Source organism: Salvelinus fontinalis, chromosome 2 (genome assembly GCF_029448725.1).
Source record: "Salvelinus fontinalis isolate EN_2023a chromosome 2, ASM2944872v1, whole genome shotgun sequence".
NCBI lineage: Eukaryota > Metazoa > Chordata > Actinopteri > Salmoniformes > Salmonidae > Salvelinus > Salvelinus fontinalis.
This window is the reverse complement of record NC_074666.1, coordinates 72,017,216-72,153,279: the sequence shown is the minus strand read 5'-3', so window position 1 is coordinate 72,153,279 and position 136,064 is coordinate 72,017,216. Positions and strand designations below refer to the sequence as shown.

General features: G+C 44.4%; 8 protein-coding genes across 18 annotated transcripts; 2 read left to right on the top strand and 6 right to left on the bottom strand.

Moving 5' to 3' along the window:
* Positions 1-2,320: 2,320 nt before the first annotated feature.
* On the top strand, positions 2,321-5,106 carry LOC129869101 (uncharacterized). The gene has a single exon (XM_055943610.1). It carries the CDS (start codon positions 2,335-2,337, stop codon positions 3,940-3,942), a length of 1,608 nt encoding a protein of 535 aa, XP_055799585.1. The 5' UTR covers positions 2,321-2,334; the 3' UTR covers positions 3,943-5,106.
* Positions 5,107-5,361: 255 nt separating this feature from the next.
* LOC129824972 (liprin-alpha-3-like) lies at positions 5,362-37,791 on the bottom strand. 4 transcript variants are annotated; one of them, XR_008754815.1, is made up of 33 exons: positions 37,521-37,691; positions 33,072-34,163; positions 27,932-28,033; positions 26,129-26,293; positions 25,821-25,895; positions 25,671-25,730; positions 25,377-25,511; positions 25,145-25,237; positions 24,320-24,372; positions 24,085-24,178; positions 23,735-23,869; positions 21,980-22,063; positions 21,238-21,369; positions 20,847-20,909; positions 20,676-20,758; positions 19,976-20,141; positions 19,609-19,805; positions 19,082-19,322; positions 18,252-18,385; positions 18,003-18,154; positions 17,759-17,855; positions 17,522-17,603; positions 17,206-17,406; positions 14,624-14,686; positions 12,498-12,524; positions 12,149-12,324; positions 11,557-11,654; positions 11,096-11,271; positions 8,829-8,897; positions 8,485-8,647; positions 7,346-7,409; positions 6,041-7,045; positions 5,362-5,997 (listed from the first exon to the last, which is right to left on the bottom strand). XR_008754815.1 is itself a non-coding variant. In XM_055884601.1 (32 exons), the coding sequence occupies exons 2-31, from the start codon at positions 33,408-33,410 to the stop codon at positions 7,357-7,359; spliced, it is 3,708 nt and encodes a 1,235-aa protein (XP_055740576.1). In that variant the 5' UTR covers positions 33,411-34,163; positions 37,698-37,791; the 3' UTR covers positions 5,362-7,045; positions 7,346-7,356. The 4 variants fall into 4 exon arrangements, 3 of the variants coding, with proteins under 3 accessions (XP_055740576.1, XP_055740556.1, XP_055740567.1); XM_055884601.1 differs by lacking the exon at positions 37,521-37,691 and adding an exon at positions 37,698-37,791 and having other exon boundaries at positions 5,362-7,045; XM_055884581.1 differs by having other exon boundaries at positions 5,362-7,045.
* Positions 37,792-42,423: 4,632 nt separating this feature from the next.
* On the bottom strand, positions 42,424-54,810 carry LOC129824963 (nucleobindin-2-like). Its single transcript, XM_055884571.1, has 13 exons — positions 54,692-54,810; positions 54,054-54,186; positions 53,862-53,969; positions 50,642-50,774; positions 50,459-50,562; positions 45,510-45,695; positions 45,321-45,411; positions 45,183-45,241; positions 45,011-45,103; positions 44,568-44,657; positions 44,315-44,488; positions 44,036-44,150; positions 42,424-43,915 (listed from the first exon to the last, which is right to left on the bottom strand). The coding sequence occupies exons 2-13, from the start codon at positions 54,180-54,182 to the stop codon at positions 43,827-43,829; spliced, it is 1,371 nt and encodes a 456-aa protein (XP_055740546.1). The 5' UTR covers positions 54,183-54,186; positions 54,692-54,810; the 3' UTR covers positions 42,424-43,826.
* Positions 54,811-58,087: 3,277 nt separating this feature from the next.
* LOC129824955 (G1/S-specific cyclin-D2-like) lies at positions 58,088-63,787 on the bottom strand. Of its 2 annotated transcripts, XM_055884557.1 has the most exons (6): positions 63,777-63,787; positions 62,715-62,794; positions 59,722-59,934; positions 59,393-59,608; positions 58,893-59,213; positions 58,088-58,632 (listed from the first exon to the last, which is right to left on the bottom strand). In XM_055884557.1, the coding sequence occupies exons 2-6, from the start codon at positions 62,715-62,717 to the stop codon at positions 58,483-58,485; spliced, it is 903 nt and encodes a 300-aa protein (XP_055740532.1). In that variant the 5' UTR covers positions 62,718-62,794; positions 63,777-63,787; the 3' UTR covers positions 58,088-58,482. The 2 variants fall into 2 exon arrangements, with proteins under 2 accessions (XP_055740532.1, XP_055740524.1); XM_055884549.1 differs by lacking the exons at positions 62,715-62,794; positions 63,777-63,787 and having other exon boundaries at positions 59,722-62,627.
* On the bottom strand, positions 62,730-72,508 carry LOC129824918 (TBC1 domain family member 17-like). 3 transcript variants are annotated; one of them, XR_008754808.1, is made up of 18 exons: positions 71,896-72,507; positions 70,660-70,755; positions 68,794-68,871; positions 68,594-68,711; positions 68,286-68,469; positions 67,899-68,010; positions 67,645-67,815; positions 67,326-67,451; positions 67,096-67,199; positions 66,888-66,982; positions 66,672-66,788; positions 66,433-66,533; positions 66,220-66,319; positions 65,894-65,991; positions 65,637-65,753; positions 65,459-65,545; positions 63,777-65,344; positions 62,730-62,794 (listed from the first exon to the last, which is right to left on the bottom strand). XR_008754808.1 is itself a non-coding variant. In XM_055884499.1 (18 exons), exons 1-17 carry the CDS (start codon positions 71,923-71,925, stop codon positions 65,150-65,152), a joined length of 1,929 nt encoding a protein of 642 aa, XP_055740474.1. In that variant the 5' UTR covers positions 71,926-72,508; the 3' UTR covers positions 63,195-65,028; positions 65,101-65,149. The 3 variants fall into 3 exon arrangements, 2 of the variants coding, with proteins under 2 accessions (XP_055740474.1, XP_055740460.1); XM_055884499.1 differs by lacking the exon at positions 62,730-62,794 and having other exon boundaries at positions 63,195-65,028; positions 65,101-65,344; positions 71,896-72,508; XM_055884485.1 differs by lacking the exon at positions 62,730-62,794 and having other exon boundaries at positions 63,195-65,344.
* A 67-nt stretch (positions 72,509-72,575) lies between these two features.
* LOC129824934 (uncharacterized) lies at positions 72,576-78,620 on the top strand. 4 transcript variants are annotated; one of them, XM_055884526.1, is made up of 7 exons: positions 74,638-75,148; positions 75,901-76,138; positions 76,323-76,728; positions 76,826-77,090; positions 77,174-77,257; positions 77,332-77,504; positions 77,600-78,620. In XM_055884526.1, exons 3-7 carry the CDS (start codon positions 76,348-76,350, stop codon positions 77,735-77,737), a joined length of 1,041 nt encoding a protein of 346 aa, XP_055740501.1. In that variant the 5' UTR covers positions 74,638-75,148; positions 75,901-76,138; positions 76,323-76,347; the 3' UTR covers positions 77,738-78,620. The 4 variants fall into 4 exon arrangements, with proteins under 4 accessions (XP_055740484.1, XP_055740501.1, XP_055740510.1 ...); XM_055884509.1 differs by lacking the exon at positions 74,638-75,148 and adding an exon at positions 72,576-72,849 and having other exon boundaries at positions 75,901-76,728; XM_055884535.1 differs by lacking the exon at positions 75,901-76,138.
* Positions 78,621-79,919: 1,299 nt separating this feature from the next.
* On the bottom strand, positions 79,920-96,089 carry LOC129824912 (tripartite motif-containing protein 16-like). Its single transcript, XM_055884475.1, has 5 exons — positions 95,760-96,089; positions 81,602-81,628; positions 81,368-81,430; positions 80,937-81,076; positions 79,920-80,784 (listed from the first exon to the last, which is right to left on the bottom strand). The coding sequence occupies exons 1-5, from the start codon at positions 95,818-95,820 to the stop codon at positions 80,377-80,379; spliced, it is 699 nt and encodes a 232-aa protein (XP_055740450.1). The 5' UTR covers positions 95,821-96,089; the 3' UTR covers positions 79,920-80,376.
* A 6,947-nt stretch (positions 96,090-103,036) lies between these two features.
* Positions 103,037-113,329, bottom strand: LOC129824898 (ER membrane protein complex subunit 10-like). 2 transcript variants are annotated; one of them, XM_055884466.1, is made up of 8 exons: positions 113,198-113,329; positions 109,986-110,052; positions 109,753-109,865; positions 109,545-109,655; positions 109,259-109,443; positions 109,021-109,111; positions 105,369-105,469; positions 104,564-104,746 (listed from the first exon to the last, which is right to left on the bottom strand). In XM_055884466.1, the coding sequence occupies exons 1-7, from the start codon at positions 113,291-113,293 to the stop codon at positions 105,380-105,382; spliced, it is 753 nt and encodes a 250-aa protein (XP_055740441.1). In that variant the 5' UTR covers positions 113,294-113,329; the 3' UTR covers positions 104,564-104,746; positions 105,369-105,379. The 2 variants fall into 2 exon arrangements, with proteins under 2 accessions (XP_055740431.1, XP_055740441.1); XM_055884456.1 differs by lacking the exon at positions 105,369-105,469 and having other exon boundaries at positions 103,037-104,746.
* Positions 113,330-136,064: the final 22,735 nt, after the last annotated feature.

The following is a 136,064-nucleotide window of genomic DNA, read 5'->3' as shown; positions in this document are numbered from 1 at the left end:
TAAATATTTGGACAAGCAATGTCGGAGCAGCATAGACTAAGATACAGCATAATAGAATATAATACAGTATATACATATGAGATGAGTAATGCAATATGTAAACATTATTAAAGTGACCGGTGTTCCCTTATTAAAGTGGCCAGGGATTTCAAGTCTATGTATATAGGGCAGCAGCCTCTAAGGTGCTACTGATGGCTACAGTATTTAACAGTCTGATGGCCTTGAGATAGAAGCTGTTTTTCAGTCTCTCGGTCCCAGCTTTGATGCACCTGTACTGAGCTCGCCTTCTGGATGATAGTTTGCTCCTGGTGATGCGTTGGGCAGACCGCACCACCCTCTGAAGAGCCCTGCGGTTGCGTGCGGTGCAGTTGCCGTACCAGGTGGTGATACAGCCCGACAGGATGCATCTGTAAAAGTTTGTGAGGGTTTTAGGTATCAAGCCAAATTTCTTCAGCCTCCTGAGGTTGAAGAGGCGCTGTTGCGCCTTCTTCACTACAATGTCTGTGTGGGTGGACCATTTCAGTTTGTCAGTGACGTGTACGCCGAGGAACTTGAAGCTTTCCACCTTCTCCACTGCGGTCCCGTCAATGTGGATAGGGTGGTGCTCCCGCTGCTGTTTCCTAAAGTCCACAATCAGCTTTGTTTTGTTGACGTTACGTGAGAGGTTATTTTCCTGGCAACACACTCCCAGGGCCCTCACCTCCTCACTGTAGGTTGTCTCGTCATTGTTGGTAATCAGTCCTACTACTGTTGTGTCGTCTGCAAACTTGATGATTGAGTTGGAGGCGTGCGTGGCCACGCAGTCATGTGTGAACATGGAGTATAGGAGGGGGCTGAGCACACACCCTTGTGGGGCCCCTGTGTTGAGGATCAGCGAAGTGGAGGTGTTGTTTCCTACCTTCAAACCTGGGGGCCCTAAGCTTAATGATGAGCTTGGAGGGTACTATGGTGTTGAATGCTGAGCTATAGTCAATGAACAGCATTCTTACGTAGGTATTCCTCTTGTCCAGATGGGATAGGGCAGTGCGATGGATGGAAGGTAGAAGTGATATGATCCTTGACTAGTTTCTCAAAGCACTTCATGATGACAGAAGCGAGTGCTACAGGGCGATAGTCATTTAGTTCAGTTACCTTTGCTTTCTTGGGTACAGGAACAATGGTCTTGAAGGAAGTGGGGACAGCAGAATGGGATAGGGAGAGTTTGAATATGTCCGTAAACACTCCAGCCAGCTGGTCTGCACATGCTCTGAGGACGCGGCTTAGGATGCGGTCTGGGCAGGCAGCCTTGCAAGGGTTAACACGCTTAAAAGTCTTACTCAAATTGGGCACGGAGAAGGAGAGCCCACAGTCCTTGGTAGCAGGCCCCGTCGGTGGCACTGTGTTATCCTCAAAGCGGGCGAAGAAGGTGTTTAGCTTCTCTGGAAGTACTAGGGAAGCGGTTAAAGGTTTCTCTGGTATCACTCATCAATCATCATTGTGTTCAAAGGAGGTTGTGATGTAAACTTTCAGAGAATTGGCCAAGTGCTAGGATTTTCTGGAGCTTTTGAGAAGAAAAACTGTTCTTCGAGTATTTCTGGTTTCACTTTTTTAATGTTTAAAAAATGTTTAAGTTCAGCATCTGTCACAACAACAATTAAGTGATTAGTTCAGTTATTACTGGGAAATTCCTTATTTTCTGCCACAAGGCAAAACATTTATTGGATCAAGCTTACGTATTTACTCGTATGCACATGTATGTTTTTGCAAACTGAAATGCACCAAACCAAATGTGTTTATAGAATTGACCAAAGGGCCTACTTCTCACACAACCACAGATTGTGCACAGAGGACCAACTGCAACTACAAACATATGATGTTTTACGCCCTTAAAAATGGAAAAAAGCATTTCGAAACCCTAAGGCCTCATTATGACTGCTTGAGTTGTAATTAATTTCCTTTGGCTGTGAGATGTATGACCCACATTCTACACACATAGCAGGATTATAGAGGCTCCATTTGAAGGCCAACAACCGGGCAGCCAACCGGGCAGGCAGGGGATCTGTTCTGCTGCATGTCCATTGTTCCACAGTCTCCTCACATGGATAAATTGAGCTTTCTGCAATTTTCCCCATTTTCCATGAGTTCTGCTAAGATTATAAAGCTACCTCTACACTTCTAGAGTTAACAGTTAAGCTACAGGTTAGCACCAGTAAAAAGGCTTGTTTTACCTTTTCATGAGAGTTCCACATTTACTGTATTGAACACTGTTTTAACCCCATTTCTCTTTCTCTCTCCTCTCTCTCTCTCTCTCCCCATACCCGTCTCTCCATCCTCAGTTGATACGTGTTGGGAGTGATGCACTGGCTTCCCCTGGTTGCCATGGTGATCGCCTCGGCCCTGCCCTTCCCTCACAGCCCTGTGACCAGTACTGTTGCTGCGATGACGGAGCCTGGCAGTAGCCTGGACAACCACACAGAGGACATTGATGACTCTTCCAGTCGCTCCCCCGGATCTTACTCCACACTTCCAGCTCCTCAGGCCTCTGTGGACTACAACTCCCACAGTAATGCCTCACTCAAGGACTACAATGTGACTGCTGATTCTGGAAGAGCAGACAGAACAAAACACCTCAGTGTGACGGGTGTCAAGAAAGACTACAATAACCCGTCCATAATTAAAGAGGAGGTGCAAACTTTGAAAGGGAAGCGAAAACAACAAAGTTATCTGCCAAAAAGCAATTTTCATACAGAAAACACGAACAGCGTTGGTTTAAATAAATATTCTAACACTGATGGAGGAAAACTCAGGAGCACCAATAGCAGCAGTCATCAGGACTACCCCTCCCAGGAGAACTATGTACTAGGGGACTATAAAACAGACAGCAGCAGAGCTGGTGATGACAGCAGCTTTAGAGACATGGCTCAGAAGGAAAACCATCATCACTCTCTAGACCCCAGGACCGATGAACAGGATCTCAGACCTCCCAACATGTATGTGGTGGAAACTTACAAACCTTCCACTAATGCTGGACACCACAGTAAAACAGGGCCAGATCCCTCCAGTCAGAGGACCCCGCAGAGAGCAGGGGCTAGGACAGAGAGCAGTGATAACAGGGGAGAGGACGGGAGGAAGGGTGGGCCTGGGGCAGGGGCTGGGAAAGGTCCGGATCTGTCAGAGGAAGGAATGGAAGTAGGACTAGGGTTAGGGCTGGGTCAGGGGCTGGGAGGTGTAAAGGAGAAACAAGAGCTGCTGTTTTTAGATGCACACCCGCGGGTCCTTTTCTCTGCCTCTCCTCCAGAGCACCCGCCCCTCCTCCTCATGCTGGAGTCAGGCATGTTGCCCATAGAAGGAGAGGACAAGCAGGAGGAGGAGGAGGAAGTGTCGGACGCAGACGGACACATGGAGGGTCATGGGGACAGAGAGACGGACAGGAGTGTGCCGCTGAGCTGGGAGGACACTCTCAGGGGGGCCAGGGAGCCCCCTCGCCCCGCCCCCAGGCACAAGCGCTCGCACTTGTCCCACACCAGGCGGGGTGAGATGCCGGTGTGCGAGCCGGAGAGCGTGTGGGTAACGGACAAGACGACGGTCATCGACGATAAGGGTAAGACAGTCAACATCGTGCCAGAGATCAAGACAGTCAAGGGGGCGCTTAAGCAGTACTTCTATGAGACTCGCTGCCGCCAGGAGGGGCAGCAGAGGGGTGGTGGGCCGCAGCGGGAGGCAGGGGGGGCAGGGGCCTCGGCAGCGGGCACAGTGACAGGGGCCGTAGGTGTGTCCGGGGCCAGCTGCCGGGGCGTGGACATCAGGCAGTGGGTGAGTCAGTGTAAGGCCAAGGACACATATGTCCGAGCCCTCACTGTTGACAACATTGGTCTGCAGGGCTGGAGGTGGGTCCGCATCAACTCGTCCTGCGTGTGTGTCCTACTGTCCAGAGTAACCAGGAAAAACAGAGGAAGGGAGTGAGGGCAGGAGATGGAGGAAAGGTGGAGAGGATAATGTGGAAGAAATGTTAACACAGATCATGTTTGGGACATTGGATGTAATGTCAACGAGACAGTAGGTGTTACTTTATAGGCCAGGGTGCCTCTTATCCAGAGCGACTTACATTAGTGCATTCTTCTTGTGATAGCTGCACTCTTACAAAAAAGGGTTCCAAAAGGGTTCTTTGGCTGTTTTTGGTTCTAGGTAGAACCCTTTTTGAGGTTCTATGTAGAACCCTCTGTGGAAAGGGTTCTACCTGGAACCAAAATGGGTTCTTCAAAGGGTTCTCCTATGGGGACAGCCAAAGAACCCTTAGGTTCTAGATATCACTTTTTTTAAAGAGTGTAGGCGAGACAACCCCTCCACCCATCACGGGCTCAGTGAGAGTGACTACACTAAAACAATAAAACCTCAACACTACAACTTAGGGAAAACTATCATATCAAAATAGTGATTTTAGAAAAGTACTGTTTGTTTCATAATTGTTTTCATATCATACATGGTATTGCTGAGTAATACTGTATGTAAGCATGAGTTTTAAATTAATATATTTCTTTATATATGTGTACAATATGTGAACAGTATGCTTTTATGTATGAAAGTATGTATATTTATAGAGAAAGGTATGTGGAATGATAGGTTTGTTGTTGTTACATGATTCCAGCCTCTGCTCTGTATGGGAGAGGAAGAGACTGGCAGCACCTAGTGATTAAGCCTGATACTGCTCAACACTCCATACTGAGCACTGACCATCCCCAGTCCTCCTTTGTGAAGTCTCACAGAGAACATTATCACGGAGTGCTTTAATAGTAAGATAGAGAGGAGAATTGAGCCATGTATACTGTGAGCATAATGCTGGGTGTCATCATGATGCCCATACTGTTGTCATGAGAGCAACAATCCATTTACAGTGTAGCCAATCATATGTGATCAGAACATTTGAGTGACCAATAGAAACCATGCAGCAGTGTGACAACCACAGAAGCATTTTATCTCTATCTTTCCCTGTAGTTAGATCATTAGATGATTGAAGAATTCCATTCGCCTCAGTTTGAACTCTGCCCTCTATAGTATATGCAGTACAACATATTTATACATCTGGCTTTTTGTAATACATGTATGTATATTGTAAAGGCCTGTTTCTTATTCCATAAGTAAAAGATAAACTATTACAACTTATTTTATCATGATTTTTATGCATAATGGTCTTCCGGCAAGTGTCAATGGTGTGATCTATCGGTATGTGTTGTCTCTTTCTGTCATATACACATACAGTATATACATGCTGAACATGCTTCTCACAAATACACAAACCACTGCCTCTCCTCCCCTTACACACTCTCCTGTTGTCTACACACGTGCCAACCCCAGGTACACAAAGTGAGAACACACACATTGGGATGTGTAGTACCACGAGTCCACTTTATTTTGTCTTTTTATCACCATCATCTTCATTACTGTTTTTTTTGCAGGTGTTATTTTCAATTTGTATTATCTTCATCATTCATATTTTTTTTCCAATCATAACGCAATTTGTTTTCAAAATGTACACATACAGTAGCATATTTTAATGACCATTTTTAATGTTTCATATTTACTTTTCAAATTAGGTCAAATTAAATTAGTAAGAATTAAGTATTAAATGAACATGTACATACAATTATTCAATACATACATACATAACGAAAATAAATATAGTTATCATAAAAACATAAAAAATTAAATTAAAAATACACACATTTTACAAATTGTTCCCCAGGCTTTCATCCTCATAGGTTAGATGATTTCTACAGATATATGTGTATCATCTTCACCCCCCAAAGTTGACTTCGTTGTCATCTTGGTTGTTTGACATGCATCGTAACACAGAAGCTAAAGGTTTTTCTTGACTTCCAACGGTCTCTTCTTCTCTCTTCCTGGATCTGCTTATCATCCTTCCTCTCTTGGTTTCTGTTATGGCTTGCGTGCAGTAAATGAATCGTCTCCATCCTCTTTTCTTCTGGTCACTTTGACTGTTTTATCTCGCCTTCGTCACACCTCCATCTTTCCCCTCGTCTTTCTTATCTCGCCTTCGTCACACCTCCATCTTTCCCCTCGTCTTTCAGGGGCACCCAATGAACCTGAGCTGATGATGAGAGCCGTAAAGTCCACCACATCTAGAAAGCCATTACCCTGGGCTTTGTACTAGACCTGCAGTATGTAACCTGGCCTCAACAACATGTCCCCCCACTCTAATTTAACTGGCTTTAGTGGATACCTACAAATGACTAAATGACATCACAGCCATTTAACACAATGCCTGTGTGGCCCTCCATCCCATCGTATCCCCGCTGCTGTGGCCCCCCCATCCCATCGTATCCTCGCTGCTGTGGCCCCCCATCCCATCGTATCCTCACTGCTGTAGCCCCCCATCCCATCATATCCCCGCTGCTGTGGACCCCCATCCCATCCTTGCTGCTGTGGCCCCCCATCCCATCGTATCCTTGCTGCTGTGGCCCGGCCTTTGATCTCCACAATAGATTCCATTCAAAAGAGCTTACACTAGAGCCTAGTGCCTCTCAGCTTTCAAGGTGCCAATGGATAACCCATGAGTAGAGGAGCGGCTTGCTGCCCCTCTGATGTGGCTGGAGCCAAGATGGCGGCCTGAATGGGGACATGGTTTTACTGCAGCACTCTAACCAACTTAGGAGAACCCCTGACAGCACCATAGAAGCTAACAGATAGAGAGTTCAATGGGTGACATTGGATATCAGTTTCCTCCTCCTCAGCACACAACTCCACATCGCACAGTCACATATTGAGACAGAACAAAGAGAGAGATAAAACAGTCGCCCTGCCTCATCCTACCCTTCTATCCATGTACGTACAGTATATATCCTCTCAATATTTCATACATTCTTCATGTCCTTTTCCCTTTGTTGTTTCTCCATCTTCTTCATTTCTTCTTTATCTCTGTTATTGCAGAATGGTCAGACCAATAGATTTATATTTAATAAATGTATATATTCATTGCTTCTCTGCTGCTTTCCCCTCCTGTGAATGAATGAGAGGAGGGCAGTCCAGTCGTGATCCAGTCACCATGGCCCTGAGGAGAAACACAGGATTACTCATACACACCACTGTCCTCCTGACTTCACTCAAACCAAATCCCCACCAACCAATGAACCAAGCCCACCGCTAAAGACCTCACAAACAAACAATGATATAACCAAAGCTCAGAACACAGCACTACAACAAACAATGTAGCTTGAAAACAAGTCAAACCACTTCAATATGCACACATGCAAGCTATCTGGCATGCCTGAAGGTTTTGTTGCAAATCAAACCATGAGAGAACTCTAACTAGCTACGTGTGTGTTTAATGTGTGGGTTGAGTGCTTCTCACCTCCGTGTCTTTCAGCAAGAGTATGTCCTGACTGAGGCTGCCTCACCGCGAGGCCCAGAGTTCACTAAGAGAGAAGGAGAGAAACATTATCAAAATAACGACTAAATAGCATAGAACTTTTCCATGATGTACTATTATAAAGTTGTGGGAGGAGGAAATTGTGGTAGTCTTGCCCTCTGAACCTGCTGTGTCCTGTAGGAGCGAGCCACTGGAGGTTTTGCATATGAATATCCAAGCTAATGCCATCAGTGTTGGAACTAGCCCAATAATGGACTAAAGGAGCCTAATGTTACTCCTTATAGTCCTAGGACCTTACATGTTCTATTTATAGGCAAAATACTTCATCTAAACGTGATTTGACTCTCAATTGTGATAAGATTTTAGAAACACAACGCCCTCTACTTTCATGTCACATCAAAATTATTTCACAAAATGCTAAATATACACTTACTGTAGACTATTTTAACTGGTTTTAAAACAGTTGAGCCGACAGTATCTTTCAGTGACAACACGTTTGTGGCGTCCGTCTTCCTTTTACACACAGTTGTTCTGAGACGCCGAATGCTAATTAGCACAGGTAGTCTAGTTAGTCTTCTCTGTCAAGTGCTGTAACATTGGAAATATGGCCGTGTGGGAACCCTATAAATGTGTGTAGTAATTTAACCTTTTGTTTTTAGAAAATTATTTCTCGCTGATATGAAAGACAATTTCCTTATGTTTCCAAAATTGTACCGCAAGCGATGCGTGTTAACGTTTAGAGCAAGCGTCAGGGCTTTTAACAAAACTTCCCCAGACAGAAAATACTATCATCAATCGCAAAAGTTAGTAAGCTTCTATGAATGGGGTACATCGGAACATACTCGCATGTGACACTGGTCTTACATTTCTTCTCTTAAGTAACATACAAACCGCCTCAAGACAAATTTAGTTGTTTTTCTCGATTAATAAATCAGTATGACTAGCCCATAGTAAATATGTGTTATCCAGGGTTTTAAGGGGTCATAAATTGTCCAAAGCGTGACCTTTAGAGTGATAATAGAAGAATAGCCCTGGAGGTGTAAGAAGCGTAACAAATAGGAATCTGAGAGTGTGGCCAAAGGGAGGGGTCAGAGGTTAGGGGGAGAGGTCTTCCTTCTCACCGTCACTCTGAACCTTTCTCAGGGTCACGGAGGGCGTGGAGATGGCGGAGGCACGGAAGTTAGCAGGCAGGTTCTCCGATGAGTCCGAGGTCACCCCCCTAAGGTCCTTCTCCCTGAACATCTTCCTCCAGGAAGGGGAGCGGGTGAACGTCTTAGTCCCATCCTAATGGAGGGGGGGTAGAGAGAAGGGGGGAAATGAGGAGAGAAAATAGGGGGGAGGGAGAGAGAAAGAAAAAAAAAGTTATGTCTGTCAACATTGTCAAACTACAAAGAATTACTTGTATGAGGTGGAAAATGCGGTCTTCACATAGTTTCTGAACTAAGCGTACTGTGTTCTTTAATACCTCATCTGGTCTTCTCTCTGTTCCCATAGAGATGAGGGAGTTGTATTCCTTCTCTAGGAGTTGTCTGGCCTGGAGGAGAGATGTGAGAGGGGGGAGTACAGATTAGAATCAGGCAAGTCACTTCATTTGATATACACTACTATCAGTTTCACCTGCATGCCTGAGATACAACTGTCATCCACCAGCCAGCAGTTAGCCTGGGGACACTGTTACTGAGATACAACTGTCATCTACCAGCCAGCAGTTAGCCTGGGGACACTGTTACTGAGATACAACTGTCATCCACCAGCCAGCAGTTAGCCTGGGGACACTGTTACTGAGATACAACTGTCATCCACCAGCCAGCAGTTAGCCTGGGGACACTGTTACTGAGATACAACTGTCATCTACCAGCCAGCAGTTAGCCTGGGGACACTGTTACTGAGATACAACTGTCATCCACCAGCCAGCAGTTAGCCTGGGGACACTGTTACTGAGATATAACTGTCATCTACCAGCCAGCAGTTAGCCTGGGGACACTGCTACTGAGATACAACTGTCATATACCAGCCAGCAGTTAGCCTGGGGACACTGCTACTGAGATACAACTGTCATCCACCAGCCAGCAGTTAGCCTGGGGACACTGTTACTGAGATACAACTGTCATCTACCAGCCAGCAGTTAGCCTGGGGACACTGCTACTGAGATACAACTGTCATATACCAGCCAGCAGTTAGCCTGGGGACACTGTTACTGAGATACAACTGTCATCCACCAGCCAGCAGTTAGCCTGGGGACACTGTTACTGAGATACAACTGTCATCCACCAGCCAGCAGTTAGCCTGGGGACACTGTTACTGAGATACAACTGTCATCCACCAGCCAGCAGTTAGCCTGGGGACACTGCTACTGAGATACAACTGTCATCCACCAGCCAGCAGTTAGCCTGGGGACACTGTTACTGAGATACAACTGTCATCTACCAGCCAGCAGTTAGCCTGGGGACACTGTTACTGAGATACAACTGTCATCCACCAGCCAGCAGTTAGCCTGGGGACACTGTTACTGAGATACAACTGTCATCTACCAGCCAGCAGTTAGCCTGGGGACACTGCTACTGAGATACAGGTGCAGTAAGAATCTAATTTATGGACGTGTTTCTCTGTCCAGGCGTTGCTGACACATTACATATATTACAATGCCTGGATAGGTATTTTAAGTGTGTCAAGCATTTCGCTGCACCTGCGATAACATCTGCAAATCTGTGTACGTGACCAATAAACTTTTATTTTGAAGTATCTGCTAACCACATCATATATTATAGCAACCATCGGTTGTTGCATGCAACATCTGAGCAGGGGAAGGCATTTAATCACTTCTGATTAGTGGGTGGGGTGAGGCTTGTGCATGGCTGTGTATTCTGATTGGTTTAGATGGGTGAGTACCTGTGTGTTCTGATTCGTTAGATGCGTGAGTACCTGTGTGTTCTGATTGGTTAGATGCATGAGTACCTGTGTGTTCTGATTGGTTTAGATGGGTGAGTACCTGTGTGTTCTGATTCGTTAGATGCGTGAGTACCTGTGTGTTCTGATTGGTTAGATGGGTGAGTACCTGTGTGTTCTGATTGGTTAGATGCGTGAGTACCTGTGTGTTCTGATTGGTTAGATGCGTGAGTACCTGTGTGTTCTGATTCGTTAGATGCGTGAGTACCTGTTTGTTCTGATTGGTTAGATGGGTGAGTACCTGTGTGTTCTGATTGGTTAGATGAGTGAGTACCTGTGTGTTCTGATTGGTTAGATGCGTGAGTACCTGTGTGTTCTGATTGGTTAGATGGGTGTACCTGTGTGTTCTGATTGGTTAGATGGGTGTACTTGTGTGTTCTGATTGGTTAGATGGGTGTACTTGTGTGTTCTGATTGGTTAGATGGGTGAGTACCTGTGTGTTCTGATTGGTTAGATGGGTGAGTACATGTGTGTTCTGATTGGTTAGATGCGTGAGTACCTGTGTGTTCTGATTGGTTAGATGCATGAGTACCTGTGTGTTCTGATTCGTTAGATGCGTGAGTACCTGTTTGTTCTGATTGGTTAGATGGGTGAGTACCTGTGTGTTCTGATTGGTTAGATGCGTGAGTACCTGTGTGTTCTGATTGGTTAGATGGGTGTACTTGTGTGTTCTGATTGGTTAGATGGGTGTACCTGTGTGTTCTGATTGGTTAGATGGGTGTACCTGTGTGTTCTGATTGGTTAGATGGGTGTACCTGTGTGTTCTGATTGGTTAGATGGGTGTACCTGTGTGTTCTGATTGGGTATCTGCAGCAGCAGGGCCAAGTCGGTGTAGTCGAAGGTGTCGTCCAGAGCCAGGAGGGCCCCATGGACCCCGCTCTCCGTCAGGTTATCAGCGTACTCCTTCAGCCCGATGTTCTGCACCCAGCACATCACACGTTCGTTGGACCACACCATCACATCTACACAGAGGGGTAGTGGAACAAAGACATCTGTCAGAAAACACCTGATTCTCACTCAAAGAAACCCACAGGGTGACTGGATCTTACACTGACAGGGCCAATGTGGGTGCAGACTTTTGCTCAAGCCAAGCAGTGAAACACCTGATCCTACTAACCATCAACCGAGGCTTTGATTGTTACTGAATGGAGGGTTGGATGGATGGATGGATGGTTGGATGGATGGATGGATGGATGAGAAGCACTAAATTGGAACAAAGGATTTAATGTAAGAGAGGAGGAACACACCTTTGTTCTGGTGCTGGCTGTCTTCTCTCCTCCTCTCTAGCTCTTTGCGATCATAGTTCAAGCGCTTCAGACACATTATGCCATAATGCAAACTAACCCTGAGAAAGGTCAAGAGAGGTCAAAAGGTCAGGCGGTTAATAGAGGGCATGGCGACTGACTCTCACCTGTACTCAGAGAAAGTATTTGAGCACTCCGGTGTCTTTGACCCTGAGAAGGCATGGAGACACACCTGCAGAGTGAGAGTGTCTCAACAGCAGGAAATCTTTCAACATATCCTTTAACACCTGCACGTTTCCCATGCCATGAACACACACACTCACACACCAGAGAGAGAGCTAGTGTGTCAACAGAGGAAGGGAGAGAAAGAATGACGGACAGAAAAGGAAAGGCAGTGAGTGAAGTGGGAGTGGAAAACAGTTGCAGAAGAAGAATTCATTGTTCATTTGCAGAAACTGGAATTTTGTCTATTTGCTTTTCACCACCCCCTCGAGGCAGAAAACGCCTACCCACCCAGGTGCCGAGGTTAATAACAGCAACAGAAAGAGAGAGAGTGAGAGCGAGAGACAGACAGACGAGAGCAGGCCATACGTACCTATGGAAGCTGTCCACCATTTTGAGCTGTCCCCTCAGCTCCTTCTTGGTCAGGTGGTCCAGCATGCGGGCGTCCACCAGGGACTCCATGAAGTAGGAGCGGTACTGGGGCAGACCCAGGCTGGGCAGCCAGTCATTACCCACCCACTCATGGTTCATATCCCCATAGGCCAGGATCTGAGATGCAGAAGAGGACTCCTTCACTAGTGTCTCATTTGTTTCAGTTGTAGTTCGACTATTACTTATAGTACTTTTCTGTATGAATCATTTGTTTTTCAATGGTCACATACAATAGTGTGATTAGTGTGTTATATGTTGATGCCATTTAATACAGTGCTTCCATTCCTTACCTGATCCCAGCTAATCTCTTTCAGCTCCTTAGATGCAGCAGATAGACAGGAGAGAGAGAGAGACATGGGCAGAAAGAGCGAGAGAACAGAGGCAGAGCAGGATAGGGGGAGCAGGCAAGACAGATGGATGGAGGAAAAGCAGAGGGAGGAGGGGAGAAGAGAGTAAACAGGAAGGAGAAGACAAAGGGAGGAAGAGTGTGTTAGTGAACGGGTCATTAGTGTGAAGCAGTTTAGTGAACGGGTCATTAGTGTGAAGCAGTTTACACAGAAACAGAAACTAGAGGGAGAGAAGAAGATGCTCAACACCAAGGCCTAGTAGTCCCACAAACTCAGAAAGAGAGAGAGAGAGAGAGAGAGAATGAGAGAGGGAGGGTCAGAGGGAGAGAGAAAAAGAGTTTGACTCCTAACTGAGCAGTATAAGTTATAACTGTAGAGCAATATATATTTACAGTGCATTCAGAAAGTAGTCAGACCCCTTGACCTTTTCCACATTTTGTTACGTTACAAGGTTATTCAAAAATGTATTAAATAGTTTTTTCCCCTCGTCAATCTACACACAGTACCCCATAATGACAAATCAAAACAGGTTTTTAGAAATGTTTGCAAATTTATTACAAATAAAAAACTGAAATATCACATTTACATAAGTATTCAGACACTTTTGGCAGCGATTACAGCCTCAAGCTTGGCACACCTGTATTTGGGGAGTTTCTCACATTCTTCTCTGGCTGGGCCACTCAAAGACATTCAGAGACTTGTCTCGAAGCCACTCCTGCATTGTCTTGGCTGTGTGCTTAGGGTCGTTGTCCTGTTGAAAGGTGAACCTTCACCCCAGTCTGAGGTACTGAGCGCTCTGGTGCAGGTCTTCATCAAGGATCTCTCAGTACTTTAATCTGTTCATCTTCCCCTCGATCCTGACTAGACTCCCAGTCCCTGCTGCTGAAAAACATCCCCACAGCATGATGCTGCCACCACCATGCTTCACCTTAGGGATGGTGCCAGGTTTCCTCCAGACGTGACGCTTGGCATTCAGACCAAAGAGTTCAAACTTGGTTTCATCAGACCAGATAATCTTGTTTCTCATGGTCTGAAAGTCCTTTAGGTGCCTTTTGGCAAACTCCAAGTGGGCTGTCATGTTCCTTTTACTGAGGAGTGGCATCCGTCTGGCCACTCTACCATAAAGGCCTGATTGGTGGAGTTCTGCAGAGATGGTTGTCCTTCTGGAAGGTTCTCCCATCTCCACAGAGGAACTCTGGAGCTCTGTCAGATTGACCATTGCTCAGTTTGGCCAAGCAGCCAACTCTAGGAAGAGTCTTGGTAGTTCCAAACTTCTTCCATTTAATAATGATGGAGGCCACTGTGGTCTTGGGGACCTTCAATGCTGCAGAAATGTTTTGGTACCCTTCCCCAGATCTGTGCCTCGACACAATCCTGTCTCGGAGCTCTACAGACAATTCCTTCAACCTCATGGCTTGGTTTTTGCTCTGACATGCACTGTCAACTGTGGGACCTTACATAGACAGGTGTGCCCTTCCAAATCATGTACAATCAATTGAATTTATCATAGGTGGACTCCAATCAAGTTGTAGAAACATCTCAAGGATGATCAATGGAAACAGGATGCACCTGAGCTCAATTTCGAGTCTCATAGCAAAGGGTCTGAATACTTATGTAAATAAGGTATTTCAGTTTTTTATTTTTAATACATTTGCAAACATTTCTAATAGCTTGTTTCGCTTTGTCATTATGGGGTATTGTGTGTAGATTGATGAGGAAAAATAATAATTTAATCCATTTTAGAATAAGGTTGTAATTTAACAAAATGTGGAAAAAGTGAAGGGGTCTGGATACTTTCCGAATGCACTGTAGATAACAGGAGGCTGCTGAGGGGAGGACTGCTCATAATAATGTGATGAATGTAGTAAATGGAATGGTATCAAACACATGGAAACATGTGTTTGATGTATTCGACACCATTCCACTCATTCCGTTCCAGCCATTACTATGAGCCCGTCCTCCTCAATTGTGGTGCCACCAACCTCCTGTGATATATGTCAATGTTAGATGAACGTTAATGTTAAATGTCTCGAAAATGTTGAGACATTAACATAACAGGACATACTTACCGGTTTGGTGGCTGCGTTTAACGACTCCATCTCAGCATGGGTCATCCACACGTTACTGGTCGACTGTGGTCACAAGACAGGAAAGAAAGAAAACATGATCGTCAATTTTTTTTAAAATTGTTTGTGTGTTGATGAGTCTGCTGTGAATGCATGTAACATTTGTATGTTAATCTCTGCACATAATGTAAATGTGTATACACAGGTATGGAACTGCCAAAATAATGGAACCACTTCAGTAAATGAGGGACACAAAGTATATTGAAAGGTGTGGTTCCTGAGTTAACTTCTTATGGCTGGGGGCAGTATTGAGTAGCTTGGATGAATAAGGTGCCCAGAGTAAACTGCCTGCTACTCAGTCCCAGAAGCTAAGATATGCATATTATTAGTATATTTGGATAGAAACACTCTGAAGTTTCTAAAACTGTTTGAATGATGTCTGTGAGTATAACAGAACTCATATGGCAGGCAAAAACCTGAGAAAAAAATCCAACCATGAAGTGGGAAATCTGAGGTTTGTAGTTTTTCAACGAATCGCCTATCGAATATACAGTGGGATATTGGTCATATTGCACTTCCTAAGGCTTCCACGTCAACAGTCTTTAGAACCTTGTTTGATGCTTCTACTGTGAAGGAGGGGGGAATGAGGGCTCTTTGAGTCAGTGGTCTGGCAGAGTGCCATGAGCTGACCACGTGCGTTCACGTGAGAGTTAGCTTGTATTCCATTGCATTTCTGAAGACAAAGGAATTCTCCGGTTGGAACATTATTGAAGATTTATGATAAAAACATCCTAAAGATTGATTCTATACATCGTTTGACATGTTTCTACGGACTGTAACAGAACTTTTTGACTTTTCGTCTGCACCTAGTGATCGCGCCTCATGAATTTGGATAACTGGGCGTGAACAAAAAGGAGGTATTTGGACATAAATGATGGACTTTATCGAACAAATCAAACATTTATTGTGGAACTGGGATTCCTGGGAGTGCATTCTGATGAAGATCATCAAAGGTAAGTGAATATTTATAATACTATTTCTGACTTTGTTGACTCCACAACATGGCGGATATCTGTATGGCTTGATTTGTTGTCTGAGCGCTGTACTCAGATTATTGCATGGTGTGCTTTTCGGTAAAGCTTTTTTGAAATCTGACACAGCGGTTGCATTAAGGAGAAGTGTATCTATAATTCCATGCATAATAGTTGTATCTTTTATCAATGTTTGTTATGAGTATTTCTGTAAATTGATGTGGCTCTCTGCAAAATCACCGGATGTTTTGGAACTACTGAACGTAACGCGCCAATGTAAACTCAGAGTTTTGCATATAAATATGAACTTTATCGAACAAAACAGACTGTGATTATGTAACATGAAGTCCTATGAGTGTCATCTGATGAAGATCATCAAAGGTTAGTGATTAATTTTATCTTTATTTCTGCTTTTTGTGACTCCTCTCTTTGGCTGGAAAAATGGCTGTGTTTTTCTGTGACTAGGTGCTGACCTAACATAATCGTTTGGCGTGGTTTCGTCGTAAAGCCTTTTTGAAATCGGACACTGTGGTGGGATTAACAACAAGTTTATCTTTAAAATGGTGTAAAATACTTCTATGTTTGAGGAATTTTATTATGAGATTTCTGTTGTTTTGAATTTGGCGCCCTGCACTTTCACTGGCTGTTGTCATATCGATCCCCGTTAACAGGATCACAGCCATAAGAAGTTAATTAAGCAATCACCATCCCATCATGCTTAGGGTCATGTATAAAAATGTTGGACAGGCCATTATTTTGGCTACCATGGCTATGCCCCCATAGGATGACAATGCCCCCATCCCCTGGGCACGAGTGGTCATTGAATAGTTTGATGAGGATGAAAACGATGTAAACCATATGCCATGGCCGTCTCAGTCACCAGATTTCAACCCAATTGAACACATATGGAAGATTCTGGAGTGGCGCCTGAAACAGCGTTTTCCACCACCATCAAAAAAACACCAAATAATGGAATTTCTCATAGAAGAATGGTGTCACATCTCTCCAATAGAGTCCCAGACACTTGTAGAATCTATGCCAAGGTGCATTGAAGCTGTTCTGGCTCGTGGTAGCCAAACGCCCTATTAAAACACTTTATGTTGGTGTTTCCTTTATTTTGGCAGTTACCTGTACGTACAGTGGGGAGAACAAGTATTTGATACACTGCCGATTTTGCAGTTTTTCCTACTTACAAAGCATGTAGAGGTCTGTAATTTTTATCATAGGTACACTTCAACTGTGAGAGACTGAGTGGAGAACAGGAGGGCTTCTTAAAGAAAAACTAACAGGTCTGTGAGAGTTGGAGTTCTTACTGGTTGGTAGGTGATCAAATACTTATGTCATGCAATAAAATGCAAATTAATTACTTAAAAATCATACAATGTGATTTTCTGGATTCTTGTTTTAGATTCCGTCTCTCACAGTTGAAGTGTACCTATGATAAAAATGACAGACCTCTACATGCTTTGTAAGTAGGAAAACCTGCAAAATCGGCAGTGAATCAAATACTACATGGTTTGTGTTCTGTGAGTGTGTACTAGTGAGACTACTAACAGAGCGATTGCTGGCCGGGGCAGATGGGCTGGTGAGGGACACCATCTCCTGGATAGCCAATCTCAGTTTGAGGCGGTGCAGGGGGTTACTGATGCCAATCTCCCTCTGGATCTCTGTGTCAGACAGGTTGGCCATGATGGCGCCACTCTTCACGTTGGCACGACAGGCTGCCACGTACCACGCTGGCATTCCCACCCACAGCTGGAGTAGAGAGGGAAAGAGGTGAGCTAGAAACAGATTGGCTAGAATGTAGTGATCGTGAGGGTTTATATGGCTATAAAGGTTTCCCATCTATCTATCAAACATCTATGATTACCTCTAGCCAGGAGACCACAGTGGGTCCATCCCAGGATGCAAAGGGAAGACCCTGACGACACGCCTCCTCCAGCAGCTCATGTCTGGGAGAGAGAGACCGGGGGAAACAAAGGTTGAATAACCATAAAACAAAAAGTGCTTTCTGAAAGAGTGGAAGAAAAGCAGTAGAACAGAGAGTGGAAAAAGAAATGACTTCAGGAGAGAAATGAATCGGAGGGTGATATTCCCTGAGACTCACTTCTTTTTGCTGCGGCGGTTGTCAACAGTTCCTGTCATGCTTCCCTTGGTCAGTCCCATAGAATCCCCAGTACCCAGGTCCTCAGAAGGCGTAGAGGCTGAGAGACACAGGGGGTCAGGGGTTACAAAGACTACAAATATGGGTGTCAACACCAGGTGGACTTTGACCTGTTGCAGTTCAAACACATTTAAAGCAAAGTCATGGGATATGTAGTTTTTCGAGTATAATTTCAATTCTCTCTCACCCAGAGAGGCAGACTCTCGCCCAGCCGGGCCCATCCTTCCCTTTTCCTTCTTCCCAAAAAGGCGGCCGATGGAAGACTTGATGCTTTTCTTTTTACTGGCTTTGTGGAGAGAGTCCTGACTGCTGTTGGAACTGCTGCCGTCTGCTGACAGACTGAGAGACAGAAGAGACAGAAGGAATAAGAGAAACAGGGAAGGAACGAATCATACGAGCACTACAGGGTTTCCTCGATGATGATTGGCTGTCATACCTGCGGAATTCCCTGGGGTCGTCCATCATGGCCCCTGGGTGGGTGAGGGTCATCCTGTCTAGTCGCAGCGCTCGGGGGGTGGGTGGAGGGGTGGAGTCAAGAAGGGCAAGGGACCGATCATCCTCTTTGTTGTTCTGGAGGGTAAAGTTGGAACACATTTAGGGGCCTTATACAGTATGTATACTGTACGCATGTACACACACCGCAGGAGGTTGGTGACCCCTTAATTGGGGAGGATGAGCTTGTGGTAATGGCTGGAGCGAAATGAGTGGAATGATATCAAATACTTCCAAGCATGGTTTCTATGTAGAAAAAGGAGGAAGGGTACAAGTACACAATAGTACATTTGGTAGACAGAAGGTGCTCTTTGGTAAAAGGGGTAAATGGGTCATCAAAAAGAAAGGAGGACCAAGGCACTCTTCATATAATTAATTAAAATGCCTTTATTTGTATGGCATGTTCAATGGAAACAAAGTTGAAAAACTCTGACGCGTTTCGGCTGCATGGCCTTCGTCGGGGAGTACAAAGAAATGATAATACAATGTCCTCTTTTGAACAGCTTTTTCCAATAAACCCTGATTTAAAGAGGGAGTGGTTACAGCATTCATTAGACAACACCTAGTAAGCATTACTATACACACTAAAAAGTTAAGTACTGTAAATATGTTATCAAAAATGTGTTTGTTTAATGCCATTTCATTCACTCTGTTCCAGACATTATTATGAGCCGTCCTCCCCTCAGCAGCCTCCACGGACACACACACACACAAAGACTCACACATTCCCAACACACCCACACACAGACAGACACACAGACAGAGCAGCTGTACCTGTCTATCTGTCTCACGGTGAGGGGAGTGGGACAGGCGAGGGGTGGAGACCCCAGAACTGGGGGGAGAAGGGGAGGCCAGGGTGGAGGAGGTGAGGGACTGAGGGATGAAGCCGCGCCCCATACTGTCCCTCCCCAGGGAGGAGGGTGGGATGGGGGAACCGTCCAGAGCCACACTGCTAACCCTGCTCTCGATCTCCTCCGCCCGCAACTCTGTACTCTCCTTCTCTTCCTGGATCAACCTGACAGAGAGGGGAGAGGGGGCAGGGAAAGAGGGAGGGAGAGAGAGAGATAGACAGACAAATGGGTCGGAGAGAGAGAGGGTAAACAAAGGAAAGTAAAAAGGGGAGAAGAGGGAAAGACGGGAGATTTAGGAGCATGTCAGACGGAAGACCAATGAATGTTGGTCTTGAATGAGAAAATGAAAAGAAACCTCAGATGAATCTTCTCCACCTGCATTTGACCTAAACTGCTTGTACACAACCACAGCACCCTCTCTACCTGCATCCCTTCCTCCACCTCTCTTACTTGATCTCCTTGTTGATTGCCTCTAGTTGTTCCTGCAGCATGATGGCCAGTGTCTGGACGTCAGTCTGTCCGCTGGGAGACAACAGCTCCGAGCCAAACAGTGTCTCTCTGTCGTCCTCATCGTCAGAGCAACCGTGGTCCACACCCCCCTCAAACCCGGTCCTCAGCAGCGCTGACCCACTGTCCCAGTCCCCGTACTGCACACATACACACACACACAAACACACATGCAAGCATGCACACACACATACACACAGAGAAGGTTCAGTTTGTTGGGTTGTGATGCTTGTGACTATATCAACTATATCAATGTGACTATATCATTATCAATATTAGACACGTCAAAGGTGATCATGTGACCTCTGACCTTGCTGGTGTCCTCCCGGGCTGTGCTCCAGCGCCCGCGGTGATTCCGCCTGACCACGGCCACGGTGTTGGCGTTACCGTAGTGATCCAGGTGAGCGGTGGAGCCCGTGGGGAGGGAGCCGCCCCCGTGGGAGTACCTCAGCTCCAGAGCACTGCCTGGGAGAGACCTGAGAGAGGTAGGGAGGGAGAGGGAGAGGGAGAGGGAGAGAGAGAGAGAGAGAGAGAGAGAGAGAGAGAGAGAGGGCGAGAGGGCGAGAGGGCGAGAGAGAGAGAGAGAGAGAGAGAGAGAGAGAGAGAGAGAGAGAGAGAGAGAGAGAGAGAGAGAGAGAGGAGAGAGAGAGAGGAGAGAGAGAGAGAGAGAGATAGAGGAGAGAGAGAGAGAGAGAGAGAGAGAGGAGAGAGTAGAGAGTGAGGAGAGAGAGAGGGAGAGAGAGAGAGAGAGAGAGAGAGAGAGACTGATATAGACAGTGAGTGGGAGAGATAACTGAAATGTATCCAGCCTCTCTGCTTCATATGTATAGGCCACACCTGAACCTATACTGAGACTAGGAGAGAGGTTATAGGAAGCACGTAACACTGCAAACCACTTATACTACTTGGTTACAATACTGCCAGCCACATTCAAAGGCAGCAGCTGTATGAGGTGTGTTGGAGGTGTGTAGGTTGATGTGTAGGAGGTGTGTTGAGGAAGGGAGGGAGACCTGGAATAGCAGGACCCGCCGGGTCTCAGTCTGAGCTGGTCCAACTCCAGCTGAATCCTCTCCAGCTCGGCTATCAGCTGGTCCTGAAACAGGGAAAGAAAGAGTGAATAAGTTAATACAATTAAAATATTTAATTAAAGTATGTAAAAATTGAATTATCTCTTGATATACCTTGTTTGCTAGAAGGTCGTCCTGGATCTTCTTCATGTTAGAAAGTTCCTCAGAGAGAGCATTCTGAAAGGATCACCATTAAAAAAAACTTTATTAGGTCTACTGCATATCTGTAATCTGTAATTACACATTATCAATGCCATGAGGTCCGAACTGTATTCCATAGTAGCTGTTTAGAGCCAGAGTGGGTTTAATATTGAAGTGACAACAGTCTTGAATAGAAACTGGATGAAGAGGATTGTGTTGACAGTTTTGAGTGGGAACTCAGGTGTGTGTGAAATGAAGGGGTATGGGTTTTGGTTGAAGTGTTGACTGTTTTGAGTGTTTTGAGTGGGAAATATGCTAAGTGTGAAGACGTGTGAGTGGGTGTGAGTGGGCCGGTAAGTAGTACCTTGTCCTCCAGGGCAGCCATCCTCTCCTTGAGATGGAGCTGAAGCCTTTCGTTAGACTCAGACAGCAGCTTGTCCACCGTGTCAGACAGACGCTTGTTGTGTTCATCATTCATCCTCTCCCTCTGCCTCGCCTAGGGAAAGGAGAAAGAGAGAGAGAGAGAGAGAGAGAGAGAGAGAGAGAGAGAGAGAGAGAGAGAGAGAGAGAGAGAGAGAGAGAGAGAGAGAGGATGAGAGAGGAGAGAGAGAGATGAGAGAGACGAGAGAGAGAGGACGAGAGAGAGAGAGAGAGAGAGAGAGAGAGAGAGAGAGAGAGAGAGAGAGAGAGAGAGAGAGAGATGAGAGAGAGAGAGAGAGACGAAAGAGAAAGAGAGAAACGAGCAAAGAGATTAGGGAGCCTAAATAGAGAAGGTATTTTCATGTCTGTTATTGTTTCTACTGTTGATCCTGCTGCCATCTTGGACAAGGCCTCTCCAGTTGGGAAACTATGTGTGCCTCCCTTGCCCTGAGGCAGGGAGAGAGTAAAATAGAAAAATGGAAGGACGGAGGGTGGAAGGAGAGTTACCAGCGACCTTTCTGCTTGACTGAGAGAGAGAGAGAAGGAGATTGGGATCTGAATACAGACTGACAAATAGAGGGTTTAGAAAATTAGTATGCCATTGTAGAGTAAAGAGTGATAAAGGAATGGTATGAAAGAGGGGGTGGAAGGGAGAAAAAGAAAAAGGGAGAGCGAGCATGACTCACCCTCTGTAACTCCTGATTCTTCTCCTCTAGTTGCGCCTCCATCTGTCGCAGTCGCTCCTCAAAGTTACCATGACGCTCCTCAGCCTGTGATGCAAGAGGAGGAGGGTGGGGAGTCAAAACAGGCAGCATGTCAGAATGTTGATAGAACATAATTATGACTGCGCAACCTTGGGTTGGGTCAACCTTTTGATTTAAGTGATCCCCTGTCTGTGCAGATCATAGTCAAACACAGTAGGATGTTTTCTAGCATACACATTCCCTTCTGATCTGTTTGCAGATGTCAGTCAGTGGCGGTCAGTGCTGTTTAAGATTGAGTTTTTCATGAGCATGGTCTTATTTCTATTACAGCATATTGGATGACTGTCATTCATATTCCATTTAGCCAGTTCAATGTAACAGCGATAGGTTTAGGCTACTATAGGATACTCACATTTTACCTATACCCATCATGATGTTGCTACAACCTAGCCTATGAATGAAAGTTTACAACGTAGGTGCACACAGGTCGAGAGAAAATGTTGAGGTGACAGACAGTGACACATGGACAGACAGTGACACATTCAATACTGCCTTCCACACTCTTGCCTGCATCTAGCTGATCTAGGGTGTAATCATTAGTCCAACAGTTGCAAACAAGAGTTCCTATTGAACAAATTCAGGTATGTTCATCCCGGTTTGGTTCCATTTGCTTCTGTTTAAGAAACATTTTCCAACAGAATCGGCGGAATGAATACATCCCTGATCACGCGTAAACACAGTTCACTTTCATAGCAGCCACTTTGTATTCCTTCTTGCATCCATGCGCTTTCCTCCTCTCACCTTGTCCCCCTATGTGACCGCTACTCATAGCCTACATGCTGTCACCATATTAGCTAAAGTAACATAGTCAACATAGCTAATACAACTAACACAATAGCAAACCCGCTACAATCATGCAGTAATGTTACACTGGCGGGCCCCGGTGGCAATTAGCTCTCATAGGTTGGAGGATGTTCTCTGGAAGTTGTCATAATTACTGTGTAAGTCTATGGAAGGGGGTGAGAACCATTTTGGGGGGTTTGTATTGAAGTAAATGTACCCAGAGGAAAATAGAAGCTACCTGTCCCCCAACTACACCATGGTGCTTCTTTACAGAGTGATGTTATTGCAAAATAATGTGTTTTAATCAATTATTTGGTGACGTGATTATATTTAGTATAGTTTTATCTAAAAATGATAACTTAAACGTTTTACAATTTTTTTTTTTTATGAAATTCACTGAGGAGGATGATCCTCCCCTTCCTCCTCTGAGGAGCGTCCACTGATGTCAGTGTACATGAATCTTATTTGGAGTGACATTTCAGCCATCTTGCCTCAACAAGTACTACATAATTGGTTCTTTAGAGTTATGCTGATGATTGAGACATTTACATCTCCTTGACAATCATGTTTATAATAAATTACAGTTTTATGATACAAGCAATTAATTATCATACAGCTCTTGACATGTTCTGCACCTGAGGCTGAACTACAATGTGAACAGTATGATGAATAGTGTGATGAAGTCGCATCCATTATCATGCAGGGCTCGTAGCAGCTATTTATTTATTTCAGATTTGATATTTATTTGATTTGAGCGTGCTGTCAATTTTACACACAAATGCACGCTTGGATGTACTCACGCACGCGCGCACGCGCGCGCGCACGCACGCACGCACGCACGCACACACACACACACACACACACACACACACACACACAGTGGAGGTGGTGTACCTTGTTGAGTGCAGCCACTCTCTGGGCGAGCTGGGCCTCTATCTCAGGCAGCGTCTCGGCCCTCTGCAGGGTCTGCTGCAGCTTCTGCTTGGCATCGTCTAGACGCTCCTGGAGCTGCCTGTTCTTCTCCTCACTCTGCAGGAGTGGAGGAGGACGAGGAGGAGGAGGAGGAGGAAGAGGGAGAGGTAAGATGAGGAGGAAGAGGAGGAGGAGAAGGAATTGACCCTCACAGTCAGTAACAAAAGAAATTCTTAACCCTGAATGCAAAATGCAGAGCTTTTATCATTGCTAAACTACCAATCCTCTCCACTAGCAGAAAAAAACAGGAGAAAGCAGGTCGCTTCACTCACCTGCCTGTAGAGGGAGTCTTTACTGGCCAGGTCATTCTCCAGCCTGTCTTTAATGTCGTGGAGAGACGTCGCCTCCCTCTGGGCACTTAGGTACCTGCAGGCACACAGCACAATGACATATAGCAGACACATTTTGAAGGCAGTGTCTTACAACTGAACACAACAGACACAATTGCCTATGGCAAAAGACATTCCCTGGTGTATTCAGGGGGGGTGGATAGACAGTTGTATTTACCTGCGTTCTAAAGTAGTTATTCTCTCCTCCATGTCCTCTCTCTGACAAAGAGCCTGATAGAGAGGAGAAAGGGGGAGGGACAGACAGACAGAGGAAAAGGGATAAATAGAAACAGGGAGAAAATAACATAAAAGTCAGGCATGATCAAAGGGACTTGGCGCTGCTGGCTAAACCACTATAACTGTAGCTGAAGTATGATAATGGTTAGTTGAAGGAAGTTGTTGACAGAGGAAACATGTCTCTGCCAAGTGACAGATGTTATTGCACAAGTCCTGGGGGAGGGGAGGGGAGGAGGAATGGGAGGGAGAGGAGGAGGTAGGAAGAGGGAGGAGGAGGGAGAGGAGGTAGAGGAGGGGGGAGGAGGGAAGAAGGAGGAGGAGGAGGAATGGGAGGGAGAGGAGGAGGGAGGAAGAGGGAGAGGAGGTAGAGGAGTGGGGGAGGAGGGAAGAAGGAGGAGGAGGAATGGGAGGGAGAGGAGGAGGGAGGAGGTGGTAGGGGGTGTGGTGACTGGATGGCTCTGGGACCACTAGCCCCAAAGTTCCTCCCAGTCCCAAGCCACCAATCAGCTGTGTGAGTGACAGCGCCAGCTTCTATCCACGCGCTTGCCTGTTTAGTAGTGATACTGTCGCCATGGCTACAGGGCAAGTCTCACACATACAGTACAGTACAGTAGCAGTTATTGCTGTCAAGTAGGAAAATGGCTCTTTTGCCACAGGAAACTGTTACATTTCTCTAATAGAGTGGGAAAACAGACAAATTTTTCTCTAGCGCAATGAGATGCTGACACACACATGCATTTTCAACCAATTGAAAAGTAGAGCTCACCTCTTTCACATCCCTCTGCAGTTTCTGATTGGCTTCCTCTGACTTGGTCACCTCCCTCCTAGCTGCAGTCAGCTGTTCCTCGATCTCCCCAACCTGGAGGGTGACATAATAGTTACACACAAGAAGCCACCATCTGGGTCAGTATCACATCTATGAAAGTCCTATTCCTTAAAACACATGTATGGCTGGTGTATGTATGACTCAAACTGTTAGTTATCTCTTTGTCACTCACCTGTCTGCACATGAGGGCCAGTCTTTCTTTCAGCTGGGCCAGCTCTGCTCTCTGCCGCTCTATCTCTGTTTCTCTCTGTTTCTCTCTGTCAATCTCTCCATCCTCCAGGATGGAAGAGGGTCCATTGGGCAGCCGCTGTGAAAGGAAGAAGGAGAGGAAAACGACAAGGAAAAGACAATATCATGTAAAGATGGAAATGTGACGCAACTCCTTAAACTCCAAGCAAACTATGCAGCACATGAGACACTAATACTTCAACATTTACTTCAGCCAATACAGCATAAATCCCCTCACCTCTTTCCCATTTTCTAAGCCTTGTTGGCGTCTTTTGATTTGGTCTCGTAGAGAATGGCACTAGGTAGAGATGGAGAACAGAAAGGTTTAGAAAATATGCTTTATCTGCAGAGAGAGGAAAAGGAGAACGAGCAGAGGAGGATAACTCACCTCATTTGAGGAGGACTCCAGCTCTTCCTCTAAAACAGTCACTCGCTCCAGAGCCACACGTAACCTCTCTCGCACCTAAGGAAGTCCCAGACAGACAAAGGGGGAGAGAAAGACGAGACAGTGGAAAGAGAGAAAGAGAGTGGGAGTGAAGGGGAGAGAGAGAGGTCGATGTTAGTACAGAAGGTTAAGAATAAATCCTGTGGAGCCAGCCCACTCACTCCTCCATTTAGCACCCAGACTGTCCTTCTTGTCCAGCCCTTTACCACACACACACACACACACACACACACACACACACACACACACACCTTCTCGTCCAGGGCTTTGTGGTGTTCGAACAGGGACTTGAGGGCCTTGAGGACCTCCACCTCGCTGGAGACCCCGGCAGGAGACTGGGCCTGCCTCTTCACCACTGTCATCCTCAGACTGCGCTCATGACGAGACACCAGGCACTCCAGATGCTCCAGCAGCAGCTAGACACACAGAGAGCCGGGGCCACTTGGAATAAGGATCTGAGCTACATGACAACAGAATTTCAGCATGCTTATAGGGAAGGACACTCAACAAGCACAGCACTTACACAAATGAGTGATGACTGGCTGAGAGAAATTGATGATAAAATGATTGTGGGGGCTGTCTTGTTAAACTTCAGTGCAGCTTTTGACATTATTGATCATAGTCTGCTGCTGGAAAAACGTATGTGTTATGGGTTTACATCTCTGCTATTAGGTGGATAAAGAGTTACTTCTCTAACAGAACCCAGAGGGTGTTCTTTAATGGAAGCCTCTCAAATATAATCCAGTTAGAATCAGGAATTCCCCCGGGTAGCTGTTTTCAATTTTTTACTAATGTCATGCCACGGACTTTGAGTAAGGCCAGAGTGTCTATGTATGCAGATGACTCAACACTATACACGTCAGCTACTACAGCGACTGAAATGACTGCAACACTCAACAAAGAGCTGCAGTTAGTTTCAGAGCGGGTGGCAAGGAATAAGTTAGCCCTAAATATTTCTAAAACTAAAAGCATTGTATTTGGAACAAAACACTCACTAAACCCTAAACCTCAACTAAATATTGAATGTGGAAATTGAGCAAGTTGAGATGACTAAATTGCTTGGAGTAACCCTAGATTGTAAACGGTCATGGTCAAAACATATTGATGCAGTAGTAGCTAAGATGGGGAGAAGTCTGTCAATAATAAAGCGTTGCTCTGCCTTCTTAACAACACTATCAACAAGGCAGGTCTTACAGGCCCTAGTTTTGTCGCACCTTGACTACTGTTCAGTTGTGTGGTCAGGTGCCACAAAAAAGGACTTAGGAAAATTGCAATTGGCTCAGAACAGGGCAGCACGGCTGGCGCTTGGATGTACACAGAGAGCTAATATTAATAATATCCATGTCAATCTCTCCTGGCTGAAAGTGGAGGAGAGATTGACTTCATCACTACTTTATTTATGAGAGGTATTGAGGTATGTTGAATGCACCGAGCTGTCTGTCTATACTACTGGCACACAGCTCGGACACCCATGCATACCCCACAAGAGGTCTCTTCACAGTCCCCAAGTCCAGAACAGACTATGGGAGGCACACAGTACTACATAGAGCCATGCCTACATAGAACTCTATTCCACATCAAGTAACTGACGCAAGCAGCAAAATTATATTTTAAAAACTGATTAAAAAAAACACCTTATGGAACAGCTGTGATGCAACAAACATTGGCACAGACATGCACACACACACGATAACATATGCACTATACATACACATGGATTTAGTACTGTAGATGTGGTAGTGGTGGAGTAGGGGCCTGAGGGCTCACAGTGTGTTGTGAAATCTCTGAATGTATTGTAATGTTTTTAAAATTGTATAAACTGCCTTAATCTTGCTGGACCCCAGGAAGAGTAGCTGCTGCCAAAGCAGCAGCTAATAGGGATCCATAATAAATACAAATACAAACTGAACTGTATAACATATAGGTAAACAGACATATTCAAGTGTAAACATATGCATGAATAGACATGTACACATCAATAGACACAAAGACGTACACTCAAGCCCACAATTCAACACACACACACACAAACACACACACAGAAACAGCCTAACCCGTGTGTTGTTCCTCTCTGCCTTGAGTTCTGCTATCTCCTCCTCTCTCTCCAGCAGCTGCTCCCGGCAGACATTCAGCTCTTTGGTCAGCACTGCAAACTCCTGCAGAGACACAAGGGGGCGGCGTTACTCACGATACACTGTATGTAGCCATAATCATATACAGTACATTAGCACACATACATACAGCACAATTACAAACAGTTCAACAAGACACAATTAAGCACCAAAACATTTAAAAAAGAAAATACAAACATTTAAATTACAGACCTGTGACACACTGGTGTGACACATACACACACAGTGGAGGCTGGTGGGAGGAGCTATAGGGGGACGAGCTCATTGTAATGGCTAGAATGGGATAAATAGAAGGGGATCACAGACAAAGATACGGAAACCACATTTGACTCCATTCCATGTATTCCATTCCAGCCATTAGAATGAGCCCGTCCTCCTATAGCTCTTTCCACCAGCCTCCACTGACCCCCCCATCACTGAGTCGACTATAGTATGACATTGAGTTTCCAACTACGTATATCTGGGAGCAGATAATGTCTATGTTCCTGGCCTGGGTTGCTCATAACCCTCCAGTGAACACCTCATGGCCATTCTGTTGTGGCCATGGCGGGGCCAGCCATGTTGTGTAGGCTAGGCTGACATATGGCCACATATGACACTGTACCATTCTCTGTCCTGTCGGCCATCTTGGCTCAGATGGACTTTACCCATGCGTGACCAAGCCGTGACACACATTCACTATCAGTGTCACAGTAAGGAAAGACATGCAACCGCCCGTGTCCTGGAGCATGTGAAGACTGAATCATGGGCGTTCCCACAAGCCACTGAGAAGCATTGGTGCTCAGTCCAGCTCTTCCAGTATATGGTGTAATTCTACATGCCCTGGAGCATTATAACATAACACTGTTGATTATTGTGTTCAGTGGACTGGTAGGAATAATAGGGACTGGGCTGTCAGTGTGCACATCAGTGGTAACTACTGATAGAGGAGAAAGGGGGGAAAGAAGACAGGAGGAAAAGAAGACAGGGGAAAAAGAGAAAAAGAAGACAGGAGGAAAAGGGAAAAAGAAGACAGGAGGAAAAGGGAAAAGGAAGACAGGGGAAAAGGGAAAAGGAAGACAGGAGGAAAAGGGAAAAGGAAGACAGGGGAAAAAGAGAAAAGGAAGACAGGGGAAAAAGAGAAAAAGAAGACAGGAGGAAAAGGGAAAAAGAAGACAGGAGGAAAAGGGAAAAGGAAGACAGGGGAAAAGGGAAAAGGAAGACAGGGGAAAAGGGAAAAAGACGACAGGGGAAAAGGGAAAAAGACGACAGGGGAAAAGGGAAAAAGACGACAGGGGAAAAGGGAAAAAGACGACAGGGGAAAAGGGAAAAAGACGACAGTGGAAAAGGGAAAAAGAAGACAGGGGAAAAGGGAAAAAGAAGACAGGGGAAAAGGGAAAAAGAAGACAGGGGAAAAGGGAAAAAGAAGACAGGGGAAAAGGGAAAAAGAAGACAGGGGAAAAGGGAAAAAGAAGACAGTAGGAAAAGGGAAAAGGAAGACAGTAGGAAAAGGGAAAAGGAAGACAGGGGAAAAGGGAAAAGGAAGACAGGGGAAAAGGGAAAAAGAAGACAGGGGAAAAGGGAAAAAGAAGACAGGGGAAAAGGGAAAAAGAAGACAGGGGAAAAGGGAAAAAGAAGACAGGGGAAAAGGGAAAAAGTAGACAGGGGAAAAGGGAAAAGGAAGACAGGGGAAAAGGGAAAAAGAAGACAGGGGAAAAGGGAAAAAGAAGACAGGGGAAAAGGGAAAAAGAAGACAGTAGGAAAAGGGAAAAAGAAGACAGTAGGAAAAGGCAAAAGGAAGACAGGGGAAAAGGGAAAAAGAAGACAGGGGAAAAGGGAAAAAGAAGACAGGGGAAAAGGGAAAAAGAAGACAGGGGAAAGGGGAAAAAGAAGACAGGGGAAAAGGGAAAAAGAAGACAGTAGGAAAAGGGAAAAGGAAGACAGGGGAAAAGGGAAAAAGACGACAGGGGAAAAGGGAAAAAGAAGACAGTAGGAAAAGGGAAAAGGAAGACGGTGAAAAGGGAAAAAGAAGACAGGGGAAAAGGGAAAAAGAAGACAGGGGAAAAGGGAAAAGGAAGACAGGGGAAAAGGGAGAGTCGTGTACAGATAGTACACACCATAGAAATGTGGAATTCTGGGATTGATTCTAGCTGAAAAGACAGCTTTTGGCACCAATATCCCACAATTATATGCTTTCTCTCTCTAGAGTTCTCTCTTTCTATCCTTGTCTCACTCCCCATACACAGTCCAAGACACAATGTGATCATAAACTACCTCAAGGTGTCTCTCGACTGTACCGAGCCTCCATCTCTCCCTCTCATCCTCTCACACGGCCTACTCCGCTCTCATCCTCACAATCCTTCATCCATCTCTATCTCTCCATGTGATAACCCAGAACACCTAAGAATAGACACCAGAAGCTCCATCATTAGTATGCAGCAATATGCAAATTGGCCTGATTTGTTAGTCTGTGTGTGTGTTTCATACCACCAGTTCTCTCTCTGTACCATGCTCTTATTCTCACTCTGCAGCCCTCTCTCTCTATCAATCTGTCTCTCCACTCTCCCTCTCTCTCTCTCGGCAGTGGCGGCACACTCTGAACATACGCACTCAATGAACCCTGCTAGTGTTGAATCTATCACAGCGCTCTGTGCTGCTAGCTCTAGTGTTGAATCTATCACAGCGCTCTGTGCTGCTAGCCCTAGTGTTGAATCTATCACAGCGCTCTGTGCTGCTAGCCCTAGTGTTGAATCTATCACAGCGCTCTGTGCTGCTAGCTCTAGTGTTGAATCTATCACAGCGCTCTGTGCTGCTAGCTCTAGTGTTGAATCTATCACAGGGCTCTGTGCTGCTAGCCCTAGTGTTGAATCTATCACAGCGCTCTGTGCTGCTAGCCCTAGTGTTGAATCTATCACAGCGCTCTGTGCTGCTAGCCCTAGTGTTGAATCTATCACAGCGCTCTGTGCTGCTCGCATCATGTGTGTATGTGTGTGTCCGTAGATGTGTGCACCATATTGATCCCCCTCTCAGTGAGGTAATATGGCCCTTTAATGTCCAGTCATTCTCAGTAAGAACACATTGTCCTATCACATCTGTTATTGCTTTCAATAGTTCAGAGAACATATGGGTTCTAACAAAATAAACCGCATCACTCCACTTAGGCATCATGGGAGACTGACTGTCTGAAATCCAAGATGGAGTCCTTTTCGCATGTTCAATGGCGTCAGTCACACTAGAATGATTACGCCACGGGCATAAGGATGTGGGCTAATATTGGCCTGGGTATTATAGAGGTCTTTACTCAATCGAATGGAACGGCCAATAATATGTAACAGTCTGTCATCATGTCTAAGTCATGATTCAGCCACAGCCCTGCTCAGTATGCACCAGAAGTGGTCCGTAGGAGCAGGAACAACCACATACCAACAAGAACAGACGGAACAGCTAAGTACAGATGGAACAACTCAGTAAATAACTGAACAGCTCATTGGTGAGTCCAGTAGATAGCAGGATAGCTCAGTATGGATAAGAGAAGCAACATAAAACCAGAACCATGTTAAGGTCTGAGCATAAAAAAATGAAATATAACATTCACATAAGTATTCAGACCCTTTACTCAGTACTTTGTTGAAGCACCTTTGGCAGTGATTACAGCCTCGAGTCTTCTTGGGTATGGCACTACAAGCTTGGCACACCTGTATTTGGGGAGTTTCTCCCATTCTTCTCTGCAGATCATCTCAAGTTCTGTCAGGTTGGATGGGGAGCGTCGCTGCACAGCTATTTCAGGTCTCTCCAGAGATGTTCGATCAGGTTCGAGTCCGGGCTCTGGCTGGGCCACTCAAGGACATTCAGAGAGTTGTCCCGAAGCCACTCCTGCGTTGTCTTGGCTGTGTGCTTAGGGTCGTTGTCCTGTTGGAAGGTGAACCTTTTCCCCAGTCTGAGGTCCTGAGCGCTCTGGAGCAGGTTTTCTGTACTTTGCTCTGTTCATCTTTCCCTCAATCCTGACTAGTCTCCCAGTCCATGTCACTGAAAAACATCGCCACAGCATGATGCTGCAACCACCATGCTTTACCGTAGTGATTGTGCCAGGTTTCCTCCAGACGTGACACTTGGCATTCAGGCCGAAGAGTTCAATCTTGGTTTCATCAGACCAGAGAATCTTGTTTCTCGTGGTCTGAGAGTCCTTTCGGGTGCCTTTTGGCAAACTCCAAGCGTGCTGTCATGTGCCTTTTACTGAGGAGTGGCTTCCGTCTGGCCACTCTACCATAAAGGTCTGATTGGTGGTGCTGCAGAGATGGTTGTCCTTCTGGAAGGTCCTCCCTTCGCCACAGATGAACTCTGGAGCTCTGTCAGAGTGACCATCGGGTTCTTGGTCACCTCCCTGACCAAGGCCCTTCTCCAATTGCTCAGTTTGGCCGGGCGGCCAGCTCTAGGAAGAGTCTTGATGGTTCCAAACTTCTTCCATTTAATAATTATGGAGGCCACTATCAACTGTGGGACCTTATATAGACATGTGTGTGCCTTTCCAAATCATGTCCAATCAATTCAATTTACCACAGGTGGACTCCAATCAAGTTGTAGAAACACCTCAAGGATGATCAATGGAAACAGGATGCACCTGAGCCCAAACAAACAGGATGGAGTCTCATAGCAAAGGGTCTGAATACTTATGTAAATAAGGTATTTCAGTTTTTTTATTCTAAAAACCTGTTTTCACTTTGTCATTATGAGATATGTGTAGATTGATGAGGGAAATATTTAATTGAATCAATTTTAGAATAAGGCTGTAACGTAACATAATGTGAAAAAAGTCAAGGGGTCTGAATATTTTCCGAATGCACTGTATACACTCACTCTCTCTTGTTCACACTCACAATGTGTTTGCAGCGAGGCAACAGGAAGGTCTCTATAGATTCTTTGTCCAGATCTCACACTTAATATGTAAACACACATACGACACACACTCATGCACACAGAAACACACACACACAGGCAGCCACATATGCAAGTGCACATGCAGACACGGACGCACGAATGTACACACACACACAGACACAGACACACCCCCCCTCCCCGTGTGTACCTGTGGTAGGGCGATGGACAGCTGTCTCGAGAGGGAGTCCTTCTCATGGCCCAGGTCTCGGAGTCGAAGCTGGGCTGTCCCCAGACTGTCCTGGGTCTCCCTCAGGCTGTCCAGCAGCCTCTCCCTCTCCGTCAGCATGTTCACCATCAGAGACTCCAGATTCCCTGTGCTGCCCCCCTCGTCACCTCCGCCCCGGGGCTCTCCTCTGCCCCCGTACCCACCCCCCATACCCCCCATACCGCCTCCCATTCCCCCGCCACTCCCTCCCGGAGAGGAAGGCCCTCCCCCACTCCCGCCACGCCCATCCTCAGAGATGGTGGGCATCACCTCGCACATCATCTTGAGGCCGGAGAGTGTGTGGGGTGTTAGCTGAAAGTTGGTGGGTGTCGGTGGAGAGTGTGGGATTGTTCTGGGAGAATTTGCTTCAAGGAGTGTGTATGTTTGTATGAGGTAAGGTGTGAAGGCCACTCTATTCTCTTTTGTCTCTCGCTCTATTTCTCTCTGCCTAGCTTTGGCCCTTGGTCTCTCTCTTTTGTTTGTGTCCTTGTCCTTTTCTCCTGTTACTATGTGAGAGAGGTTGGTAGACAGGCAAGCAGAATGGTGGCACTCTGTTACCCTTCTCTCTCCTCTGTACCTCACCTCTCTATGAATAAGACGTCACAGTCATCACTAACAGGCCTGTGTTTGGTTGGTTAACGGCTTGTCACTCTGTACCTTGCTACTTCCTCATCTCTACTTCCTGGCTTCACCGAATTAGCTCATTTGGATGTATTGCTACAATAGGAATAGCTCTGCTGTGTCTGCCAAACACCTGATTGGCTCTCTGCTTGTGGTGATAACAACTGATTGGTTGTCTCAGTGAGTCTGGCTGAGTGACAGGGCCCAGGTAATTGTAAGGTACCTTTGGGGTGCGGTGTGTGTCTTTGGGTGGGGTGCAGTTAGGTTTCAAAAGGCAAGGTCTAGAGTGGTAGGACGAGTTAGGAGGAGTCCATGGGGGTGTCTAAGAGTTTAGGGAAGGGGAAAGAGGGAGGGCAGGTGTAGTGGAGGGCCTCAGACACACCAGGGTGGTCTTCAGACAGATGAGAGAAGCTGCTGGAAAATAGAGAACAAGATGATCGGAAACCGGGGAAAGGAAGAGAGAAACAGGGGAAAGGAAGAGAGAAACAGGGGAAAGGAAGAGAGAAACAGGGGAAAGGAAGAGAGAAACAGAGGAAAGGAAGAGAGAAACAGAGGAAAGGAAGAGAGAAACAGGGGAAAGGAAGAGAGAAACAGGGGAAAGGAAGAGAGAAACAGAGGAAAGGAAGAGAGAAACAGGGGAAAGGCAGAGAGAAACAGAGGAAAGGAAGAGAGAAACAGAGGAAAGGAAGAGAGAAACAGAGGAAAGGAAGAGAGAAACAGAGGAAAGGAAGAGAGAAACAGGGGAAAGGAAGAGAGAAACAGGGGAAAGGAAGAGAGAAACAGGGGAAAGGAAGAGAGAAACAGGGGAAAGGAAGAGAAACAGGGGAAAGGAAGAGAAACAGAGGAAAGGAAGAGAGAAACAGAGGAAAGGCAGAGAGAAACAGGGGAAAGGAAGAGAGAAACAGGGGAAAGGAAGAGAGAAACAGGGGAAAGGCAGAGAGAAACAGAGGAAAGGAAGAGAGAAACAGAGGAAAGGAAGAGAGAAACCGGGGAAAGGAAGAGAGAAACAGGGGAAAGGAAGAGAGAAACAGGGGAAAGGAAGAGAGAAACAGGGGAAAGGAAGAGAGAAACAGGGGAAAGGAAGAGAGAAACAGGGGAAAGGAAGAGAGAAACAGGGAAAGGAAGAGAGAAACAGGGAAAGGAAGAGAGAAACAGGGGAACGGAAGAGAGAAACAGAGGAAAGGAAGAGAGAAACAGGGGAAAGGCAGAGAGAAACAGGGGAAAGGAAGAGAGAAACAGGGGAACGGAAGAGAGAAACAGGGGAACGGAAGAGAGAAACAGAGGAAAGGCAGAGAGAAACAGAGGAAAGGAAGAGAGAAACAGAGGAAAGGAAGAGAGAAACAGGGGAAAGGCAGAGAGAAACCGGGGAAAGGAAGAGAGAAACCGGGGAAAGGAAGAAAGAAACAGTGGAAAGGAAGAGAAACAGTGGAAAGGAAGAGAAACAGGGGAAATGAAGAGAGAAACAAGGGAAAGGAAGAGAGAAACAGGGGAAAGGCAGAGAGAAACAGGTAAACGGAAGAGAGAAACAGGGGAACGGAAGAGAGAAACAGGGGAAAGGAAGAGAGAAACAGGGGAAAGGAAGAGAGAAACAGGGGAAAGGAAGAGAGAAACAGGGGAAAGGAAGAGAGAAACAGGGGAAAGGAAGAGAGAAACAGGGGAAAGGCAGAGAGAAACAGAGGAAAGGAAGAGAGAAACAGAGGAAAGGAAGAGAGAAACAGGGGAAAGGAAGAGAGAAACAGGGGAAAGGCAGAGAGAAACCGGGGAAAGGAAGAAAGAAACAGAGGAAAGGAAGAGAGAAACAGAGGAAAGGCAGAGAGAAACAGGGGAAAGGAAGAAAGAAACAGGGGAAAGGAAGAGAGAAACAGGGGAAAGGAAGAGAGAAACAGAGGAACGGAAGAGAGAAACAGAGGAACGGAAGAGAGAAACAGAGGAACGGAAGAGAGAAACAGGGGAAAGGAAGAGAGAAACAGGGGAACGGAAGAGAGAAACAGGGGAAAAGAAGAGAGAAACAGGGGAAAAGAAGAGAGAAACAGGGGAAAGGAAGAGAGAAACAGAGGAAAGGAAGAGAGAAACAGGGGAAAGGAAGAGAAACAGGGGAAAGGAAGAGAGAAACAGAGGAAAGGAAGAGAAACAGAGGAAAGGAAGAGAGAAACAGGGGAAAGGAAGAGAGAAACAGGGGAAAGGAAGAGAGAAACAGGGGAACGGAAGAGAGAAACAGGGGAACGGAAGAGAGAAACAGGGGAAAGGAAGAGAGAAACAGGGGGACGGAAGAGAGAAACAGGGGGACGGAAGAGAGAAACAGGGGAAAGGAAGAGAGAAACAGGGGAAAGGAAGAGAGAAACAGGGGAAAGGAAGAGAGAAACAGGGGAAAGGAAGAGAGAAACAGGGGAAAGGAAGAGAGAAATTAGTGTTTTCCATTAAACTCTCAAGGCTCTCAATCAACTTATATAATTGTAATTGACAAGTTGAAAGAGCCTCATCCTTGGATCTAATAATGCAACAGATTTTAGAGAACAGTTTGTTAGTAACCAACATCGTAAAAACAATCCAGGCCGGAAGAGGAGGAAGTGGAGAACCCCTTTTCTGAGATGTGGGTGGACCAGGTGAGATGATGGAGTGGCCAGTACAGACACAAAACCAGATGATAATGGCTCAATCAAATCTGTCATAGCCAGTTGGAAGCAGCTGTTTACAGAGCAGGCCAGATAATTAAGACACCTACTGTAGTTCATGTATTGCACAATGAAAGCATTTGACTTGATGAAAAAAAAATCTGTCTAATCAACCTCCACACGCATGCAGGCATGCACACAAACACATGCTCTCTCTCTCTCTTTTCTATCTCTCATCTCTCTCTCACATACACACTTCACACATTCATTGGACATCAAACACACACACACCTATCTCTGTTCCACCACAATGACTAATCAGGAGAAGACATAGTTGGAGCCTATTGCATTAATTCTGTCCGGCATCCACGGCAACCTACTCCGTTGCACACGTCTGTCTGAAGCTATGTATCCATCGGTCTCTGCTCTTATCTGTCCATACAGCCGATTAGTCATAATGCTAATCATGGATGCGCGTTATACACGGAAATGAGAGTCATGGAGGGTTACGCTGTAGCCTTAGCCTGGCCATCTCGTTCAGTAGGGGGATCATGGGTAAAATAAACGAGCCGGATGTATCCCTTAATAGTCTACAGAGATAGGCAAACAGACATGTATTTATGCGGGGCAGTCTCATAACGTATTTGAATTTAAATTGCCATCATTGTAATTATGGACTATGTGTAGTCTGTAGAAGGGAATATATCTCTGTCTCATAATAACCTCTGTCTCACACTGTCATGTATGCTACAATCTGAAAACATATTTAGCGAGAAGGGTCTATGTTAGGCCTAATAAATTAAAACCACAGTCACAACAGAAAAGCGACGTGAATAAAATAAAACAGAAGATGTAATGTATTTAGCCTATAGCCTCTTCCCATCCGATTTCCTTCCAATGGCCTCTGCAAATAATTCTGCAAACGAAATAAAGGCTATACGCACAAATGAAAGATTATGCATTCTTCTATTCTTAAATGCCCCAATTATATTGTAGGCAATGAAGCATCCCGTTACACCCAATGTTAGGCGTTACACCCCACCGCCTCGCCCCCTCTCCATCCCCCTCCTCAAAAACAGCTGGCAGATCATGCACAGCTCCATCTCACAACATTCATTAAATGTCAGATACCAATGTTGTATTCATAATCTTATCTCACCCTTGTCATCGTCGAAAGCAAAAAATACATAATTCCCATTTACCCCATCCGGGCATCTCGCGGTTAAAAGTCGTATCGCCGTGAAAACCCAGTTGCCAGCCAGCAAGCAACCCCCTCCCCTCTCCCTTCTCACACATGTAAACGATGGCACTGTGCGCGAGCGACGTTACACCTCACCATAAACAACACCCGTCTTTCTCTCTCTCCTCATTCTCTCCATCCATCCCTCCCTCCCTCGGATAAAAAGGTGCTGGGTCTTTAAGAAACAAACTCGCAGCTATCACGCGCCCACTCACGCACGCGGGGCTATACAATTAATTGATCATGCATGGGAGCGCGCGCGCACACACTCATGAGGGCACAGTCGTGATTTCATTTTACATTGACACACATTAAAATTACACTCACATTCAATGTTAGACCCGGCATGTATGGAAATCAGAGAATGACTAATATAGCCTCATATTGTAGGCTACAGTGAAACATTCTCCCCCTCTGGTGTCTAGTATGAGAACTGCGTCATTCACAGCTCAAAACTCACTTATTGCTCACACTGGCTTTTTGACCGTGACCCCCCATAATAAACTATGTATATCACAAATATTCCTTTTTGTCTTCAACATATTTCACCTTTTAATGTTTTGTTGTGCAAAGTGGGTGGTTAAATGTTTAGGCCTAAATATGGTTTATGATAAAAGAATGTGTTATTTTCAGATCTTTCCATTTTCAACTGTGTATATCATGGATTTTGAACGTATTTCTACAGAAATGCAAATCGTCTATACATGTCAAAACCAAATTACCCGCTAGTCCTCTCCACCTCTGTATTCTTCTCATGGTCGGACGCACAGACCGATGTGCAGTTGGCACCAATCACCACAGGGCATCGGTTACACTTCAACCAACCGAAGGCAAGAGAAGGCGTTTTCTGGAACTGGCAGGGCCAATAGAAAACATTTAAATTGGTTTCAGCTCAATTGGTTGGGGCGGTAAGAAGGGTCCCTGAAGGGATGACGTAATTTTCTCTTCGAGGATGATGTCATTGTAATGCACAGAGAGAGCATTCAAATAGGCAATAATCTTTCCTTTGGAGAAGAGACAGAAAGCTATTGCATCATCGAGACACTTAGTAGAATGAATGTGTTAATAGTCTGAGTAAGTCTGTGGGTCCCCACTTCAGATAAGTACAGATGTGATGTCAAGAACAATAATTGTCAGACAGAAAAGTGTGTCCATTGCATAGTTTATCATATAAAACACGCACATCTCTCCCTCTCTCCTTCCAGGTCAGACTAAGGTCAGGGTCAGACCAGAGGTGGCAGCAGTCTGACCTCATAGAGAGCCAAACAGATCCTCAGTCCCTGTCTCCCATGATGCCCTTTCTCTTCTTTCCTTAAGATACATTCGTAATCCACCACTCTTTGGCCAAAGACCTTATTGAAAAGACACTTGATCTGCCTGCCCATTATCAACATTTAAATCCCACATCCAACTCATGCCAAATCACAAATACTGTTATTATTCCAAAGACTTGCTCTCTGAGATTCCACAGTGTGCAGATAGTGACAATGGATAGGACACATATGACATAACAGGTTTCAGCAACTCTCTGTCCTATACCTTGCTGTTGCAGGGAGAGGACTGGCTGACACTGATGCCTCCCCTCAGAAGACACCAGACCAGATGAGAAGTTCACCCACACACTGGGAATTGGAAAATGTATGTGCTTTTTAAACAACCTTTATCTGAATGGTCTATTAGTGAAAGCTCAGCACAATGTCTAACAGAACACCCATCTGCAGGATTCAAGTGCAGAACTGGACAGAATTAAATTGTATTGATCTGTAGGCATATTGGTTAGGTTAACAGCCCAAAGGTATGGGTGTTTTTCTACAAAGCTCTCAATAGGAGAGTGAGGCTAATGACAGAAAGAACTCTGCGTCCATATCTTTCCACATTTGTGCTGTTTCTGCACTGATTCAATGTCTCCCTCTGCAGGTAAATATGGATACTGCACCATGGCCTAATTACAAATAAAATAAAATAAAAATACATGCGCCAAATACAACAGGGGTAGACTTTACAGTGGAATGCTTACTTACAAGCCCTTAACCAAAAATGCAGTTTAAGAAAATACACAAAAAAAGTAAACGATAAGAATAACGAATAATTGAAGAGCAGCAGTAAATAACAGTAGCGAGGCTATAAACAGGGGGTACTGGTACAGAGTCAATGTGCAGGGCACCGGTGTCGAGATAATTGAGGTAATATCTACATGTAGGTAGAGTTATTAAAGTGACTATGCATAAATAATAACAGAGAGTAGCAGCAGCGTATAAGAGGGGGGGGGGGGGGGCAATGCAAATAGTCTGGGCTGGGCAGCCATTTGATTAGATGTTCAGGAGTCTTATGGCTTGGAAGTAGAACTGTTTAGAAGCCTCTTGGACCTAGTACCGGCGCTCTGGTACCACTTGTCGTGCGGTAGCAGAGAGAACAGTCTATGACTAGGGTGGCTGGAGTCTTTAACAATTTTTAGGGCCTTCCTCTAACATCGCTTGGTATAGAGGTCCTGGATGGCAGGAAGCTTGGCCTCGGTGATGTACTGGGCCTCTGTAGAGCCTAGCAGTCGGAGGCCGAGCAGTTGCCATACCAGGCAGTGATGCAACCCATCAGGATGCTCTCGATGGTGCAGCTGTAAAACCTTTTGAAGATCTGAGGACCCGTGCCAAATCTTTTCAGTCTCCTGAGAATAGGTTTTGTTGTGCCTTCTTCACGGCTGTCTTGGTGTGCATGGACCACGTTACTTTGTTGGTGATGTGGACGCCAAGGAACTTGAAGCGCTCAACCTGCTCCACGACAGCTCCGTCGATGAGAACGGGGGTGTGCTCGTTCCTCCTTTTCCCGTAGTCCACAATCATCTCATTTGTCTTGATCACGTTGAGGGAGAGGTTGTTGTCCTGGCACCACACAGTCAGGTCTCTGACCTCCTCCCTATAGGCTGTCTCATCGTTGTCTGTGATCATGCCTACCACTGTTGTGTCATCAGCAAACTTAATGATGGTGTTGGAGTCGTGCAGTCATGAGTGAACAGGGAGTAGAGGTGGGGAATGAGCACGCACCCCTGAGGGGCCCCCGTGTTGAGGATCAGCGTTGCAGATGTGTTGTTACCTACCCTTACCACCTGAGGGCGGCCCATCAAGAAGTCCAGGATCCAGTTGCAGAGGAAGGTGTTTAGTCCCAGGGTCCTTAGCTTAGTGATGAGCTGTGTGGGCACTATAGGGTTGAACGCTGAGCTGTAGTCAATGAATAGCATTCTCACATAGGTGTTCCTTTTGTCCAGGTGTGAAAGGGCAGTGTGAAGTGCAATAGAGATTGCATCATCTGTGGATCTGTTGGGAAGGTATGCAAATTGGAGTGGGTCTAGGGTTTCTGGGATGATGGTGTTGATGTGAGCCATGACCAGCCTTTTAAAGCATTTCATGGCTACAGACGTGAGTGCTAAGGCTCTGTAGTCGTTTAGGCAGGTTACCTTAGTGTTCTTGGGCACAGGGACTATGGTGGTCTGCTTGACACATGTTGGTATTACAGACTCAGACAGGGAGAGGTTGAAAATGTGACAGAGTCTCTGATCTGGAGATGATGGTGAAGAAGACATGTGTCAGCAGCATCAGCACTATATCTAATAGTAGGATCATTCCATAATGGTATAATTTCCTATTATTATCTGGTGAGTCCTTCAGGTTCCAGGGGGTTCATTGGGGGTTCCAAAGGTCACAGGCAGAGAGACAGTCAGTTGTTCTATCCAGAGAACTAACACATGAGAACAGAGGCTGTGCTGTGCCTCAGGCTATGGACATTGGACAAATAAGAACAAGATAACACGGGTCACCACCATAAACAACTCATTAAGTAACCACCCCGCCAAACTCCAAGATGGAGGTGAGGAGCTGTAAATATCAAAGCTGAAAGATGATTCCTTTATAGATAAAAAAGGAAAGACAGTTACATAACTCTGTGTGAGGGACACTCAGTTTGATCAGTGTCGACCATCATCTGCTGTGTTGCTCTGGTACTGCATGTTGTCCAACCATATAGATGTTCAAAACGGTCACATATAAAACTTATGTTGCTCATAACTTGAGATTACATCCAGCTGTCTCTCCTTTATGTTGTCACATACTTGTCTCACCTACTGCCAGACTGAGAATAAAAAATATTACATTTTGAAGAAAAATGACAGTGCCGATGTTGCTAAACACACAGATATGTCCATCCCTGAGCAGTGACATCACCAGCAGCGGAGTGATTGACAGCTAACAGCTGTATCGCCACCCAGAAAGAAGGGGCAGTGAGGTCATCATTGAAGTCACCGGGGGTGAGTGGAATGCAGGGTAGGAATGCACTGTGTGCCAGGGGACCCATTCCATGGGAGACAACAACGATGAGCACATACTCCCCAGGGAACCATACCACTGGACAACAGTAGAGGAAAAGAGAGAGCACAGTACAGAGACACCGAAGGGATTCATTACTACAACAGAATGTTTAAAATACATTTAAAATAAGAAGGGTGATGTCAGAAGGGACAAGGCTGGAATAACAACAATGTACAGAAGCATGCAAGATCCCATTGGCCAATAGACAAATGAGTTACTGGCAGGAGAGGTCAAAGGTCAACTAGGAGTGTGAAGGCAGAAGGGATTGGGAATTACATATTCAAACAATGTACCTCATCTGGGAAAGGGTTAGGGGTCACAAATCAGAAATGTGACTTTTGGGGGAAAACAGTGGAAATAGTAAGCTAGGTATACAACACAGACAGACAACATAAGGGCAGAATATCTATAGACAGTCATTTCACAGGCATGACAGAGAATTTAAAAATGAAGAAGGCTAGGTCCAGTGAGTTGAATAATTTATTGAGATCAAATGTAAACCACAGAGATAGGTAAACACCGGGACTGTGCCAGGGGACGATACGATGTGCTTGACTGACTGGGGTTGTGTGTTTGTGCTGTATGATGTCATCTGCTGTACCCATCTGGATATGTGTGTCAGTGAAAGAGATGAGTTCCTGCGAGAGCGTGTATGTATCTAGGGTTGCACAGTTACCACTATTTTACCAAAGTTACTGGAATCCTCCGTAATTTTGGTAAATAACAGGTAATCTATGGTAACTTTGGTGATTTATACTTGAACTAAAAAAATGTTATTCATATATAGTATAACATTTTTTATATCTGTGACCATAATGTCCTTGAGTTTCTAGTGGATAGACTATATGGTTCAAGAGAAAAATAACCTAAATAATTTTGGAAAAGCATCTAATCAACAATTGCATTGTTTTCAATTCACTCAACAAACTTTTCAAACTATTGTATTTTTTCACAACTGCCACCAGTTTGACCCCTAAATATTTACAACAAAGACATATTGACATCGTAAAATAAACAAGTCTGTAAGATACAAAGGCTATTTTATTCTGAAACCCTCATATTAAAACACCAATGACATTCACTACGTTGATGGTTTATATTTAGGATGTTTTACACCTTTGTCATCTCATTTAATTATTGTATATATTTTACATCTGATAAGGCCACACAGAGGGCCAGAGATAATTCATGAGTATGTTTACATGCACACTAATAATTCGATATTAAACTAATTATGGCAGTAGGCCAAGTATGGAAATAGTCATGTGAACACCTTACTCTGCTTATCTTAAATCTGCGTATGGTCAAAATCTAAGTAAGCATACGTCGATTAAAACATCTGGTTTTCTAGGGAATCTTTCATATTACTGCATTCTAGCTGTGTATTTGATTTGCGCCAGCACCGGTTGCAAGACTCCCTCTTATGCGTGAATTTGGAAAAAACAAAGTATGCATATTAGAAATTGTTTTCACATACAAACTTTATATGTCCCAACTCAGAATCAAAAAGGTTTTGCAAAACAGTTTGGCCACTGTGGTCGAACATATTTTTTAGATTGCTGATTTTTGGAATTTATCTGCAGTCCCATCAGTAGCCTGATTTCAGATGTAAACAGGATTGTTAGGGAAATCGTTCTTCTTGCAAAGCATGTAAATGTTTTAAACAAAATCAAATTATGGTGCGCATGTAACCATGCTCACTAACACCTGTGATAATCTGAAGTACCAAAAAAAAGACACTAGATGTCATCTGATAAAATTCCATATATTCCTTGAAAGTTACACAAATTCTGGTAGTTTACTGGTAAACTTAGAAAGTGTCCAGCAATATACCCTCCCATTGCAACCCTATGTGTATCAGGGTGCTGCATTAGGTGTGTATGGGCAGGTTCTGTGGTGGTTCTACAGGCAGGTTATTCTGGGCCTCTTGGACTTCTTGTTCAACAGGAGCTTTAGCACCTGAATGAGAGCACCAGAGAGAACATTCCATTACTGAAAGAACCCCTCAGAGGAGACAAAAGCAAAAATGTCCCCAACTCACTCCATCCCCGCCCTTTTTATCTCGTCTATCCCGTTTACCTTGATCTTCCAGTTTCTGCATCTCTTGGTGGAACTGTAGTTCTCCGTTAGGACCCGTAGGAGGCTGCCCCTCCACTGCCTGTTTCTCCTTCCTCTGAGACATCTCTAGCACTGCCTGACAGAATCAGACAAACATTTCATCATATGGCTACTCATAGTTTCATATTTCATTGAAGATATAATCGCTATAGCGACAGTATGGCTTATTCTGCAGTATTTGGCTGTTCATAGTATGGCTGTCCTCCATACCACTGTGCAGAGTAAGTGGTGGTTGTCTACCTGTTGGTACTCTCGTCTCTGGGCCTCCAGGGCCTTGCCCCTCTCCTTCAGCAGATCCTGCTCCTGACGAAGAGACTCCGCCCTCCTACCCAGCTCCTCCTCCTTGGTCCGCAGCTCCGCCTCAAACCGCTGGAGCTCAGCCTCTGTGAACACCGGCTTGGTGTCATCTAAAGTCTGGAGGGATGGAGAAGACAAGTCTGACATGACTCAACACACAAACTATAAAGTGACCCAACGTCCCTCACTCACTTACATCCCATTCTTTAGGGTTGTTGAACTCTTTCTTGTCTGTTGATTTAAGGAACTCTTCCAGGCTGACGAGTCGATCTTGATTGATGTCCACCTGTCAAAACAGAAAACAGCTGAAAAAAGTAATAGATAACAGCCCGAGAGTGAACGGATGAGAGGTGAACCGACAGAGTGAATGGATGAGAGGTGAACCGACAGACAGTGAACGGATGAGAGGTGAACCGACAGACAGTGAACGGATGAGAGGTGAACCGACAGACAGTGAACGGATGAGAGGTGAACCGATAGTGAACCGATGAGAGTGAACGGATGAGAGATGAACAGACAGAGAGTGAACGGATGAGAGGTGAACAGAGAGAGAGGAGAGAGGGATAAAGACACAAAAACAAGTAAAAACATGAATGGAGGGTTAAAACAGAGAAGGACAGAAATCCAAATAATACTAACATTCTTCATGACATGCTCCCTCATCCTCAGCCTCTCTTCCTCCATCTCCATCATATCATCCTCCTCATTCTTTGGGTCGTAGACCTTCTCCAGCTGGTGGTAGAGGGCAGGAGAGAGCTGTTACTATACCGCACGGACACACACACACACACGTGAGAAGAATGTGCGTTACCTCTTTGGCAAAGAGGGCCTCTAGTTCCTGCTCATCTAAAACACCATCTCCATTTGCATCTACAGTGAGGAAAATAAACATTATTTGAACACATACAAACGTCATCATCATGTAATAGTAGAGTGCAACTTAACTGACCATGCAGTTTGAAGAAGGTCTTTGGGTTAAACTCTGTTGGGTCCAGTCCATCCGTCTCCTCCCATACCTCACGCAGTTGAGCTACACTGCCCTGATGGAGAGATAGAAAAGAGAGATTCCATTCTACTGATCTCGCATACAAAAAGCATTCCCTCCATCTTACTCGCTCTCTCCATCTTTCTCTCTCACCGGAGCGTTGACCTTGGGGTGCTTGCGGTGTTTATCCTTCAGCTCCTCCATCCTCTTCTCCTCCTTCTCTCTCTTCTCCTGGTCTAGACCCTTGAGGTACTCCCGTCTCTCGTGCTCCTTCAGCATCTCATACCGTTTGAACTCATCATGTCTCTCTGCATCGTAGTTCTCTAGGTCTTTAGTGGCCTAGCAGGGAGACAAGAGGACAAGAATGAGGGAGATACTGATGTACACTGGCCTAGCAGGGAGACAAAGGACAAGGGGGATACTGATGTACACTGGCCTAGCAGGGAGACAGAGGACAAGGGGGATACTGATGTACACTGGCCTAGCAGGGAGACAGAGGACAAGGGGGATACTGATGTACACTGGCCTAGCAGGGAGACAGAGGACAAGGGGGATACTGATGTACACTGGCCTAGCAGGGAGACAGAGGACAAGGGGGATACTGATGTACAGTACCAATCAACATTTTGGATACACCTACTCCTTAATTATTTTCTACAATGTACAATAATAGTGAAGACAAACTATGAAATAACACATATGGAATCATGTAGTAACCACAAAGTGATAAACAAATCAAAATGCATTTGAGATTTTTCAAAGTAGCCACCCTTTGCCTTGATTACAGCTTTGCACACTCTTGGCATTCTCTCAACCAGCTTCATGAGGTAGTCACCTGGAATGCATTTCAATTAACTGGTGTGCCTTGTTAAAAGTTAATTGGTGGACTTTCTTTCCTTCTTAATGCATTTGAGCAAAGAGAAAACAACAGTCCATCATTACCTTAAGACATTAAGGTCAGTCAATCTGGAACATTTCAAGAACTATGAACGTTTCTTCAAGTGCAATCGGAAAAAACATAAAGTACTATGATGAAACTGGCTCTCATGAGGACCGCCACAGGAAAGGAAGACCCAGAGTTACCTCTGCTGCAGAGAATAAATTCATTAGCATTAATTAACTGCACCTCAGATTGCAGCCCAAATAAATGATTCACAGAGTTCAAGTAACAGACACATCAACATCAACTGTTCAGAGGAGACTGCGTGAATTAGGCCTAAATAGTCGAATTGCTGCAAAGAAACCACTACCAAAGGACACCAAAAAGAAGAGATCTGCTTGGACCAAGAAACATGAGCAATGTACATTAGATCGGTGGAAATCTGTCCTTTGGTCTGATGAGTCCAAATTTGAGATATTTGGTTCCAACCGCCATGTCTTTGTGAGACGCAGAGTAGGTGAATAGATGATCTCCCACTGTGAATCATGGAGGAGGTGATGTGATGGTGCATTGCTGGTGACACTGTCTGTGATTTATTTAGAATTCAAGGCACACTTAACCAGCATGGCTACCACAGCATTCTGCAGCGATACGCCCTCCGCTTAGTGGGACTATTATTTGTTTTTCAACAGGACAATGACCCGAAACACACCTCCAGGCTGTGTAAGGGCTATTTGACCAAGAAGGAGTGATGAGTGCTGCATCAGTTGACCTGGCTTCCACAATCACCCGACCTCAACCAAATTGAGATGGTTTGGGATGAGTTGGACCACAGAGTGAAGGGAAAGCAGCCAACAAATGCTCAGCATATGTGGGAACTCCTTCAAGACTGTTGGAAAACCATTCCTCATGAAGCTGGTTGAGAGAATGCCAAGAGTGTGCAAAGCTGTCATCAAGGAAAAGGGTGGCTACTTTGAAGAATCTAAAATATTTAGATTTTTTTAACCGTTTTTTGGTGACTACATGATTCCATGTGCTATTTCATAGTTTTGATGTCGTCACTATTATTCAACAATGTAGAAAATATTTAAAAAAATAAAGAAAAACCCTTCAATGAGTAAGTGTGTCCAAACTTTTGACTGGTACTGTACATTGGCCTAGCGGGAGGCAGAGGACAAGGGGGATACTGATATACATTGGCCTAGCAGGGAGACAGAGGACAAGGATGAGGGGAACACTGAAGTACATCGACCTAGCAGGGAGGCAGAGGACAAGGACAAGGGGATAATGAAGTACATCAACACCAGTGTTATGATAAGAATCAGGGCCCGTATTCATAACGCTTTCCAGAGTAGGAATACTGATCTAGGATTAGCACCCAATATAAATCGCATTAATTATGATAAAAGATGGCAAGATGGCGCCGACAGACATACATGGCAGCTCTGCTTCTGGCGCTTAAGCAACGTTGCAGTATTTCGTTTTTTTGTGTGTTATTTCTTACATTATTAGCCCAGAACGTTTTTTTGTGTTATTACATACAGCCGGAAATAACTTTTGGAATTCGGAGCAGCAGGTAACTCATTAGCATTACGACCAGGAATACAACTTTCCAGAATACTCAGGAGGCTTGCACACCCTCCACCGCTTCCAAGTATATTACTCTGGACAATAAAGTAGATGAGCTCAGGGCAAGGATCCCCCTCCATAGAGTCATCAGGGACTGTAACATAGCCATGATTCTGTGAAACAGAGTCTCTCGGGATATACTGTCCCCGTCCATACAGCCAGCTGGGTTCTCAGTACATTGCGCAGACAGGAATAAAGAACTCCCTGGGAAGAAGGGCGGTGGTGTATGTTTCATGATTAACTACTCATGGTGTGATTGTGATAACATACAGGAACTCAAGTCCTTTTGTTCACCCGACCTAGAATACCTCAAATTCAAATGCCGACCGTATTTCCTCCCAAGAGAATTCTCTCCGGTTCTAGTCACAGTTGTGTACATTCCCCCTCAAGCCAATACCACGACAGCCCTCAAGGAACTACACTGGACTTTATGCAAACTGGAAACCACATATCCTGAGACCGCATTTATTGTAGCTGGGGACTTTAACAAAGCAAATTTGAGGAAAACGCTACCGAAGTTCTATCAAGACATTGGCTGTAGTACTCGCTCTGATAACACTCGACCACTGTAACTCTTTCGAAATGCCTACAAGGCCCTCCCCCACCCTCCCTTCGGCAAATGAGATCACGACTCCATTTTGCTCCTCCCTTCCTATAGGCAGAAACTCAAACAGGAAGTACCAGTGCTAAGGTCTAGTCAACGCTGGTCTGACAAATCGGAATCCATGCTTCAAGATTGTTTTGATCAAGCGGACTGGGATATGTTCTGGGTAACCTCAGAATAACATTGACGTATACAAAGACACGGTGACTGAGTTCATCAGGAAGTGTATAGAGGATGTTATTCCCACTGACTATTAAAATCTACCCAAACCAGAAACCGTGGATAGATGGCAGCAGTCGCACAAAACTGAAAGCGCGAACCACTGCATTTAACCATGGCAAGGTGACTGGGAATATAGTCGAATACAAACAGTGTAGTTATTTTCTCCGTAAGGCAAAACGTCAGTACAGAGACAAAGTGGAGTCGCAATTCAATGGCTCAGACACGAGACGTATGTGGCCGGGTCTACAGACAATCACAGATTACAAAGGGAAAACCAGCCACGTCGCGGACACCGACGTCTTGCTCCCGGACAAACTAAACGCCTTCTTCGCCCGCTTTGAGGATAACAGTGCCACCAACACGGCCCGCTTTCAAGGACTGTAGGCTCCCATTCTCCGTGGCTGACGTGAGCAAGACATTTAAGCGTGGTAACCCTCGCAAGAATGCCAGCCCAGACCGCATCCCTAGAAGCGTCCTCAGAGCATGTGCAGACCAGCTGTCTGGAGTGTTGACAGACATATTCCATCTCTCCCTATCCCAGTCTGCTGACCCCACTACCTTCAAGATGTCCACCATTGTTCCTGTACCCAAGAAAGCAAAGGTAACTGAACTAAATGACTATTTCCCCATAGCGCTCACTTCTGTCATCATGAAGTGCTTTGAGAGGCTAGTTAAGGATCATATCACCGCTACCTTACAACCTAGACCCACTTCAATTTGCTTTCCGCCCCAATAGATCCACAAACGATGCAATCGCCATCGCACTGCACACTGCCCTATCCCATCTGGACAAGAGGAATACCTACGGAACAATGCTTTCAACACCATAGTACCCTCAAGTTCCTCGGCGTACACATCACTGACAATCTGAAATGATCCACCCACACAGTGTGGTGAAGATGGAGCAACAACTACTCTTCAACCTCAGGAGGCTGCAGAAATTTGTCTTGGCCCCTAAGACACTCAAACTTTTACAGATGGACAATTGAGAGCATCCTGTCGGGCTGTTTCACCCCCTGTATGGCAACTTCTCTGCCCGCAACCGCAGGGCTCTTCAGAGGGTAGTGCGGTCTGCACAACACATCACCGGGGGCACACTGCCTGCCCTCCAGGACACCTACAGCACCCGATGTCACAGGAAGGCCAAAAAGGACATCAACCACCCGAGCCACAGCCTGTTCACCCCGCTATCATCCAGAAGGCGAGGTCAGTACAGGTGCATCAAAGCTGGGACTGAGAGACTGAAAAACAGCTTCTATCTCAAGGCCATCAGACTGTTAAATAGCCATCACTAGCTGGCTGCCACCCGGTTACTCAACCCTGCACCTTAGAGGCTGCTGCCCTATATACATAGACATGGAATCACTGGCCACTTTAATAATGGAACACTAGTCACTTTAATAATGTTTACATACTGCTTTACTCATCTCATATGTATATACTGTATTCTATGGCATTTTAGTTAATGCCACTCTAACATTGCTCGTCCTAATATTTATACATTTCTTCAATCCCTTCTTTTACTTTTAGATTTGTGTGTATTGTTGTTTATTGTTAGATACTACTGCACTGTTGGAAATAGGAACACAAGCATTTTGCTACACCCGCAATAGCATCTGATAAATATGTGTGTGTACACAATAAATATGTGTATGTGTACCAATAAAATTTGATTTGAAAAGGCTAAACTGATCCTAGATCTGCACCTACTCTTAGATGTTCTATGAATAAAAATACAGGCCCTGGACTCTATGCTCACTGCATTACCGTTGAGATGAGCAGCTCAAGGTCTTTGGCCTCAAAGGTGTTCTGATTGTGTGGATCCAGGTGTTCAAACTGCTTCAACAGAGAGGCATGGTCCATCTGTAAACCTTGGGGATAAACAGAGGGGTTCAAGTGACTGAGAAAACATATATAATCTTGGTCTCCCAGGCCTTTAGAAACCCTCACTCTGTGTGTTGGTGCTGTCCAGTTTGGCTTTGAGCAGCATCCTGAGGCGAGACACCTCCTGTCTCTTCAGCTCATCCAGACGAGTTCTAACATGGTGCCCCACAAGGTCCAGCTCCTTACTGAGACGACCATTCTGAAGAAGATGGACAGTCAGTCAGACGCATATCAGATTCACCTTTATTCGCCAGGACATTTACTGTACATGTACCAGGAACTTGACCCAGTGACTTGATGCTGCCACAATAAACAGACAGAATACAGACAGAATGTATAGACAAAGAATTTACACACTCGACATACAGTATGTACACTATAGATTAGGGATGGGCATTTGAAATTATTTCACTATTCAAATATGATATTTTTTCCAGATATCTGGATTGTAGAAATATATGTTTTAAAGAAAACGGTACCCTACGCGTTTCAGCAGAAGGGTAAGTGAGGTGCAAGAGAGGAGCAGGGGCCGGTGTGTGTGGCACAAAGGGAGAGAGAAAAAGTAGACAAACCGGCTCGTGCTAGTTAGAAAACCTATGGCAGCAACAAGTTATCTATCATACTATCTGGTAGTACTGGTCTTGACTGAACCAAATCATTGTAAAGAAGCTAGCTGGCTACAGTAGCCAGTTGAGTTAGTCAGCTAGCAAGCTAAAGCAGAAAGGCTAATTGAGGCTATTTTGCGGCACTCCTCGTAATTGTCTACGACAACTCCATTCATATTAAACAACAGCCTCCCTGGTGGTTGATCATTGTAGACTACTCCTTCTCATTTAGCCAACTCCAGTCATATTAAACAACAGCCTCCCTGGTGGTTGATCATTGTAGCCTACTCCTTCTCATTTAGCCAACTCCAGTCATATTAAACAACAGCCTCCCTGGTGGTTGATCATTGTAGCCTACTCCTTCTCATTTAGCCAACTCCAGTCATATTAAACAACAGCCTCCCTGATGGTTGATCATTGTAGCCCACTCCTTCTCATTTAGCCAACTCCAGTCATATTAAACAACAGCCTCCCTGGTGGTTGATCATTGTAGCCTACTCCTTCTCATTTAGCCAACTCCAGTCATATTAAACAACAGCCTCCCTGGTGGTTGATCATTGTAGCCTACTCCTTCTCATTTAGCCAACTCCAGTCATATTAAACAACAGCCTCCCTGATGGTTGATCATTGTAGCCCACTCCTTCTCATTTAGCCAACTCCAGTCATATTAAACAACAGCCTCCCTGTTGGTTGATCATTGTAGCCTACTCCTTCTCATTTAGCCAACTTCATTCATATGAAACAACTGCCTCCCTGGTGGTTGATCATTGTAGCCTACTCCTTCTCATTTAGCCAACTTCATTCATATGAAACAACTGCCTCCCTGGTGGTTGATCATTGTAGCCTACTCCTTCTCATTTAGCCAACTTCATTCATATGAAACAACTGCCTACCTGTTGGTTGATCATTGTAGCCCACTCCTTCTCATTTAGCCAACTCCATTCATATGAAACAACTGCCTCCCTGGTGGTTGATCATTGTAGCCTACTCCTTCTCATTTAGCCAACTTCAATCATATGAAACAACTGCCTACCTGTTGGTTGATCATTGTAGCCCACTCCTTCTCATTTAGCCAACTCCATTCATATGAAACAACTGCCTCCCTGGTGGTTGATCATTGTAGCCCACTCCTTCTCATTTAGCCAACTCCATTCATATGAAACAACTGCCTCCCTGGTGGTTGATCATTGTAGCCTACTCCTTCTCATTTAGCCAACTTCATTCATATGAAACAACTGCCTACCTGTTGGTTGATCATTGTAGCCTACTCCTTCTCATTTAGCCAACTCCAGTCATATGAAACAACTGCCTACCTGTTGGTTGATCATTGTAGCCCACTCCTTCTCATTTAGCCAACTCCATTCATATGAAACAACTGCCTCCCTGGTGGTTGATCATTGTAGCCTACTCCTTCTCATTTAGCCAACTTCATTCATATGAAACAACTGCCTACCTGTTGGTTGATCATTGTAGCCCACTCCTTCTCATTTAGCCAACTCCATTCATATGAAACAACTGCCTCCCTGGTGGTTGATCATTGTAGCCTACTCCTTCTCATTTAGCCAACTTCAATCATATGAAACAACTGCCTACCTGTTGGTTGATCATTGTAGCCCACTCCTTCTCATTTAGCCAACTCCATTCATATGAAACAACTGCCTCCCTGGTGGTTGATCATTGTAGCCCACTCCTTCTCATTTAGCCAACTCCATTCATATGAAACAACTGCCTCCCTGGTGGTTGATCATTGTAGCCTACTCCTTCTCATTTAGCCAACTTCATTCATATGAAACAACTGCCTACCTGTTGGTTGATCATTGTAGCCTACTCCTTCTCATTTAGCCAACTCCAGTCATATGAAACAACTGCCTACCTGTTGGTTGATCATTGTAGCCCACTCCTTCTCATTTAGCCAACTCCATTCATATGAAACAACTGCCTCCCTGGTGGTTGATCATTGTAGCCTACTCCTTCTCATTTAGCCAACTTCATTCATATGAAACAACTGCCTACCTGTTGGTTGATCATTGTAGCCCACTCCTTCTCATTTAGCCAACTCCATTCATATGAAACAACTGCCTCCCTGGTGGTTGATCATTGTAGCCTACTCCTTCTCATTTAGCCAACTCCATTCATATGAAACAACTGCCTCCCTGTTGGTTGATCATTGTAGCCTACTCCTTCTCATTTAGCCAACTTCATTCCGTAATTTTTATTCTATTTTGCATCGATTAGAAATCTCCCACTTCCTTTGCTACACATTGAGCCTCCGACTGTAACACCGCTTTGATTGACCAACAATAACAACAAGCTACACGTGTGAAGGCTACCGGAGCATCTTTATGGGCCGCACTCATAAAAACTGTCATAAAACTGTTGTGTTATTAAAATGTTTCATGTAAGGGTCTATCCTTGTAGGCTATGTAGCAATGTCACAGATACTTTTATGAAATTTTAGACCAAGCATTTTCATTGTTAAAATAGATCATTAAGTAATCGAATACTAACGTTCATTCAGATATTCTAATAACCCGTGCCAATCCCTACTATATATGACTTGTGTAACATTATAGGTACTACACAAGGAGGTGAGGGGGTACTTAGTGAGTTAATACTTTGAAAAACTACTAAGGTCAGAAATTATAAGACAAGGGGAAAACAACAGAGAGAGAGAGACAGACCTTGATGTCCTCTGTGTTGGCAGTCTGGAGTTTCTCTCTGAAGTGGGGATCTGTCTCCAGCACCTCAATCACCTCTCTCAGATACCGGTCATAGTATAGGCCTGTGTCCTGCAACGGACAGGCAACCACACACATCACACATGGATACACACACAGACAACACACACAGACAGACAGAGAACAAAGGCGTACCACATTATCCTCCTGTTTGTCCTCCTGGGGAGGCTGTGCTTCCTGGGGGGTTGCATTGCGGTCGAGGGGCACTGACCAAACCTCCAGAGACATGGATAGGAGCAGCAGCCAGCCAGGATCCAGGTTCATCCTCCTGCAAGAGAAGTATGAACATATAAGATCTGTCTATGTCAATTATATATTCAGACATTATTCAGCTATCTGTCACTTGGTACTGAACATCAACTGCATGATGTTTGACGGCTGACATCTGACAGACAGAGGCACATCACAGGAGGCGTATCCTGTTGCATGGACGTTATATGGGAACTGGCAGACTGACCATCAGATACTGCGGGCTAGTGACGAACTGTGGGCTAACGCGAAACCACGCTGAATGAAAGGTCTACGCTCTGATTTCGCGTGACAATATACAGCTTTTCAATAGAAAGCGCAACAACACGCAACAGCAAAGACACTACCGCCCTCTTGAACAAGAGCAAGTTAGCTGGCTAACGTTAGCTAGCTATGGCTTCCATCCATCTTGCATCCCCCATTCATATTAAATGCGCGAATCCCTCTAGAAAACGTATGGCAATGCCAACAGGCCAAATGTAGTATTATGTACACTCGTTGTGACATGAGGGATTCTCGCTTACCGTTACTTGTTGATCGGTGGCTAATTCTTGCCCGTAGTATTAGCCAGCTAACGTTACTTCCTTTACCGAAAGCTTTCCGAAATGAATTTTTGCGTCGCAGCCGAAAATGACGTCAAAAAGAAGCGACTATGTGTGACTGATTGTATGGGTCCCATCCGTTCTTATAACGCGTTCAACTACTTTTCGGAACTAGGACATTCGTAAATTTCCGAGTTTGCTAGTTTCGAGTTTCCTAGTTCCGACTATGACATGAACGCGGCATTGTTATACCTCAGCGTCCCCATCCTGTAGTTCAGTGGTCTCGTCAGAGAGGAAGAGGTGAAGCGAGAGGATTTACTGCACCCAAAATATGTCCGCGTGAGATAAGCCCTTTTTTGCATGGAGGGCTATGAGAGGGTGTCGAAATCGAATAGGAGTTTTGTAATGTTTAGGCCGTTACAAATGTACTTATAGAATTTGATTCACGTGGCATTCCGGTAACTTTGAGAAAAACAACTTAGTTGTGCCTGTTGGTCACACGCGTATCTGCCCTCTCATTGGCTAAAATGGTCTCACCTGATTTCTCCTGCCTTCCATCGTTGATGACATATGTTTCAGTTGTTAGAATGGTCAGTCTTGTCAATATAATAGATCATTTTTGGTCTCAATCCAATACAAAAAAACGTACATTTCCTTATTTTAATTTTTTTATTTTATTTTATTTCACCTTTATTTAACCAGGTAGGCTAGTTGAGAACAAGTTCTCATTTGCAACTGCGACCTGGTCAAGATAAAGCATAGCAGTGTGAACAGACAACAACACAGTTACACATGGAGTAAACAATAAACAAGTCAATAACATGGTAGAAAAAAAAAAGAATCTATATACAATGTGTGCAAAAGGCATGAGGTAGGCAATAAATCGAATAATTACAATTTAGCAGATTAACACTGGAGTGATAAATCATCAGATGATCATGTGCAAGAAGAGATACTGGTGTGCAAAAGAGCAGAAAAGTAAATAAATAAAAGCAGTATGGGGGTGAGGTAGGTAAATTGGGTGGGTAGTTTACAGATGGACTATGTACAGCTGCAGCGATCGGTTAGCTGCTCGGATAGCAGATTTTTAAAGTTGTTGAGGGAGATAAAAGTCTCCAACTTCAGAGATTTTTGCAATTCGTTCCAGTCGCAGGCAGCAGAGAACTGGAAGGAAAGGCGTCCAAATGAGGTTTTGGCTTTAGGGATGATCAGTGAGATACACCTGCTGGAGCGCGTGCTACGGGTGGGTGTAGCCATCGTGACCAGTGAACTGAGATAAGGCGGCACTTTACCTAGCATAGCCTTGTAGATGACCTGGAGCCAGTGGGTCTGACGACGAACATGTAGCGAGGGCCAGCCGACTAGGGCATACAGGTCGCAGTGGTGGGTCGTATAAGGTGCTTTAGTAACAAAACGGATGGCACTGTGATAAACTGCATCCAGTTTGCTGAGTAGAGTATTGGAAGCTATTTTGTAGATGACATCGCCGAAGTCAAGGATCGGTAGGATAGTCAGTTTTACTAGGGTAAGTTTGGCGGCGTGAGTGAAGGAGGCTTTGTTGCGGAATAGAAAGCCGACTCTAGATTTGATTTTGGATTGGAGATGTTTGATATGAGTCTGGAAGGAGAGTTTGCAGTCTAGCCAGACACCTAGGTACTTATAGATGTCCACATATTCTAGGTCGGAACCGTCCAGGGTGGTGATGCTAGTCGGGCGTGCGGGTGCAGGCAGTGAACGGTTGAAAAGCATGCATTTGGTTTTACTAGCGTTTAAGAGCAGTTGGAGGCCACGGAAGGAGTGTTGTATGGCATTGAAGCTCGTTTGGAGGTTAGATAGCACAGTGTCCAAGGAAGGGCCGGAAGTATACAGAATGGTGTCGTCTGCATAGAGGTGGATCAGGGAATCGCCCGCAGCAAGAGCAACATCATTGATGTATACAGAGAAAAGAGTCGGCCCGAGAATTGAACCCTGTGGTACCCCCATAGAGACTGCCAGAGGACCGGACAACATGCCCTCCGATTTGACACACTGAATTCTGTCTGCAAAGTAGTTGGTGAACCAGGCAAGGCAGTCATTAGAAAAACCGAGGCTACTGAGTCTGCCGATAAGAATATGGTGATTGACAGAGTCGAAAGCCTTGGCCAGGTCGATGAAGACGGCTGCACAGTAATGTCTTTTATCGATGGCGGTTATGACATCGTTTAGTACCTTGAGCGTGGCTGAGGTGCACCCGTGACCGGCTCGGAAACCGGATTGCACAGCGGAGAAGGTACGGTGGGATTCGAGATGGTCAGTGATCTGTTTGTTGACTTGGCTTTCAAAGACCTTAGATAGGCAGGGCAGGATGGATATAGGTCTGTAACAGTTTGGGTCCAGGGTGTCTCCCCCTTTGAAGAGGGGGATGACCGCGGCAGCTTTCCAATCCTTGGGGATCTCAGATGATACGAAGGAGAGGTTGAACAGGCTGGTAATAGGGGGTGCGACAATGGCGGCGGACAGTTTCAGAAATAGGGGGTCCAGATTGTCAAGCCCAGCTGATTTGTATGGGTCCAGGTTTTCCAGCTCTTTCAGAACATCTGCTATCTGGATATGGGTAAAGGAGAAGCTGGGGAGGCTTGGGCGAGTAGCAGCGGGGGGGGGGGGGGCGGGGCTGTTGGCCAAGGTTGGAGTCGCCAGGAGGAAGGCATGGCCAGCCATTGAGAAATGTTTGTTGAAGTTTTCGATTATCACGGACTTATCAGTGGTGACCGTGTTACCTAGCCTCAGTGAAGTGGGCAGCTGGGAGGAGGTGCTCTTGTTTTCCATGGACTTTACAGTATCCCAGAACTTTTTGGAGTTAGAGCTACAGGATGCAAATTTCTGCTTGAAAAAGCTGGCCTTTGCTTTCCTGACTGACTGCGTGTATTGGTTCCTGACTTCCCTGAACAGTTGCATATCGCGGGGGCTCTTCGATGCTATTGCAGTTCGCCACAGGATGTTTTTGTGCTGGTCGAGGGCAGTCAGGTCTGGAGTGAACCAAGGGCTATATCTGTTCTTGGTTATGCATTTTTTGAACGGAGCATGCTTGTCTAATATGGTGAGGAAGTAACTTTTAAAGAATGACCAGGCGTCCTCAACTGACGGGATGAGGTCAATATCCTTCCAGGGTACCCGGGCCAGGTCGATTAGAAAGGCCTTTCCTTTCCTTCCTTATTCCTTATCTTATGAAAAACACCCACATATGGGAAGTACAGTTATTGTTTTGAAGTTAAATAAGGTAATAAATAAATAAATGACATTGTATTTCATTTACATTGTAAGGGTGTCTTATTTCCATAAGGGTGTGTGTCCATCACACACATCACATATAAAGAGAAAATAAATAAAATATCAAATTCCAACAGGTAAAAAGTATGTATTTATTTAATTAAAATAGATAGCTATGCATATTATTTAATCAATTACCTTGTCACTTCACATACAAACACAAACAATTGTGAATTGAAATAAATTAACATTATGTAATTGCACATAATAAATAAATTGATAAATAATAGATTAAGGACATACTATCAACAACATAATGACAAAGAATCACAGTCATGAAATAGATAATAAATATGGCACAAGAAACACAATGAATAAATAAACAATATTCAATTAAAATATTATTAAATTAAAATATGATAATAAATTGTAGAGCATTTGAGGTCATAAAGAGTTGATATCAGTTTCACTGATGAGCTACATGCAGGACTTTGATTGATTCGCGCTTGCCTCACACAATTTAGTGTTTAGAAATCAATCTCTCTCATATCAGTAGGAGTGCCTGCTCTTTCATCCTCTATTTCTCCATCCTTCTCCATGGCACTGTCTTGGAGTCCACCTCTGAGCCGTTGTTTGAGGGCAGCTTCTATCAATTCACTGTAACACTGCAACACCATCTGTGATCAAAGAAGAAAGATAAACACAGATTAGGATTAAAACCAGTACCCTTCCAGTCACACTAACCATATCACAACCAATCTGTAACTCAAACACTTAGTTCAGTGGTCCTTTATTTCCAGTCCCATTTTCACCTCTAAATCAGTCTTTCACTCAGCATTGCTATTGAGTAAAGTTAAACTGCAGCTCCTGGCTGTAATACAACCGATATGCTGAGATATTTTATGTAGAGATATTAGAGATACTGCTAGGCACTTACCAGGTCAGTCTGACACAGTTCTGCCAGTGTAGCACTCATATGACCCAGATGGCCTGGACCCTTGTTGCCCAACCCCCGGAGGGCAGAGTTCAGCGCTGCCGCAGCAACCAGAGATGGAGGGGCTCCCAGGAAACGGTAGTCGCAGACACACATGGCAACCAGGGTGTCACTATGCCGACGCAGTGTGGAGAAGAACTCCTCTGTGTCTGTCTTTCCATCCTTCCTCTCCCCTACAGGGGGAAGGAAATGTGGAATGAAGTCCTGAGGGGTTACCGCAGCAACGTCCCATCGAAGAGTCGCAAGGATGACACGTTCCATCTCCTTATGATGAAAGGGCAAGAACATCAATATACATGTGTTTATGTGTAAAAACATGTGTTTATATAGCCCACTGAATACAATGCATATAATAATACAGAGATGGTTTGCATTCACAAGGTCCACCATATTGTCACAGAGTTTTGAAAGTGTCTCTCCTCTATATCAAAATGGTGACCTACCCATATGTTGGAGGGCAGGAAGCTGTACTCAGCTGCAGCACAAAGAGAGTCAGCAGAGATTGTGTCACACTCTGTTAGTTTGGAGGCGATGAGGATGCAGGCTGCAGCCAGGCAGTAGGGTGAGACAGGGAGAGACAGGGAGGCAGACAAGAAGCGGTCCAACATAGAGACAGACAGGGGAAACACTGTTTCGTCACAGCCACGCTCACAGCATACCTAGTAGAGAGACCAACAGGAGAGAATCAATTAGTGCCTCATCACAGTATACCAAAGACATTCATGTGGGGAAAAAGAGATGAAAATGGAATCCAGAGAATGAAAGTTCATACTTCCATAACCCACTTGGCGAGCTCCTCTCTGCGCTCCGGCTCTCTCTGGATGAGGGCGACGTAGAAGCCGGAGGGCAGATATCTCTCTTCCACCTGTAGCAGCCTCTGGATGATCCGCTGCCCAGACACGCTGGGGTCCCAGGGGGCCCGGAGCTGTGACTGGCCCCTGGCCTGGCCCTGCTGGGCTCCCTGGCCTTGCTGGCCTCGGACTTCCTCCTCACACCACAGAGACACAGACACAGACATCCCTCAGCTCAGCCCACACACACAACTACCTCGGTGGGTTTGTGTTCCTCTCGGTCCAGAAAGTGGGATACAACAAGTCAATGTTACTCTGTCAGTGTAAGGAGAGAGAATGTAGGACCAATATGTGTGCTGAAAATCTGCAACTAATCCAACTCAATTGAACTCTCTTCTTGTCACTGCTATGTTGGATGTCCTTTTATTTCCTCGCCCCTCTGTATGTGTGTGTTCCTGTGTGGTGCTGGTGTGAATCTTAGCCCGAACCTCCTCTGGCTGGGTTTTATAGCCCCCAGAGAAAGAGAGTGACAGAGAGGGTGTGCTGAAGAGGGAATGAAAGGAAAAGAGGGTGGTAACATAGTGACTGACATAAAATAATAAAAAGACAACAATGCTGTCTGTACAACAATGGCATCAACAGGTGGAGAGAGGGAGAAAATAGAGAAGGAGAGAGAGGGAGGGAGGAGATAGGGTGCAGACAAGAGAGGGAGGGGCCCGCAGGGACAGAGCAACAGCTTGCCCCCAACAGTGAAAAAGAGAAGGGAGAAGGGAGAAAAGGGAGGAGAGAAAAGGTCATCTCCAAACTCTGACAATGGGAATGGATAACATGAGTAGTAGGTTGTTTGTTTACAATAATAGAGGGGGAAAGAAAAAAGATGGAAATATATCTTCTCAAACTGAAAGTTCCAAATTCTTTCCCATTAAATAATAGAAACTATATAGAGAAATTAGAGATAATAATTGCGGATAATTGGAAAAGCAACGTGAGGGTTTATGCTGTGTTGAATGGTTGCATTTTTACAAAATCCTTTTATAAATCTTTTTGCCCTGTCCTGTTTGTAGCTATACAGTATTTATAGTGCTACAAACTAATATATATGTATAAAGATTTCCGGCCTCTAAATGTCTAACTTTTGGCATGAAACTCTCTCTCTCTAGTGCCCAGAACTCTCTGAGGAATCTCATTGTCAAAGCAACCTGTGTCCCGTCACTCTACTCTACCACCCCACCCCACCCCACCGCTTCCTGGCCTGTGGCAATCTGCTCCCCCTGTTTAAAGAGCAGTGAATCCACTGGGGAGGACAGGGTGAGGTATGAGCAACAGACAGTAGAGCAGGCAGGTCAATGAGTCGTATTGTCTCCTTTACAAATCAGTGTCAGACACCAGCCCCTGGCCTTCTGCTGGGTCCTCTCTCTCTGACACATTCACTGGACAGCAGACATACTCTCACATGCTCCTCAGGGACTCCCCTGACGGTCACCATGGGGTCACACTTACGAGTAGTGAATTCAGATTCTATTTGACACAGTGAGTCACTACAGGTGGTTTAAGGGACACATGAGGGCTTATGTTTCACAGAGACATTTGGGAAGCACTGAAAATGAAACAATTACACACCTCTTGAATCAGCCTTAAAATATCATAAGACAAAAGCATAAATTAAGGTTAGCTTGTATTTTTTACTTGATTAAAGGGGAAATCTTCACATCAGAACCCAAAATATTAGCTTGTTTTATCCCAATGGTTGTAAACAAAGTAAATGCAAACCCTGGACATGGTCTATATATGCAGTGCAGTCTTTATATAGCTCTGTCTTTGAATTTGAGAGTTGTTACATTTCTTCAGCCCCCTCCCTTAGCTTTTTACCAAAACAGGGGCGGGGACTTTACTGTTTCAACTGCTGATTGCCGCTTTAAATCAATCACTATGATCAGACCTTCAAATAGATATGTTGTAATAGAGTTGTTTTCCTTTAAAATAGTATCTGTTTAATGCAAATGTTTAGCTGGAATGTATTTTCTGTTTCTCACTAACATTTACTGTGGAAAGTCAAAGCATAATTTCTGAGTCCTTTTGTTGAATCTCTTCAAAGTCAAGAGATTTTCATTGCTGAAATATTCCTCTATCCCTCTTAATCATTAGTCATCTGTGTGTGTGTTATTCATGGCTGCACATTTGCTGGAAAACCCCAAGAAGAATGCAAAAGGCATTCTTCTTTAGTAAGAGCACACTTATCTGGTACTTGAGATTTAAACCACAGACTTGATCTCCTCTGAGGTCTCAAACACTCCAGATAAAAACCATTCCAAGCGGTAACACAATCACAACAAGAGAGATTATCACCCCAACACACTGGGACCATTGTAGAATTAGAGGGGATGATGGCTGTTGAGAGAGACATCATCCATAAACAGTGATTGGATTAGCACTGAACACAGATTGAGTTTGAATGAGAGCCAGAGTGAGTTTGGCTGTGGGAGTCAGAAGAGGTCAGGTCAGAAGAGAGAGCAGAGAGGAGCGTGGGGAAAAGAAACAGAGTGACAGATTGCCGGCCTGTTTAAGTACCCTGCTAAATTCATACATTGCAGCTGTATTCAAACTGAGACAGAGGAGAGGGAAGGAGGGAGAGAGGGGGACGGAGAGACGCATGGACGACCCAGTCGGTCTTGAGAGGGGGGTGTGTTTCTCCACCCCTCATTTTCCACCTCATTGCCCGGGACAGTGGAGGACAGAGATCCCTTTTCACCTCACAGACACCTGCTGACAGGGAGGGGAAGGGGGTCTGCTCACTCAGTTAACACAGTGCATAAACCATCCTACAAAACTGATTAACAACACTTTATCACTCAGAACTAAGTCAACCAACTAGGTGCTTTTGACACATTTCTGGCAAATGAGCTGTGTTTTAAACTTAACTTTATTAGTTTACAACAATAACTACAGTGTAAACAACAAGAGTATCAAAACTCACCATCTGACAAGACAATATTTGAATGAACCTTTATTTCAACAGGAAGTCATTAAGATCCAGGCCTCTTTTCCAAATGAGCCCTGCAGAACACATAAAATACCATTATTAAAATATGAAATGAAATCAATAAATAGTAATACAATCAAACAGTTACCCCAACAAACAGTTTCCCCGACAAACAGTTACCCCACTTCAAATACATACTTGTATTTTAGGTTTCCGGTAAATCTTTCATTGTTTGCAATTCGATCTCTCTCTTATACGTACTAGCATTTCCACATCTAAAACTTCATATGGAACTGAGATGAGGGAGAGGGCATGGACCAGTCATGCATTAAGATTCATGGGAGTGTTAGGATGAATAGTTTGGGAGGGTAGTGGAGGGTTAACAGAATTGTGTGGGGGGGGGGTCACACTGTCTGGTGGGAACATATGACTAGTAAAACAACATTCAAAAGAAATGGTCAATTTCACCAGTAATTGATTGTTTTTGTACCCTTTATTTGGTAAGATTCAGCAATTTCAGGTAAGTGAAAATATTGTTATGACATAATACCGGTAGTTAAAAACCTTAAACATTATAGTACTGCATGTATAACACTCTATAAGGCAGGCATTTTATAGTACTTGTAATGCTCTGTCAGTAAGATTATTCTTCATATTATATTTAGAAGACTTAGCGTGAGAAGGACAGCAAAAGAGAGGAGAGCACGGATAGAAGGAACAGGAGAACTAATGCAGTTTAGACCACAATGATACACCATTAAAAAGAGACAAATGTGCTGAGAAATTGTTTTATCCCTGTCTTTCTAACAGACAATTTTAAAATGGAAGCATTTCACACAAAGAAGAATTTGTAAGAATCTTTTTTTAAAGACAAAGAAATTCTCACAAGACAGGTACACAAATGGAAATATAAATGACTGGACAAGTATTTTGTGTGAATCCAATTAAGGGAAACAAAAAAATGTATTGCGGTATTTATATAAAGACAATGCACTGCATATATAGACCATTTCAATATTTTGGGATAGTTACATTCATGAAAAAACAACCTCTCACCGTTCACTGGATAATGCCCCGTCTGTCAGAGATGGTAACAGTCTGCAACCTCTCACCGTTCACTGGATAATGCCCCGTCTGTCAGAGATGGTAACAGTCTGCAACCTCTCACCGTTCACTGGATAATGCCCCGTCTGTCAGAGATGGTAACAGTCTGCAACCTCTCACCGTTCACTGGATAATGCCCCGTCTGTCAGAGATGGTAACAGCCTGCAACCTCTCACCGTTCACTGGATAATGCCCCGTCTGTCAGAGATGGTAACAGTCTGCAACCTCTCACCGTTCACTGGATAATGCCCCGTCTGTCAGAGATGGTAACAGTCTGCAACCTCTCACCGTTCACTGGATAATGCCCCGTCTGTCAGAGATGGTAACAGTCTGCAACCCTCATCGTGTACTACAGTACATTATCAAACTCTCTCTCCTATGCCCCATATCATCCAATATACAATCAGTGGCCAGTTTATTAGGTACACCACCCCATTCACAAAAATGGTTAGCTCCTACAGTGAGTGTCATGGCCTGCTATATAAAGCAGGCAGGCATTCAGTTACTGTTCCATTGAATGTTAGAATGGGCAAAACAAGTGACCTAAGCGACTTTGAGTGCGGTATGACCGTTGGTGCCAGGTGCACCGGTTCCAGTATCTCAGAAACGGCCACCCTTCTGGGCGTTTTGTGCAGGACAGTGTCCAGGATTTACCGAGAATGGTGCGGCAGCAGCAGTCCTGTGGGCGAAAACAGCTCTTTGAGGAGAGGTCGAAGGAGAATGGCAAGAATCATGCAAGCTAACAGGCAAATAACGGCGCAATACAACAGCGGTGTGCAGAACGGCATCTTGAACCGCTGAACTCGTCGGTCCTTGTCACGGATGGGCTATTGCAGCAGACGACCACACCAGGTTCCACTCCTATCAGTTAAAAACAAGAAGAAGCGGCTCCAGTGGGCACGCAATCACCAACACTGAACAATTGAGGAGTAGAAAAACATTGCCTGGTGCGACAAATCACGATTCCTGTTGCATCATGCTGACGACAGAGTCAGGATTTGGTGTAAGCAGCGTGAGTCCATGGACCCATCCTGCCTGGTGTCAACGGTACAGACTGGTGGCGGGTAAAGTAATGGCATGGGGAATGTTTTCCTTCGCACATGTTAGGTCCCTTGATATCAATTGAGCAACGTGTCCATGTCCCAAATGATTCAAGCTGTTATGGAGGCAAAAGGGTGTCCAACCCAGTACTAGATGGGTGTACCTAAAAAAAAATAAAAAAAATGTTTAAAAACCTGGCCATTGGGCGTATATCTTCCTATATGAAACACCTCACATTGGTTAATGGCTTTCTCTCCTCATGTCAATCACCCTGTCCTTCAGAGTTACGGGTAGGTAGGGCGAGGGCGTGCTGCTGCAGCAGCAGTGCTGTTACTTGACTGGCTCGTTTCCGTAGCTGCTGCCTGTGATTGGCTGAGAAGCTGCTGTGTCTCGTGTGACTCTGATTCTGGGCTCGTCTCGTCATCAGGGCTGGGGGGAACGTACAGACCAATGACCTCCTGCACCTTCACCGGCAGCTCCTGAGAGACAGAGAAGGAATGGAGAGAGGAGAGGTTAGATCAGTTAGATGACAATACACAATGTTAAATATATCATGTCCAAATGAATGTATCCTCCTCAAAGATATTCCCTACTTTGCAGCAGGCCAGCTGTAGGTAGTTAGCTTCTGCTCCTCGTAGGACTGTCTGCAGATCCAGCTTCATGGTCAGTTCATTGATGTGCTGCACATAGAGAAACATACAGTCGTTAGTACTGTACACACAAACAAATAGACATCATTAAGAAAAATAACTTCAAACATTTCCAACAAACCTTCAAAATAGTGTTGAAGTCGTGGTCAGAGCCGATGAACTCCCCCCTCTGTGATTCCAGAATGGAAGCGGCCATCAGCAGATGGAAGTTTTCACAGGGCAGACGAGTCCAAAGAACCTAGTACAGAACAGTGCGTTCACTGTGTGTTTACTTACATATACTGTAAAACGAAGGGTGTTTTTTCCATATAGTGTGTAGAGCCTACATGCGAGTGTTTCTAATGAGTGTTGTGTGTTGAGTAGTATCCACCCACTCACCTCCCAAAGGGACAGGATGTCCTCGAAGGAGAACTCTCTCTTAAACCAGATCAGTAACCAACGGAAACAGAAGCACAGAGAGCCACTGTCCTGGGAGTCTGAAAGAGAGACAACATAATAACATAACAATGTGAAGAATTGACTATGTCAATGGATTACGCATCCAGGTAGTTACATAACACACCCTGAGTTAAGGTAAAATATAATCAATTGGCTGATTGGAGAATTGACTGCATGATGAATGTCTACCTCACTGAGTAATAACACGTTTGGGTTATGGTGAAGTGTGAGAGAAACACAGTAACTGGGTGATAGTCATTGTTTACCCAGGTAGTCAAGGAGCTCAGGGTCCAGAGCCTTCATCAGCAGGCTGAGCTGAAGGAGCTGCTGCTTCATGGCCTCCTGAGACTCCTCAAAGTTCTGGTGCTGAGGGCCGGAGAGAGAGAGAACATTAAAAGAGTGTATAAATGTATAATGTTATGTTTTAACACTCTTATGTGGTAATATATGAGTATTTAACAAGAGAGTAAGGTGCTTACCACCATCTCCATAAAACCTGTCAGACACCAGAAAGACTCCACTTCGTTCTGAGTGACAAAAAGGAGAGGAGCCAAGAGGTCACTCATCCCCTGGACATAGCCTGCAGGGAGAGAAAGAGAGAGACAACAGGAACCACAAGGAGAGAGGAGAGTCAGGTGTGAGATATTGATAATAAATAGTTTAAATGTGATACAACGGCTTTGAACATTCAAGTGTAAGGACAAGGGGAGTGGCTTACCCAGATCAAAGTTGAACATGCAGTATGTCATCAGCACGTCATTGAGAAGAGTCAGGCCTGGGTTGTCGTTGCCAGAGAAGAAGGTGTTGTGTCTGTCCGTCCGACTCACGTCCCTTTCTGTCCAATCAAAACAACATGAACAGATAAGTAACAAATCATAAAATGTGTGTCAACCAATGACGCGTGAGATCATGTTTAACAGACAGCAACACCGACCTATCAGGCTGCGATATCCTCTGAGGAGGGAGTTCCTCATCTCCTGCTCTTCACTGACTGACTTCCACTGAACCTTCATTCTGAAATACTCATCTCTGAAGACAGAGAAACACAGAGGCGTTGAGATGAATTTACTCACTCCCGTTTAGACAACAGTCCCAGTCTGTGGTAAGAGAGCCATAACAAGCGAGGGAGATAAGAGACTAACGTTTTCATCCTCAGAATGTCCTCCCTCTCTTTCACAGTACTATTCCAGGGATAGAAACCCAGCAGAAACTTCCACACGTCCTTCCTCAGGGATGGTGTGATACCCTAGGAGAGGGAAAGGAGGGATGGTTTGAATGACATGGTGTAGACACTGTACAGCAAAACACATTTGGATGGAAGATGGTGTCAGGTGTTTTTTTACAAGAGAGGAATTATACTGTAAGGTCTTACCCCCCTGAAGACCAGCTCTTTGATTTGCTGTGGGTCCTTCACACGCCCCTCTGGGTCCAGGAACTCCTCCCATTTGTCGAGAGGCTGTCCCCTGGTTACGTCTGGTTTAGGGCCAAGCTCCACCCCCTGGTGCCACCAAAAAGAGAACTCAACATTGATATCGCCATCTGTAATTTATAGCCAACATCTGGATGCTATCGCCATCCGTAGGTTACAGACAACATCTGGATGCTATAAAGTGAGGTCCTCTTCTCCATCTACTCCACAGATGTCAGGGCTAGTGATGAGTTTACATCTCCACCCCCATCCCCCCACTTACACAGGTGATGAGCTCAAAGCCTGGTTCGTCGTCAGCTGAGGGGGGCCCATGGTGGTCCTGAGGGCCACGGGGGTGGAAGGGGGAATCTGGTGGTCGTAGAGCCCCTCTGAAGAAATTGGTGACCTTGGAGAATCCCCCAAAGGTGGTGGCATAAGGGTCCTGAATAAACCGCTGGGAACAAAGAGATTAATAAAATTATAAACACACACATTACACCTTCTCAAAGAATAGCACACACAAAACACAAGACTTACAGAGACGAGGTCGGAGCTTCCATCGTCAAAGAGGTGCAGCTCATCAAAGGACTGAGAGAGAGCCCCAGAGTCATGGGGATATGCTAGGAAGAGACGACCATCTACAGGTGATCTAAAACAAGAGAAAAACACAGTCAGGCAGATAGTAAGAGACACAGACAGCGACAGAGAAGATATAGAAGCTCAGAATAAAAGAAAACGCTAGCAAGAAAGAGAGAGAGAGAGATAGTATGAAAAAGACGCTTCAAAATATATGTAGTAAGGGGTTGGGTACAACAGCTGCTAAACTCTACTGTTCAGAGTCCAGTTAAATCCCAGTGAAATGCCTTGAATTCCTCCGAGGCATTGATCTGAGAGAGGGAGAGCTGGCTGTCTGCTGCTACTCACGGGGCCAGGATGATGTAACGCTGCAGGGCCCTCAACAGCTCCCTGGTACCCCCCCTGTGGAAGTGCAGAGGAGGGAGGGGGTGGCCACCCCTGCTGGTAAAAACCAGGAAGTTACGGCCCAGGGAGAAACGGGACCGTCGCAGAGAGTACAGCTCCGACAGAGGCAGGGAGAACGACCACTGGCCTGGGAACAGAGATGGAGACATCAACATCAAGAATAGCACTATACACTTGCTGCACCACACTTGTGAGTATAGCCTAGTATGAGAACTACAAACGCAGAAGGCAAGTTATAAAAGTCTACGTACTTGTCTCTTTGACGGGGGGGTGCTCTCTGATTCGGTCTCTCTTCACTGTGCTGATGACTGCCCAGTCTGGCTCGTAGCCAGGGTCAAAGTTGGTGTCCTCCACCCCTCCTTCTCCATCCTAACAGGAAGACAGGCCGTATATAAAGAACATGAAGAAAACAGAGTGATGTGTGTCACTAGTGTATTAAACAAGCGCTCACCTTTTTAGTGTAGAATACAGCAGCCGCATTGCGGCCCTCGTCCTCTAGTGCGCTCCACTCCAAAGCTGGCTCCCCACCCTGTAAACATAGACAAGCAGCTTAGTCTAGTCCAGAATAATGTGTGATAGCCTAAAGCTAAGAAGAAAGGACATACTGTATATGATCTATAGGCCTATGTGTTTGACTAAAGAAAGCAAAACAAAGTTACTGATGACAAAGACTTCCACCACAGGGATGAGTACACTTTGAATATGACTAGAATTGGTTTTCGATCAACCAATAGTCATATTTTTATTTCTTTTTACCCCTTTTTTGTGATATACATTGGTAGTTACAGTCTTGTCCCATTGCTGTAACTCCCGTACGGACTCGGTAGAGGCGAAGGTCGAGAGCCATGCGTCCTCCGAAACATGACCCCGCCAAGCCACACTGCTTCTTGACACACCGCTCACTTAACCCAGAAGCCAGCCTCACTAACGCGTTGGAGGAAACATCGTCCAGCTGGCGACCGATGTCAGTGCGCATGTGCCCGGCCCGTCACAAGGAGTCGCTAGAGCGCGATAGGACAAGGACATCCCAGCCAGCCAAACCCTCCCCTAACCCAGACGACACTGGGCCAATTGTTCACCGCCTCATGGGTCTCCAAGTCACGGCCGGCTGCAACACAGCCTGGGATCGAACCCGGGTCTGCAGTGACGCCACTAGCACTGCGATGCAGTGCCTTAGATTGTTGTGCCACTCTGGGGGCAATATTTTCATATACAGTGAGCTCCAAAAGTATTGGGACAGTGACAATTTGTTGTTGTTTTGGCTTTCTTCTCCAGCACTTTGGACATGATACAATGATGAGTTAGAAAGTTATCATACCCCCAAGACATGCTAACCTCTCACCATTACAGTAACAGGAGATGTTAGCATTTGAGGGGATATGATATTTATGCATCTAACGTTCTCACTCATCATTATTCACAACTCATTAAGGATTATCCGTGATCATAGTAGCATCCACAATAATGTGAGGTGTTTAGAAACATATTGTATTCTTATTTACAATAAAAAAGTGACTCCAAAATGACAAAATACATTATTTACCATAAATTTCTATTGGGCACAAAATCTGAATCTAATCTGAAACGCAACCAAAACAAACAGCAAATGTATCCAATAAGTTTGTAGGTTCACAAGCTTAATGTAATGATTGCATGCTAGGAATATGGGACCAAATACTAAAATGTTGACTACTTTAATACACATAAGTGAATTTGTCCCAATACTTTTGGTCCCCTAAAAAAGTGCTGTAACTCCTAAGCGGGTGAAAATACCCTCAAATTAAAGCTGACAGAGTCTGCACCTTAACCTCATATTCATTGTATCATTTCATATCCAAAGAGCTGGAGTACAGAGCCAAAACAACAATAAATGTGTCACTGTCCCAATACTTTTGGAGGGGTGGGTATAATTTGTGGAACGTTCCAACAGGAATCTGTCTCAAAAACATTGTAAATAACAAAGTTGCCAACAAACAACGCTTACAAAGTTGTATAGCGGCAGAATAAGATGCCGGGTAGGGAGTGGGCTATTTCATTTTGTTTTTCACTTACCACGTTTTTTACAAAAAATGTCTGTCCTCACTCTGGTAGTCTATGGACAAACATTAAGAATACGCTACGTGGTGAGCTGATGCCTATTCGGCAGATAGTTAGCTAGGTGAATTGATCATGCTACTTTGTATGCATTGTTTGCTGGCAACCTCCTTGTACTTTACTTAGTTTTTGGACAGATTCCTTTTGGAACGTTCCACAAATTATACCCACCCCTTTTGGAGCTCACTGTAAATATGGTGTCTATGGGAGAAGCCCAACTTACCCGTTCCACTATACGGATGAATCCTGGGATTGTGGTGTCCTGGTTGCTCCTCTTGGCATTGGTGTGAAGGTACACCCCCTCCTTCTCAAACACCAGCTGTGTGACAAAACAACATATGCTATTAATAGAATATAATTTGCTGTGAAAACTAATGGCAAAATGTCATGTCATGGATTCCAGTGCAATGAATCAGAAAGTGTGATCGAGTGGGAATAGGGTGGGGAATGACAATCATATGACATCCCAAAGAGGATGAGTTAGCTGACTTTACTGTAGCCTTCAAAACAGAGTCACATGAACACTCAAAATAGAGTCACTCACACAGTGATTCCTGTGTGCCTGCCAGGGGTTTCTCCCAGGTAGTGTCTGGTACTGGTACTCCCTGTCTATAGCTCCATTCCTGTGTATTTTTTTCCTCTTGTGTTAGCATAATATTTTTAAACTCGGCATTGTTGGGAAGGGCTCGTAAGCAAGCGTTTCACGGTAAAGTCTAGGCCATTTGTATTCGGCGCATGTGACAAATAACACTTGATTTGTGTCTACTGCAGCTCAGAATCGAATTACCCTACTAGACTTAAACTGACTGAACCCAAATGGATAGATCTAGCTAGCTTCCATACAAATACAATATACCATCATATCTATCCTGAATATTACCCGAAATATATAATCAATAATAATTTGACAGCTGTGACATCAATTCAGGTGAAATATTACATAAGCCATCCTCCACCAACGAACTGCTCAAACGTTTAGTTAGCTAGATACCGTAATCACATTCACAGGGACGTTTACAATGCTAATTCTATGGAATGGGGATCCTCGGCCTCGGGACCCTTTCTTCACTGTAAACAGGTCTAACTACTATTAGTAGCTGTTAGAGAACCAGCAGTGTATATTGCTTTACATATTGAAGTCTGCCGTGGAAAATAGCACAGCTATGATGATATTTCTCGTGACCAATTTATTGAACAAGTAATATGTCACGGCAGCAAATATCAATTTAATCTGGAAATAATTATGAAGCTAGCTTGTTTGTTTGTTGTTATAACGTTAGCTAGCTAGTTAGCTAACTGTTACTGTAGTTACGTCAGCGTCCCCAAATATCACACGACTTTGTTGTGAAGGTGATAGTCTAGCTACAATGGTGATAACCGAGTTTATTTAGTTGGCGGCCCTTAAATACAGACCGAATCAGACGAAGACGAAATCTAAACTTCAATACATTGCGCTTACCTTGTGACTAGTCTCATCCTTTGGCTCCATTTTTCTTCCACTAGCCTTTTTTCCAAAACAATTGTCGTCAGGAGAAGACTTCCGCCTTCATATACTGCACCGTCTACGTTATACGTCAGTCAGGTGGTCAGGAACATCAAGCAATCATAGGTGGTGGCACGTCTAAATTGGAATAGATGCCGCGTTCATAACAACGGGGAACTCAGAACTGGGGAATCAGAAATCTCCGACTTCCGAGCGTTCAAAACAACGAGCTCCGACTCGGAAAAAACGATTAGAACAGTTATCAAACTCGGAATTCCAACTCAGGAAGTCGGGCCTCTTTCTAGAGCTCCGACTTTCCGACCTGAAGATCAGAGCTCACCGATGTCAGGATTTGACGTATTTTCCCAGTTGTTTTTAACTTGGCAAGAATGGTTCCAATATTTTTCCCACCATAATTTTTTCCCCATTGGGTATTTTAGAAACACTTAAAACAAGGCCTGTATTTCATTTAGGATTACGCTGGTGTGACGTTTTGATAACTGCGTGAATCTCTCTAGGACAAGGTGACTTATCAATATTTTCGCCTGTATTTACCCCCCAAAAAGGAAACGCTAATGAAGCTATTATAAAGAACTACAAATGCCATGCTAATCTGGATGAGACTGCTGAATTGAGGCAAAGGTAAAAATCTCTGTATTAAATATCTAAATGTAGTAATGAATAAATTGGCTAAATTTCTTTAAATGGACAATATTGTGAACTGTCTTGTGCAAGTATTAAATTGACGCAATAGCTGTTAACAAGGGTGTCAGCTAGCGATGATGTGCAGGAGCTTGCAGGGATTTGTAGTTTTGCATGATGTCCACCTTGATGTAATTAGCATTTTCGAATCTGAGAGTAAATAGAGCCGAATATACTGATAAGTCAACTTGTCCGAGATTTACATGATTATCAAAACGTCACACCAGGGTAAGCATACACGAACATAGCCCTTATGTGTTTCTGAAATCCCATATGGGAAAAATGTATGGTGGAAAAACGATTGGAACCATTTCTCTGTTTGACAACTAGGTTTTATGGGTATTCAAATCAAATTGTATTGGTCACATACATATATTTAGCAGATGTTATTGCGGGTGTAGCGAAATGCTTATGTTCCTAGCTCCAACAGTGCAGTAGTATCGAACGATACACACATCTCAAAGTAAATAATGGAATAAAGAAATATATAAATATAAGGACGAGCAATGTCGGAGTGGCATTGACTAGATTTTATTTCTTTATATTTTCTTTCACCTTTATTTAACTAGGCAAGTCAGTTAAGAACAAATTCTTATTTACAATGACGGCTAAACCCGGACAACGCTGGGCCAATTGTGCGCCGCCCTATGGGACTCCCAATCACAGCCGGTTGTGATACAGCCTGGATTCGAACCAGACGTCTGTAGTAACGCCTCAAGCACTGAGATGCAGTGCCTTAAACCGCTGGAATACATTATATACATATGAAATGAATAAAACAGTATGTAAAAATGATTAAAGTGACCAGTGTTACATTATTAAAGTGACATGTGATTCTATGTACATAGGGCAGCAGCCTCTAAGGCGCAGGGCAAGGTACTGGGTGGAGGCCAGCTATTGATGGCTATTTAACAGTCTGATGGCCTTGAAATAGAAGCTATTTTTCAGTCTCTCAGTCCCAGCTTTGATGCACCTGTACTGACCTCGCCTTCTGGATGATAGCGGTCGAACAGGCCGTGGCTCGGGTGGTGGATGTCCTTGATGATCTTTTTGGCCTTCCTGTGCCATCGGATTCTGTTGGTTTCCTGGAGGGCAGGCAGCGTGCCACTGGTGATGCGTTGGGCAGACCGCACCACCCACTGGAGAGCCCTGCAGTTGCAGGCGGTGCAGTTTCCATTCCAGGCAGTGATACAGCCGACAGGATGCTCTCAAATGTGCTTCTGTAAAAGTTTGTGAGGGTTTTAGGAGCGTAACCAAGTTTCTTCAGCCTCCTGAAGTTGAAGAGATGCTGATGCATCTTCTTCACCAAACTGTCTGTGTAGGTGGACCATTTCAGATTATCAGTGATGTGTACATCGAGTAACTTGAAGCTTTTCACCTTCTACACTGCAGTCCCGTCGATGCGGGCGTGCTCCCTCTACTGTCTCCTGAAGTCCACGATCAACTCCTTTGTTTTGTTGATGTTGAGGGAGAGGTTATTTTCTTGGCACCACTCCGCCAGGGCCCTCACCTCCTCCTTGTAGGCGGTCTCCTTATTGTGGGTAATCAGGCCTACTACTGTTATGACACCTCCACTGTGGGGCTCTATTCTTGCAATATTTGTCAGTTTCATGTAATTATGAAAATGGCAGTTTATTAGGCATCAGTGGTGGTAATTAAAACCCCAATGCGTATAGTGAAACACTTCTAACAAATGTATGAGTGACAGTGAGTATCCTGGTGCTGCCACCAATGTAGCAAAGAACAGAAAAATCACACTGAAAAACAAGTGGTTAGGACAGAGATAATTTAGACAGGGAGGCTGATGAAGGCAGCAAGTGGTTGTTGTTGTCTGTCTTCTCAAAGTTGCATCCCAGTTTTAGGACTCCCGAGTGGCACAGGGGGTCTAAGGCACTGCATCTGGCTATATAATACATTTGATTTTATCTCAGGGCTAGAGGCGTCATTACAGACTCTGGTTCGATTCCAGGCTGTATCACAACCGGTCGCGATTGGGAGTCCCATAGGGCGGTGCACAATTGGCCCAGCGTCGTTATTGTTTGGCCGGGGTAGGCTGTCATTGTAAATAAGAATTTGTTCTTAATTAACTGACTTGCCTAGTTAAATAAAAATGTAACGTTTTACTCTCCTCTCTTTCCTTCATCTGCACTGCAAAATTAGAAGACAGTTTAGGCGGGAATAATATAGAGATTGAAAAGCCTACCAAAAGCATTTGCTTCCACCTGTCAAGCTCTCCATCATGTCAGATCGGTGAGGATGAAGTAAATTATACCAGTAGAAGAAACCATGATAAACTATTGAGATGCAGCCAGCCCCAAGCCTCGTCCAAAAGCGCGTCCAAAACAAGACGAGTACGAGCCCGCCCACAGTCACGTGTAAAACGTGCGTCTCGTCTAGCGTCTCTAAACAGCAACGTCGGAGTCTAGGGGAGACTATTCTTGAGAGATGAAGAATCAGACAAAGAGGGATAAAGAAACAGTTAGAACTAGAAAAACGCTTGCAACAGACGAAATAAGGAACTGAATGTGTAAGCTGACTTCTGTTCTTTCTGTTTATTTGTGTCTGTGTGTGCTAGTGTCTCTGCAAAGGCGAGAAATGGAGGTGATATGTGTTCATGTTGGGAGGAGAGTGCACAGGAGACCAGTTGGCTAGCATGTTAGCAAACAAACAAGCACAAACAATCCGCAGTCATGAAAATTGCATTTTCATTTAAGTACTTTCCTGGTAGTAATAATCACAGGGATGACATTTAGAAACGAGCTGGGTAAGTCTAGAACAGGCAGTCACCCCACAAGGTTTTGGCAGAGACAGTTCTTATGCTAACGAATGCACGAGATTGAGGAAGGGGGGACGACGACGTTGAACTGCGACAGTTCGCGAGACGTAACGACAGGTGGACAACGTCTTCCCACGGTTAGCATAGGTCTATTTTGGAACATCCTCAAACTGCCACTGAGATATTGACCACTAAGATATTGACCATGAACTCAAGTCATGCAACAAGACAGTCTGACGTCAGAAAAGTTATATGGAATTGAAATGTATGTACAGTATTTGGATCATGTGCATTTGACAAATTCTATGCTTGAGTTTAGTGTAATCTAATTTCATGAAGTTTCAACATGCATAATTTTATGAGATTATCTGAATTCTGGTTTAGTGATAATCTAAATAGTGCCTAGCTAGTGACATCAGCTAATATTGCTATAATGACTAACAATGCAAACTTTTTTTTCTTCGAGCAACTCAAGCTTTATTTCTCCAATTTGTTTTTTCCAGGTAAAACCAGCAACATTTTCATTTATCTCTCCCCTAGTTCTCTCAGGCACACTGACATTAATAATATTAAACAATCACCTTGTGCCTCAAACCTGCTTTATAACAACTAAGGATAGTTTTATTTTTAGCTTAAACCAAACCAGCAATAGAAAAAGGATCCTAACGTTTCCTCAGATTAGCCAAAAGCAGATTCCAAAAACACATCAACACTACAGCCTACATTCCAGTGAGAAAAAAGGTAAACTTATCACAAGACTTGTTAACAAAAATATATAGTATTTAATATCAAACTGCTGGCTGAGTCCTACAGGTGCCTGATTACACTAACCTAAACAATTTTAGCTATTGATCAATAAAAACAGTTACAAAGCATCTATACGTTCCATAAAAGCTAGCCCTAATAAATTAAACACATCCAACAGTCATTGGCAGTCCTGTTTACCCATCATGGCCTCCATCACCCAATCATCTGACCCCGAGATCCCAGACAACCACAAAGAGAGCTGGCTGGCACTACTTGCCGCAGCGGAGGGATATTGTCAGAAGTCAGGCTGCGACCTGGCTATTCTTACAGCCTGTAAGAAGTTCTGGCCATCTGTAGTGGAGGGAGATGAGAGGAAGAGGGAAAGTGGCAGAGGCTTGCCTGCCGGAGGCCGGAAGTGGGATTTCTCCTATCACGTGTGGGGTCAGGGGGCTTTAGCTGAGTCTTCGCGGCGCTACATGGACGACATTGCGGTGCTGCACTCCACATCTATGCTAACGGCGCATAGATATACACGTCTAAGTGGAGGAGCTAAACTGGTAGTGGACATGCCCACTGACAGGGCGGTGAGTAGACTGACTGTCAGTCATTTTGTTCCATTCAATGTTGCTGTCATTCATAGTGCTGTGTGTGATCGTAAAGTTCTTAACTTCTCTTCCACAGGGCCTAACAGGTGAGGGTGGGGTGGGAACCATCAGTCCCAATACCACACTCTATTCGCAAAGCTACCCATCAATCTACCACTCAGGGGCTGTCATTGGCCAAGCTGCTGGGCAGCATGGGAATGGAGAGAGGGAGCGAGAAATGGCTGTGATGATAGAGGAGGCTGGACGAGGGAGAGACATTCCTGGAATTGGGGACTTGGAGGAAGAGTGTGAGGAAGAGGAGGATATGGACGAAAGGAGCCCTAATCTGAATGAGACTGCAGGTGAGACTACAGCTCTGTGGGACTATTTTTTTTTATCTCCAGGTCTGAATGACTTTGTAAATATTCATCTCTCTCTGCTTCAGGAGTGTTTTCCATGGATGAGGACTCGCTGTCTCGTGACTGTGAACCATTCTTTGAGTCCGATGGAGAGGAGGAGAGCACTGATGGTGAGTGTATGTGTGTAGTAATATGAGTTAATGATGATCTAATGCTCTTAATATGTGCCTCCTCTCTGCTCCAGGCTCGTTAAGTGAGGACTGTCCTCCTCCCCCGCGCAGCATGGCCATGGGGCAGTCGTTCTCATCCCGACACCCCAACCCCATGAACATGGCCCGCTCCCTCCCCGTGTCTGTTCCTGTGTGGGGATTCAAGGGCAACAGACCCCACCAGGGAGAAGGCCACAGTGGGGAACGGGTCAGTCAACCTTTATTTAAAAACATACAGCTCACTTTCTCTCCGTCAATCACTCATTCTGACACACATACCCACTAACTGTCTCTGTCTTGCAGGCTGGTGTAGCTGACCTGGATCATATTGCTGCCAGCATGAAGGCCCTGTTGGCCCCTGGAGCCAACGACGGAACAGAAATGTTTGGAGGACTACCTCGCCCTCGCCTCAACACGGGAGACTTCTCCCTCAAACACTGAGAGAGCCAAAGAAAGTGAGGGGATGAAGGAGTGAGAGAGTGTGTGTGGATGAAAGAGAGCCAATTGATTGGCTGGCAGGCAGAAAAGTACCCCTGTGTATTAGCTAATCACTAACCCGAAATTTGGTAGTAACAACAGTGAACCCAGAGAGGATTAATTGACATAACATATGCTCGTATACACACTGAGATCATTTTCAACACATTACATTACACCCGTATACACTTAAACACTACAAGACAACTCACTACACACAACTTAACTTCAAATGTGCTCATAGTGACCCACTGTACGGACCAACATGGACACTAACATATTGAAATGTTTCTAACTGACACAGGTGTTGACTGTTGTGGGACTTTGCCAAGTAGATTTGTGGAGGATGGGTCACCCTTCTAGAAATGGTTTGCTCTAGGTGGCTTTTTAACATGAAGCCTGTAGCTTTTCAAATTGTGAGTGAAGGGCACCATGTCTCCATGAAACATGCCTTTTGTACTTCTACCTTGCCAATGAATGACTGACTGGTAGAATGATAGTAAGTGTACAATCTCTGATATTGACACTATTATAATAATAATGTCCTCCAAATGTGTTGACTGTGAGAGCGAGAGAAAGCGGAGGAGGCGAACAGAGATGTATCTATCATCTCCCAACTTTTCAAAAGCAGATAAATGTTTTAATTTGAGTAGCTGTATGATTTAAATTAAGGAGCAACATCCGTGAATCAGGCTGTTTGTTCTGACACTGAATATTATTTGGATGCAGTATAATGGCTGTCCTAGAGAGGGCAGTATCAGATTAAGAACTATCCTGAACAGAAATAAACACATGTCAAGTGTTGGTCCCATGTTTCATGAGCTGAAATAAAAGGTCCCAAAATGTTTCCATACGCACAAAAAGCTTCTCTCATTTTGTGTACACAAGATAATCCATCCACAGGTGTGACATAAGCAGATAATTAAACAGCAATATAATTTCACAGGTGCACATTGTGCTGGGGACAGTAAAAGGCAACTCTAAAATGTTTAGTTTTGTCACACAACACAATGCCACAGATGTCTCAAGTTGAGGGAGCGTGCAATTGGCATGCTGACTGCAGGAATGTCCACCAGAGCTGTTGCCAGAGAATTTAATGGTAATTCCCCTACCATAAGCCGCTGCCAACATCATTTTAGAGAATTTGATAGTACGTCCAACCGGCCTCACAACTGCAGACCACATGTAACCACGCCAGCCCATGACCTCCACATCTGGCTCCTTCACCTACGGGATCGTCTGAGACCGGCTACCCGGACAATCATTTGTCAGAAACCGTCTCGGGGAAGCTCATCTGCGTGCTTGTCATTCTTACCAGGGTCTTGACCTGACTGACTAAAGTAGGTAAATGCTAGCCTCCAACGGCCACTGGCACGCAGGAGAAGTATGCTCTTCACGGATGAATCCCGGTATCAACTATAGCAGGCAGATGGCAGACAGTGTATGGCGTCATGTGGATGAGCTGATGTCAACGTTGTGAACCGAGTGCCCCATGGTGGGGTTATTGTATGGGCAGGCATAAGTTACGGACAATGAACACAATTGCATTTTATCTATGGCAATTTGAATGCATAGAGATACTGTGATGAGACCCTGAGGTCCATTGTCGTGCCATTCATCCACAGCCATGTTTCATTATGATAATGCATAGCCCCATGTCACAAGGATCTGTAAACAATTCCTGGAAGCTGAAAATGTCCCAGTTTTTCCATGGTTTGCATACTCACCAGACATGTCACCCATTGAGTATGTTTGGGATGCTCTGGATCGACGTGTACGACAGCGTGTTCCAGTTCCTGCCAATATCCAGCAACTTTGCACAGCCATTGGAGAGGATTGGGACAACATTCCACAGGCCACAAGCAGCAGCCTGATCAACTCTATGCGAAGGAGATGTGTCGCGCTGCATGAAGCAAATGGTGGTCACACCAGATACCTCCTGATCCGCACCCCTACCTTTTTTTTAAGGTATCTGTGACCAACAGTTGTATATCTGTATTCCCAGTCATGTGAAATCCATAGATTAGGGCCTAATGAATTTATTTCAATTGAGTTATTTCCTTATATGAACTGTACCTCAGTAAAATTGTTGAAATTGTTGCTTGTTGTGTTTATATATTTTTTCACTATAAATAGTTGAACTCTATTGTTATACAGTTGTATTTATTCATCACATTCATACATGACCATGGTTCAATCAGATATAAAATGATACAAGCTATGAATTTAAACTACACACCCTACTTTAACACTAACAAACTAGTGCTGGAACAAAAACTACTGACAGTACTAATAAATAGAAATAGTCAATATAATTGTCATTCTAAATATTATAATATAACCTAGTAATTCATATGTATGTTGTCCTCATGCAACAGAGGGATAACAGCAACACTTAAAACCATAGACATGATGTGAATCTTACAGATTACAACTAATTTCATGTTGTGAAGATTCCATTATTCTCTGCTTCAATTCTGCATTCTGACACCAGTGCTTGTTCTCCAAATATTAGAAACATATATCTTCTCATTCACTTTACCTCCCTCACTTACAAAATCCCTGACCTGTTATTCCATCTCTCCTTTCCTACACCCTTCTTGTTACTGTCCCTCTTTCTTCCGGATCCAACAGAAGGATTTACTGCCAACCCAGAAACAAGGCAGAATCTTCTCTTTGAGGTCAGTTTTGAACTTGTGTATCAGTCGCACCGCCTTCTCCGCCTCCCCTTCTCCTTCCACGATGAAGAATTTGATGATGCCAGCGGGCTGGTCCAGGTATATGCTCATGGTGTTGCACAATGGGAGCTCAACCGCCACGTTCTCCCCGTTGTGCCAGACGTGGTAGCAGGAGCCGGCCCAGCCTGCACCCCATGAGCTTTCGTTCTCCCCCAGCCCACATGGCCCATTCTTCCGACCCATGCTCTCGTACACTGCCCCAATCACCACCCAGCCGCCATAGTCCACCTCCCAGTACCCTCTCTGCCCCAACAGACCCTCCTTAGACAGCACCTGCACAGGGTAGAGAGTGGATAGTAGAAAGGGTAGATTAGAGATGTTTTAGAGCCAGGCATGCGCTGATGGCATGTCCAAAACGGTGGGCACACTTTAGTTACACAATGGCACTATGATGTGTGCCCTGTAACTGAGGATGGCAGACCAACCTGTGGCGAATGCTCATATCTCTCCGGTCTCATGGGGTATGGACACACCTCCTCTGACATACGCGACACCTTGAGGTTGCTCTCGGATATCCACAGCAGCTTCTGGGCCGTTTTGTCATCCAGGGAGAGGGGGATCCAGTCTGAGGGGAGAAAGAGAAACGATGAGGTAAAGAGAGAGGAATTGAGTTGAGTGGTTGGATGAATATGGATGAGATGAAAGGGTCGGAAAACAGATAAGGTCAGATGAGTACTGTGATATTAATGAGATATGTACAATCTCTTGTGTGTAGGCCGTAAAGCGGATATACTGTAAGCCAGGTCATAATTGTGCATTTCAACATTGTATAGGCTGTGGGCAAGCAGGATTTAGCATCAAATGCATTACAGAGAGTGAGGCCCAAAGTGATAAAGAGCCAATTACATGGCCTTACATTTCATGAGGTCAGCCCTGGTGGTGGGATCATGAATATTGGGCTCGTACACCGGCGGCACCTCTGTTATGAGGAGAGAGAGAGATAAAGTGTGAAATCCATTAACGGTATACTGATGAGATAATCCAGTTTGAATTACACCACCGGTCTAATGTAATTCCTGGGATGCCATTGTTAGTCAGGATTTACAAAGGCTTTTCAGTACTTATACATTCAGTATTACAGAAACCATACCTGCAGGAGCTGCCTGGGATTTTCTTCCTACAGAAAAGAGGCAAAAAATGAATTATCTTTCCCAAATAGAAAATTATCTTGTGTCAGATTGGTGTTATGTATTTATTCACTGTGCATTTGCAGAGGTTGTGCTAGTTGCGGTTTGTAGAGGTTGTGCTAGGTGCAGTTGGTAGACGTTGTGCTAGGTGCAGTTTGTAGACGTTGTGCTAGGTGCAGTTCGTAGATGTTGTGCTAGGTGCAGTTTGTAGAGGTTGTGCTAGTTGCAGTTTGTAGAGGTTGTGCTAGGTGCAGTTTGTAGAGGTTGTGCTAGCTGCAGTTTGTAGAGGTTGTGCTAGGTGCAGTTTGTAGAGGTTGTGCTAGCTGCAGTTTGTAGAGGTTGTGCTAGTTGCAGTTTGTAGAGGTTGTGCTAGGTGCAGTTTGTAGAGGTTGTGCTAGTTGCAGTTTGTAGAGGTTGTGCTAGTTGCAGTTTGTAGAGGTTGTGCTAGGTGCAGTTTGTAGAGGTTGTGCTAGGTGCAGTTTGTAGAGGTTGTGCTAGTTGCAGTTTGTAGAGGTTGTGCTAGGTGCAGTTTGTAGAGGTTGTGCTAGCTGCAGTTTGTAGAGGTTGTGCTAGGTGCAGTTTGTAGAGGTTGTGCTAGCTGCAGTTTGTAGAGGTTGTGCTAGTTGCAGTTTGTAGAGGTTGTGCTAGGTGCAGTTTGTAGAGGTTGTGCTAGGTGCAGTTTGTAGAGGTTGTGCTAGGTGCAGTTTGTAGAGGTTGTGCTAGGTGCAGTTACTGTCCATGATTACTTCTCTCCCTTCCTTCTCTTCATCTCTCCTTCCCTTGCCTCTATCTCCCTGCTCCTGTCACTCTCTCCCTTCATCCCCCCTCCCTCCCACTATTTACCTTAATGCCATATATCACTTTGGAGTGTGTGTGCTATTCTGAGTCTTTTCTTAGCACTGATTAATGTAGTTTACCCATACCAGTCCAGGTTTGGGTTACGGCTTTACATCCGCTAAGGACACACATCACAGCCGCTGACACCAGGGGTCAGGCCATTATAAGATTACAAGTTGTGTGTGATGGACGTTATTTCACGACACTGACAGCATGTTTCTCTCTGCTGCTGAAGTACTCCGACTGTTGTTTAATCTCTGGTTCTGCCTCCTGTCCATTCATTTGTCATCTCACTTTCTCAGAGAACTGGGTGCTATTGCTGTTTCCACTCGGACTGTCACCGTCCGTCAGTCTCCTTTCGTCTATGGGCGACATTAGCTCAAATTGCTTGATTTTCACAGGGTCTTCCATCGTTTCAGCTCATCGCTCATTTTCACCTATCAGACTTAATCTGTTTTAATTGCCTCAACAAGGTTCACATTAAAGTTCCTTGATATACAGTGGCTTGCGAAAGTATTCACCCCCCTTGGCATTTTTCATATTTTGTTGCCTTACAACCTGGAATAAAAATAGATTTTTGGGGGGTTTGTATCATTTGATTTAAATAACATGCCTACTACTTTGACGATGCAAATTATTTTTTTATTGTGAAACAAACAAGAAATTACAAAAAAACTGAAAACTTGAGCGTGCGTAACTATTCCCCCCCCAAAGTCAATACTTTGATGAGCCACCTTTTGCAGCAATTACAGCTGCAAGTCTCTTGGGGTATGTCTCTATAAGCTTGGCACATCTAGCCACTGGGATTTTTGCCCATTCTTCAAGGCAAAACTGCTCCAGCTCCTTCAAGTTGGATGGGTTCCGCTGGTGTACAGCAATCTTTAAATCATACCACAGATTCTCAATTGGATTGAGGTCTGGGCTTTGACTAGGCCATTCCAAGACATTTAAATGTTTTCCCTTAAACCACTCCAGTGTTGCTTTAGCAGTATGCTTAGGGTCATTGTCCTGCCGGAAGGTGAATCTCCATCCCAATCTCAAATCTCTGGAAGACTGAAACAGGTTTCCCTCAAGAATTTCCCTGTATTTAGCGCCATCCATCATTCCTTCAATTCTGACCAGTTTCCCAGTCCTTGCCGATGAAAAACACCCCCACAGCATGATGCTGCCACCACCATAATTCACTGTGGGGATGATAGTCTTGGGGTGATGAGAACTTCTGTCCAAAAATGATGCAGAAAAATGTATCCATGCATTTGTTACTTCTAGGTTAGACTACTGCAATGCTCTACTTTCCGGCTACCCGGATAAAGCACTAAATAATCTTCAGTTAGTGCTAAATACGGCTGCTAGAATCCTGACTAGAACCAAGAAATTTGATCATATTACTCCAGTGCTAGCTTCCCTACACTGGCTTCCTGTTAAGGCAAGGGCTGATTTCAAGGTTTTACTGTTAACCTATAAAGCGTTACATGGGCTTGCTCCTACCTATCTTTCCGAGTTGGTCCTGCCGTACATACCTACACGTACGCTACGGTCATAAGACGCAGGCCTCCTAATTGTCCCTAGAATTTCTAAGCAAACAGCTGGAGGCAGGGCTTTCTCCTATAGATCTCCATTTTTATGGAACGGTCTGCCTACCCATGTGAGAGACGCAGACTCAGTCTCAACCTTTAAGTCTTTACTGAAGACTTATCTCTTCAGTAGGTCATATGATTGAGTGTAGTCTGGCCCAGGAGTGTCAAGATGAACGGAAAGGCTCTGGAGCAACGAACCACCCTTGCTGTCTCTGCCTGGCCGGTTCCCCTCTCTCCACTGGGATTCTCGGCCTCTAACCCTATTACAGGGGCTGAGTCACTGGCTTACTGGTGCTCTTTCATGCCGTCCCTAGGAGGGGTGCGTCACTTGAGTGGGTTGAGTTACTGACGTGATCTTCCTGTCTGGGTTGGCGCCCCCCCCTTGGTTTGTGCTGTGGTGGAGATCTTTGTGGGCTATACTCGGCCTTGTCTCAGGATTGTAAGTTGGTGGTTGAAGATATCCCTCTAGTGGTGCGGGGGCTGTGCTTTGGCAAAGTGGGTGGGGTTATATCTTTCCTGTTTGGCCCTGTCCGGGGGTATCATCGGATGGGGCCACAGTGTCTCCTGACCCCTCCTGTCTCAGCCTCCAGTATTTATGCTGCAGTAGTTTATGTGTCGGGGGGCTAGGGTCAGTTGGTTATATCTGGAGTACTTCTCCTATCTTATCCAGTGTCCTGTGTGAATTTAAGTATGCTCTCTCTAATTCTCTCCTTCTCTCTCTCTCTCGGAGAACCTGAGCCCTAGGACCATACGTCAGGACTACCGGGCATGATGACTCCTTGCTGTCCCCAGTACACCTGGCCTTGCTGCTATTCCAGTTTCAACTGTTCTGCCTGCGGTTATGGAACCCTGACCTGTCCCAGACCTGCTGTTTTCAACTCTTAATGATCGGCTATGAAAAGCCAACTGACATTTATTCCTGATTATTATTTGACCATGCTTGTCACTTATGAACATTTTGAACATCTTGGCCATGTTCTGTTATAATCTCCACCCGGCACAGCCAGAAGAGGACTGGCCACCCCTCATAGCCTGGTTCCTCTCTAGGTTTCTTCCTAGGTTTTGGCCTTTTTAGGGAGTTTTTCCTAGCCACCGTGCTTCTACACCTGCATTGCTTGCTGTTTGGGGTTTTAGGCTGGGTTTCTGTACAGCACTTCGAGATATTAGCTGATGTACGAAGGGCTATATAAAATAAACTTGATTTGATTTGATGAGAGGTGTTGGGTTTGCGCCAGACATAGCTTTTTCCTTGATGGCCAAAAAGCTACATTTTAGTCTCATCTGACCAGAGTACCTTCTTCCATATGTTTGGGGAGTCTCCCACATGCCCTTTGGCGAACACCAAACGTGTTTGATTATTTTTCTCTTTAAGCAATGGCTTTTTTCTGGCCACTCTTCTGTAAAGCCCAGCTCTGTGGAGTGTACGGCTTAATGTGGTCCTATGGACAGATACAGCAATCTCCGCTGTGGAGCTTTGCAGCTCCTTCAGGGTTATCTTTGGTCTCTTTGTTGCCTCTCTGATTAATGCCCACCTTGCCTGGTCTGTGAGTTTTGGTGGGCGACCCTCTCTTGGCAGGTTTGTTGTGGTGCCATATTCCTTCCATTTTTTTATAATGGATTTAATGGTGCTCCGTGGGATGTTCAAAGTTTCAGATATTTTTTTATAACCCAACCCTGATCTGTACTTCTCCACAACTTTGTCCCTGACCTACATATTTGGAGAGCTCCTTGGTCTTCATGGTGCCACTTGCTTGGTGGTGTCCCTTGCTTAGTGGTGTTGCAGACTCTGGGGCCTTTCGGAACAGGTGTATATATTCTGAGATCATGTGACACTTAGATTGCACACGTGGACTTTATTTAATTAAATATGTGACTTCTGAAGTTAATTGGTTGCACCAGATCTTATTTACGGGCTTCATAGCAAAGGGGGTGAACACACCACTTCCGTTTTTTTTTTTTTTTTTTTTTTTCATTTTTTTTTTCATTTCACTTCACCACTTTGGACTATTATGTGTATGTCCATTACATGTAATCCAATGTAATACATTGTAATGCAACACAATAGGAAAAACACCAAGGGGGTGAATACTTTTGCAAGGCACTGTACCGCTTTGACATGCCAGAGGTTGACAGTTTGGTCATCAGGTATATGCTTGATTTGCGGTAAATGGTTTGTTTACTTAGATAACTCATTGCGAAATGTCAATGAAACAATAAAGCGGAAGTTGTTGCAAATGTGGTCCAAAGTTATGCTAAATGTGGCTTTGTTCATGTCATTTTGATTGGTCCAAATATTTATTGTGATACCTTGTGATGGCTTACAATACAAGGGTGTTCTCAGATACTTGAGTCCTGTTCTTCATTTATTTCAAGTTCACTGGGTTTTGTGGATTCTTACTTTTCATCTACCAGTATCTCTCAAGGGACCCATTCACACACAAATTCATGTTATCTGTACTAGGGCTCAGAAGAAGTCAACCATAGGTTTGAAAATGCATTGACTGGGGTAAAAGTTTGTTGACATGTCAAATCAAATCCAATTTTATTTGTAACATGCGCCGAATACAACAGGTGTAGACCTTACCGTAATATGCTTAATTACAAGCCCTTAACCAACAATGCAGATCAAGAAATAGAGTTAAGAAAATATTTACTAAATAAAGTTAAAAAATATTTAATAATTTGAGTCAAAAAGTAACACAAGAAAATTACATAACAATAACGTGGCTATATACAGGGGGTACCGGTACTGAGTCAATGTGGAAGGGTACAGGTTAGTCGAGGTAATTTGTAAAGTGACTGTGCATAGATAATAAACAGCGAGTAGCAACAGTATAAACAAAGGGAGGGAGCCAATGTAAATAGTCCGGGTGGCCATTTGATTAATTGTTCAGCAGTCTTATGGCTTGGGGGTTGAAGCTGTTAAGGAGCCTTTTGGTCCGGTAGCCTTTTGGTCCGGACCGGACTTGGCACTCCGGTACCGCTTGCCGTGCGATAGCAGAGAGAACAGTCTATGACTTGGGTGACTGGAGTCTTTGACAATTTTTGGGGCCTTCCTCTGACACACCTAGTATATAGGTCCTGGATGTCAGGAAGCTTGGCCCCAGTGATGTACTTGGCCGTACGCACTACCCTCTATTGCGCCTTATGGTCAGATGCTGAGCAGTTGCCATACCAGGCGGTGATGCAACCCATCAGGATGCTCTCGATGGTGCAGCTGTAGAACTTTTTGAGGATCTGGGGACCCATGCCAAATCTTGTCATTCTCCTGAGGGGAAAAGGTGTTGTCATGCGCTCTTCACAACTGCCTTGATGTGTTTAGACCATGACCAGGAACTTTAAACTCTCGACCCGCTCCACTTCAGCCCGTCAATGTTAACGGGGCCTGTTCGGCCCTCCTTTTCCTATAGTCCATGATCAGCTCCTTTGTCTTGTTCACGTTGAGGGAGAGGGTGTTGTCCTGACAGGTCTCTGTCCTCCTCCCTATAGACTGTCTCATCGTTGGGGGCAGCCCGTCAGGAAGTCCAGGATCCAGTTGCAGCGGGAGGTATTTAGTCCTAGGGTTCTTAGCTTATTGATGAGATTTGTGGGCACTATGGTGTTGAACACTGAGCTGTTGTCAATGAACAGCATTCTCACATGCAGTGGGGCAAAAAAGTATTTAGTCAGCCACCAATTGTGCAAAATCTCCCACTTAAAAAGATGAGAGAGGCCTGTAATTTTCATCATAGGTACACTTCAACTATGACAGACAAAATGAGAAAAAAAATCCAGAAAATCACATTGTAGGATTTTTAATGAATTTATTTGCAAATTATGGTGGAAAATAAGTATTTGGTCACCTACAAACAAGCAAGATTTCTGGCTCTCACAGACCTGTAACTTCTTCTTTAAGAGGCTCCTCTGTCCTCCACTCTTTACCTGTATTAATGGCACCTGTTTGAACTTGTTATCAGTATAAAAGACACCTGTCCACAACCTCAAAGTCACACTCCAAACTCCACTATGGCCAAGACCAAAGAGCTGTCAAAGGACACTAGAAACAAAATTGTAGACCTGCACCAGGCTGGGAAGACTGAATCTGCAATTACTGTATGCCCATTCCTGTATGCCCAGTTTAGAGGTTATGATGTCTTTCAACAACTTCCCATCGTGGTTGGCTGAACTCTGATCCACTGGTCTTTCCAATCAAGCTTCCATGTTTGTGACTTACACTCCACTGTATCTGTCCTGAAGACTGAACAGCTGCACACTCCCCAAAAGAGATTAAAATGACTTTGACGGAAAGGTATGCATATAATGTATACTGTGCTGAACAACAAGTAGAAGTAATGATCAGGGAAGGTTTGGCAAGAGAGAAAGGGAGAAGGACATCTGATCTCGGGAGTCAGGACATGGGCAGTAGGAAGGAAAAGGGTTGATGACAGGTCACTTAATCCGTCATCCCTCCCCATACTCTCCCGGAATCCTCCCTTATAGGGACAGAGCGATGGGAGAGGGAGGGACACAGAGAAAAATAGCAAGAGTCGACTAACAGGATAACCAAGGATAGTTAGTAGATGGCAAAAGTAAGACATTGATGGAGGGTGTCACCAAGGGATTCAGGAGAATCATTGCGAGGGTAGAGAGATTTAAATATACATTTTAAAGCAGGGATGGGCAATTGGCAGCTCCCCCCCAAAAAATGTAATTAGCCTTACTGTTGCAAGTTAAAATAGTAGAATACACAAGGTGCAATTTTGAAATTTGGTTGTGCATCAGCAGTTTTTCTCTTGTTATGTCAGACACTGATAGTCACTCAATTAGCCCATGTCAGCAAAACATTTGTATATTGGCAAATTAGTCTAGCGGCCAGCTATCTACTTAGTAATCATGGTCGAATTATCGTCTGGGGGGCCCCCATTGATTTTGTTAGTAAGTGATTTTGTTAGTCAGTCTCACTCAGAAATCATAAAACCTGCAAACGTTTCTCTCCACCCTTTGGAAAACTGTATAGAATTGTAGGAAATTAGCTGTCAAACAGACAATTTTTTCTCTCCGCCCCATGTCAAAATGAGTACAATTACATGAAATGAGTTATAAAATTGCTAAATCGTCTCTCTGCCACATGGTAAAATGTGTAGAATTGCAGCAAACTTGCTTTAAAACGTCAACATTTTCTCTACGCCCCGTGTCAAAATGTGTGGAATTGCACGAACTTAACTCTAAAACGCTGTCAAGACTAAAATGTCTTGCTAGCACAGTAATGTGATGGAGCATTTGACAGGCAATCTTGCTATTTGAAAATTGTCTGATCCTCATTTGAAGAGAATGTTACACAGGCAGTATACTGTGCATTCGGGAAAGTATTCAGACCCCTTGACTTTTTCCACATTTTGTTACATAACAGCCTGATTCTAAAATGGATTAAATCGTTTTTTCCCCTCATCAATCTACACACAATACCCCATAATGACAAAGCAAACACAGGTTTTTAGAAATTTTTGCAAAAAGGGAAAGGGTATGAATAGTTTCTGACATCCAGAAGACATCCAGAGACATCACCCTGGCTGGTTATTATGAGCGGGGCCCGATGGGGGGATATGAGTGGGCTCTGGCTCCCCTGTGGAGGATAAGCCCAGCCAGATACCCTGCTGCTCTCAGTGGGGTCACCAGCAAAGCCCCGGACAGATTGACAGATGGATAAACAGATACTCAGAGAGATTGATGAGTTGACACAGAGATAGAGACATTTAAAGAAAGAGAAAACGGGTGGATGAATGTTCAGGCACATAGAGACAGTGGCAGAAAATGACAAACAAGGGAGGTTGCTACCTCAGGTCAAACATGTGGGTCAAATGCATTGGAATCCATTGAACCATAAATCTAATTGCGAAATCATAGGATTGAATTGGCAGGGGAAGGATTGGAATGGAAGTCCAATAGTATTGGGGACAGCATTTGAATAGATTTCTTCTGATCTTGGAAAAGTTTGTCCATTTAACCAACATTTGTCAATTTCTAGAGATGTGTTTGAAGATGAGTATTATGTTTATTCACAGTAGCAAAGACATTCAGGACATATGATAGGTGTGCTGCGGATGGACAGAAGCTAATCGGAGAATGAAATGAAGACTCCTCCCTGGTAATTGGAGGAAAGCCAGTCGGCCATGTTGAGGACATCTGTAGATGCCTTTCAGAGGCCAGGACGATGACCCCTCTGACATGGTAGAAAATAAGCTGCTTATGTTGGACGTGCTCGTCGGTGGTCTGCGCGACTCCCCTGGATGAGATGGAGCTCTCTGCCTGGATCGGGTTCGGGAACAGCGGGATCTCCACTGATCACGAGATGTGACGGAGAGAGGTAAAGGGGGCTGGCCAAAGCTCAGACCCATCCCTTTGCCCTCTGTTATGAAGTGTCTAAAAAAAACTTGCTGTGTTGCATGCCGATGATGAAATGGAGATGGATGGGAAAAGTATGGACATAAAGATGTACAAACCAACAGGAGGATACATGACAGCATTCTTGAAGAAAAAGAAGGAGAAAGTCATTGGGAGGTTCTCAACATGAGATGAAATGTGATGGGCTCCAATTAGAGGTCTTCACTGGACTAAAAAGTTGGACCAGGACCAGAATGGACCCAAGGACAACTCGACCTAGACCCAACCCGTACCCTAACTGGTCCGAGTGACAAAAAAACACTGTTTATCAGCCAAGTTGTTCATCAGGTTAACAAATAGGTCTTTACAGTATATGTTGGCTAGGCCTTCTATAAGTCAATAAATTCACCTTATTAGCGTAAAATAAATATGCTAGAGGCTATGCAGAGCCGTGGCCGGGTCCAATCAAACAGGACCCAATCCGGACCTGAGGGACAAGTTAGAATTTCAGACCCGAACCCGATCAGGCTCTGGTTCGAAATCGGGTATATCGGATCCACTCGGACCCGTGAAGACCTAGCTCCAATTGATTTTGTAATAATTAATGTTTAGCTGTACATTGTCATGAAAAGCAATGCAACTGTCTAAATTTAAATCTGTCCATCTGAAGAAATATAACTGAAGCAATCAGATACGAACCTCAGCGGTCAGATTTTCACAGAATCCAACTGCCATGAATAAAACTTTGTATGTCACAGCCAGGCACTTGAGTTACTGTCCATGACTTCACACTTCATTACCATGGGAGCCAGAGGATGGCAGTGATAGGCAGTGAGAAAGGAGTGATGGGACATTGAGGCCACACTGGGCTGAGACTGGATACATGTGAAGGATCAATAGCGGGGTTCGATGGACAGAGGGATATATGGAGAAGCACAGAGTGGAAACTGGAGAGGGAGAAAGAAGATGAGAAATATAGAAATATATTTTAAAAAAGTGGACGGAATCATTGGCAGCATTCAGAGAGGTTAGTTTCATGGAGCAAAGTGACAGACAGAGATGTGGTGTGAGACCTGACATGGCCAACGGGCCAGTGAGGCTTTGTGAGAGCTGACTGCTGAAAGAATGGATTTGATCCGGTGGGAACATTGTGGTCTGGAGAGACGATGTCAGAAGAGGGGGAAACAGTTTGATGAGCTGATTGATGAGATGGGGGAGAGATTGGGCAGCAAGACAGGCGGAGAGAGGTACTTGGCAAAGTGGGACTGTCAAAGGAACATGATACAGCTTGTAACTGGTGGCCAATAAACAACATGTTATCGACATCATACATTCATAATAAACAGCCAGTGATGAGCACTGTCTATCTGTCTGCCTGTCTGTCTCTCTCTCTCTGTCTGTAATTTTTAGTCTGTCTGTCTCTCTCCTTAGCTAGCCTTATAATAAAGTCCATAAGCCAAAACAGTAGTTAACACTTAAGATTCCAAGTAGCTTAAAAACACTCTTATAATAGTGAACCTGCACAGAAATGCTACTGTAAGAAGTAGGGTGTGAATATCAGAGTACACACAGTAGCCTACATATAGACTCCACCATGCCCCATAACCTCATATAGACTCCACCGTGCCCCATAACCTCATATAGACTCCACCATGCCCCATAACCTCATATAGACTCCACCATGCCCCATAACCTCATATAGACTCCACCGTGCCCCATAACCTCATATAGACTCCACCATGCCCCATAACCTCATATAGACTCCACCGTGCCCCATAACCTCATATAGACTCCACCATGCCCCATAACCTCATATAGACTCCACCGTGCCCCATAACCTCATATAGACTCCACCATGCCCCATAACCTCATATAGAATCCACCGTGCCCCATAACCTCATATAGACTACACCATTTCCCATAACCTACATATAGACTCCACCATGCCCCATAACCTCATATAGACTCCACCATGCCCCATAACCTCATATAGACTCCACCGTGCCCCATAACCTCATATAGACTCCACCATGCCCCATAACCTCATATAGAATCCACCGTGCCCCATAACCTCATATAGACTCCACCATGTCCCATAACCTCATATAGACTCCACCGTGCCCCATAACCTCATATAGACTCCACCGTGCCCCATAACCTCATATAGACTCCACCATGCCCCATAACCTACATATAAACTCCACCATGTCCTATAACCTCATATAGACTACACCATGCCCCATAACCTCATATAGACTCCACCGTGCCCCATAACCTCATATAAACTCCACCATGCCCCATAGCCTACATATAGACTCCACCGTGCCCCATAACCTCATATAGACTACACCATGCCCCATAATCTACATATAAACTCCACCATTTCCCATAACCTCATATAGACTACACCATGCCCCATAACCTACATATAAACTCCACCATTTCCCATAACCTCATATAGACTCCACCGTGCCCCATAACCTCATATAGACTCCACCATGCCCCATAACCTACATATAAACTCCACCATGTCCCATAACCTCATATAGACTACACCATTCCCCATAACCTACATATAGACTCCACCATGCCCCATAACCTCATATAGACTACACCATGCCCCATAACCTCATATAGACTACACCATGCCCCATAGCCTACATATAGACTCCACCATGCCCCACAACCTCATATAAACTCCACCATGCCCCATAGCCTACATATAGACTCCACCATGCCCCACAACCTCATATAAACTCCACCATGCCCCATAGCCTACATATAGACTACACCATGCCCCATAGCCTACATATAGACTCCACCATGCCCCATAGCCTACATATAGACTCCACCATGCCCCATAGCCTACATATAGACTCCACCATGCCCCATAGCCCACATATAGACTCCACCATGCCCCATAGCCTACATATAGACTCCACCATGACCCATAGCCTACATATAGACTCCACCATGCCCCATAGTCTACATATAGACTCCACCATGACCCATAGCCTACATATAGACTACACCATGCCCCATAGCCTACATATAGACTCCACCATGCCCCATAGCCTACATATAGACTCCACCATGCCCCATAGCCTACGTATAGACTCCACCATGCCCCATAGTCTACATATAGACTCCACCATGCCCCATAGCCTACATATAGACTCCACCATGCCCCATAGCCTACGTATAGACTCCACCATGCCCCATAGCCTACATATAGACTCCACCATGCCCCATAGCCTACGTATAGACTCCACCATGCCCCATAGTCTACATATAGACTCCACCATGCCCCATAGCCTACATATAGACTCCACCATGCCCCATAGCCTACATATAGACTCCACCATGCCCCATAGTCTACATATAGACTCCACCATGCCCCATAGCCTACATATAGACTCCACCATGACCCATAGCCTACATATAGACTCCACCATGCCCCATAGCCTACATATAGACTCCACCATGCCCCATAGCCTACGTATAGACTCCACCATGCCCCATAGCCTACGTATAGACTCCACCATGCCCCATAGTCTACATATAGACTCCACCATGCCCCATAGCCTACATATAGACTCCACCATGCCCCATAGCCTACATATAGACTCCACCATGCCCCATAGCCTACATATAGACTCCACCATGACCCATAGCCTACATATAGACTCCACCATGCCCCATAGCCTACGTATAGACTCCACCATGCCCCATAGCCTACATATAGACTCCACCATGACCCATAGCCTACATATAGACTCCACCATGCCCCATAGCCTACATATAGACTCCACCATGCCCAAACGCCTACATATAGACTCCACCATGCCCCATAGCCTACATATAGACTCCACCATGCCCCATAGCCTACGTATAGACTCCACCATGCCCCATAGCCTACATATAGACTCCACCATGCCCCATAGCCTACATATAGACTACACCATGCCCCATAACCTCATATAGACTCCACCATGCCCCATAGCCTACATATAGACTCCACCATGCCCCATAGCCTACATATAGACTCTACCATGCCCCATAGCCCACATATAGACTCCACCATGCCCCATAGCCTACATATAGACTCCACCATGCCCCATAGCCTACATATAGACTCCACCATGCCCCATAACCTACATATAGACTCTACCATGCCCCATAGCCCACATATAGACTCCACCATGCCCCATAGCCTACATATAGACTCCACCATGCCCCATAGCCTACATATAGACTCCACCATGCCCCATAGCCTACATATAGACTCCACCATGCCCCATAGCCTACATATAGACTCCACCATGCCCCATAGCCTACATATAGACTCCACCATGTCCCATAACCTACATATAGACTCCACCATGCCCCATAGCCCACATATAGACTCCACCATGCCCCATAGCCCACATATAGACTCCACCATGTCCCATAGCCTACATATAGACTCTACCATGTCCCATAACCTACATATAGACTCCACCATGCCCCATAGCCTACATATAGACTCCACCATGCCCCATAGCCTACGTATAGACTCCACCATGCCCCATAGCCCACATATAGACTCCACCATGTCCCATAGCCTACATATAGACTCTACCATGCCCCATAGCCCACATATAGACTACACCACTAACTTAAAACAACGACTCGTTTCTTAATCCTGCGGCCCAGAAAAGCCTGGAGGCACTGGCCTTTTGCAACTGAGGTTGTCAGGAAAAACAACACTGGCATCATTGCACAGTACGACACTGGACTTACTCCATATTTGGATGTAGTTTTCAGTGAGAGGAAGGCATAGGAACTTGAATAACTTGATTTTCAGAAATACATCAGCCACAATAATCCTAATTTCCCTATTCACTAGGTACAATGTCATCTCAAAAGTATTATAAAAAATGACACAATGGTAATGAAATGATTTCATATTTATTATTTAGTTGAGTTCCTGACAAACTACAATGAATCATTTGAGACATAACAATACAATGTCAATAAAGTAAAACAATCCAAAATGATTCATTATTTGCCTGGTGTTTGATCAAGTAAAACCATTCATAACACAACAAAATGCAAAACATGTTCATGAGAATGTGAATATTAATTATGAATGCTAATTTATGAAAATGTGGAATATACATTAAAAATGGTCATTTCTATTTATTGGGAAATCCAATAAAATTTTATATTAATGTAATACTGATTGACTGATTATTACATTTGCTTTAAAAATCTGTTCAACTGAGAGGGAGAGGGTTTTTGTCCGCTTTCAATTACATAATGTATTGACACATGCAAGCTCACAGAGTAGATCATGAACCCTTACCTGCTTTCTTTGGCACAGGCATGATTTCGTTACTGCTTGGAGCGTAGTTTGGCAATGGCATGGTACCCTATGGTCTTCAGCAGAGATAGTGGCTGATCCTCTCTCCATGAACACTTTTATTTCCTCAGGGAGAATGGGGAGGGGGTGACGGGTCAGGACAGGAGGTGCCCAGGTTGGGAGATGAGGGGTGTCTGGTGAAGGTTAGTTGGATGTAAGGGGTTACCGAAGGGTTGGTCCTGTCATCTGAAACTTCTGCAACCCTAGTGAACCTTTCTAGAGCGCAAAAAACACAAGCAAACACACACTGTACAGTATGTCACAAACACTATACTCCTTTTACATACAGTACCAGTCAAAAGTTTGGACACACCTACTCATTGAAGGGTTATTCTTAATTTGAACTATTGTCTACATTGTAGAATAAGACTTAGAATAAGATTAAGACATCAAAACTATGAAATAACACATATGGAATCATGTAGTAACCAAGAAATCTAAATATATTTTAGATTTTAGACTCTTCAAAGTAGCCACCCTTTGCCTTGATGACAGCTTTGCACACTCTTGGCATTCTCTCAACCAGCTTCACTTGGAATGCTTTTCCAACAGTCTTTAAGGAGTTCACACATATGCTGAGCACTTGTTGGCTGCTTTTCCTTCACTCTACGGTCCAACTCATCCCAAACCATCCCAATTGGGTGGAGATCGGGTGATTGTGGAGGCCAGGTCATCTGATGCAGCCCTCCATCACTCTCCTTCTTGGTCAAATAGCCCTTACACAGCCTGGAGGTGTGTTTTTGGTCATTGTCCTGTTGAAAAACAAATGATAGTCCCACTAAGCCCAAACCAGATGGGATGGCGTATCGCTGCAGAATGCTGTGGTAGCCATGCTGGTTAAGTGTGCCATGAATTCTAAATAAATCACAGACAGTGTCAACATTAAAGCACCCCCACACCATCACACCTCCTCCATGCTTCACGGTGGGAACCACACGTGGATATCATCTGTTCACCTACTCTGCGTCTCAAAAAGACACAGCAGTTGAAACCAAAAATCTCAAATTTGGACTCATCAGACCAAAGGACAGATTTCCACCGGTCTAATGTCCATTGCTCGTGTTTCTTGGCCCAAGCAAGTCTCTTATTATTATTGGTGTCCTTTAGTCGTGGTTTCTTTGCAGTAATTCGACCATGAAAGCCTGTTTCATATAGTCTCCTCTGAACAGTTGATGTTAAGATGTGTGAGTTACCTGAACTCTGTGAAGCATTTATTTGGGCTGCAATCTGAGTCTGGTAACTCTAATGAACTTATCCTCTGCAACTCTGGATCTTCCTTTCCTGTGGCGGTCCTCATGAGAGCCAGTTTAGTCATAGTGCTTGATGGTTTTTGCAATTGCACTTGAAGAAACTTTCAAAGTTCTTGACATTTTCCGGATTGACTGACCTTCATGTCTTAAAGTAATGATATACTGTCGTTTCTCTTTGCTTATTTGAGCTGTTCTTACCATAATATGGACTCTGTCTTTTACCAAATAGGGCTATCTTCTGTTTACCACCCCTACCATGTCACAACACAACTGATTGGCTCAAATGCATTAATAAATAAATACATTTCACAAATTAACTTTTAACAAGGCACTCCTGTGAATTGAAATGCATTCCAGGTGACTACCTCATGAAGCTGGTTGAGAGAATGCCAAGAGTGTGCAAAGCTGTCATCAAGGCAAAGGGTGGCTACATTGAATAATTTCAAATCTCAAATATATTTGGATTTTTTAAACACTTTTTTGGTTACAACTGTTATTTAGTTTTGATGTCTTCACTATTATTATTCTACAATGTAGAATTTTTATTTTTTTTAAACAACCTTGAATGAGTAGGTGTTCTAAACGTTTTGACCGGTAGTGTATATGTGTGAAATTTGTTTTGATTTAGAATGGACCAATATCATGGACCTCTCTCTCTCGAAACCGTTTTTCCTGTGGTTCATTTTCATGACAGCCAGGTAGGCTAATCTCCTGTTGTAAAGTTAAGCAATGTGCTTAATATTAGGAAAGTTGAGAAAAAAATATAGTAGGCCTAGCCTATAGAAAGGTGATGGAATATTGTGAATGTGTAGTGTGGAGCTAAATGCGGAGCTATTGAATGACGATTGCATTGCCATTGCAGATACTGTATGATTCTTGGGCTGCGGGCTTGTGTTGAAGTGTTCTAGCTTGCAGCCTACCTGCCTCCAAATCTTACCTGCCTCCAAATCATTTCAAACAGGAGTATTTCTGTATTTCTGTAACAAAATAACTTCCTGACAGGACACAGTGTTTCATTGGGTCACTTTGTTCGGGGACATCTATCTATTAGAAGAGGCATTTTAATGAAGTGTAAGTGCCTGCTTCGTGCTGGCCACCAGAAGACCAGATATGTTGAGTATGTGGTATGCTAATAAACATCAGCATTCAACACCCACAGCGCTGTCAGTGTGTGGACTTAAAGAGTATTACACGAAGATCTTTCAGTACTCCCAGGGTTGCTATGCATCATTATTATATAGACTAATACCACCACGGTATATTCCATACAGGAACATGTCCACTCACTGAGTTATCTGATAGCTAGTGTTTTATTCCATTTGTTACGAGTTATGATAATGTTATAGTGGTATGGTGAAATGACTAAAATAATGGCGCACTACGCATACTGTACCATATAGATTTACAAGCATAATTGTATGTGGGACTGTAATGCTTTATATGCCCTTGCGATCATTTCCCTTTTTTGACGTCGTTAGGAGCCTGTTACCAGCTGATTGAAAAGCCAGGTGCTTTCCTCCTCTCACGTTTCTCATGGTGGCTGTTTTTCTATGTGTGCTTTTGGGTCAGTACGAACTTCGCAACCTTTCCAGCAACTTGGAAGGTGTTTCTGCTTACACTGGCAACCCAGGACCCCCAAATGCAAGGAAGCTCGTACGTGAACTTTACCAAGCTTGTTAATGCTGAATTTAAGCAATGGCTAATACACTTCTTGTAAAAATGATTACATAGTTTGCTACATGTACTAATGTAATGTATAAGAATTGTTGTTCGTGATTTATATATGTTAACGTTTTCTCATAAATACACAGAGGCGGTTTTCGCGGCTTAGGTTAAGCCTAGTCCTGGACTAAAACGCACTTTCAATGGAGATTCACTGTCTGGGAAACTGCCCCATGGTGTACCGTGTATACATGAGTTACAAACAGTTTACTAAGTAGGCCCTCGAAGGAATAGGACTTGGTATTCTACATTGTGCTTACAGAGCAGGGGTACAGACAAGGTAAACATTAACCAGCATTAAAGATATTAAAGATGTTTGCACTAAATATGTTTTCCCTATAGCTGCGCCAGGGCAACATAAACCACATAATACTCCGTAATCACAGGGTATCCCAAACCGGGGGTCCCTGCTCACGCACGGTGTCATTGTTGGTTTCTTAGCGACAGGGAACCCAGAGATTTATGTGGCACCACCGGCATGCAGGCGGCAGCCCAATTGGTCTGTAAGATTTATCTTACTCTCTTCACCCTTCACTCACTCTATCCTCTACCTTCTTTCTCATTTGTCTAGTATCCCCCTTTCCTCTATCCCAAGTGGCCATCCTCACTTTTCCTCATTTATTTTGGTTTGGCTATCTGTGGCCTGTGATATATTCTGTCCTTGACACCATACATCACTCCATAGTGCTATGCAGAGCCTTATACACTGCTCAAAAAAATAAAGGGAACACTAAAATAACACATCCTAGATCTGAATGAATGAAATATTCTTATTAAATACTTTTTTCTTTACATAGTTGAATGTGCTGACAACAAAATCACACAAAAAGTATCAATGGAAATCAAATTTATCAACCCATGGAGGTCTGGATTTGGAGTCACACTCAAAATTAAAGTGGAAAACCACACTACAGGCTGATCCAACTTTGATGTAATGTCCTTAAAACAAGTCAAAATGAGGCTCAGTAGTGTGTGTGGCCTCCACGTGCCTGTATGACCTCACTACAATGCCTGGGCATGCTCCTGATGAGGTGGCGGATGGTCTCCTGAGGGATCTCCTCCCAGACCTGGACTAAAGCATCCACCAACTCCTGGACAGTCTGTGGTGCAACGTGGCTTTGGTGGATGGAGCGAGACATGATGTCCCAGATATACTCAATTGGATTCAGATCTGGGGAACGGGCGGGCCAGTCCATAGCATCAATGCTTTCCTCGTGCAGGAACTGCTGACACACTCCAGCCACATGAGGTCTAGCATTGTCTTGCATTAGGAGGAACCCAGGGCCAACCGCACCAGCATACGGTCTCACAAGGGGTCTGCGTATCTCATCTCGGTACCTAATGGCAGTCAGGCTACCTCTGGCGAGCACATGGAGGGCTGTGCGGCCCCCCAAAGAAATGCCACCCCACACCATGACTGACCCACCGCCAAACCGGTCATGCTGGAGGATGTTGCAGGCAGCAGAACGTTCTCCACGGCGTCTCTAGACTCTGTCACATGTGCTCAGTGTGAACCTGCTTTCATCTGTGAAGAGCACAGGGCGCCAGTGGCGAATTTGCCAATCTTGGTGTTCTCTGGCAAATGCCAAACGTCCTGCACGGTGTTGGGCTGTAAGCACAACCCCCACCTGTGGACGTCGGGCCCTCATACCACCCTCATGGAGTCTGTTTCTGACCGTTTGAGCAGACACATGCACATTTGTGGCCTGCTGGAGGTCATTTTGCAGGGCTCTGGCAGTGTACCTCCTTGCACAAAGGCGGAGGTAGCGGTCCTGCTGCTGGGATGTTGCCCTCCTACGGCCTCCTCCACGTCTCCTGATGTACTGGCCTGTCTCCTGGTAGCGCCTCCATGCTCTGGACACTACGCTGACAGACACAGCAAAACTTCTTGCCACAGCTCGCATTGATGTGCCATCCTGGATGAGCCGCACTACCTGAGCCACTTGTGTGGGTTGTAGATTCCGTCTCATGCTACCACTAGAGTGAGAGCACCGTCAGCATTCAAAGTGACCAAAACATCAGCCAGGAAGTATAGGAACTGAGAAGTGGTCTGTGGTCACCACCTGCAGAACCACTCCTTTATTGGGGGTGTCTTGCTAATTGCCTCTAATTTCCACCTGTTGTCTATTCCATTTGCACAACAGCATGTGACAATATTGTCAATCAGTGTTGCTTCCTAAGTGGACAGTTTGATTTCACAGAAGTGTGATTGACTTGGAGTTACATTGTGTTGTTTAAGTGTTCCCTTTATTTTTTTGAGCAGTGTATATTGATATATATATTGGTAGGCCGTCATTGTAAATAAGAATTTGTCCTTAACTGACTTGACTGGTTAAATATAGGTTAAATAAATACATAGAAAATATTGAGAGGCTTTGGTGCTATGAACATGGCTGTATGCTGCTAATATTCGTCGTCAGTGGGTTCGTCGTCAGACCCACTGGCTCCAGGTCATCTACAAGGCTATGCTAGGTAAAGTGCCGCCTTATCTCAGTTCACTGGTCACGATGGCTACACCCACCCGTAGCACGCGCTCCAGCAGGTGTATCTCACTGATCATCCCTAAAGCCAAAACCTCATTTGGACGCCTTTCCTTCCAGTTCTCTGCTGCCTGCGACTGGAACGAATTGCAAAAATCTCTGAAGTTGGAGACTTTTATCTCCCTCAACAACTTTAAAAATCTGCTATCCGAGCAGCTAACCGATCGCTGCAGCTGTACATAGTCCATCTGTAAACTACCCACCCAATTTACCTACCTCACCCCCATACTGCTTTTATTTATTTACTTTTCTGCTCTTTTGCACACCAGTATCTCTTCTTGCACATGATCATCTGATGATTTATCACTCCAGTGTTAATCTGCTAAATTGTAATTATTCGATTTATTGCCTACCTCATGCCTTTTGCACACATTGTATATAGATTCTTTTTTTTTTCTACCATGTTATTGACTTGTTTATTGTTTACTCCATGTGTAACTGTGTTGTTGTCTGTTCACACTGCTATGCTTTATCTTGACCAGGTCGCAGTTGCAAATGAGAACTTGTTCTCAACTAGCCTACCTGGTTAAATAAAGGTGAAATAAAAAATAAAATAAAAAAATATACACACCTCCATGGGACCCTATATTACCCACTACTCAATGTGTGTGTGAGTGGGGAAGTTAAAGCATATGAGCTGGACAGGAAACATTTGATCTCCTCACATAAAACATCAATATACCGCTCACTTTTGCTGGTAGACATGTTCTGTAACAGAATTATCCAATTTGATCACACACTAAAACAGTGTTTCATCTAGAAACTACAGTATGGACTTGTTTATGCATTTTCTTAAATCCCTTTTTAAAGCAAAGCAACAAACTCATAAGATTCCATTCTTGAAGATTCAACTCTCATGTGCACCAGTCTCATCTTTCCCCAGCTTCCTGGTAGACAGGCAATCGTCAGGCCTGGTGCTGATAGGCTCCTCTGGATGCAACCTGGACTCATGGGTAGATGTAACATAGTAAATGTAAATCCTGACACTCCAATTAGTATGATATGTTACGTTTCCTATGGTATGTATTAATTTGTGGATGTCCATCATCCATTTCGTATATGTTATGAATTACAATTCGTATGATATGTTACAAATTGCGATTCGTAAAATGTTACAAATTGCAATTCGTACAATATGTAAAGCATTTGCTAAACTTATGACATGTTATGAATTCCAATTTGTTATGGCTAATGTTAGCTAGGTGGCTAACGTCTAGTCTAGAAGTTAGGGTTAGGGTAAAATGTTAAGGTTAGGGTTAGCTAACAGGCTAAGCAGTTGCAAAGTTTCTAATTAACTAAAATGCTAAAGTTGTCCTTGATGAGAATCGAACATGAAGCCTTTGGGTTGCTAGACGTTCACGGTATACGCCTGATCAACCACCCAACTTTTGTTTTTGCCTTAAGTAATCTTCTGTCTTACGTAACCATACCGAACATATCATACTAATTTGAGTGTCCTGGATTTACATTTACTATGTTACATCTGGTCTATGAGACCAGGCTGCTGGATGAGAGCTATTTGTGGAGAAAGTAAAAGGTGACCAACTACCTAATGCTGATGGACAGGCTGGTGTTTACAAATCATTTATGAATAAGGATGGATTTTTCATTCAACAAAACATCCGTGGTTAGTTTGAGAGATATTGGAGAGCTGCAATGATGTAGATATAGGTCAGGTGTAACATTCAAAATCATATTAATTCAGATATATTCATACATTGTTATATTTTTATTTCATATTTCCATGTACCTGTGTTCTGCCACTAGAATGAAGACAATCAGACATTTTTCTGATATAACTTCCCCACGTTGCTTGAGTGTTTTCTACTGTCATATGCCTTCCCACCTGACACAGTGGCATATCTTTTTACTAACAAATGACTTTGTCGCTCTCTCCCATTCAAGCTCTCCTTTTTCCTTCAGCTGTCCTCGTCGCCTCATCCCTTCCTTTCTCAAGTCAACAGAGCGAGGTGGGAGGAACATGGGGATAAGGTTGAGGTTAAAGGTTTCAGGGCAGAGCCTAACATAATGCTGTGTGTTTGTAGGACCAAAGTGGTAGCTGGTGATGTGGGGTGGGGGGCAGAGGACACTAAAGCGATGGAGCTCAACACTGAGCCTCTGAAAATAAGGGGCTACACCTCACAGCTGTGTACATAGACTAAAAACAGACAAATGAATGTTGAGGGTGACTGATGAGGGGTGGCCATGTTGACACAGGGGTTCCAGAACATTCTGTCTCTAAAACTATACTGCTGGCATTCTACAATCCCCCTAGCCTGACTCATTCTTATAAATATGAGGGAGAGGAGTAGTGTGATTGGAAGACAGACAGAGAATGAGAAGGGTAGAGACCAATTGGGAGATGGGTAGAGACCGAGAGGAGTGGTAGAGAGACAGAAGGAGAAGGGTAGAGTCAGAGGGAGAAGGGTTGTAGAGACAGACAGAAGGGTGGTAAAGACACTGAGACAGAGTGACACTATGGCTTAGAATTCAGCAAAGATGAGATGGGAGTAAAGGCAGTACCAGAGAGCCAGGCAGAGAATTGAATAGAAGATGGACAGCAGAATGATTTTCACGAGGGACAGAGTAACAGATCAGAGAAGAAATTTGAGGAGAGGGGTTGGACTTAACCAGTAACTCAATAGTGTCCTGGCAACACTGTATTATTGGACTGTGAAGCATGACTGCATTGATGTGGTTTTATTTTTTCCCCGCTTGAATATGCGTGGCAGTCAAGCCATGCAATAAAATAGAGATTAATGGCAGGACAGGGTATGTGATCTGAATGACAGTTCTCTGACACTGCAATAGCTAAACACACCTTATTACACTACTGTCTACAGCTATTACACAATGTACTTTAAAGAATTACCACAAACAAAATGCTGCAAATATTGTCCATGGTGACATGTTCACAATTTCCCTTTGTCATCCTCCATCGAATTGCGTTAACGTTGAACGAATCTTTAATAAGGCATCATTCTGGATGGGCAGAGAAAGAGGACATCTAGTGGAGTAGAGAAGACTGAAAACAACTCCCATTTCTCTCTTTACTCAGCGTCCCCCACCCACCCCACTCTTGAATACATATCCAGCGGCATCATACTGGCTAGTGGCTATCAATACCATAATCAGACAGTAATAAATATTTTATTTTTCCCATCACTTCAATATTAAAAATGAAGTTCATGACATACGTTCTCAAGGTTAGCTCATCTGTCCATATTAGTCTATGTGTAACTGTGTGTTGAATGGTGTGCATTTCTCTACATAACTATTTACAAGTAGAAGAAACTGCTCCACATAAATCATGTTGGCACGGTGATCATCGGCCTCCTCCATTAGCTGCTCCACCCCCGGACTGATCCTGAGCTCCTGACATCATCAGGAAGAGAACGAGGGGAACAATGTACATCCACTGGAGAGAGGGAGGCAGATGTTCATGTTATTATCAAATGATACAAGATGTTAATCTAACTCAGGGTAACACTACAAGCTGTGATTAGTGATGCTTCTCCTGCACAACAGTCCCACAGTTTCATCCTGTTCAATGTCCACCTCACTCAGCAAACGAGAGAAGGACAAAGAGTGGCTGAGAGAGTGAGGTGAACAGTGTAGTGAAACATCTCAGGGTCAATGCCAATGACAAGTGTGTAAAAGAAGGAGGCACAAAATGACTGTGATAATCTAATCCACTTTAGCAATGAAGGTGTGTATGTTGTCCAATCCTATTTTACTAGAGTGCTTCAGCTTATTACTAATCAATGGGACACACCTGGATTATTTAAAGGTCTGCAGTGACAAAAAAAACATGATCATTAGCTCTGGATCATTAGCATTGACCTTGAATGACAAGGACAGGAGGGGAGGGACAAACAGGAAAAATGATTAGTGAAAAATGTTATCGTTAATCAAATCAGTGAACAGTATAACACATATATACATAAGCTTGCAAGAAGCAGAAGAGACACGAAGCGCGGCACAGACATAGGCTGACAGCCCAGAGTGAGTTGCTGAATGAGCCAAAGTGAGAACAGTACTTGAGTGGGAATCAGCTCTGCTGCTCTTCGGCTCCCCCTGCTGAGGGTTGTGCCGAACTGCTGGCCATGAGGAAGATTGCACCTCCCAGAATCAAATACCACTGGAACACAGCACAGCATAGCACTAAGTCAACAAACGGCACAGCACAGCACTGAGTCAACAAATGACACAGTCACAATCAGCAACACAGACAACAGCACTGATTAAATCAAACACAGCAATGGGAGCACAGCACATAAAACACAGCACAGAGCCCTATACTATGAACGCGGTTTGAGCAGTTAGTGAGGTAACGTTGGTCAACTGAGTTAAACTCGGGATAACTGGTACCACGGAAGTGGCTCACCTTTTAGCCAGGTACAAATCCTTCAGAACTACCCTGCTCCCATTCAGGTTAACTCAGGGCTAACTCCATTTATCATGAATGAAGTGTTTGAGCTGCGAGTCGAGGACCAACGCAATCAGATTCCCCCCCTCTCGCAAAGATTGCGTCACCATCCCCTTCATTTGAGGAAGACGACTTAAAATACGTAGAGTTAGCGGCAGGCGGACAACCAATATCAACCGTCGTAGTACGGATAAAGCCTGAGTTGTCATGTGAAGCTAACTGAAGCTGGCTAGCTTTAGAAAACCCAGAGTAGGTTCAAATCTTAGCATACCTCTCAGGACAGGACATATCCGGATTGGCTAGGGTTAGACAAAACAAAGACACCTAACAACATGCAGATATACACTGAGTATACCAAACTTAGGAACACCTTCCTAATATTCAGTTGCACCCCCCTCTTTGCCCTCAGAACAGCCTCAATTCATTGGGACATGGACTCTACAAGTAGGGCTGTTACAGTGACCGTATTACTGCCACACCGGCGATCACGAGTCATGATTACAGTCAAATTCCATGTGACCGTTTAGTCACGGTAATTACGCTTCTCCAAGCTCTGATGCTGCTGCTGATCATTAGTAGCCTACAAAACTTGCTAACTGCCTGGTCCTCAGCTCTCTATTGTCCCTCTAATCACTTTGACATCAATGCAAATGTAATCAAAAATCAGAACACTTAATGAGACCCCATGTGTGTGATGGCCTCTATTAAAAAGAGGAGGATCCCGTCAGCTTTCTATAGGCTAGGCCTACTATATTTATTTCTCAACTTTCATAATATTAAGCACATTGCTTCTCTTTACAAAGGGAGTATAGCCAACCTGGCTGGCAAGGAAATGAACCACGTGAAAATCGTCCTCTATTCGCTACTTAAGTGCATAGATGACATGTATTTTCCCCCCCTGCCCGTTCCGACAGGTGAATGATAATGGTACATTCTAAATCAAATACTAAATAATGTGAGTGAAATTTAGTTATGTAAAGACAAGAATAAATCAAGAATAGTCTGATGGGTGACAATATTAGCCTATCACTTGTGAATGATGCCCAGCTTGTGTGCAGTAAGGAAAGAAACAGCGCATGCCTTTTTTTGCGACTTTTTCAAATCATAGTCGCACACGTCATGTAGCCTGGCCTATATGTTTAGTTGTTATACAAACCATATCAAAAATGGCCAAATAACTTCTTAAAATTAAGCATATTAAATTAGCTTTATAACGGGTTCAGAGCCTAACTGGCATACATATGCAGCATGTGAGTCAAGTTTGGGGGAAGACAATTTTCACCATATATATATATATATATATATATATATATATATATATATATATATATATATATATATATATATATATATATATATATAAAGCATTACATGCATAATCGCATTTGCGGTCACCTTTGAGAATGATGTTTTCCCACTAATGGACATCCGCACTTTTAGCCTACTGCCATGTGCGCATTGCTGCGCTTATAATGTGAAGAAATGCCTAATAGTTTAGCAACATTTTAAACTAAACGTTCTGATCTGTTGTGTCAGCTTCATTGCTTAAAAAATGTTTTTTTGATGCTAGTGGTGGTATTCATTTGGGATCTATCCCATCCCACAACTGTCCCAGACTATTTTTGGAATATTTATTTCTCGCACAGAATAGGTCAATTTTTGTACTATGGGGGATTGACATAGTCGAGTGCTTTTGCTATTCGTTAGGCCTTCTCATCTTGTTGGCTGACGAAAAGTAAATGTGGACAGTTCTTCCAATATCTTCAATATGCGCCTCATAATTGGATAAGGACACACGCAGTGGCGTCCCCGAAGTGTCTGTCTTCACTTGTAGCCTGTGAGAAAGACATGATCACGTGACGGAGAGCCATTTGAGTGAGAGGTGCTTTGGATCATGCAGCCGGGAGAAGGGAATTATAATTATTATATTCAGCCCAACGGCCACTGGTGGCAATGGCATGGATTTTTTTAGGAGCAATACGGCCACACAAAGGGGAATGCCGCCAGGAAATTCAAGGCATTATCAAGTGCTTGTCAAATTGTGAATGAGACTGATGTGTACAACCTGCGCAAGAAACAAAGCAGAGCTCATGCCTTTCATGCGACTTTTTTCAAATCATCATTAGTCGCATCATGCAGCCTTAGAATGTATTACAAATCAAAACATTTAGCCCAACATTTGTATCACAACTAAAGTTACATAAATATCTCTAAATTAAGCATATAGGAGTACCTGTTTCTTTGTTAATTGCTCAACAGAATAGCCGCATGTGCGCACTCCCTCAAATCAAATATCCTTCTATTTTATTCAACCATGTTCAATTGTATTCTTCATATTATAAAATAATATAAAATAATGCCACGGAATTCTAAGCAAATCTTATCTGCTAAATGAACTAGTGCAGCCTACAGCCATATGGCATAGCCAGATCAGGTCCTAACACTCAGAGTATGCTACCCTGTTCTGAAATAGACCACATTTTCTTCATATCATGTTTCTTTAGACTTGTCTAAAATAAATAATGGATTTATTGTGATGGTGTAGGCTATATTACATGGATTTAATAGACTTTTTAAAATGTAGATGTTCCAAAGATCTCCATCAGTGGCTTGTAGGCTATGCGTGGAAGACAGGATATGCTAAATGTGTTTATGTTAATTAACGGTAAATTACTGTGAGACCGGCAGTTATTTGCTTGATAATCACCGGCGAATGAAATTTCATTACCGCCACAGCCCTATCTACAAGTTGTCGAAAGCGCTGATGTCCTTTGGGTGGTGGACTATTCTTGATACACACGGGAAAGTGTTGAGAGCGGACAAATCCAGCAGCGTTGCATTTCTTGACAAACCGGTGCGCTTGGCACCTACATACCCCGTTCAAAGGCACTTAAATATTTTGTCTTGCCCATATACCCTCTGAACGGCACACATACACAATCCATGTCTCAATTGTCTCGAGGCTTAAAAATCCTTCTTTAACCTGTCTCCTCCCCTTCATCTACACTGATTGAAGTGGATTTAACAAGTGACATCAATAAGGGATCAAAGCTTTCACCTGGATTCGCCTGGTCAGTCTGTCATGGAAAGAGCAGGTGTTCCTAATGTTTCGTACACTTAGTGTATATATAACGGAACAGATCAGCTCAAGACTGAACAGCAGAGCAGAGTTTAAAAGACTTGAAGATCCCAGGAATAGACCCAATAGACGGTCATAATGACACAGTGCAGGACACAAACCACAGATGTCTATGCACACTTACATATTTGGCAAAGAAGGATTTCTGCTCCTGTGGCTTGCCTCTCTTTTCATGTTCTATGTCCATGCGCTCAATAAACAGAGCAGTCTCCGGCCTGGGGGAGAGGATGATGAAGGATATTGTTAGACAGAGAAAGGTTGAAGTCGACCCAAAAGAGTTAGAAAATTAAATCAAATGAAGATTTGATAGAGCCAGAACCATATTTCTGTGAACAGAACATCAATAAGGACTGATGACTCACTGGGGTGCATTGGTAGGCGCTATGATGGTCAGCGTAGTGTTAAAGGCCTCCAGATCAACTTCGTCCTCCACCTCTGTCCCCCGACACGCGCCTGGAATGGTCACTATGGAAACACCGATGAGGTAGCCAGAGACATCAGTGTGGAGGGTGATGACATCGCTGAGGTGGGACTCAACTAAAGAGCACTGAGGGAGACAGAGAAGAAACAGATATGTTCACAAAAGAAAATGCCAGAGGTGTGTTGTCTTTTTAATTTCAGCTTGCTATGAGGGTGAGACAAACATACCGCTCTGACGAACGCCGTCAGGTAGCCATCCATCTGGCGCTCTGTCTGCCTGTCTGTCAAAGACACTCTGGGCACTCGGATTTTGTACAGACCATCCACAGCAGCCACTTCCTGTGTCAGAGGGACAGGAGGGATACAGATTCAGAACAAAATCCTGACTGCTGACAGTAAACGCCAAACCACATCTGCCTCTACCTTCCTCTCCCACCTTCAGAGTGTTCCTGTCCTCCTCTGATAGCTGGCTCTGGGAGAGGGACACACTGGTCTCCCTCCCACCCCTTAACTGCAGAGCTCCACGCATACGGAACCGGGACACATCATCTGAAAGAAAGAAATGGTATAACACATGATGAGCACCAAAATCGTGACCTCGATATCTCCTTCATTTGGTAAATGGAACCTTGAAGAATAACGTATCACAGTTAGACAATACATACTCACCAACTTCAAAGGAATGCTCAAGAGGGACAGAGAACCCACTGAAGTCTGTGTCCAGTCCATCACCAATCTGTGGAGAAGGAAATAGATGCAGTTTTACTAGAAATAATAGATTCTGACTCTTGCTTACAGGTACACTGTGGTTGGACAAGCTTCCTGTTTAGATTAAGACACCGCAGAGCTGGAGTGAGATATGGCTTGGAAAACGTACCTCAATCCACAGAATTGTGTTGTACTACGAATTGTCCAAATATCCCAAATGTTAGACCGAGAATTAATTTTTTAAATGGCAGTGTCTGTCAGCCAATCGGCTCCTTTGTTGTGTCCCCGACTAAAAGAAATATTGTTCGACCAAGAGTTGTCTGTTCTTTCGACCAATCGATTGACACATGCTTTGTGTTTAAACTATATGCACAGAGCCTGTCTGATGCTTTAAGCAAACTGTTTGATGAAATAGTTAAGACAAATGACTAGAGGGAGTCCGACCGCAATTGATTTGATTGTGCTGCCTGGCTCAGATTTACTGCTCTGTGTTACAAAAAAGAAAAAAAGAGAGACAGCGAATGACTGACTAGCACCCGTTGTCTCTCTCCTCCCTGCTGCAGCGACCACCACAGAACATCAGTGTGTATAGCACTGTCTGTGTTGCTGAAGCTGCAACATAATTACAGCCATTTCTGACTGAAAAGTTCTGTTACCGAAATTCCTCATTTGTTTAGGAAAAACTATCCCTATTCCCTCAACCTGTGCTCTCTTTATGTGACACATGTATGCTTCGCATGCACGTGACCAATAGGGCCTGACCTATAGCATATCATAATCACATCAATAAATTGGTTATAACAAACTCTGTACACCTTAACACATGTGACAGCAAAATGAATGCAGAGGACGTGACAAATAAACTTGAAGCAGGGGAACGTTTACTGGTTGCGCAGGAGGTAAAGGGTAAGCCAGATGTGTGGAATAAATTTGTCTAGTTGTGGAAAATACTGGAGATCAAGAAAAATATGGTATGGAGCAAGCGCTACGTGCATATTAGTCCTGTGTGTGCCAAACAGGTGCTATTAGACTACAATATCATTTTCCTGACCATTTCGAACAATGTAAACACTAAATAAATTAGAGCCTGTTGTAATGTTTTTTTGTAAAGCCTTTATTACAGCAAAGACTAAAATAATTTATGAGTTCAATTTCCGAAATGAAACGGTTTAGGCCTATTTATTGTTTAGGCTAATTATTAATTAAATCATTGCTTGTTATTGTATTTTAAAACTAAAATGCTTGATTCCATTGCTGTGTGATGACATAAACGGATAAATGATTGAGTGATGCAGTAGCCTATATAAGTATTGAAATATAGGCCTAAGTAAGTTATGGTATTTAGACTAAACAGTATGCACTCTTTGGCCTACAGCTTGATGGTGGTTATACAAGGTTGCTATACTATGCCTACTAATGATAATGACATATTATTATAAGGATGATCATAATAATAATAATAACAATAAGAAGGAGATCAAGGAAAAAGGGTTATTATTATATTAAATATATTTTTTCAGTCAATCTGGAACAGTGCGAACACTAAATAAATTACAAATAATACCAGAGAGGCTGGTCTAATTTAAAAAAGTGTAAAGCCTTTATTACAGAATAGCAAAGATTAAAAACAGCAGAATTTGTGAAATTGTTGGTGCTCACAGAATCAGTAGGCTATCAACTAAACACTCAAATAGGCAACAGAAGCAGGATCTGTATTACATTTAACAGTTAGGCTATTGATTATATACCTAATTAATTTGGCGTTTCCTCTCTCCTCATTTTCCTTTGACAATTAAGGCAAGGGCTGTTTTCTCCTCTCCTAACTCCGAAGCTGCCTCAGCCGCATTGTTCTCAACACCAATATGATGGTTTACTTTGCTATTATGAACATTGCCACGTGGTCTAGGAAAAGGCGCCAATTCAACAGGCACTGATGTGTTTCAGAACCGCAGACTGCGACCACTATCCACCGTGGGAGAAAGCGCATTTGTTATAAAATAACCATTATTTGTGTTGCACCATTGTTCTTACATAATTTAACCATATACAATTTTAGTAGCACATGTCTTAGACTGATGAACTGTGCCATTTAAACGGCCTCCACAATGGATCAGTTCACTCTGACAGGTGCGAATCAGACAGGTGTCTTGTACACCATGATTTTTTTTTTTTTTACTAAAGAAATCTCAGTCGACCAACAACCTATCAATCGACCAATTGACTAAATGGGCTCAGCCCTATATTCAACACGACCTGTCATTCCATAATGGCTGCTGTGGCTATTGCTAGCTAGCATTAGGACGGAAAACCTAAAACTATCAGTCCTTCATTCTTCTCGGTGTAACAGTTGGGATAATGGGACATTTTGAAGTGTAACGCATTTTCTCATCCCCCGGGTGTATTAACCTAAGAATCGAAACTATCCGACCCCCACGCAGATGTAAACAAGCGTGGGATCGTAATATTTTCTGGCTAGCAATTTAACTTACTGTATTGGCAGTTCCCAGGGCAGATCTGCACTATGGGCTGCAGAAATAATTTGATTGGCTTTTGAAAGTTGGGGGTAGAAAATATTTCAGCAGAAATGTTGCAGCAAGAAGGAGCAAAAAGTGCAGTTAGCTAGCTAGGGCCCCATTGGATGCTGTAATAAAGATATCTACCCTGGGAACACTTTACAATGAGCAGTTCAGGATGTAAGATGACATTTCCACAAATTGGTCCTGCCATTCAAACATAGTGGTATTGATCCGAATTATTCTTGGCTTGATTTACGTTGAACACATCCGTGCAATATTACAAATGACTACCATGGCGTGACAGAAATTGAGCACCACCACCAAGGCTGTCAAAGCCACCCACCTAGATAGCTAGCTAACTACGGCAAGCTAAACATAATATCAATATAGCTAGCGTTACTATAACGCTAATTTTGTTGACTACTTAGCCAACGTTACGTGTTTGATAGACGTTGGTGAAAACATTATCTGCACAGTAAGTAACGCTGTATTTGATGCATATTGAACAGCTGTTTCACATTCGTGCGTTGTCCTCATTAACTCATTTGGCTAGTTAGCTAAGGTCGGACGGTTAGCAAGAGCTAACAGCAAGCACACTAGTTGTCTAAGTTAATGGAATTAGATATTGGCAAAGAAAATAAAGTGGTTTTGACATACCTTTCTGCCAGTGTTGCAACACGCAAAATCAACACACAATATAAGTATTGTGGGAATAACTGACAGTAACAAAAACGACCGTGGTACTGAAGCCATTTTGTCGGACCGTGCGTCAAAGTAAACATGGAACTATAATGTTACGCGATGACGTAGTACACTGGAGAACGAGCACCAACCTATAGTAAACTACAGGTGGCGATAGAGTAGCGTTGATAGCAAACTTCATTCAGGACTGTTGAAATGTCTAAAACGGGAGATTGAAAATCGAAAGGTAGGCCTACTCTTTGGTGACTCAGGTGTGAAACACTAACATGGAAGCCCAATAGCCATCATCATTGTTACATCCTCAGAAAGCATGAGCTCCTGACTTGGGAAAATCTTGTGCAATACACAGACGCTTGTCTTGTATTCAAGATCCTAAATGGCCTGGCTCCCCCTTCACTCAGTATTTTTGTTAAACAGAAAATCCAAACATATGGCAGCAGATCCACAAGGTCTGCCATGAGAGGTGACTATAGTTCCCTTAAGGAAAAGCACCTTTAGAAAATCCGCTTTCTCTGTGAGAGCTTCCCATGTCTGGAATACACTGCCATCAGACACACATAACTGCACCACATATCACACTTTCACAAAATGCATGAAGACATGGCTAAAGTTCTATCAGATTTGTGAACATATTCCCTAGCTGTGTATTGCCGCTTTCCATGTTGTCTGTAGCTTGTGAGGTGTGGAAACACTTTGTTGCTTTTATGAATTTTGTCTTGCTGCTTTTTGTTCTGTTGCTCTGTCTGTATGCTACATCTTGCTTGTCCTATGTTGCTCTGTCTGTATGCTATGTCTTGCTTGTCCTATGTTGCTCTGCGTGTGCTCACTGCTCAATGATTGTCTATATTGTAATTGTTTTTAATAACCTGCTCAGGGACTGCGGTTGAAAATTAGCCGGCTGGCTAAAACCGTCACTTTTACTGAAACGTTGATTAATGTGCACTGTCCCTGTAAAAATAAAATAAACTCAAACTCAATCAGGGACATGTTGAAAATGTCAGTTAAGAGACATGCCAGTTGGTTAGCAAATGCCCGGAGCACACGTCCTGGTAATCCGTCTGGCCCCACGGCCTTGTGAATGTTGACCTGTTTAAAGGTCTTACTCACGTCGACTACGGAGAGTGTGATCACACAGTCGTCCGGAACAGCTGATGCTGTCATGCATGCCTCAGTGTTGCTTGCCTTGAAGCGAGCATAGAAGTGATTTAGCTCATCTGGTAGGCTCGTGTCACTGGGCAGCTCGCGGCTGTGCTTCCCTATGTAGTTTGTAATAGTTTGCAGGCCCTGCCACATAAGACAAGCGTCGGAGCCGGTGTCGTACGATTCGATCTTAGTCCTGTATTGGCGCTTTGCCTGTTTGATGGTTTGTCGGAGGGCATAGCAGGATTTCTTATAAGCTTTCCTGGTTAGAGTCCCGCACCTTGAAAGCGGCGGTTCTACCCTTTAGCTCAGTGCGAATGTTGCCTGTAATCAATGGCTTCTGGTTGGGGTATGTGCGTACAGTCACTGTGGGGACGACGTCCTCGATCCACTTATTGATAAAAGCAGTGACTGATGTGGTGTACTCCTCAATGCCATCAAAAGAAACCCAGAACATATTCCTGTCTGTGCTAGCAAAACAGACCTGTAGTTTAGCATCTGCTTCATCTGACCACTTTTTTATTGACCGAGTCACTGGTGCTTCCTGCTTTAATTTTTGCTTATAAGCAGGATAGAATTGTGGTCAGATTTGCCAAATGTAGGGCGAGGGAGAGCTTTGTATGCGTCTCTGTGTGTGGGGTACAGGTGATCTAGAATTGCTTTCCCTCTGGTTGCGCATTTTAACATGCTGATAGAAATGAGGTAAAACTGATTTAAGTTTCCCTGCATTAAGTCCCCGGCCACTAGGAGCGCCGCCTCTGGGTGAGCGGTTTCCTGTTTGCTTATTTCCTTATACAGCTGACTGAGTGCGGTCTTAATGCCAGCATCCATCTGTGGTGGTAAATAAACAGCCACAAAAAATATAAATGAAAACTCTTGGCAAATAGTGTGGTCTACAGCTTATCATGAGATACTCTACTTCAGCCGAGCAAAATCTAGAGACTTCCTTAGATTTTGGGCACCAGCTGTTGTTTACAAATATGCACAGACCCTCTCGTCTTACCGGAGTGTGCTGTTCTATCTAGCTGGTGCAGCGTATATCCCGCAAGCTGAATATCCATGTCGTCATTCACCCACGATTCGGTGAAACATAAGAGGCTACAGTTTTTGATGTTCCGTTGATAGGATATTCGTGATCGTACCTCGTCTAATTTTGTCCAATGATTACGTTGGCAAGTAATACTGACGGTAAAGGCAGATTTCCCACTCGCCGTCGACAGATCCTTACGAAGCACCCTGCTCTGTGTCCTCTGTACCTGCGTCTCTTTTTCTTGCCAATGACGGAGATTTTGGCCTTGTCGGGTGTCTGAAGTACATCCTGTGTGTCCTGCTTGTTGAAGAAAAAATATTAGTCTAATCCGAGGTGAGTCATCGCTGTCCTGATATCCAGAAGCTCTTTGCCGTAAGATACGGTGGCAGAAACATTATGTTCAAAATAAGTTACAAAACTATTTGTACTATTTTGTAGAATAATAGTGAAGACATCAAAACTATGAAATAATACATATGGAATCATGTAGTAACCCAAAAAGTGTTAAACAAATCAAAATATATTTTACATTTGAGATTCTTCAAAGTAGCCACTCATTTGCCTTGATGACAGCTTTGCACACTCTTGGCATTCTCTCAACCAGCTTCATGAGGTAGTCACCTAGAATGCATTTCAATTAACAGGTGTGCGACAGACCATCATTACTTTAAGACATGAAGGTCAGTCAATCCAGAACATTTCAAGAACTTTGAAAGTTTCTTCAAGTGCAGTTGCAAAAACCATCAAGCGCTATGATGAAACTGGCTCTCATGAGGACCGCCACAGGAAAGGAAGACCCAGAGTTACCTCTGCTGCAGAGGATAAGTTTATTAGAGTTAACTGCATCTCAGATTGCAACCCAAATAAATGCTTCACAGAGTTCAAGAAACAGACACATCAACATCAACTGTTCAGAGGAGACTGTGTGAATCGAACCAAGAAACACGAGCAAAGGACATTAGACCGGTGGAAATCTTTCCTTTGGTCTGATGAGTCCAAATTTGAGATTTGAGTCCAACCGCCGTGCCTTTGTGAGACGCAGAGTAGGTGAACGAATGATCTCCTCGTGTGTGGTTCCCACCATGAAGCATGGAGGAGAAGGTGTGATGGTGTGGGGGAGCATTGCTGGTGACACCGACAGTGATTTATTTAGAATTCAAGGCACACTTAACCAGCATGGCTACCACAGCATTCTGCAGCAATACACCATCCCATCTGGTTTGCGTTTAGTGGGCCTACCATTTCTTTTTCAACAGGACAATGACCCAAAACACCCCTCCAGGCTGTGTAAAGGCTATTTGACCAAGAAGGAGAGTGATGGAGTGCTGCATCAGATGACCTAGCCTCCACAATCACCCCACCTCAACCCAATTGAGATGGTTTGGGATGAGTTGTACTGCAGAGAAGGAAAAGCAGCCAACAAGTGTTCAGCATGTGGGAACTCCTTCAAGACTGTTGGAAAAGCATCCCTCTTGAAGCTGGTTGAGAGAATGCAAAGCTGTCATCAACGCAAAGGGTGGCTACTTTGAAGAATCTAAAATCTAAAATATATTTTGATTTGATGAAAACAAAATTGTTTACGACATGTTATTTCATAGTTTTGATGTCTTCATTAAACAGGTGGGGCTCCACTGATTTTGTTGGATTAACCTGGTTCAATGGAAACTTGCCTAATGTGTCTTGTGTTAGACAGTCAAATGTGATATAGAGAAGAGTCAGACAATCAACCTGTCAATCAATGCTATTCAGTGTGTCATTCAATTTGCTAATGGGCTGGCTCCCGCCCTACCGTGTTAACCAGTTAACAGTTTCCAGCCGGGTCGTCCTCTTCATTACTGCATCCAACCCCCATTCACCTCTATGCTTTCTTCCTTTCCTTCTCACCCTCTACCCCTTCTTTCCTCAGAGCTCCTGGATCCCCTCTAGGTGTCATCTGACAGCCTTTTCCTGGGGAGGGGGACTGAAGTGGAGAGGGAGGAGGGAATAAAAAGGGATGAAGGAGGAAAAGCAGACAGACTAACAGACAAGGAGGGAGGGAGACACAGTCAGAGGAAGAGATAGACACACTATCGCAGCAATGCCCGAAGCCAAGAAGCCAGGTAAGCAGGTCATACACATCATAAGCTTTAGTACTGTTGTACAGCTAGTGTCCTCTTTGGACTTCTGTGTATCTATATTGGTCAGTGTTCTTCCTGTCATCGACCGAGACAGACTCTCTACTACTCCCTACTGGTTCCCTACGTATGATAGTATGTTGTTGATAATGTGATACGTTGTTGTTTTTGCACTTTATACCCCCATAGCGTTCACAGTAGTAATATATGAAGTTTATTGGCATATCTGTTGGGAAATGTTACAATAAGCATGACAAAGTGATGAAATCATCTGAATTAACATAGGTTGCATTCATTATGAAGGTAGAGTGAGGTAAAGAGAAAAGTGGATGGCAGGAAAGATAGTGAGAATCTGTCTGTTTTTGTGATGGTGGAGAGTCCAGGCAGTGGCAAGGTAGAGGCCTATCTCGTCTCAATAGTTAGTTTGGAACTTTTATTATTATAGGCATTATGATAAGGGTTAAGGTTAGGTCTATGGTTAGAGTGGATAGATCTACAAATCATCTATTTGGCACTATCGAAAATAGCACATAACTGTTAAAATGAGGTTATAGATGATAATAAGGTTCATGTTATTATTTGCCCAGATCTGTGCTCTTTTACACCACAAAGTCTTCCCATGTCTGTAATAGACCCACACTGTTGATATGGGGAAAAGTGGTTCAAGTGTGAGGCCTTATACATTGTTGGCCTATATTCAGACAGCAATAACACCAGCAATACGTAGGTCTTTTTATGCATGGAATTAGTTGTTGTGAAGACCTAGACATGGCAGCTCCGGCATCTGTTAACAAAACATTGCCATAAGTGTCAGTGAAATTTATTGCCCGTGTGTAGTAATGATTGTCTATCTGAGGGGATCTAAAATATGTCATGGTCTCTTTTCAACAGTGACCTTAAGGCACTGTAAATCACATGGCAACATGACATTTGAGAGACTCAAACAGGGAGGGAGGGAGGGAGAAGAATCCTAGAAAGAAAGGTGCTATCTAGAACCTTAAAGGGTTCTTCGGCTTTCCCCATAGGAGAACTCTTTGAAGTACCCTTTTGGGTTCCATATATAACCCTATCTACAGAGGGTTATACATGGAACCCGAAAGGGTTCTACCTGGAACCAAAAAGGGTTCTCCTATGGGGACAACTGAAAAACCCTTTTGAAACTCTTTTTTCTAAGAGTGTAGTGTGGAAGAACAGAGTAGAGCAGTAGCATAGTAAAGCATACCGATAAGATGAGGGGAGAAAGATGAACGAGATGTGTCGGAGGGGGTTATGCCATGTCAGGTGTGACCTCTTCATATCACTTCTCTGCACCTCAGAGGCTCAATCTATCTGACCCTGATTGCCTGTCTACTTCACTTACCCCTCTACTAAACTCTTTCATTGGGCTAACCGATTAATGTGGCCTGTTTGGATCCTTACCATAGACTATTAACATATACAGTAAATGTATTCAAAGGGCATACAGTATCTTGTACTGTATTTACTTTTTTACTGTACTCTGTCATCTTACCTTCGTTTCACCACTGTTATTCCTGTTTATACTGCCTGCCTGGCTGGCTCAGAGTAATTCCACACCAATTTCTTTATGTCTCAGCCATGTGTTGCCAATCTAGCATCATGACATCATGTAGATCGTGTTCCTGTCACCACATTAATTCCATCCTTTAGACTGCTCTCACTTACTTTTCCACCAACCCCAAATCCTTGCCCCCCCCCCCCCCTTTTTGTACTTCAACTCAGCCCCGGAGCCCTTCCCTCCCCCATGATGACTGTCTGGTACTCAAGAAGCCACTGGGACATGGAGAAAGCACGCTTTCCAATAAATAGCATTAAGAATAGTTCTGCAGCCTGTGTGCTTAGCCTGAGGAAGGGGATTGAGAATACCAGAGAGGGAATACCTAAGCTTGATCAAACTAGTGTTGTGGAAAATATGAATATTTTATCAGCGATATTAATGATTAGCCATGAATGTCTTGTGTTTTGGACATACAGTGTATGATTGTGAGACACATCATGATATCAGTTATACTCAGGCAATATGAGGGGTGATAACAGGTGAAGAGTTGTTTGTTGACGCTGCTTCCCTTCATCAGGGGAGCGAAAATAACACAATGAATTAGTCGCTGTAATGCAGTGAAAGATCAGCCTCTTTACACCCCCCTCCCTGGGGGTCTGGAGCAGTGGACCGGTGCAGGGAAATGTCCCTAATAGAGTGTTATAATATCCCACCAACGTGTTTTGCGGTGGGGCCATTTGATTAGTGAAAGTTTAGGGTTTCATGACCCCTTCAAGTGGAGGCTCATCAGAGGAGGAAGGAGAGGACCATCCTACTCAGTGAATTAAAAATAAATAAATTGTGAAACATTTAAAAGTGATCTTTTTTAGATAAAACTGTACTAAATATATTCACGTCACCAAATAACTGATTAAATCACTCTGTGAAGGTCTACAGTAGCCTTAACAGTACTCTGTAGGGTAGCACCATGGTGTAGCCAGAGGACAGCTATTTTCCGTCCTCCTCTGGATACATTGACTTCAATACAAAACTAAGGAAGCTCATGGATCTCACCCCCATAGACTTATACAGTAATTATGACAACTTCCAGAGGACGTCCTCCCACCTATCAGAGCTCTTGCAGCATGAACTGACATGTTGTCCATCCAATCAATGGATCAGAGAATTAATCTAGAACTGAAAGTATAAGCTACAGCTAGTTATAGCACTGCAGTGAATAACATGTGGTGAGTAATTGACTGAAAGAGAAAGACAATAGTTGAACAGTTTTGAACAAATAAATTTCTTCAAAAATTAAGGAACAGTGGAAACACGTTGTCTGGAATAATGAATCACACTTCACCATCTGGCAGTCGAATGGATGAATCTGGGTTTGGTGGATGCCAGGAGAACGCTACCTGCCCGTATGCATAGTGCCAACTATAAAGTTTGTTGGAGGAGAAATAATGGTCTGGGGCTGTTTTTCATTGTTCGGGCTAGGCACCTTAGGTTCAGTGAAGGGAAATCTTAATGCTACAGCATACAATGACATTCTAGATGATTATGTGCTTCCAACTGTGTGGCAACAGTTTGGGGAGGGCCTTTTCCTTTTTCAGCATGACCTAATCGCCCAACATCAGTGTCCGACCTCACTAATGCTCTTGTGGCTGAATGGAAGCAAGTCCCCGCAACAATGTTCCAACATCTAGTGGAAAGCCTTCCCAGAAGAGTGGAGGTTGTTATAACAGCAAAGGGGTGACCAACTCCATATTAATGCCGATGATTTTGGAATGAGATGTTCGACAAGCAGGTGTACACATACTTTTGGTCATGTCGTGTATGTTGACTTTAGCTAATATGGTGACAATGATGCAGGCTGTATGTAGCACTTATGGTATGAAGGTTTGGCTAGGAGAGTTTTTTCGCCTGGTCACAGACAGCTGTTGTGTTGTGCACTGAAGACAAGTGAAGGGAAAATGTAAGAGATGAGCGCGTAGATGTGATGATGCTGTTTGCATGGCTGCTATGAAAGTGAACTGTGTGATCAGGGGTGTATTCATTCCACCAATTCTGTTGCAAAATGTTTTTTAAACAGAAGCAAACGAAACTAAATGGGATGGACCTACCTGTATTTGTCCAATAAAAACTTGTTTTAGTTGCAAAACAGAATGTTTTTAAACTGTTTGGACTAAAGATTACACCCTAGATCAGCTAGGTGCAGGCAAGAGTATGCAATGCGGTATTGAATGTGTCCCTATCTGTCACGTTGATTACACCAATTTGTCTCTTGACCTGTGCCCCTACGTTAAACTTTAATTTGTAGGCTAGGATGTAGCAACCTCATGATGGGTATAGGGCAAATTCAAGTATCATGCCGTAGTCTAAACCTATCGCTGTCACACAGAGCTTGGTGAAAGGAATATGAATGACAGTCATCCAATATACTGTAATAGAATTAAGGCCCTTAAAAAAATTAACCGTCCTCCCTAATCTTAAATGGCACCGACTGCCACTGGCCCCTCCCCACACCCCTTCTTCTGGACTGGGCCCTGCTGCCTGGACAAAGTGGCAGGGAAAGACTGACGTCTCCTGAGCCTCCTCTTCCACACCCTGCCCTCATGAAACCGAGGCAGTGAGTATAGCATTACTTCATACCAGGGTCGTCACCATGCCCCCCCAGGTATGCAGCTCTGGCTTGATGGATTACAGACAGATGCAGAGTCAACAGAGAGCCAGAGGAGTTCACAATCAGAGTGTGAACCGTTAAGCCCCAATATGTCATTAACTAAGACTTTATAAATACTCCGTAAGCATTTTGTGGCGGATAGGAACACTGGCAGTAGTATTTGGTAATGTCCTCTAATGTAAAAGTGTTTTTCTGCGCTTTGAGCCAGACCTATTTTAAGCGCCCTCTTGTAATGCACGGAGAGAGATGCGGAGGGAATGGTAATGAATGGAGATGAATGGAAAAGATAGAGGACAGTTTGGGATGATATTTATGGGGTCTCGTTTATTCCATTCTGCAGATTCTACTTCCCTAAAGAGGTGTCATTTTCCTCTGTGCCAAAGTAGTTTTTGTTGAAAGCTTTCTATTACAAGATGTTCTAAAATACTCTGTCATATTTACAACAATACCAAATAGTATTTGGTATTGTCCTCTCTCTCCGTTTACTTTTCTACCACTCCTATTACCATGTCTCATCCTCCACTGTTCCACTATAGACCTTCACCCCAGACGCGTGCCAGCGGATGGGGGGGGGGGGGGTAGCGGAGAGAGACATCACTTGAGGAATGCATACAGGCTATAATTCTTATCATCATTACTGTCTGATAAAATACAGTGTGATATACTACCCTCCCAGGTTCTCTCCCCTCCCTTCCTATGCTCCCTAACAGGCTTACCTCAGTACTGTAGTACCCTAGTAAATGTCCTCCCACCTCTTCCTGTTGCCATGTTGGAAAACATGAAAGTGGTTTGTTAAACAGGTGAAGTTATAGTTGCCAGCCCAGTGACATCTATAGCCCACACATGCTGTGGTAAAAGACAGCTGCAGCGATTACACAGCACAACTACTGCACAGTGGAAACAAATACACCTGGCTGGGACCCACCACAACCTCCGCCAAGTTACAACCACAAATAATTACTACATTAGAGTGGAATTAATGCTATTCATAGCAAGACCTAATGCCAGAAATATAATAATTGCTCCCACAGTTGATTTCTTCAAACCAAGCTGCTTACCTATTGCAGATTCAGTCTTCCCAGCCTGGTGCAGGTCTACAATTTTGTTTCTGGTGTCCTTTGACAGCTCTTTGGTCTTGGCCATAGTGGAGTTTGGAGTGTGACTGTTTGAGGTTGTGGACAGGTGTCTTTTATACTGATAACAAGTTCAAACAGGTGCCATTAATACAGGTAACGAGTGGAGGACAGAGGAGCCTCTTAAAGAAGAAGTTACAGGTCTGTGAGAGCCAGAAATCTTGCTTGTTTGTAGGTGACCAAATACTTATTTTCCACCATAATTTGCAAATAAATTCATAAAAAATCCTACAATGTGATTTTCTGGATTTCTTTTTCTGATTTTGTCTGTCATAGTTGAAGTGTACCTATGATGAAAATTACAGGCCTCCCTCATCTTTTTAAGTGGGAGAACATGCACAATTGGTGGCTGACTAAATACTTTTTTGCCCCACTGTATATGTTATGGTATTCATTCAACTTACATTACTCTCCCTCCACCATGCCACCTTCCCTACTCCCCTACTACTACTCCTTAGAATATGCCCCCTCCTTCTGCCTTTGTCCAGAAAACACTGTATGACATATACCTCTAGAACTCATATCATCGGAACTGTCAAATAAAACCGCCAAATGATGGAGCGATATAGAGAGCAGAGGCTTAAGTGTACTCCCATGCTGCCAAAAGCATCACCCTCTTCATCCTCATCATAAAACGATGAAACTCCATCAGTCACACTCTGCCCCCAGCATAGATGCCCGCCAAATGCCAATAATACCATTGATACTCCACCACACGCTCAGCGGTATAAATAGACCCTTTGAATATAAATCTCCCCTTTGAGTCCTTATGTGAATATGCCCGCTTGGTGCTATAGTTGAATATATTTATGAAAATGTGAAAATGCCTGCATTATACGCAGGTTGACGTTGATTTTCATGAATCTTGCCCCGTATGCAGAACTGAGCTTTTTCCACTAGATGGGCCAGCTGCAAAGTCAAACTCGTCTGTATCGTAAAAATGAATGAAAATTTAAAAAATGAGCTTTTTGGTTTTAATTTAAGGTCAGGGTTAGGCATTAGGGTTAGCAGTGTGGTTAGGTTTTGATGACTTTGTGGCTGTGCCAGCTAGTGACCACACTTCAGAGCTGCCTCCAGGGCAAGATTCAAGACAATAAATTCCAACCTGCGTATTATACCATGGAGACTTTTATAGCTAAACAAGCACATGCTGATGTCTAGATAAAGATGTTTATTTGTATCACATACTGTATGTACTGTAGGTTATGCACTTAGAAATATAATTACTCATTGAATTGCAATACTAGATACAACTACAAACACTGAACATTTGGACTTTATTAGCCCACACAGGAGGTTAGGTTTAGGTCCTCATATTGAAGTTTATAGAGACCACAACTGATGTATAGAACAATCTTAAAATTATCTACTTTGGTTTAGAAAGAAGCATCATGAAACCTCTTAACACAATAAATTAATTTGGTGAAAATCACCTGTTTGGACCTAACTTGCTTACCTATTTTTCCATGTGGTTTCTTCCATGAAATGATGGAAGAAACCCCTTTGACTCAACTTAACCCACTCTCCCATACTGATATGCATGATTTTTTGGGGTGTGCAGCATCACATGTGAGTAATGTTATGGGTAATGAGACATGTACAGTGCATTCGGAAAGTATTCAGACCCTTTGACTTTTTCCACATTTTTTTACTTTACAGCTTTATTCTAAAATTGATTAAATTAATTGTTTTCCTAATGAATCTACACACAATAGCCCATAATGACAAAGCAAAAACTCTTTGCTATGAGACTCGAATTGAGCTCAGGTGCATCCTGTTTCTTCAACTTGATTTGAGTCCACCTGTGGTCAATTCAATTGATTGGACATTATTTGGAAAAGCCTGTCCATATAAGGTCCCACAGTTGACAGTGCATGTCAGAGCAAAAACCAAGCTATGAGGTCGAATGAATTGTCCGTAGAGCTCAGAGACAGGATTGTGTCGAAGCAAAGATCTGGGAAAGGGTACCAAAACATTTCTGCAGCATTGAAGGTCCCCAAGAACACAGTGGCCTCCATCATTCTTAAATGGAAGAAGTTTGGAACCACCAAGACTCTTCCTAGAGCTGGCCGCCCGGCCAAACTGAGCAATCAAGGGAGAAGGACCTTTGTCAGGGAGGTGACCAAGAACCCGATGGTCACTCTGACAGAGCTCCAGAGTTCCTCTGTGGAGATGGGAGAACCTTCCAGAAGGACAACCATCTCTGCAGCACTCCACTAATCAGGCCTTTATGGTAGAGTGGCAAGACGGAAGCCACTCCTCAGTAAAAGGCACGACAGCCTGCTTGGAGTTTGCCAAAAGGCACCTAAAGGACTGTCAAGCCATGAGAAACAAGATTGTCTGGTCTGATGAAACCAAGATTGAACTCTTTGGCCTGAATGCCAAGCTTCACGTCTGGAGGAAACCTGGCACCTTCACTACAGTGAAGCATGGTGGTGGCAGCATCATGCTGTGGGGATGTTTTTCAGCAGCAGGGACTGCGTGACTAGTCCGGATCGAGGGAAAGATGAACGGAACAAAGTACAGAGAGATCCTCGATGAAAACCTGCTCCAGAGCGCCCAGGCCTCAAACTGGGGCGAAGGTTTACCTTCCAACAGGACAACGACCCTAAGCAGCCAAGACAACGCAGGAGTGGCTTCGGGACAAGTCTCTGAATGTCCTTGAGTGGCCCAGCCAGAGCCCGGACTTGAACCTGATCGAATATCTCTGGAGATACCTGAAAATAGCTGTGCAGCGATGCTACCCATCCAACCTGACAGAGCTTGAGAAGACCTGCAAAGAAGAATGGGAGAAACTCCCCAAATACAGGTGTGCCAAGCTTGTAGCGTCATATCCAAGAAGACTTGAGGCTGTAATCGCTGCCAAAGGTGTTTCAAAAAAATACTGAGTAAAGGGTCTGAATACTTATGTAAATGTAATATATATATATATATTTTTTTTTTAATACATTTGCAAACATTTCTAAAAACCTGTTTTTGCTTTGTCATTATGGGGTATTGTGTGTACATTGATTGGAGAAAATAACAATTGAAAACGTTTTAGAATAAGGCTGTAAACTAAACATTTTTGGAAAAAGGGAAGGGACCTGAATGCTTTCTGAATGCACTGTATGTCAGACGTATGTCACACATCTATAGGTTGTAGATATCTCTGTGGTGTTGTGAGGGTCACCAAGCGCCATTAACACAACATGTTGCCTTTAACTCAAGGTTGTAGACGTGTTAAAGTGTCACGCCTGCTCCCTCTCCCCCTCCCTGGCACTCGAAGGCAACAGGCTCCCCAGCATTACGCACTCCTGCCACCATCATCACGCACACCTGCCTTCCCCTGGCATGCGCATCAGCAATTATTGGACTCAATCACCTGTGTCATTACCTCCCTTATATCTGTCTGTCCCAAGCTCTGTTCCCTGGTTCAGGATTAATGTTCGGATGTCATTGTGTTACCCGTGTGCTGACGCTGTTCCTGTCTTGTTCCATGTCTGTTCCTCATTAAATGTTCAACTCCCCATACCTGCTTCTCTACTCCAGTGTCGGCCCCTACATTAAAGAGCTTATAAGCAGGTATTTCAGAAGCCCTCTAACATTGGCTTAAGGGAAAGGAATCCTCACCAAGCATACTGTAGATGCATTACCGCAAGGCTAAAATATATAACTCTAATGGTAGTATAAAACAAACATATGTTCTTTTCAAGATATCACAGATTCAACTCTTTAAGACAACTCTTGCTAATGTATATACATTGTGACCTGGGTCAGTGATGAAATTAGCAAACACTTCAAAGATTAAGCCTTTGAAAGTGATGTATAAAATGAGGCCACACGTGGCAGTAGACTGTCTATGGCTTACTACTACTGTATCTGAGGGAAGAGAAGCACACAGAGAGAAGGAAGAGGGGGAAATGTCAAGAGAGATTAAGAACATTCCACGGAGGTTACCCTTCAAAAAGAGAGAGAGGGAGAAGTAGAGGGGGAGAGAGCTGAGAGAGTATATATATAACATAAATACTCAGGCTACCTGGTACGAATGTTAAAAGATTTGTCACATTGGCGTGTATAAGTGGCAGAGGAAGTCAGGCGCAGGAGAGTCAAAATAGAGTGTAGCATGGAGTACTTTAATAAAAGTCCCAGTAATTAGCTCCATAACACTCACGGAAAAATATAATACAAAATCTGGGTACGAAGACCCATCGCACACCTATACACAAAACACACAACACTTGACAACGAACAATCTCTGACAAACACATGAAGGGAAACAGAGGGTTAAATACACAACAGGTAATGAATGGGATTGACAACAGGTGTGTGGGAAGACAAGACAAAACCAATGGAAAATGAAAAGTGGATCGATGATGGCTAGAAGGCCGGTGAAGTCGACCGCCGAACACCGCCCGGACAAGGAGAGGTAACGACTTCGGTAGAAGTCGTGACATTACCCCCCCCCTGACGCGCGGCTCCCGCAGCGCGTCGACACCGACCTCGGGGACGACCCGGAGGGCGAGGTGCAGGGCGATCCGGATGGAGGCGGTGGAATTCTTTTAACATGGAAGGATCTAAAACGTCCTCCACCAGAACCCAGCATCTCTCCTCCGGCCCGTACCCCTCCCAGTCCACGAGGTACTGAAGGCCCCTCGCCCGACGTCTCGAATCCAAAATGGATCGAACAGAGTACGCCGGGACCCCCTCGATGTCTAGAGGAGGCGGAGGAACTTCACGCACTTCAGCCTCCTGGAGCGGGCCAGCCACCACCGGCCTGAGGAGAGACACATGGAACGAGGGGTTAATACGGTAATTAGTGGGCAGTTGTAACCTATAACATACCTCGTTCACTCTCCTCAGGACTTTAAACGGCCCCACAAACCGCGGACCCAGCTTCCGGCAGAGCAGGCGGAGGGGCAGGTTTCGGGTCGAGAGCCAGACCCTGTCCCCTGGTGCGAACACCGGGGCCTCACTGCGGCGACGGTCTGCGCCAATTTTCTGGCGCCTTATGGCACGCTGAAGGTGGACGTGGGCTGCCTCCCAGGTTTCCTCAGCGTGCCGAAACCAATTGTCCACCGCAGGAGCCTCGGTCTGACTCTGATGCCAAGGAGCCAGAACCGGCTGATACCCTAATACACATTGAAAAGGAGTAAGGTTAGTGGAGGAGTGACGTAGCGAGTTCTGGGCCATCTCAGCCCAGGGCACGAACTTCGCCCACTCCCCCGGCCGGTCCTGGCAATAGGACCGCAGAAACCTGCCCACATCCTGGTTAACTCTCCACCTGCCCATTACTCTCGGGGTGAAAACCTGAGGTAAGACTAACCGAGATCCCCAGACGTTCCATGAACGCCTTCCAGACCCTTGATGTGAACTGGGGACCCCGATCAGACACTATATCCTCAGGCACCCCATAGTGCCGGAAAACGTGTGTAAACAGGGCCTCTGCAGTTTGTAAGGCCGTAGGGAGACCGTGCAAAGGGAGGAGACGACAGGACTTCGAAAACCGATCCACAACGACCAAGATCGTGGTGTAACCCTGTGAAGGTGGAAGATCAGTCAAAAAATCCACCGACAGGTGCGACCACGGCCGTTGAGGAACAGGTAAAGGTTGAAGCTTACCTCTAGGCAGGTGTCTAGGAGCCTTGCACTGGGCGCACACCGAGCAGGAGGAAACATAAATCCTCACGTCCTTAGCTAAAGTGGGCCACCAGTACCTCCCATCAAGACAGCGCATCGTCCGACCTATCCCAGGATGACCAGAGGAGGGTGACGTGTGAGCCCAATAGATCAATCGGTCGCGGACAGCAGACGGAACGTACAGACGACCAGCTGGACACTCAGGAGGAGAGGGCTCTGCACGTGACGCCCGCTCAATGTCCGCGTCCAGCTCCCACACTACTGGCGCCACCAAACACGAAGCTGGGAGTATGGGAGTGGGATCCATGGACCGCTCCTCTGTGTCATACAGCCGAGACAATGCGTCTGCCTTGACGTTCTGGGAGCCTGGTCTGTAAGTAAGAGTAAACACAAAACGAGTGAAAAACATGGCCCACCTTGCCTGGCGAGGATTCATTCTCTTCGCCTGCCGGATGTACTCCAGATTGCGGTGGTCAGTCCAGATGAGAAAAGGGTGTTTAGCCCCCTCAAGCCAGTGCCTCCACACCTTCAAGGCTTCTACGACAGCCAACAGCTCTCGGTCCCCCACATCATAGTTTCGCTCCGCCGGGCTGAGCTTCTTCGAAAAAAAAGCACAGGGGCGAAGCTTCAGTGGCACACCCGAACGCTGAGAGAGCACTGCTCCTATCCCAGCTTCGGATGCGTCCACCTCTACCATGAATGGCAAAGAGGGATCCGGATGAGCCAACACAGGCGCCGAGGTAAACAGAGTCTTCAGGTGTCCAAAAGCCCTGTTCGCCTCAGCCGACCACTGCAAGCGCACCGGACCCCCCTTTAGCAGTGAGGTAATGGGAGCCGCAACCTGACCAAAACCCCGGATAAATCTCCGGTAGTAATTGGCAAACCCCAAAAAACGCTGCACCTCCTTTACCGTGGTTGGAGTCGGCCAATTACGCACGGCTGTAATGCGGTCGCTCTCCATTTCCACTCCTGAAGTGGAAATCCGATGCCCTAGGAAGGAGATGGATTGTTGGAAGAACAAGCATTTCTCAGCCTTGACATATAGATCATGCTCCAACAGGCGACCAAGCACCCTGCGCACCAGGGACACATGCTCGGCGCGGGTAGCGGAGTATATCAGAATATCATCTATATACACCACTACACCCTGCCCGTGCAGGTCCCTGAATATCTCATCTACAAATGATTGGAAGACTGATGGAGCATTCATCAACCCATATGGCATGACCAGGTACTCATAATGACCTGAGGTGGTGCTAAATGCCGTCTTCCACTCATCACCCTTCCGAATACGCACCAGATTATACGCACTCCTGAGATCCAATTTTGTGAAGAAGCGTGCCCCGCGCATTGATTCCATAACTGTATTTATCAGAGGTAGCGGGTAACTATATTTCACCGTGATTTTATTGAGACCTCGATAATCAATGCACGGGCGTAAACCACCATCCTTCTTCACAAAAAAGAAACTCGAAGAAGCGGGTGAAATGGATGGCTGAATGAACCCCTGAAGCAGGGATTCAGAGATATATGAATCCATAGCCACCGTCTCTGCTTGCGACAGGGGATACACGTGACTCCTGGGATATGCAGCGTCTACCAGGAGATCTATCGCACAATCCCCCTGTCGATGGGGTGGTAATTGAGTCGCCTTCTTTTTACAGAAGGCGAGTGCCAAATCGGCATATTCAGGGGGAATGCGCACGGTGGAGACCTGGTCTGGACTTTCCACCGTAGTAGCACCAACGGAAACCCCTAAACACCTACCTGAGCACTCTCGCGACCACCCCGTGAGAGCCCTCTGTGGCCAAGAAACAGTGGGGTTATGACACGCTAACCAGGGTAGACCTAGCACCACAGAATACGCAGGGGAATCAATAAGGAAAAGACTAATCTTCTCCTTGTGACCCTCCTGCGTTATCATATTCAACGGTGCGGTGACCTCCCTGATAAAACCTGACCCTAATGGTCGACTATCTAAGGCATGAATAGGAACAGGCATATCCACAGACACAATAGGAAGCCCTAAACTATGAGCTAAATTTGTATTAATGAAATTTCCAGCCGCGCCTGAATCTACTAGCGCCTTATACTGGGACTGCAGGGAAAAATCCGGAAAAGTGACAGAGACAAACATAAGTGCAACAGAGGGCTCTGGATGAGAATGGTGCCTACTCACCTGGGGTGATGCCAGAGTGCCCTGCCTGCCTTCTCTATTCCCAGAGGAACCAACCCGGCACCGACCAGCAGTGTGATCTCTGCGACCATAGATGGTGCTCCAGCGGGAACCCCCTCCGGTCTCCTGGCGCACCGTCCCTCCCAATTCCATTGGTTCGGGAGAGAGGGTGCGGGAGGATGGAACAACCAGACCCCGATCTAGACGTCCACGAGTAGCCAGCATGTTGTCCAGCCTGATGGACATGTCCACCAGCTGGTCGAAGTTAAGGGTGGTGTCTCTACAGGCCAGCTCCCGACGGACGTCCTCGCGTAGGCTACAATGGTAATGGTCGATCAGGGCCCTGTCGCTCCATCCAGCGCCGGCAGCCAAGGTCCTAAACTCCAAAGCAAACTCCTGGGCACTCCTCGTCCCCTGCCTCAGATGATAGAGGAGCTCACCCGCCGTTTTTCCTTCGGGAGGATGGTCGAATACTCTCCTGAAATAAAGGGTGAACTCCTCAAAATGGTCCAACGCCGCATTCTCCTCTCTACACACAGCGCTGGCCCACTCCCGGGCTTTCCCGGTGAGGCATGAGACGAGGGCGGAACTCTTCTCCCGGTCGGATGGTACTGGGGAGACCGTGGCCAGATATAAATTCAGTTTAAGGAGGAAACCCTGGCAGCCAGCAGTATCTCCGTTGTAACCCGTGGGTAGGGGTAAACGGATTTTGTTAGGTTCAGGTGGGGAAAACGCGTTAACGGTAAATCCCAGTTGTGGCAGTGGAGGCGCTGGAGAAACTCCCTGTCTCTCCCAGCGATCCATATTCTGGACAATACGATCCATGATGGCGCTCAAACAGTCAATCTCCTTTGCTTGTTCCATAACGCGCTTTTCCACCTCCATGGCCGTCGTGTCCTCTCCTGCTGACTTCATATATTATATGGTCAGAGATTCTGTCACATTGGCGTGTATAAGTGGCAGAGGAAGTCAGGCGCAGGAGAGTCAAAATAGAGTGTAGCATGGAGTACTTTAATAAAAGTCCCAGTAATTAGCTCCATAACACTCACGGAAAAATATAATACAAAATCTGGGTACGAAGACCCATCGCACACCTATACACAAAACACACAACACTTGACAACGAACAATCTCTGACAAACACATGAAGGGAAACAGAGGGTTAAATACACAACAGGTAATGAATGGGATTGACAACAGGTGTGTGGGAAGACAAGACAAAACCAATGGAAAATGAAAAGTGGATCGATGATGGCTAGAAGGCCGGTGAAGTCGACCGCCGAACACCGCCCGGACAAGGAGAGGTAACGACTTCGGTAGAAGTCGTGACAAGATTCTGTATATTCTGAGAAAGAATATGATATCCTTCTTAATCCATATAACCCTGTGAGTGAAGACGTGCACTTTCATTTACTGTATAGCATAGTTCAAATGCCCCCCCCCCCATGCATTTCCATTTCTTATTGAATGTTAAAGAACTTGCCATTTTGATTTGTCCCTAATTTAATCTGTAAATCTCAAATGATGATGATAATATAATGATGGATTTTTCCCAAAAAGATGAAGCACCACTTTTCAGAGCAGTGAGGCTGAGGCATGAATACAGAGGAAAGAAACTGTTCTATATCCTCCGTCATATATATATGTGACGGAGGATATAGAATAGTTGAAGTCGGAAGTTTAAATACACCTTAGCCAAATACATTTAAACCCAGTTTTTCACAATTCCTGACATTTAATCCTGGTAAAAATTCCTTGTCTTAGGTCAGTTAGGATCACCACTTTATTTTAAGAATGTGAAATATCAGAATAATAGTTGAGAGAATTATTTATTTCAGCTTTTATTTCTTTCATCACATTCCCAGTGGGTCAGAAGTTTACATACACTCAATTAATATTTGGTAGCATTGCCTTTAAATTGTTTAACTTGGGGCAAACGTTTTGGGTAGCCTTCCATAAGCTTCCCACAATAATTTGGGTGAATTTTGGCCCATTTCTCCTGACAGAGCTGGTGTAACTGAGTCAGGTTGGTAGGCCTCCTTGCTCGCACATGCTTTTTCAGTTCTGCCCACAAATGTTTGGGATTGAGGTCAGGGCTTTGTGATGGCCACTCCAATACCTTGACTTTGTTGTCCTTAAGCCATTTTGCCACAACTTTGGAAGTATGCTTGGGGTCATTGTCCATTTGGAAGACCCATTTGCGACCAAGCTTTAACTTCCTGACTGATGTCTTGAGATGTTGCTTCAATATATCCACATAATTTTCCTACCTCATGATGCCATCTATTTTGTGAAGTGCACCAGTCCCTCCTGCACCCCCACAACATGATGCTGACAACCCCCGTGCTTCACAGTTGGGATGGTGTTCTTCCTCTTGCAAGCCTCACCCTTCTTCCTCCAAACATAATGATGGTCATTATGTCCAAACAGTTCTATTTTTGTTTCATCAGACCAGAGGACATTTCTCCAAAAAGTACGATCTTTGTCCCCATGTGCAGTTGCAAACCATAGTCTGTCTTTTTTATGGCGGTTTTGGAGCAGTGGCTTCTTCCTTGCTGAGCGGCCTTTCAGGTTATGTCGATATAGGACTTGTTTTACTGTGGATATAGATCCTTTTGTACCTGTTTCCTCCAGCATCTTCACAAGGTCCTTTGCTGTTGTTCTGGGATTGATTTGCGCTTTTCGCATCAAAGGTTTCTGTACCAAGTATAAAGTTCTGCTTTTCTGATGTATCAAATACTTATGTCATGCAATAAAATGCTAATTAATTACTTAAAAATCATACAATGTGATTTTCTGGATTTTTGTTTTAGATTCCGTCTCTCACAGTTGAAGTGTACCTATGATAAAAATGACAGACCTCTACATGCTTTGTAAGTAGGAAAACCTGCAAAATCGGCAGTGTATCAAATACTTGTTCTCCCCACTGTATATACTGAACAAAAATATTAACGCAACAGGCAACAATTTCAAAGATGTTACTGAGTTAAAGTTCATATAGGGAAATCAGTCAATTGAAATACATTCATTGGGCCCTAATCTATGTATTTCACATGACTGGGAAAACAGATATGAATCTGTAGGTCACAGATACCTTAAAAAAAAGTAGGGGCGTGGATCAGAAAACCAGTCAGTATCTGGTGTAAGCACCATTTGCCTCATGCAGCGCAACACATCTCCTTCGCATAGAGTTGATCAGGCTGTTGATTGTGTCCTGTAGAATGTTGTTCCACTCCTCTTCAATGGCTGTGAAAAGTTGCTGTATATTGGCAGGAACTGGAACACGCTGTCGTACACGTCGATCCAGAGCAACCCAAACGTGCTCAATGGGTGACATGTCTGGTGAGTATGCTGGCCATGGAAGAACTGGGACATTTTCAGCTTTCAGGAATTGTCTACAGATCCTTGCGACATGGGGCTGTGCATTATCATCCTGAAACATGAGGTGATGGCAGCGGATGAATGACACAGTGGTGTAAAAATACTTTAAAGTACTACTTAAGTTGTTCTTTTGGGTATCTGTACCCTACTTTACTATTTTACTTTTACATTTTACTCCATAAATTTTCCCTGACACCCAAAAGTACTCGTTACATTTTGAATGCTTAGCAGGACAGGAAACGGATCCAATTCACACAATTATTAAGAGAATATCCCTGGTCATCCTTACTGCCTCTGGCGGACTCACTAAACACACATGCTTCGTTTGTAAATTATGTCTGAGTGTTGAAGTGTACCCCTGGCTATCCGTAAATAAAATAAAAAAACAAGAAAATGGTGCCATCTGGTTTGCTTAATATACGGAATTTGAAATGATTTGTACTTTTACTTATATTTTAGCATTTACATTTACTTTTGACAGTTAAGTATATTTAAAACCAAATACTTTCAGACTTTTACTCAAGTATTATTTTACTGGGTGACTTTCACTTTTATGTTTTCTATTAAGGTATCTTTACTTTTACTCAAGTATGACAATTGGGTACTTTTTCCACCACTTGAATGACACGACAATGGGCCTCAGGATCTCGTCATGATATCTATGTGCATTCAAATTGCCAACGATAAAACGCAATTGTGTTCATTGTCCATAGCTTATGCCTGCCCATACCATAACCCCACCACCACCATGGGGCACTCTGTTCACAACATTGACATCAGCAAACTGCTCGCCCACATGACGCCATACACGTCTGCGGTAGTGAGGCTAGTTGGACGTACTGCCATATTCTCTAAAACGACGTTGGATGCGGCTTATGGTAGCGAAATTAACATTCAATTCTCTGGCAACGGCTCTGGTGGACATTTCTGCAGTCAGCATGCCAATTGCACGCTCCCTCAAAACGAGATCTGTGGCATTGTGTTGTGGGACAAAACTGCACATTTTAGAGGGGCTTTTTATTGTCCCCAGCACAAGGTGCACCTGTGTAATTACCATGCCGTTTAATCAGCTTCTTGATATGCCACACCTGTCAGGTGGATGGACTATCTTGGCGAAGGAGAAATGCTTACTAACAGGGATGTAAACTGACTTGTGCACAAAATTTGAGATATATAATTTTTTGGTGAATATGGAAAATTTCTGGGATCTTTTATTCCAACTCATGAAACATGGGACCAACACTTTACATGTTGCATTTATATTTTTGTTCAGTATATATTTAGAGGAAGGCTTGACAGTGATGGGGCAGCTTGGCTAGAGAAATTGAGGAAATCAAACACTGGTTCATCAACTATCTCACAGGATATTTGTTAAATATACACCATGGTATCCATCTCTCCCATGACTAAATCTGATGGAGCTGACCCTCAAGCTCTCAACTGAACACTTCTCACCATATCTGACCCCTGATGGCCTTTCTCATTTACCTCTCCCTCTAGCTCCTTCTCACTTTCTCTCATTTCTCGGCTCTCTTCTTTTCTCTCTTTCTCTTGCTCTCCTCTTTTCTCTCTGTCTGTCTGTCATTCTGTCTGTCTCTCTCTCTCTCTCTCTTGCACTCTATGACTTACCGCTGTACTTAGAACTGTTGGTATGAGTACGGCAGATAGACAGACACTGAGCTGGCCTGTGATAGAGAGAGTGCTGACAGGTCGTAACCAGAGAGAAACCTTGGCCAAACTGGGCTGAAGGCCTGAAGGAGAGAAGGGGTTGGGTGTTGGTCTAACCAAAGACAATCACTTGTCAAATTCCGGCCTGCTTTTATAGTATCCTAAGGCATCTTATTTAGCAATGGAATCTAGGGATAGTCTCATCTATCAATTTCTGCTATCATACATTTTCATGGGAATCTGAACGGGATTTGACTGGTAACCACCGTCCTGGAACATACTGTAGTATAGGGACAGGATTTGTCATTTTGATTGCTGACTTCTACACTGTTGTCACAGAGGAGACCATGCAGTGATAGTCACTACATGTTCCATATTTA

Coding starts and splice junctions, on each gene's coding strand:
- LOC129869101 (XM_055943610.1), top strand. CDS start 2,335: ATGCACTGGCTTCCCCTGGTTGCCATGGTGATCGCCTCGGCCCTGCCC.
- LOC129824972 (XM_055884601.1), bottom strand. CDS start 33,410: ATGATGTGCGAGGTGATGCCCACCATCTCTGAGGATGGGCGTGGCGGG. Junction 18,155..18,251: donor GACCCCAGGGAATTCCGCAG/GTATGACAGCCA, acceptor TCTGTCTCTCAG/TCTGTCAGCAGACGGCAGCA. Junction 17,407..17,521: donor CTGTGGTCTCCTGGCTAGAG/GTAATCATAGAT, acceptor TCTCTACTCCAG/CTGTGGGTGGGAATGCCAGC.
- LOC129824963 (XM_055884571.1), bottom strand. CDS start 54,182: ATGAACCTGGATCCTGGCTGGCTGCTGCTCCTATCCATGTCTCTGGAG. Junction 53,970..54,053: donor ACAAACAGGAGGATAATGTG/GTACGCCTTTGT, acceptor TGTCCGTTGCAG/GACACAGGCCTATACTATGA. Junction 45,242..45,320: donor GACCTTCTTCAAACTGCATG/GTCAGTTAAGTT, acceptor TCCTCACTGTAG/ATGCAAATGGAGATGGTGTT.
- LOC129824955 (XM_055884549.1), bottom strand. CDS start 59,967: ATGTCTGTGTCTGTGTCTCTGTGGTGTGAGGAGGAAGTCCGAGGCCAG. Junction 59,214..59,392: donor TCCTGCCCTCCAACATATGG/GTAGGTCACCAT, acceptor TTTCATCATAAG/GAGATGGAACGTGTCATCCT. Junction 58,633..58,892: donor AACTGTGTCAGACTGACCTG/GTAAGTGCCTAG, acceptor CTTTGATCACAG/ATGGTGTTGCAGTGTTACAG.
- LOC129824918 (XM_055884499.1), bottom strand. CDS start 71,925: ATGGAGCCAAAGGATGAGACTAGTCACAAG. Junction 67,452..67,644: donor GCTTTGAGCTCATCACCTGT/GTAAGTGGGGGG, acceptor TGGTGGCACCAG/GGGGTGGAGCTTGGCCCTAA. Junction 65,754..65,893: donor ACATCCTGTCCCTTTGGGAG/GTGAGTGGGTGG, acceptor GTTCTGTACTAG/GTTCTTTGGACTCGTCTGCC.
- LOC129824934 (XM_055884509.1), top strand. CDS start 76,348: ATGGCCTCCATCACCCAATCATCTGACCCCGAGATCCCAGACAACCAC. Junction 76,729..76,825: donor ACATGCCCACTGACAGGGCG/GTGAGTAGACTG, acceptor TCTCTTCCACAG/GGCCTAACAGGTGAGGGTGG. Junction 77,505..77,599: donor AAGGCCACAGTGGGGAACGG/GTCAGTCAACCT, acceptor TCTGTCTTGCAG/GCTGGTGTAGCTGACCTGGA.
- LOC129824912 (XM_055884475.1), bottom strand. CDS start 95,820: ATGCCATTGCCAAACTACGCTCCAAGCAGTAACGAAATCATGCCTGTG. Junction 81,629..95,759: donor GCCTGTGCCAAAGAAAGCAG/GTAAGGGTTCAT, acceptor TCTTTTCTGTAG/GAAGAAAATCCCAGGCAGCT. Junction 81,077..81,367: donor CAGGGCTGACCTCATGAAAT/GTAAGGCCATGT, acceptor TTCTCCCCTCAG/ACTGGATCCCCCTCTCCCTG.
- LOC129824898 (XM_055884456.1), bottom strand. CDS start 113,293: ATGGCTTCAGTACCACGGTCGTTTTTGTTACTGTCAGTTATTCCCACA. Junction 109,444..109,544: donor TGACGGCGTTCGTCAGAGCG/GTATGTTTGTCT, acceptor TGTCTCCCTCAG/TGCTCTTTAGTTGAGTCCCA. Junction 109,112..109,258: donor GCGCCTACCAATGCACCCCA/GTGAGTCATCAG, acceptor CCTCTCCCCCAG/GCCGGAGACTGCTCTGTTTA.